General features: G+C 36.7%; 18 protein-coding genes and 1 long non-coding RNA gene across 21 annotated transcripts; 9 read left to right on the top strand and 10 right to left on the bottom strand.

Annotated features, from left to right (window-relative positions):
* Nucleotides 1–22,391: 22,391 nt before the first annotated feature.
* LOC6563956 lies at nt 22,392–22,840 on the bottom strand. The gene is made up of 2 exons (XM_001989795.2): nt 22,697–22,840; nt 22,392–22,633 (listed from the first exon to the last, which is right to left on the bottom strand). Exons 1-2 carry the CDS (start codon nt 22,835–22,837, stop codon nt 22,511–22,513), a joined length of 264 nt encoding a protein of 87 aa, XP_001989831.2. The 5' UTR covers nt 22,838–22,840; the 3' UTR covers nt 22,392–22,510.
* A 2,219-nt stretch (nt 22,841–25,059) lies between these two features.
* On the top strand, nt 25,060–27,192 carry LOC6563957 (chymotrypsin-like protease CTRL-1). The gene is made up of 4 exons (XM_001989796.2): nt 25,060–25,297; nt 25,867–26,072; nt 26,144–26,400; nt 26,476–27,192. The coding sequence occupies exons 1-4, from the start codon at nt 25,075–25,077 to the stop codon at nt 27,062–27,064; spliced, it is 1,275 nt and encodes a 424-aa protein (XP_001989832.1). The 5' UTR covers nt 25,060–25,074; the 3' UTR covers nt 27,065–27,192.
* A 16,943-nt stretch (nt 27,193–44,135) lies between these two features.
* Nucleotides 44,136–51,744, top strand: LOC6563958 (AF4/FMR2 family member lilli). The gene is made up of 3 exons (XM_001989797.3): nt 44,136–44,198; nt 49,239–50,568; nt 51,392–51,744. Exons 1-3 carry the CDS (start codon nt 44,136–44,138, stop codon nt 51,727–51,729), a joined length of 1,731 nt encoding a protein of 576 aa, XP_001989833.3. The 3' UTR covers nt 51,730–51,744.
* On the bottom strand, nt 51,735–58,717 carry LOC6563959 (protein NASP homolog). The gene is made up of 5 exons (XM_001989798.2): nt 58,573–58,717; nt 53,395–53,729; nt 52,706–53,325; nt 52,361–52,638; nt 51,735–52,300 (listed from the first exon to the last, which is right to left on the bottom strand). Exons 2-5 carry the CDS (start codon nt 53,703–53,705, stop codon nt 51,998–52,000), a joined length of 1,512 nt encoding a protein of 503 aa, XP_001989834.1. The 5' UTR covers nt 53,706–53,729; nt 58,573–58,717; the 3' UTR covers nt 51,735–51,997.
* Nucleotides 56,280–57,716, top strand: LOC122322504. The gene is given in 2 exon segments (XM_043214998.1): nt 56,280–56,417; nt 56,504–57,716. Coding segments are annotated over 2 exon segments (612 nt in total). The 5' UTR covers nt 56,280–56,281; the 3' UTR covers nt 56,980–57,716.
* Nucleotides 58,718–59,037: 320 nt separating the features above from the next.
* On the top strand, nt 59,038–79,536 carry LOC6563961 (PP2C-like domain-containing protein CG9801). Of its 2 annotated transcripts, none has more exons than XM_001989800.2 (4): nt 59,038–59,349; nt 76,002–76,316; nt 76,383–77,230; nt 77,981–79,536. In XM_001989800.2, exons 2-4 carry the CDS (start codon nt 76,177–76,179, stop codon nt 79,237–79,239), a joined length of 2,247 nt encoding a protein of 748 aa, XP_001989836.1. In that variant the 5' UTR covers nt 59,038–59,349; nt 76,002–76,176; the 3' UTR covers nt 79,240–79,536. The 2 variants fall into 2 exon arrangements, with proteins under 2 accessions (XP_001989836.1, XP_043070730.1); XM_043214795.1 differs by lacking the exon at nt 59,038–59,349 and adding an exon at nt 69,142–69,158.
* On the bottom strand, nt 65,873–66,169 carry LOC116805389. Its single transcript, XR_004365145.2, has 2 exons — nt 66,092–66,169; nt 65,873–66,038 (listed from the first exon to the last, which is right to left on the bottom strand). It is a non-coding gene; the product is annotated as an uncharacterized LOC116805389 (long non-coding RNA).
* Nucleotides 79,537–79,785: 249 nt separating the features above from the next.
* LOC6563962 (VPS35 endosomal protein sorting factor-like) lies at nt 79,786–83,508 on the bottom strand. Its single transcript, XM_001989801.3, has 12 exons — nt 83,462–83,508; nt 83,305–83,401; nt 83,108–83,227; nt 82,885–83,047; nt 82,163–82,818; nt 81,942–82,108; nt 81,599–81,881; nt 81,224–81,534; nt 80,814–81,157; nt 80,435–80,743; nt 80,104–80,372; nt 79,786–80,038 (listed from the first exon to the last, which is right to left on the bottom strand). The coding sequence occupies exons 1-12, from the start codon at nt 83,476–83,478 to the stop codon at nt 79,931–79,933; spliced, it is 2,844 nt and encodes a 947-aa protein (XP_001989837.1). The 5' UTR covers nt 83,479–83,508; the 3' UTR covers nt 79,786–79,930.
* Nucleotides 83,509–84,270: 762 nt separating this feature from the next.
* Nucleotides 84,271–89,461, top strand: LOC116805466 (zinc finger protein 420-like). The gene is made up of 10 exons (XM_001989802.3): nt 84,271–84,474; nt 84,540–85,306; nt 85,377–85,622; nt 85,683–85,855; nt 86,428–86,803; nt 86,893–87,085; nt 87,879–88,034; nt 88,100–88,797; nt 88,855–89,100; nt 89,159–89,461. The coding sequence occupies exons 1-10, from the start codon at nt 84,334–84,336 to the stop codon at nt 89,274–89,276; spliced, it is 3,114 nt and encodes a 1,037-aa protein (XP_001989838.2). The 5' UTR covers nt 84,271–84,333; the 3' UTR covers nt 89,277–89,461.
* Nucleotides 86,152–87,118, top strand: LOC116805467 (transcription factor Ouib). Its single transcript, XM_032737490.2, has 3 exons — nt 86,152–86,280; nt 86,334–86,803; nt 86,893–87,118. Exons 1-3 carry the CDS (start codon nt 86,167–86,169, stop codon nt 87,116–87,118), a joined length of 810 nt encoding a protein of 269 aa, XP_032593381.1. The 5' UTR covers nt 86,152–86,166.
* LOC122322503 (zinc finger protein 25-like) lies at nt 87,157–87,665 on the top strand. The gene is made up of 2 exons (XM_043214994.1): nt 87,157–87,425; nt 87,480–87,665. The coding sequence occupies exons 1-2, from the start codon at nt 87,157–87,159 to the stop codon at nt 87,652–87,654; spliced, it is 444 nt and encodes a 147-aa protein (XP_043070929.1). The 3' UTR covers nt 87,655–87,665.
* A 198-nt stretch (nt 89,462–89,659) lies between the features above and the next one.
* On the top strand, nt 89,660–91,432 carry LOC6563998 (transcription factor Ouib). Its single transcript, XM_032737085.2, has 5 exons — nt 89,660–89,674; nt 89,957–90,087; nt 90,140–90,789; nt 90,853–91,098; nt 91,153–91,432. The coding sequence occupies exons 2-5, from the start codon at nt 89,974–89,976 to the stop codon at nt 91,265–91,267; spliced, it is 1,125 nt and encodes a 374-aa protein (XP_032592976.1). The 5' UTR covers nt 89,660–89,674; nt 89,957–89,973; the 3' UTR covers nt 91,268–91,432.
* Nucleotides 91,433–91,584: 152 nt separating this feature from the next.
* On the bottom strand, nt 91,585–93,448 carry LOC6563999 (transcription factor Ouib). Its single transcript, XM_001989805.3, has 4 exons — nt 93,329–93,448; nt 92,700–93,271; nt 92,393–92,638; nt 91,585–91,846 (listed from the first exon to the last, which is right to left on the bottom strand). The coding sequence occupies exons 1-4, from the start codon at nt 93,446–93,448 to the stop codon at nt 91,624–91,626; spliced, it is 1,161 nt and encodes a 386-aa protein (XP_001989841.1). The 3' UTR covers nt 91,585–91,623.
* Nucleotides 93,408–94,923, bottom strand: LOC6564000 (transcription factor Ouib). Its single transcript, XM_032737402.2, has 4 exons — nt 94,795–94,923; nt 94,153–94,733; nt 93,844–94,089; nt 93,408–93,789 (listed from the first exon to the last, which is right to left on the bottom strand). The coding sequence occupies exons 1-4, from the start codon at nt 94,921–94,923 to the stop codon at nt 93,663–93,665; spliced, it is 1,083 nt and encodes a 360-aa protein (XP_032593293.1). The 3' UTR covers nt 93,408–93,662.
* A 376-nt stretch (nt 94,924–95,299) lies between these two features.
* Nucleotides 95,300–96,567, bottom strand: LOC6564001. Its single transcript, XM_001989807.3, has 2 exons — nt 96,454–96,567; nt 95,300–96,398 (listed from the first exon to the last, which is right to left on the bottom strand). The coding sequence occupies exons 1-2, from the start codon at nt 96,473–96,475 to the stop codon at nt 95,470–95,472; spliced, it is 951 nt and encodes a 316-aa protein (XP_001989843.1). The 5' UTR covers nt 96,476–96,567; the 3' UTR covers nt 95,300–95,469.
* A 517-nt stretch (nt 96,568–97,084) lies between these two features.
* On the bottom strand, nt 97,085–100,671 carry LOC6564027 (transmembrane protein 216). Of its 2 annotated transcripts, none has more exons than XM_001989808.2 (2): nt 98,608–99,198; nt 97,085–98,476 (listed from the first exon to the last, which is right to left on the bottom strand). In XM_001989808.2, exons 1-2 carry the CDS (start codon nt 98,861–98,863, stop codon nt 98,283–98,285), a joined length of 450 nt encoding a protein of 149 aa, XP_001989844.1. In that variant the 5' UTR covers nt 98,864–99,198; the 3' UTR covers nt 97,085–98,282. The 2 variants fall into 2 exon arrangements, with proteins under 2 accessions (XP_001989844.1, XP_043070736.1); XM_043214801.1 differs by lacking the exon at nt 98,608–99,198 and adding an exon at nt 100,539–100,671 and having other exon boundaries at nt 97,093–98,476.
* Nucleotides 100,672–100,929: 258 nt separating this feature from the next.
* LOC6564028 lies at nt 100,930–103,372 on the bottom strand. The gene is made up of 2 exons (XM_001989809.3): nt 102,335–103,372; nt 100,930–101,124 (listed from the first exon to the last, which is right to left on the bottom strand). The coding sequence occupies exons 1-2, from the start codon at nt 102,549–102,551 to the stop codon at nt 100,931–100,933; spliced, it is 411 nt and encodes a 136-aa protein (XP_001989845.1). The 5' UTR covers nt 102,552–103,372; the 3' UTR covers nt 100,930.
* On the top strand, nt 103,350–104,515 carry LOC6564029 (cyclin-dependent kinases regulatory subunit). Its single transcript, XM_001989810.3, has 2 exons — nt 103,350–103,936; nt 103,998–104,515. Exons 1-2 carry the CDS (start codon nt 103,878–103,880, stop codon nt 104,236–104,238), a joined length of 300 nt encoding a protein of 99 aa, XP_001989846.1. The 5' UTR covers nt 103,350–103,877; the 3' UTR covers nt 104,239–104,515.
* Nucleotides 104,441–106,848, bottom strand: LOC6564030 (sterol O-acyltransferase 1). Its single transcript, XM_001989811.3, has 2 exons — nt 106,062–106,848; nt 104,441–105,565 (listed from the first exon to the last, which is right to left on the bottom strand). The coding sequence occupies exons 1-2, from the start codon at nt 106,735–106,737 to the stop codon at nt 104,538–104,540; spliced, it is 1,704 nt and encodes a 567-aa protein (XP_001989847.1). The 5' UTR covers nt 106,738–106,848; the 3' UTR covers nt 104,441–104,537.
* Between the last annotated feature and the right edge of the window lie 13,775 nt (nt 106,849–120,623).

Here is a 120,623-nt window from a genome sequence, read left to right as displayed (position 1 = left end):
AAAAATAAAAAAAAAAGAGTTGTGAATGGTTTGTCGAAAATTGAATACTCTCTTAATAGTAATTAATAATGTATAATGAGTTTTTGAATATGGCAGAAACATTTTTAAAACTGGGATATGAATACTCAGCTGATGAAGAGAATTTAAATTGAAGAATACACTGAATTATCTGGAAGATTGTGTGCAATGATAATATTTATTGTATTAATTATGAATAAATTCATTAATAAAGTCACTTTGCATAAATTGACAGTACTACAAAAAACAATCTGCTTTATCACATTTAATTTCATTACTGACGAGCATTTCGAGTAGGCTGTACTTGTACAACAACTTTAATGTAGGAACATCTATCTGTATCTATATCTATGTATCTATGCATAACTACCAGCTGAGCTGAGCTGACTGGCTGCCCCGGCAAATGCGTCGCTGATAATTTATATGTGTCGTCCGGCCCCCACAATCAAGTTACTAACTTGCCTTTGTTTCTACACGCATTTTTATAGATAAACTGGGATCGGGGAACAGCGACAGCAACAAGTACGAGAGGGAGTTCCAACAGGAGGAGGCGGAAGAGGAGGGAATCAAAGTAGGGTATGGAAAACAAGAACTGGGGGAAGGGGCCCCTCCACGGTGCGCTTTATTTCCGTTCATGTTGCCCACATCTTTTGATTTTTGGTTTCAGTTTGCTTTGGTCTGTTTAGGCCTGGCTCTGCATGTATGTTTGTGTGTTTGGGTGTGTGTGTGTGTGTGTGTATGTGGATGTGGTTTTAGAGGCCATCTTACAATCTTACATATGTAATTGCAATTGCCGAGCGACTCACGACTCGACTTCAAGTCGCACACCTTTTAATTTGTGCGGCATTCTTTTCCACCCCCCCTTGCTCTCTCTCTCCTCGTCTACCACTCGTTTGTGCCTCATTTTAATGTTGTGTATAGTTCTAAGACCCCGACGAGAGCACAGCGGAAGTGCGTTCATTATTTTTAATGATTTTATTTAAGGAGCCTCAGTGTGTGTCCAACTAACTGCAGCTAACTGCTACCTGCTACCTGCTACCTGCTGCATGCCACATAGACTAGGTTGCTGTTAGCTCATTGCATTTGAATACTTGTTCTCAGGACAGGGGACAACAGCGTTAGCCACCAGCTTACTTCTACGTTTTTCGCCTGGTATGTGAAGGGTATTTCATGGATAACGAGCAGAAAGGAAAGTAGTTACTATTTGTGCGCTGGAAGCACTTAGATTATCCATTTCAGCCATATGTAATTAGGGAGTGCGAGTCATCCATCGATGAGAATTTTAGCATGGCTTATGCAAAGTGAATGCCTGATAAAACTAAGTGCAACATACACAGACAAGATTAGAACATGTAAAGTAAAAAGAGCAGCAGCAGCTCATGACTGCAAATAGCTTAGCTACAGTGAGAAAAATATCGGACTTTATTACCAATTTCAAAATTTTAGAAAATATTCTTCTAAAAATAAGGTGTTCAACTCAATTCAATTAAGAAAATGTTTTCTCGTTTTCAGGTTGATTTCTTAATTTCCAAAAATATGCCTGTTTATTTCTAGTATTCAAAATTAATTTTTTAATGATAGAAAATATTTGTAAAGAATCAAAATCGTGGAATTAGAAATTATTTATAAAAAGCACAGCATTTTTCTGCTTTTCAGAGTGAACATCTTTCTGTGGTGAATTATTTTCTGAGTGTATTACTTTGTGACGTTATCGACAACTGGCATGCAGCTAATTGTTGAGGTTTCCGACGATTTATTGATAAATGAAATCAGCGAGACTTGCGATTATTAACTGCATGCCAATTAGGTTATTATATTTCCAAAAACTATTTTTAGATAAGTCTCTGCTCAGTTCCAATTGACGATCCTTAACCTGGATTAGTAAAACGATGCCTACGCTGTTCTGTAATTAATAATTAAAAAACAAATTGTGCTTTCTGCAATTGCATATAAGCAATTAGCGACGACTTACGAGACTTTAGATAATTTTAATAATTGAATGCAATGGAAAAGTCTACAAGTCTGAAACTTAATATACACATAGACAAGTATACATATATACATATATTATACATTTTCAGGCAGGTAGTCATATATTCAAATTGAGTTTCAGTGACTGTCAGTCAACTTTGACCGCAGCAAATGCAAAATGCGGTCTACAATTGTAAAGTTCATGAATGCGCTTGAACGCCCCTGACTGACAAGTAGTGGGGAAGGGGGCAGTTGGGGAGAAGATGGGGACTGATTGGCTGTGATGACAAGGCACTCACAATTATAAGCACAAACAAAACAACTGAGCTACAAAACGTTGCATGACAAGACAGCAGCAACAGCAACAATTGCTGGTTGCATGTTTGCAGTTTTTTCATTTTTTTTTTTTTTATAATTCAGTTGACGTTTGGCTCACGATGTTGCCGACAGCAAAGTTTGGCTGTATGAAGAGATCAGCAGCTACTGGGATTTGATTGGTATGCATCGATTTACATACACATGCCGAAAGCAGCTAGCTGACAAAAGCTCAATGTGATAGATGGATACACAAAAGGTGACTCAGTCAGCGGCAAACATAACGATCATCATCATCAAAATCATCATCAGCAACATCAGCATTAACATCAACATCATCATCAGCAGCTCAGCAGCGTCTTCATTTGAATCAATTAAACCTGCTGCTATGTATATGTATATAAATATATGTATATATGTATGATTGCGCGTGTGTGTGTGAGTCAACCCATACTCATAATCGTATTCGTATTCATATTCGTTTTTGTTTTTGTTTTCGTTTTAGATTTCCTTGCTCTTTGCTGCAGTTGATTGATCATTGAATGTGAGCCGCGCCTAAAGTAAAAAATTCCATGAATTTTATTATAAAAAATCAGTTTTTCGTAAAGGTGGCTCACTGTCGTCTTGTCTAGCCATCACACAAACACACACACACACACTCACACACACACACACATGAATGCAACATCAAAGGTCAAAAACACCGCGGCAGAGTAGGAGAGCGAGAGCGAGACAGAAAGAGAACTTGAAACCAGTCCAATTCTTATCCAACTTCAATCCGAATGCATTTTGAATGCAATCCAATTTCGATTTCAGTTTCCAGTTGCCCTGCAGGTTCCTCTAATTCCTTACATTGGGTCGCCCCTTATGAATTGGTTATTGTTGTTGTTGTTGTCGTTGTTCTTGTTCTTAGCCAAGTGTTAATTTGGCTCAGCAAACAGGTCTATGTGTCTAAGGCTTCGAATTGTTTTGGAGTGTCTAGACTTGAGACCCAAAAGAATTTTCGGCCATTTTGGGATTTAAGTTGTTTGTTGGAAAATTTTAATTTATTTTCGGTGCTTTGTGGCATGAAAACATGAGATCTTTGATAGAATTCCGTTGTGACTCTGCCTATTTCTAAGCCTAATAGATTGCCAGTCAGTGGAGAACAACGACGAACAGAACACAACACGCATCAGCAGGCGTGGGGCACAGCAAATGCAAATGCAAGCCGAATCATTAAAGCCAAAGCTAATAGATGGCTCATATATCAGGCCATGATCATATATCAAGCAAATGCATAGACAAAGACACAACTGAAATTACAACAAGCCAGCAGCAAACGCCTTTTAAGACAACATTCTCGGTGATTTATGTGCCATTTTCTTCATATATGCATATTTAATGAGTAATAGCTGAGTGAAGAGAGAGAACTGCATACACATAGTAGACAAATATACATATATATATAAATAATATATATATATATATATTTTAGACAAGTACCAACTGCATCCGACTATTTCTATGTTTGTAATGCAAATACTTGTTGCTCGTAATTGTAGATGATGCTTTTGTATTTGCGCAACAATTACGAGGAAATTAGCTGAACTGAAACACATGTAGATACAAGCAGAAAATGCAGATATATATATATATACATGTATACACTTGTCCGTATACTTCAGCATGAGGCAAGCACCCACACGATTGTCGAGAGCAGACCAAAGAAATGAAAATGGAAATGATTCGTTTGTTTCTTCACTCGCTCGCTGAGTGCAAGTGGGCAGCATTCGCCTCCATTCAAAAAATATGTGAATGTATAACAATGAGAACAAGAAGAACGATGGCAATAATAATAACAATAACAATAATAATAATAAAAACAACAACAATAACAAAACAATACACGGCAATATGCAGTAATAAGCAATAAATGGAAATAAAGGTCAAGTTTAAGTGACGCTGATGACAACCTACAGACAAAGACAGACATTTAAAATGAGGGAGAAAGGGAGAGGGAGAGAGAGTCAGCTTTGTTAATAACAGCTGAAAACTATAACAAGAAAGAACAACTTAATCTTAGACACGCTGAAGATTACATACCCTTGCAAAGCAAAGCCTACCTGGTCGCATCTTTATTTCATTACAACTTTAAAAAAAAAATTTTTTTTTCTAACTATATAAGATTTGATTGATGCTAATGACGTTTTATCTAAAGTATAGTCCGTTGTTTCCTTAATATTGCTCTTTTAGTTGGAAACTTCAGTATAAGCACTACCAAGATTCCATGCAGAAGATATTACTTATTTTGCCTTACGGGGTATTCAAATTGTTGGGGATCCCCATAGTTCTCATGTCTTCTTCTTAATACTCGTTCATTGATTAACCGTAGAAAACTTCTCAGAATTCTTTTCTAAATAAGTTAATAAGCGGCGACACAGATTACCTTTCTATATATATATATATATGTATATTCAACTTTTAGTATTATATATATATATATTACATTTTTACCTTTTTTCTCTCTCTCTATCTTTTTTTCTTTATTTATTCTTAATATTATACTTTCTGTATATTCCCAATCAATAATCATAATCATTTTTTGGATTGAGTCGGTTTTTGTCTGGGGGTTTTCAATACTTGCATTAAATGTTCAAAATTAAATTTTATTACTGTATATTTTTTTATATTTAATTTTAATTTATTAATCTGTGTGGACTGCAGTCATAATTATATAATACATTAAATAAATAAAAAATTATATATAATGAATTTGTCACGGATATCTTGGTAAATAATAAATATTTAAATATAAACTCATCTTCCGACTGTTGACAGATTGGCAGGCAGACATGGCTATATCCATTCGACTAATAAAGAATATATATACTTTACGGGCTTGGAGACATCTCCTTCAAAACGTGACAAAATTCACGACCAAATAATAATACACTCCACAAGTGTATACAAATAATGTACACACAATGTGTGGGTTTTGTAACTTGGCAATACGTAATACGTATACAAATACAGATGCTGGCTGAAAATCGTATGTGGGCTGCATGGGGATCTGAAAAACGAGTTAATGCAAATGCTCGTAAGCATAAACTGCGCAACGAATCTATCAAAATGTTACAAATTGTAAACAAACGAAATAAGTACAAATTGGGGCAATTGGTAATGCTCGAGAATGTTGGGTATTACGTCAAATATCACAAACAAGTTTATCGAAAATAATTATAGACATATAGACAAATATATTTATATGCATATGCCATGCTCTTTATCTGCCAAGCTCTTTATCAGATTATTATTACCCCAAACTGCAATTAGTTATAGAGCTTATAAGCAGGTATTGTCAATCCCTATCTAATGCCCACACACTCTTCATTAATATCAGTGCCGACTGTCATGGCTACTCCAAAAATAAAAAACAGGAAAAATTACAAACATTTTGCTGCAGCTCAATTCATAACTGTAATCAGTAAATTACAAACGAGTGTGTGTGTGTGTGTAATCAACGAGTCGTACATTGATTCATTCATTAAATTGTAACGCCGACTGCACAACGAAAAGTTGTCTCTGCCGGGTGTGAGGACCCCCAACTTGGCAAGACGCAGCGACTCTCTTGACCCAGCGAACCTTGACCGAGAGTGGCAAGTGGCAATTAAAACTTGATGTGTGTGCGCCCACGAAAGTGCCACGCCCACAAAACGAACCGCAATACATGCCGTTGTCGAGACATACACACACATGCCGTGTGTGGGTGTTAATTAAAATTGAAATCAATTGCTTTGACCGCTTGAGCCTCCCCCAGCCAGACTAAGCTCCATGCCCAGCCACAGCTTGACTTTAGCTTTCCCCGTTAGCCCCCACCCCACCCCCTTTTGCTGGAGACGTTCCACTTAAAGGTCTTAACGAGCTCCGTCATGCAAGAGCTCAAATTAAAAAAAAAAAACTCTAAATAAAGCACACATTGGCTAAAGTGATGAAGCGTGATTTTTAAGAAATATTTTTGGAATAATTGAGCTTCTAAAAATAAATCTGAAAGGCTCTAATTGACTTGCGAAGTAAACAATATATGTGTTGATATATGTTAAACATATGATGTATAACATAATCACTTACTAGCCACGACACAGTTACCTCTTATCAGGTGCATTTCATGCGAGGGTCATTCAATAAGTAGTGGTCATAGTTGGTCAAATAAAATAATTGAAGTCAGGAAAATAAAAATAACAGTAATAATAATAATAATAATAATAATAATAATAATAATAATAATAATAATAATAATAATAATAATAATAATAATAATAATAATAATAATAATAATAATAATAATAATAATAAAAATAATAATAATAATAATAATAATAATAATAATAACAATAATAATTATAATGAGATTAATAATAAATACAATAATAACTTGGCATTTAAACTTACAACTTTTTAAATCATCTCTTCTATCAATGGATATTTGGAATGCAATTATTTGTTATATTTTAAATTGTAACTTAACTATTTCTCTTAAATTATAAACATTTAAAACAAATATTTGTTTGAATTTATTATTTATATATTTATTATTATATTTTTTAAGTTTGAATATTTTAAAGATTATTGACTGTATTTTTCCTATATTGAATAAATAAAAAATATATAAATATAATTAAATCACCAATTATCCACCACAAAGACCATTATTTTAATATATACTCAGTACATTCATCTATATTGTATGAATCAACCAATTAAAAACAATTTTTCGCGATTTAGAACCGTAGACTAATCAAACGAGGACCTTTAAAATATTGTGAACAAACTCATTGCACTTGAATTGAATTTTTTAATTCGATTAAAAATTATTAGTCTATTAGTCATAGACTTTTAGATACTGATCGGCGTTGTGAGCATATCGATGTGTGTTATTGCGCAATAGATCGAGTCTAAAGTATCTCTGATGTAATAAATTTAAATTTATGCGAATTTTTTTGCTCGTTTGCCGTATTTTAGTATGCATCGCTCACTAAACTCGCCGCGGGTTTCAGGTTGTCTTTAAATGCCACAAGTCGCATGATAAGACTAGAAATAACTGCTAGCCAGATCAGACATACTTAAATTAATAACAGTCTGTAGAAGCTAGCATTAAGGCTTTTAGAATATTCAAACAGAGGCATGTCATCATTGACAAAAAGAACCAAAAATTCAATTAAGCTGATGTCTAAAACTATTTTATAGCTAAAACTAAAACTAACATTAAGCTTAGGTGATTGCCTTAACTATTTTAGAATTGGCAAAGATGCCATTTAAATAAATAAAAGAAGCTCATATTAATTAAATTTCATCTTTTATTGCCAGTATATCAAATTATGCTTAAAAGTTCAAGAAAAGGAATAAATATTGTGTATAGTTTAGTGTGCAACATGCTCTTTGATTTATTTTATTTTTATTAACGTACTTTAATTTATTGACATCTTATGCAAGTTTAGTTTTCAATAAAAATCTGTCTATATCTATTTTTTTTATTGCACAACTGTTGCCGTAATAGACTTAACTTATTTTGCAATTTTCCTAATGTCTACTTTAAATTTAAAGGAAAAACAACAACCGAAGCAATAAAAAATGAACTTTATTAGTATTCATTAAGTACAATGACTTAAAAGTGTAATTAAAATACAATATATAATTTTTTACTTATATTGATGTAAATTAGCCTCTATTATTACATAACATGGGGGAACTTTTTGCACACTTTGAGATTCTCAAAATGTATGTGCAAAAATTTCTTCTGAGTTAAAGATAAATTCGAAAAGCAAGCAATTTCATCTCTAAGCATTCTTTTCACCCAATTTATTAAATGTTAAAAAATGTATACACAACAAAATATGTAGTTCTTTAATAAATATTTAAAATATAGAGTTATATCATTATATATAAATATCTAAAATCGATTACAACACAAATACTTATATATTAGTCTCATTTGGCCTAATGATATCATTAGCTTGTAGTACTGTTCTTTTTTTCATGAACACATTTGGAGCTAATACAATCTCAAATTTCAAAATGGCCACTGGAAAAAAATTAATATTCAATGTACATTTCAGCTGGTAAAGCAATAGCAGCAACAACAACAATGAAAAGGCAAACGCCAACAAAAACACACTCGAAATGAGGCCTTTGTCCAGCAAAGAAACAGCAAACAACTGAAAAACCTTCGTGAAAAATTATCCACGACGAAAACAAAAATTGTTGTTAAATTGCCGCAGCGCACGAACTTACACAAAATGTGTTAGTGTTGTGGTTGTTGTTGCGGTGGCTGTGCTGTTGCTGTTGTTGCTGCGGCTACTGCTGTTTTTGGGCACCATTTCATTCATATGGCCAGCAAATGCGTTAACGTTAGCAACAATTGGTTTGCCCGCTAGCCAAGCGGGCAGCTCATTTTGGTTTTGCGCGCAAAATCAATTGACAGCGTCACGTAATCAGCGCAATCATTACGGCCCCTAAAAGCAACAACAACCAGAGACAAGTCAACAACAAGCAGTCAACAAGCAACTTCAGCAAAAAAAAAAATAAAATAAAAAAAAGCAACGCGTCTGCCAAGCGCCCCAAACTGAACAACGGGCCAACTTGACAGCTCCAAGCAGCTCAAATCAAGTCAAATCAATCAAGCGTCGCACCCAAAACACCAAAAATCAGTTTGCAATCCAAACAGGTTATTTGCACTGCATGTAAATGTTGCTTAAGCAGCGGCTAACTAGAAAATCGCCTCTCGACTAAAACGAATTTTTGGTTTTAGTATGCCCAGGGCAAATGCTCTTCGGTGTTATGTCTTGCCCAACTATCACTAACGTTACTAAAATGCATAACTTTGTTTTAGACGGCCAGCACACGCACTCAAATTAAGTTAATTATTTAAATGTGAACAACAACGTTTTAGCCAAATTGGCGGTTTGGTAAATCACAGCAACATGGCAGGAAAGTTATGTGCATATCTGCATACCAATGAAAACTTGATTTGGAACTGAAAAATCACAAGAAAAAAAAACCCCAAAAAAAAATAGGAGCTTATTTGACAAGAAGGTAATAGGTATGAAAAATAATACTTGACTTTCAAAAACTTTCTTTGCAGCCGGTTGGAAAACATATTATTTACTGAGCAGTTCATTCTCGATGTGCAGGTGCTGTTCAATTATTCAGATTGTTAACAGACAATAAACGAATACCAAATCATTTTGTGGCACGAGTAAATAATAAAAACTCGTACGGTATATAAATTGGCACATCTAAATTTTGAAGTAAATTCATATGTGGCTAAATACACCCAACAAAAATGTGTGTGAAAATTTATGGCAAACGCCGACCACACAAAAAAATCACGCTAAAGTTAAAAGCCGACAGACATTTTCAAGGTTTCACATTGCTAACCTACAAAAAGGCGACGTAAAAAAAATAAACAGAACAACGTTAAAAAAAAGCAAAACAAAAAATAAATTGGAAAGAAAAAAATAAAGCCACACACAAATTCGCAAACGGAAATACTCGGAAAAAAAAGAATAAATAAAAAGTTTGGGTTTTGTGCGGTTATTGTTATTGCATTGTTGGTGCTTTGTGCTTATGATCTATTTGTTTAAACAAAAAAAGAGAACTCGGAATAATAATAAATAAATAACAAAAGCAAAAAGGTAAACATGCGAAAAATGTGAACACCAACGCTAATTGAGAACGTGTCGGCTGCTCGAAATTGAGACACCCAAATGGAAGTGTGCTAGAAAGAATTGACGCAATTGAGAATCACAAAAAAAGATAAAAAATAATATACTTTTAGAACACCATTAAAAATAAATAAAATTGAGTTATTGTTATTTGGGATCATTGAGCGATGAATGCCTATAAATTACCTATTGGAAAAGGTACCATAAATGTTGGTTCAGAAATTGAATTTTAAATTTGCTGTAAACAAAGAGCTGGAAAAGTCTCAACAGTAATACAAATTCAGAGAAACGATTTTGAGCTGAATTCCACATTCTTAAAAGTAATTTCTCCTGTTAATAAATGACAAAACTAAACTGATAATAGATGAATGCATAGTTAAATCTAATCGAACCATCAATTAAATGTATACAATAAATTTCTGATCTCAATTATTTTATTCAACTTTCAGCATTGCAGTGAGCAACATTCCTGCATGGCAAATTTAATAGCTTGAATTATGCAATAATTATAAGTGATCATCGTTATCGATAACTATAACGATACTAATAGCCATAGTAATACTGAATTAGATAATCAGTTCATTGCCCAGCATCCATCGAGTTGAATGTGCAACAAGCCAGGTGAATCAAGTGGTTCCTGCAGCACCTTAACAACAGCTAGACAACAATGTGTGGAAGCATTTTAAATGCTTGTCTTAATATCAGCTGCACAATTTTCCACTTGATTTTCCTTTTTCAATTAGACAAAAAAAAAACTAAACACGACGCACACTTAACAGACGCCAATTGCCACATTAAAGCCCTATTAGAAGAGAGCATAGAAAAAAGAGATAGAAAATTCCACAACAGCATCATAAGTTTTTAACCTTTAGATAATAACATGGAAAGCAAGATAAAAAAAAAAAAATATATATATATATATAAAATAATAATAAGAAGCAGAAAAGCCAGCGGAAACTGCTGTAAAACTTGTCTTTGAAGGCGACGATGGCAACGGCACTCGCTGTCCGCTCGAGATGGGATCGGATCGGGATGGAGTGGATCAGAGTAGAGTGGAGAAGAGCTGAGGGGGGCCGAGTCTCTGCCTACAGTTGCTCCCATTACACATAGTTGTTGTTGTTGTTGTTGGTGTTGTTGCATAAAGCCAATAGCATTTTGTGTCACATTGCAAGGCGTTTCAGTTATTGTTGTTGCTGGTTTCAGGTTCAGTTTGAGATTCAGACCAAGCCAAGGCATGGCAAGCGAGCAGCGTCAAAGCCACTTTTGTGGTCGCCGCATTTCACTTCTTCACTTCCGAGAGCTGCTGCCGCTGGATGAATGAAATGGAGTGGTGTGGTTTGGAGTGGAGTGGAGTGGCTTGGAGTGAAGTGACTCAGTGCAGCATAAACTTGACTCCTCGAAATGAGTTCATACCGTTCATTTAACTCAACATTAGCCAACGGTTTGTTGTTGTTAAATAAAAAAGAAAAAGGAAAAAACCTACACAAGATGAAAAACTTTCATAATTACAACAGCAGGCATTCAACTTTTTGCAGGCACTGTGCAAATGTGCGAAGATCAATTCAGTTGCCAGTAGCTGATTATTTAATCGAAATGATTATGTTTGCCAGCCATCGCCCATTAAATGTAATCATCCAACAAACAGCAGCAACAACATCAACAACATCCATATAAATTGCCCACCTCCCCAGCTTGAATTTGTTGCACTTTGATTGCTTATAATTAGGCAGGAAATATCACAAGACACCAACTGATCTTGATAACGCGCAATCAAATGGCAAATTTCAGACAAATGGCACTGAGATTTGCACCCAGGGTGGGAGAGAAATGAAAACAATGAGATCATTCAACAATTTTCAGTTTCAGTCTTTCTCTGCAATTATTCGAGTGCAACTCATAGTCTAAGTAAATGTCAGAGCTACTACCTCTAGTTATCTCAAATTATAGTCTTATGCTAGCCGTAGAAAGTGCGTCTCTTTTTTGCTTTTCATATTTCGGTTTTGGGGTTTATATTTCAAATGTCCAACATTGGTGTCTTGTTAGATTGAGGCAGCGTTCCATTCTTGAGATAAAATAAAATTGCGTTGTGGCAAAAACTCTGTTTGTAATTCATTCGTTGTTTATGCATATAATATCATATTATTTAAAAGGTCATCTGTGTTTCATTCAACTGATAATTACATCTATCTATCCAAGGGATATGTGCAATTAATATAATTGTTCAAAAAGTACGTTTACATTTTTAATAATTGGAACGGATTTATAATAATAGCTACATCCAGTGTTGTTAAAAAAGGAACTATTATAAATTCGCAATTTAAACAGTAATTTCTGTATGAGCATTGCTTTAATGTTTTTTGTTTTTGCACGGCGACTACCGAATGCAAAACTATTTTCTCCAAATGACTTGCAAAACGATCAAGCACGAAAGATCAAGAATATGAACAAAAAATAAATCACCAAAAAAATAACAAAACAAAATAAAACTCGACATATTAGGCTACAAATATCGAAGAATATGCAGCTGTTAATATTAACGGCTCAACTCCATATAAATTTAACAAAAACAATTTAGATATATATATATATTTAATTTTAATTTATGTATTCATATTTAATGTTATGCCGTACTTCAGTTTGTTTTAATCCACATTAAATAAAATAATTTTAAAAATTTTAGTTTTCATTCTTAGGAACTATGCTATTTCGTTTATTAGAAGAAAAAGCTCCACTTTCGCAAACATTCATACGTTTTGTCCTTCATCAAAATTTAGACATTTTATAATTTATGATTAATTATTTTTTCCTAATAATTAAGCGCGTAGCATTCAATCTTCCTTTCGTTCCAATTTGAGCAAATTACAGTGGTTACAGAAAACAGGTAACAGATTTTTATCTAGTGGCAAGGAGTGTATAGGAGCAGCTAGCTTTTTAGAATCAACTAAGCATTAAGCCAAATTACAACCTTTTCTACAGATTCAACTAAGTTACAACCCTTTTCGCCACACTATATTTAAAAACAAAACCATATACTTTATGGTAGTTGTGCAGTCTAGTATAACCAGTCCACACATTTAATTATGCACAAATTTGCCTAAGCTTTGTTAATAAAGCGATTGATTTATGATTTGAAATAAATTATCTAGTTGGCTTGTCTAGCAACAAGAAGATCTACGTACCTGCTTATTACAGGCCACGTGATTTCAGAAACTGCGAATATTTTCGCTAAGTAGCTGTAGCTATATCCAAGATTTATTTGCCAGCAAGCAGATGCAAATCTTATCTGTATTTCGTACTAGGTATTTAGCGCTGAGAACATTTGCAGCTACTTACATATTCCCTAGCTACACTCAGAGATCGCCACGACCGATAGAAAGCTTTTTTTGATTTTAGAAATGATTTCCATATAATAGAAAAAATATTTCAAAAATAGTAATGAAATTTACTTACTAGGTTTTTATATTAGAGTTTATCGCGAACTGTGATATTCTAAAATAGTAATGTTTATTTATAATTTAAGCAACAAAAAGCTAATTTTAGTGTTTTATGTCTTCACACATATGAAAAAAAAACCTTGTAAATTGCTATGTTTTAGAAAAATATACCCTGAAAAGAAAATATAATTTTCGAATTTTAAGCTGAGTTACCATTGGAGCTGAATTTATGACAAAATTTCTAAAATTAAGACGATTTTTTGTGAGTGTAGCCGCATAGCTGAAATACTCAGCTCATTTACAGATACTTGACAGCCTCAAGCAAGCGTGCTTTTTGCGGCATTTGGCTGGTTTTGAAGATAAAACGAGTCTAAGCCAGCTGACAGTTTGCATTGTGGCACCTATCGACGGTTTGTACGCCCCGAAATGTAAATATTTTGCACTTATCGAGGTGGGTGAGGCCCCCAAGTCAAATGCCCGTTTGTAACACTCAGCTGCAGGCTGTATTTAAAAACAACAGTTTAATTGCTAAACAGTTGTTTTTATCACATTTCTCTGTTGCTATTTAGATTTGATTAGCCCGAGGTTTCGGTTTCACCTTAAATGCTGAATATGTGAAAATGAATAACTATGTTTTCCAAATTGTGCTCGTAAATTTGTTGATAAATGCTTTGACACAGTTCTATGGCCAACATAACATAAAGTCAATGTGTTAAATATTTATGGCCAGCCAGCTGCTGGAATTCCAGTGTTCAATAAATCGTGGCACTTAAAAATACCAATTAATTAAGAGAACAACACGCAAGCAAAAGGCGACTTCAATTATTATTAAAAGTAACACAACTACACACAGTAATAAGGTCGTATTGGCAATTTAAAAATACCTTGAATATGCGGCAAAAAACTGAAAGAAAAAAAACAATATGCGTATTGAAGCTTCATTTTTTTGCTGATGCGTTTTATATTGTGAGCTCAGCTTTTACAAAAGCTGGCCAAATTATGCAAATGTTATTAAATTTTTTGGTTGCTGTTTTTATTTTTTTTTTTTACCTTTCCGATTTGTTTACAAAAAGTTGTTCCAAAGAGCAGACAAAGAAATCAAAACAAGTTAAATAACAAATTGATAAATATTAATAAGGCCGAAAAACGAACAAACTAAAAAAAACAATGAGGAAAAAACAAAACGTGTATTTTTTATCGCTTCGCTGCATGCAGATACATAGACACATGTGTGTAAGCCAGTGTCTCAGCCGAATCGGTTACAGTTACGGCTAAAAGCTGAAAGCTAAAAGCCATGTGCGACTGTCTATCATCTTAACGGCATTCGTTGTATGCAAAGCACACTTGTCTATCTCCTAGATACGAGCAGCTGCAATCAAGTGTAAACACAAATGCGCCGACAAAACTTGACGCGTGTGCGCGTAACTTGAGATACGATCTTATTGTCTACCCTCTGTATATATATATATATAAATATATATAAATTTATCTGCTTTTGTTGTGAAGTTTTTGGCACTTGAACAAGCCATTCTATTCCATGTATCTCAGCAGTTGTGTGCGACTTACAAGCGGTAATCTTGATCCAAAAATGTATCTTGGCATTAGATAGCATTCTCTACCTTTCAGATATTTTGAAGAGCGTCTCACATTCTTTAGCCTTGCCTATTCGCTCACCTTGAACTATAACGAAATTTCAGTCAAGGAAATTGGCCGCACCAAGAATCTCAAGATAAGAGAGTTGTTCAGCCTTCAATTTTGCTGTTATAAGTGCGTAATTCTCCATATGACTCAATACTTTAATCAAATCAGATTGAGAATAGTGGCGAGCAATCAAGATTAACAATATTATGGGCCAATGATTCACTGTTCTATAATCTTGATCCTAAAACAAAAACCAATGAACTAAAAACAATCTTGGCAAAAGTATGTTTTACAATACGAAATGACTGCGGAAATACATGAAAAAATACAACAACAAAATAGGTAAATCTATTAATTTATTAATTATATATATTGTACATTTTTGTTTTTTCGCTCATTAACAGTAAAGTAAAAAATTTATTATAAGCGAGTTGAAAATAAATAAAAACAAATTAAAAGTAGAGTTTCTCTCTGAAATAAAAAACTACTTTCAGAGCAAATATTTATGGAATTTTTAATCAATATTGTATTTATGTTTATTTTTAATGACATTATAATTAAATTGCGTTCATTAATATTGTAAACAGTTGATTTTAAGGAGAGCGAAAAACAGTTTCTCTCTGAAATGAATAACCAATCTAAAGACTATAATCAGTACAAACTTCAAGTACAAATCAACAACAATTAAGGGAAATCAATGTCAATGTAGATCCGATCAGTATAGAATTGGATATGTAGAACATGATTTCTAGGCTTTAAGTGGGCACAATACTCTCACATACACACACACGCACACACAGAGTGTATGGCTGGCCAGTGGGTTCTGCTCCAGTAAACAACAGCCAGACATTTGTTTAGCCATCCAAATGGGTTTATAAATACGCATGGGCAGCCCCGATGAACGCCTGCAGTCAATTTGGGGCACAGAGTCGAGGCAACAAGCAACCTTCTTCCAGTTGCATTAGCAATAGCCTTGATAAATATATATATATATATATATATATATATATATATATCGCGTGCGATTCGAAAACGATATATAAACCATAATTAAAATCGAAAACTGTTGCCCCAAAAGCGACAAGTGCCCAGTTGGAACATATAAAAAAAAAAACAAGAAAAAGAAAAAAAAAAAAAAAACTTGCGCATTGCGCACCTGTTTTTTTTTTAACTCTGCCTGCCCATTCAACCACCAGTCCCCCAACCTCTGGCTAGCCTGTTGCCTGCTGTCCGGCCAGTTTTGCGTTTTATGAAACAATTACGAGTTCCAATTGAAGTCACAGTCGCAATCACAAAAGCAAAGTTAAAGCAACTCGACTCAACTCGACTCGACTGGATTTGAGTTGAGTCGCATCGAACTGAGTCAAGCCGGCGGCTGCCAACAATGCGCAGCAAATTCGAATCGAACGCCAAGTGCCCAGTTCACAGTTGACCAACGTGGCCAATAAGGCCGCCGGCTAGCGGGGCACTGATTGCTACAACATTGTTGTTGCTTGCCCCATGTGCAAGCGACGCACAGTGGGCACAAAACATATTCAAACACAGACACACACACACACCCAATTTGCAGCGATTGCTGACATTTTTCTTTCGTTGCAATCGAGTTCTTGCTGCGCATCTTCAAATTCAAAACAAAATCGAGTTTTTTCTTGGCTCTCTTGGAAAAGTTGTTAGCATTGATTTTTTAATTCAGACGCCAATGTTAAATGCAATGGCATAAAGTGAGAGTGAAATAAAGCACTCTAATTTATTTAAGCATTAACAAGTTTAAAGTTGGGAAATTAATTTCAATAAATAGGGAAAAACATATATTTTTTATGTCCCTGGCTAGACAATTTGAATAATTTGCAGCTAGTTTACTTTCAAAAAAACTTACAAATTCTTCTAAATAAATAAATAACAAAATCCTCTTTTCCCCTAGCTTAGCAATTTCCATAATTTTAAAAATTCTTCACTAACTTCAATAATCTCTGGTATTTAATACAAGTTTAAAGACTGAAAAATAATTTATGTAAATCGAAAACTCTGGGTTGACAATTTCCATAATTAAAAATTCTTCTAAATAAATAAATGAGAAACTTTTTTGTCTCCAGGAATATTAATTAGTTAATAAAAAATAATGTTGACTCCGGGAACATTAATTATGTTTTGAAATTCGTATAAATGTTCTTCTCTTTTTTCTTTTGTTTCTGCCCTTATTGATTGTGATCTTACGATTATCTATTTAATGGAGTTGATAAGACTTTAAGGTCAGTTGTTCTGGCCATCAAATACCTCAAGATATGTCTGTCAATTCAAGTTAAATGATAAAATTAAACCTTTTATGCTGCTTGACAACTTACTACTTTATATTGATAACACAGCTACTCAATTCGGCACTACGCTGATAAAGATTTCTTGAAAATATTTATACTTAAAGTATTATTGTTCATTTTTGAAGAGCTTAAGGCCCAATCTCTATTGCTCCTACTTATTTTATTAATTGTTATAATATTTGGTATATTCATGTAGTATAGTTAATATTAATAATTAAGTAATAATGCTATAATAATTTTAGACCAATCACTTTATTTAATTAATTATGTGAATAAGTTCAAGAAATTGGTCTGAAGTGCCTAAGCTTCTAATAAATGCCATTATATATTTAAATAAATATATATGCAAATTAATACAAATTAATTTGTATGACAGGTAATCATTAACCTAAAAATTTGATTATATAGTCAAAGATTCTCGTACCTTGTTTGATTTTTCAACTTATGTTATTAATTTAGTCGTACAGTTTGTAACGCATTAAATATTCTTATATTCTTGACCAGTATCACTACTGGGTAAGTTACCCAGTATGCTATAAATATATAATTTTTAAATATATAAAATTTGCTTCAATTATTAGTCAATAGCGAACTACGTATATGCAATCAGTAGGTTTTTAAAATTCATATTTAAATTTAGTTGTCGGCAATTTGGCACCGGTCTATAAGGGAATATAATATTTGGTATGGTTAAAATAGGTGTTTTCTTGTTTTTATATTCGGTCTGATTGGGATTTCTGGCCGGGTTTTTCCCTAACCAAGCAACAAATATTAATTTCATTTTTGTAATTGAAATACCCACAAGTTAAAAAATAATGATTAAATTTTATATTTTATATAATTATTTTGCATTTTAAATTAGATTTTTTGTATTTATTATTTAATTGCATTAATTATAAAAACAAAAACATGCAGCAAATGTTGAGTCATTTTTTGTAATTAAAACTCCACCACAAATTATTTGTATGTTATTAAATATTATAACATTTAATTTTGCATAAATATTAATTTATATTTTAAATTAATTTATTTGTATATTCTTTTGTATATTGTCACGTCTGCATCCTTGGAGGCAGAGTTGTGTTTCCAATCGACTGCCCACTTGGCCAATGGTCACACTGCGGCCAATTGCCAATTCTGTCAAAGCTCAACTCGCCTTGCCTCTATCCTCACCTCACCTCGCCTCACCCCTCTGCCCGCTTGGCCTGGTGGCTTGCCTATGATTCGAGGAGCTTTGATCGTCGATTGCTTTGATTCGATCGTTCGCCTTTTTAGCTATGGCGTAAAATTGCAGAGCATTGTTGTTGTTGTTGTTGTTGTTGTGCGCCATTAAGGCAACAACTGCTATACAGACAGCAACAGAAACCTGTAGAATTTACAATTGCAACAACAACTAGTAGCCAGCGTATCTGCGTCAATGCATTTTTTCTCGCTGGCGCATTTGCAATTGAAGCGTGGCTCAAAGTGAGCGTTGTCTATGCCCCCCTTTCAGCCTCTCTCTCTCTCCCTGCACACACACATACACACACACACACAGAGAGAGACACACTTGCGCTGCTTGTGGTTTTGTTTGCTGTTTGGCGTGTTTTAGCGTGTTTTTTATATAACTTTTTATATGTGCATAGTTTGAGTATGGGTTTTGTTGTTGTTTTTATCGTTTTTGTTGTTGTTGCTGTTTTATAGAGTGGTTGTTGTTATATGGCAGCTAGATCCATGATTGTTCTTGTTGTTGTATTTCTGCATTTTTTTATTATTATAATTTTTTGTGGGAATATTTGGCAGTTGCTGGAATTATGTTATCGGGTTTCTGATCATTCGTTCAGCATGCAAAATGATTAAATGAATGGAATGAATGTGTTATGAATCATGCCCAGAGTATTCAGTTAAGAATACTAACGCGATTAGCAGAGAATTCTACTATTATATAAGCATAGATATATCTATATCTTACGCGGAAACAATTAACTACTTAAGACTATCTCCCCCTCTCTCTCTCTTTCTTTCTCTTTCTCTCTCTCTCTCTCTCTGTCTCTGTCTGTCTTTCTCTGGTGAGTTGCAGCAATTGTGTTGAGCAATTTAGCTGATTATCTCATAATCAGCTTTGACTCGCCTTATACTCAATTTGAGCCGAGTTTGGGGGTTTAATGAAGCTGCAAATCAGCTCGGAAATCAACTTTGAATTACATCAGCCACAAAACCAGCGAAAATGAAAACGAAACACACTCAAAAAAAAAAAAAATATGGGAAAATAATGAAAAGCCGTAAAAACAACACAACAGATACGTGAAACAAATTTGATTTACAAACAACAACAACGATTGCATTACAATTTGGCATTTACAACAAATTTGTTAGTTGCTTTATGTGTGTTGTGTGTGCTGCCAATTTTGGCGCGCAATTCAGTGAAAGTTGAGCTTTGTAATTGAATGTGAGTTAGTTCAAAGGTTGGTCAATGATCCGAGACAAGGTAAAGTACAAACATAAATTGAAAACATATCAATTATATTTCATAGTATTTAAGAAAACAAATCATATATAATTTAAAGTTTAGTCAGCTAAAAAAAAACCATTAAAGATAGTCGACAAAATTGAGATCATTTTGTAATAACATTTGCTGAAATATTAACTGCAAAAAACTGTATTTAAAAAATCTTTAATGAAGTAGATTTTGTAATGACACACTTATGAATATAAAGTAACATATTTCGAGATTATATTGAAATAAGTTGCAAGCTCGATGGCTCAATTATATTGTTTATTTTATCTTTTCTAATTTTTTAAATTTTGATAATTTCGCCCTTTAGATTTTATATAATTTAACTCGTAGTTTTTTAGACTATTTTTGGTCCACATAGAATAAATTATTAAATAAAAATAATGTTCGAAATTATCAACTTCTTTACATATTATTATTTAAATTTTGGTATTTATATAGTTTTGAAAATAAGTTTTGAAATTTAAATTGGCATTTTATACCATATCATTTATTTTAAATCAAAAACATCTCTCAATTTCCGGAATTTACCATTTTAATTTAAGAACATTTTCCTCAGCAATTCAATTTTCTTGTATCAATTTTTAAACTCAATGCATTTTAAATGCCAATTTACAACTCAGGAATTACACATTTTCAAATCAAACACACACAAATAATGCTATCCACAAAAGTTAAAACAAAAAGACGTAGGAATATTTCCCAATATATATTATTATTTAAGATAAGTTCGATAAGTGAAGAACCTTGACAACATTTCAGTAATGGCCAATAAAAGCATTATAAAACATTTTAATAAGCCGACAATAAACAGAAGAAGGAAAAAATAGGTTTACTCACCAATTTGGTCAATTTGGTTAATTTGGCTTGTGATAAGAGCGGGAAACGAGAAACTTGTTGATTGAGCAATTTTACAGTTATAATTATTTATTTTTATTTTTTAGCTTAATTCACTTTCGATTTGTGGAGCGATAAGGCATTGAGCATTAACCCTTATCCGAACACTTTTCAATTCACAACTTCTTTTCAATTCTTGAATTTCTCATTTCCTGTGTGTGCGTGAAAATTGCCCGTTTTGTTTTCTTTGCAGCGTTCACACTTTAAGCACTTGAAATTATATTTTATATTTCTTTACGTTTTCTTCGTTGATGTTGTTGTTGTTGTTCTTGTTGTGTTTTGCTTCGTGTATTTTCTTCTGTTTTGTGTTTTCCAAGCAGAGGCAAACAACAAAAATAAAAACGAATACAAACTGCAAATGTATGCGTGTGTTTCTGTCTCTCTATCTCGCTCTAACCGGTTTTCGTTTGTTTTTAGCTGTTGTCTGTTGACTGTTTCTGTTTATGCTTCTTCTTCGGCGCAGGCGCGACGACCAGAAACAAAAAAAAAGCTGGCTGCTAAATGTTGCAATTGTGCAGCTAGTTTGCAGGCCAAACAAATTGTTATTTATTTTAAAGCACTGTTTAAAAAAATGCAATCAGTTGGCATGTCCCTCTCACACACAGGTTCACAACACAGTACAAACACACATACACATGGTTACACACACACACACACACACAGATTTGTGCACAGGTTCAGGAATGCAGGCAAACAGGTGTCGATTTTGTCGCGTTGTTTTGGCTTCTTGGCCTGCTTTGACTATTTGCTTTTCGAGCTGGTTTTTCTTAGATATGCTTTGATTTTTTTTGTCTCTCAATACGTGCTTAATTCGTTGTTAGTAATTAGTCGAAAACTTTCGTATATTTAGCTTAGCGTCATTCATAAAAGTGTATTTTTTTAGCACTAACGTTTGAAGGGGAAAACACAAATATGAGCACACGGGCTCCGCACATCCACTCGCTTCGACTACTGAAATGCAACTGTTATCGGAGATGACCGACTGCCTCTTTCGATAATATAATAAAATGGACCGATAAGTCGCAATCGAATTAAGTGTGACCGTCGTGCCAAAACTGCCAACCTATTTATTTCATAAGAAACACTTGAACTGAAAAGTAACAAATTGCATATTTTTACTAATTACGAATGCTTAAAATATATATTTCCCGATATTTAGGTGGTAGAGTGAGCATGAGCTAGTTCCACATTGCTTTTCGTTTAGTTCCGCAGCCAACTTAATGTGAGCTCAATTCTGCGCCCGCAGCCAACTTCACGGGAGTTTGCCCTTGCCGCTAAATTTGATTTCAAATGTTAAATATTAATCAAATTACCTAACGGCTATTTCTGTCGTTTTAGCGCTTAACAAGCATAGTTAGCTAAAATTACATAAGATTGATTTATACAACGTACATGAGAGCTACTTTTTGTCCCTGCTATAAAAATATAAATCTTGAAGATATTATTTCTAATTTACTTGTCGCGTTTCTAAATTCCTGAAATTCAAGTTTTGTTTTTTATATTTTTTCCCAATAAAATACATTTACGATTTTTCCAAACTATTATTATGATACTTCTGTTATTTTTTTGTCTAACTTGGCTAAAATCAATCACTTCAAGTTACTTATGCTGTCCAACGAAATTTGGAAATATCCATTATTTATTTAATAGTATTATTTAATTAGTTTGCACTAACAAAGTCGTAATATGCCAAAATCAATTTTTTGTAATTATGTGCTCTACTCAATAGGGACGAAAACGTTCTTCCAGATTTTTGAATATCTGCTTTGAGCTCATCTCATCGTATCCTGGCTCAATCTTGTCAGCCTGAATACATGCCAAAATTATGAACTTCGCTTGGGGGCACTGAAAAGTAGTAAATTAAATAGTAGTTAGAAATTTCATAAGGCAAATAATGTTGCCGCCTACATCCTTCGGGTGATCCTTCCACATATCAAAAGATTCCAAATAGGAATGTATAAGCATTCGCCAATGCCAGAAATTTTCGGGGCCATATAATTTTGGAATCGCCGAGAAGTCCAGCTGTACGTGAGCCATGTGGCTGAACATCACAATTAGTAATAACAATTTAATTTCACATTCGAAAGCGTTCAAGGCATTCGATAAAAAAAAGCTTCGTTTTGATATCTTTGCCCAAGTTAGCTTAACATTTTCAGGGGCTTTACGGACTGAAAGTGTTTTTTTTTTAGTTGCAGGTGCACAGATACAGAAGTGTTTATCAGCCAAGCGGAAAGTGTTAAGCGACAACAACAACTATTAAACTATTATTCATACTCGTGTATATTTGCACAATTAAACCATTAAGTTGTTAAAAGCAAATCAAAATCTGGTGCACGGTAAAAATTATAACGGCCCAGCACAATGGAAATAAAAACCGAAATGAAATAATCACTACAAAGTTGTCAGCGCAATTTATTTAATATCCAATGACCGCATATCGAACACACAACATTTATAATGTGTGTGTGTGTGTGTGTGGGTGTATAGGGGTGTGTGGTTGTGTGTGATTGTGTGCATGTATAGGGTTTAACAGTGTGTACATTTTATTGTCGGTGGTCGTTTGTTTATTTAATTTTATATTCACACATACTCATTGACACGAACACATGCATATACTCAACATTAACGCATCGAAGGCACTTTGTTTAGTCATTGCAATGGGTACATTCATATTTTTAATGATTTCGCAACACATAAATTATGATTTACAGAAACCTTTTTATTATGCCTGCAACCCAAGTCGTAGAATAATAATATATATAATATAATATAATCAACAGAAAAAAAAGAAGAAAATCCAAAGGTATATATAATATAATAAAGAAATAATAATAATAATAATAAATAAATTCAAAATTCCTGTATATATGGTAGGACTGCACTAATCAAAAACTAATTTATTGTGGAACTGATAAATCTCAAACTATTCTAGCTCAAATTAAGTGACATTTGCGTTGAGGAACCAATTTTCATGCAATATTATCTCCATTACTCAAACCCACTTAAAAAAGGACAACTTTATTTTATTTATTAATATCGTATTGAACAAAATAAATATATTCCTTTAAGCATTAATTTGTAATATGAATATTAATTGTTGTATAATTGTATTCTCAACCGATTATTCATATAATATTTTAATACATATAGTAATGTTTATTTTTTCTAGGACTCGAAGTTTATCTACTTGAATAATATTTTATTTAAGTTTATATATATATTTTTTTTATTTTAGTAACATTTTAAATGCTTATTTTTTATCTTACTCGAAGTTTCTTTAAGATTCTTAAGTTGTGCGTTTATTGTCATTTTGTGGATCGCCTTAGCGAAGTTGGGACTGCAGTTGCTAATCAGAATCGGTCGCTGACGCAATTTTAAATATATATATTATTTGATAAGCTAGGGTCTTAATTACTTAAAATTAACAAATGAAAAAAATTTTACAGACTATATAAATCTAGATAAGCCCCTAATCAATTTCCATATATCCACATGCATTTACATAGAAAAATATATACATATAGATCAGATATAAAGTTTTGTACTTCTTTGTTTGACTGTAATGGATATTTAAATTGATGTGTTTAATTTAACATTATATGAATTTATACTAAATACAATACCAAAAGAAAATGCAAAAATTAGAATCAATATTTATGAATCATTGTGGGACTCTCCCATTTTATTTATACGCTGAAAATACTTAACTTTGTTAATCGGTAGACAATAAATAAAAATCAATATTCAGTAATCAATGGAGAACCTTCCATTTTATTTAAATGTCAAACAAATTTTTATGCTTCCTTTGTTTGACTGTTTATTAAATAGATAAACAATATTCAATATTTTTATATTTATTCTAAGTAATCATATTGCAATAAATGAAAATCATTGGGTAACGCCCAGAAAAATAAGCTTTATAATATGAATGCCAATATAAAAGATATAATTAATTTTGTTAATTAATCTTCATTAGCAACTGAACAAAGCATCAGTCTAATAAATAATAATATATTTCACACATAAGAGCATTTCAGTATCGTTCTTAGCATGTTAATTCCCTTTAGTGGTTGTTTTTATATTTATTTTGATTTTTTTTTGTGGTTGCTGCTGAAAGCGTTTTTGCGTTATGCAGCTCGGAAAAGCCCTGAGTTGAGGCGAGCTCTAAACTGAGGTCGTTTGGCAGGTAATTTATTGGGGACTGACGCTACGGACCGTTCGCCTAGGGCGCCCTATATAGCCAAGTGGCATGTCACTTAGCGGTGTTAGTTGTCATTGGTGAGGCAATGAATGCATTACAAACACTCTCCCTGCTGCTGCACCTACTCGCCGCCGCCTCCGTTCGGTGTTGGAGCTTTGGCGCTCTCAGTCCCGTTCCTACACCAGGTCCCAGTATTGGCCCAAGACTCGGTCCCAGTATCGGTCCCAGTCTCGGTTCCAGTCTCGGTCCCCTCTCCGAAGACGCCGCACCACAACCCAGCGATGCGGGCAATCCAGACAATCACACGCGTAAGTACACTTGAAAAAAATATAAACTAAAAAGTCAAATCAAACGTTGTGAAAGTCCTGGATCAAAGAGCAGAGTTTTTATTTCAATTTTAGATAATTTCGGGATTTTTCTTAAACAAGATTCAGAATTTTAACATTTTTTGAAGACATTAAGAGTCAACTGTTTAATAAATCTTAAGTTTTATAATATAATCACAATTTTTTAAATATTTTCATTCACTTAATTTGGTTCTATTAATTTATCATTTAATTAATTTTAGCGTAAAATTTTGTTTAGGATAACAGAATTTATTACAGTGTAAATATAAATTGCTTGTTTGACGTGCAAATTGGAGAAGATGCTAAGTGAAATACTTGAATTTTGAAGCATGGAAATTAATGATTGATGGTATAGACAGGAAGAGCTTGTTTAACTGGGGATGATAGGTGGGGTAATTGATAATTCAAAGTGTTTTCATTGAATTGAGTGCTTCAGGTTAGCTTGAGTGCCTGGTAAGGACAAGTGGGTGGTCTAGGAAGGGAGTTGGCCTGGGTAAAATCGTTAAAGTATTTTATTTGGCGTCTTGCAGTGCTCATACGCCAGCTGATTGTGGGCACGCTGCTACCACCTCAGGTGCCGCCAGCCAATTGGCCACCTGTGCCCGCCATCGTGACGCCTGGCACACCCACAAATTGTCGCTGTGTGCCAGCTGGATCCTGTCCAAATCCAGTGCCCCTACCCCCAAATGATGGCAGTGGACAGATAGACATACGCATCGTGAACAGCGGTGGAGTGGTAAGAATGGAAATGGGATTGTGATTGGGGTTACAGCGATGGAAGCATAATCATCTGCTCTTCTTTTGCAGCCACCAGTTGCCACCACAGCGGCACCGTTGTCCTGCAACTTTGGTTTGGTCGTCTGTTGCCAGGCTGGGAACTATCAATGTGGATTACGATTTCCGCCGCCAGCGGGCTCAGCTCTGGCGAGTCCTGGCCAGGCTAGCTTTGGGGCATATCCGTGGCAAGTGGCGCTCTTGACGACGTCGGAGGTGTATTTGGGTGGAGGAGCACTGATCACAGCACAACATGTTGTCACAGCTGCCCACAAGGTCTACAATTTGGCGTGAGTTGTTTCTATTCTTATTTATTTCTTTAATGTGATAATCTTAATAATAATAATTGATTATCTTTTGATTAGTTTGAGCACGTTTAAGGTGCGTTTGGGCGAATGGGATGCGGCGAGCATTACTGAACCGATTCCTGCACAGGATGTCTTCATCTCCAATGTGTATGTGAATCCCGCCTTTAATCCCAACAATCTCCAGAACAATGTGGCCATCCTCAAGTTGGCAACACCAGTCTCCCTCACCAGTCGCTCCACCATTGGCACTATTTGTCTACCCACGACGAGCTTTGTGGGTCAGCGCTGTTTTGTCGCCGGTTGGGGCAAGAATGACTTTGGCGCCACTGGCGCCTATCAGGCAATAATGCGTCAGGTGGATGTGCCACTAATACCCAATGCCAATTGCCAAACGGCATTGCAATCCACACGCCTCGGACCCTCATTTGTGCTCAACCCGACGAGTTTCATCTGTGCCGGCGGCGAGGCGGGCAAGGATGCCTGCACCGGAGATGGTGGCTCCCCACTCGTGTGCACCAGCAACGGTGTCTGGTTTGTGGTCGGACTGGTGGCCTGGGGCATTGGCTGCGGACAGGCAAATGTGCCCGGCGTCTATGTCAATGTGGGCACCTATTTGCCCTGGATACAAACGACTCTAACGCTGTAACAACGTTTCCCCCTGTTGCCCAGGATTGTTAACCAACTTACACCTTCTGCCAATAAGCTAGAACGGACTTTTATCTATAAATTGTTACCGAAGTGAAGAGCAACAAATATACATTTCCACATTCTCCATGTTCTTATTTTTGTCTTACAAATAGGATAAACTTTAATATTTAAACATCTATTAAACAATATTATTTATGATGCATTTAGCAATAATCAGCTTATTATTATTGGGGGCTTCAGACTTTAACGAATGAATAAAAAAAAAACAAGAACAAAGTCTAGCTTGGAGATACATAAAATCCTAAGTTTAAACTAAATCTGCGTCAATCAGAAAGTACATTTTTTCAATTAATATGTTGATCGTTATTTGGACAATTTTATTTGGTTTCTATGCGTTATGCCATATCCATGAGGCTACTGCGCGATAAATTTTTGTAAATGAAATACCCCCAAAACTTAATGTTTAATAAATATTTATGTATTCAATTAATTTATCTTTATTATTTGTATTTCTCTGTGTCAACTGATGTTAGTCGATATCGAATAAATAAATAAATTCGAATAATCATTTACGAATGAATATATAGAAACACAAACAAAATTATTTATTTGAATTTTAATCTGTATAAATATTTATATTTATTTTTAATTTATTTTCTTTCATTTCGTTTTTCTTTGACCTATATTAGCGACATTAAATAGGTAAATAAATAAAAATTATATTATCATTCCAATAATTGCTTAGATTTCCTATAGAAGTTGATTAGCTTAGTCACGGCAAAATTCGAATTGTCAACATTATAATAATGACGGAAAATAACTATGACTGGGCCAAAAGCATGCGCTGCTTATTGGCCTTGTTTGAGCGGCAGCCCCATCATAAGTTAGCCATACAGTCATACAGATGTATGTATTTATATAAGCATTGCCAACAGGTTGCTCCCAGCATCGGGACATGTGTTTCCTTGATGTTGTTGCTGTCTCGAGCACACAAGCACACACACACTCACACATACACGTACAGGACGCCTTTTTTAGGCACACAATTACATGGATACCTCGGGGCCCGTCTGACTCATAAACAAAAAGGACGCTCAACTTTGCTCATTTGCACCCAATGCCCTCGGGTGTACTAAACAACACCACCACACCCCACTTCCACACCCACCCGCCACACCCCCACCCGACCACTGTATCTGGATCTCAGTTTCATGCCGAAGATTGTATGCAAATTAAATGACTTTGCATTTTGCAGTGGCATTTGTACAAATATTCTTATTGGATTATGCGATTCTGTTCATAAGCAGCAATTGTCACTGCCGAGCAGGTGCTTCATACACATCAAAGTTGTCTCTGTTTTTTGTGACACTAATGCAAAACGGAAACCGGAAATGATGGTTGTCACAGCCCCCCGATAAAACGTAAAAACCCAGAGCAACCAAAAATTGCAAGCGGCTGGTCCAAAATTAAAAAAAACCAAAGCCAGAAAGTAGAAAAACAAAAACAGTGACGCACTCAACTGTAAGAATACTGCGATCGAAATATGTACTGCGGAATACCCTACAATAATATATAATGTCATCGGTAATTTACTATCTTTCGCAAGTTATTTTTAATTTATAAAAATATGATATAACATTTGAATTAACATTTTTAAAATAAGTAGACATTGTCAACGAACAAGTTCGAATCTTATGTTTGAACGAATATTATTTAATTTATTAATTAACTTTCACAATTTCGATGTACATTTGTGACAAAAACGAAAATCGTATAACTAATTCGGTTTTCTACATTTTTCTACAACATTTAATGAATAGAAGAATAATTATGATGATAATAATAATAATACTAGAATATAGAATAGAATTCATAATAATAATTATAATAATTCGTTACTATTTTCAGGAAAATCTATTTAATGTAATATTCCTTACTTGGGTACCGAATCATAAAAAACTACTTATATTAAAAATATTATATCAAAAACTCGGCACACTGCAAGGCAGGGTATGAAAAATCACTCATACGAAAAGATTGCGCTCAACGAATGAGAATGAAGACCGAAACGAGTCGAGCGAGTTGCGAGTCCTTTGATATAAAACTCGACTCAGTTGAGTCGTGTGTTGTGCTTAGTCCGTCCTCGGCTCTCGTGCGCAACAGACGTTGTTTTCTGCAAGCGCATGTAACAAGAATTAATATTACTTAACAAAACAATAACAACAACAATAACAAGACGTACAAGAACAACAGCAGCAACAAAAACAACAACAACAAGAGCATAAGTGTCGGCTAGACACTTAGTATTGTTGGGCTTGAAATTAGCCAAGTTGAGAGCGCACAACGGATTTACGAACGCGTTGCCATTTTAGTTGTGCAAGTTCAAGCGAAAGTGAAAGTGAAAGAATCCGTTGCAGCTGCACTCGTAATTTTACAGTGTTGTGTAATCCGCGTTGTCGTGCATTTCGTATATTAAATCGATTAATTACCAATCGACATCGGCATTGTGATCGTGCTCCGTAATTTTAATGCCATTTGATTAGACTGTGTAAGTGTGTGTGTGCATGTGTGCATGTGTGAGTGTGCTTGTGTGTGTGTGTGTGACACACTTTATTGTTGATGTTCTTGTTCTTGTTGTTGTTCGTGTTATTATTGTTGTTGCTCTTTGTGCTGCGCCTTACCAAATGTCCTTGATGTCGTCGCTCTGTCTGAGTGCCACGCACCCGTTGTCTAACACGCGTCGCCTCAAAGCAAACACACAATATTAAATAAAATCTTTGGTGCTTTTTGTCTTCACAGTACCAACAACAGTCGCACAAAACAATCAAACCAAAATTAAATCAAACAAAGTTCCAAAAAATATATATTCAGCAAACGTCAAAAAAAAAAATCACATCTGTGTGGAAAAAAAAGCAAGCATACTTTTTGGAGGTTTACGTCATGTTTGTCTACGCTTAGCGGCGCTCCATTTATATTATGTTTAACTCATCACGACTGTGTGTGTGTCTGTGTCTGTGTCTATGACTGTGACTGTGACTGTGACTGTGACTGTGTTTGTGTCTGTGACTGTGAGTGTTTGTAACTGTATTCGACTTTGTTCAAGTTGCCTTGTTGCTTGACACGCGGACTTATCCAGCGATTCCATATTTTATAATTGCATGTCAACTACTATTTAATTTACAGATACAAACCTTCACAAATAACATAGTATTTGAACTGTGCAAACTGTCCAAGACTGTGTAAACTGTTTGACTAATTCAAAAATTCAACAAGCTGTACTTTCCATTTCCTCTAATAAGCCAGCTCGCTGAGCTATTTGCACAAATTTACGTAAGTTTTTCTCTCAACTTGTTCCCAATATACTTTTTATATACATATGTGAATGCATATATATATTTATATATAAATATATATATTTTTATACACCAACATCTACCGATTTGAGAACGCTTGTCTTGTCTTCAATAAATATCCCTCATATTCATGCTTAACTACATAAAAATTTGAAAAGAAAAATACAGCTTAAAACACTCCCAACACCTATGCTTTTAAAATCGTTACTATTCGTATTTACCGTAGTTTTGACAATTGCTTATTAACAAAATTATACCTACAATGTCATTTTGTTATGTGCGTTGAGTTGTAACTTTGACTGATATTTAATACCAGTAGTAAAATGTTGACTTAAATATAAGTGTTCTTTTGATACGATCCCATTTAAATAACAAACGGATTTCATTAGTTTAATTTTGTTTATTCGATTTTAAAATACATTTACTTATTTAAATATTATAAATGAAGGCAATATACACAACACATACCTAATCGTAAAAAATGTACAAAATTAAAAAAAAATAATAATTTCTTACCAAGAAGCAATCAATTTCTTCTGTATATATAAAATATTTGTTCCGACTGACAGCTGAAGCAAAAGCTCAAAGATAGCTGAAGTTTTAGTAGTTCATTTTTCAATGGAGCACTTGAAAGAGTTTTTTGAAGTTTCACCCAAAGTGGGGATGAGCGATAGAAAAGTTTTGTTTTTAAACTTATTGTCATGGTATCGTCGTAAAGTTTTTTGAAAACAATTTACTATTTATTTTTATTTACTTATTTTATTAATTTCGATTATATTCTTTAAATTTAAATAAGTTTTCGCCTATTCTTGACTTATTAATTTACTTTAAAATGTATCTACTTATAATTTATTTTTAAACTACATAAAAAGATAAATCATAAGAGTTTTAAAACTGATATGCCTTGATATGCATTGCAGCTTAATTCTTGCAAGTGTGAAATTAATGACTGTTATGAAATGAACGAGATTTCGATTTTTAAGGTATGGCTTCTACGGCTTGTATGGATGTAAGCCAAGTTTAATTTATTAACACTGGAAACAGACAAGATGACGAACAGATGGACTATTGATACTGATCAATATAAACCATATATACTTAATGCATTTCAAAATATTTTATTTGTGTTACATTTCTAGAAAATCGCGCTTTGAGATTTCTTATAAAAATTCAAATTGCCACTGCCAAAAATTATCCGATCTGCAAGTTATTTTCAATGTTATGTAATCTTTTAATCTAATATCATTATTTTCAAACTCCAGCATTTAATGAAGTATATTCCACACAACATTTGAGATAAATTTATAATTTACTTGCAGTGCTACTTATTAATATGTGTTAGCCTCTACTTCTGGTAGATGAAGTTCACATTTTGCATTTAGCATTTTGCATTCCTTTCGACTCCCAGTGACGCAGTCACATTTGATCAAAATTTGTCGTTTCCTGTCTGCTGCACATGTCATTTGGCATTGGCTCGGCAATCCTCTGAGATTCTCGGATGCAAATGGCATTAGCTCACTGTTCTCATCAGCTCTATGAATAAATGGGAAATATGCACGAGTGCCTTGCTGAATCCAGCTGACATTTTGATAGACGCTGACATTTCTGTGGATGTGAATGAGAATGTCCCTTATGCAATATGTTTACGTATGTGTTTGTGCTTGTGTGTGCTGGATTACTCCTTTCACGTTTGCTGTGAAAACATAATCATCCTTCGGTCGTCATGGGGAGTTTTAATGAGTGTTGCTGACTGAGTCTGACCGACTCTCTGACTGTTGGATGCACATCAGCCGCAGGACCGCAATCAGCTAAGCGGATGCATCAAATGCATCCACGCGTGCAACCGTCAGCTTGCTTAACGAAGGTGGGTGGTGGGTGTTGTCGGAAGTGGACACGTCGTCTGCATGATTATAGAAGCCGTGTTTATTTTTAGCGTACGTGTTAGTTCGTTGTGAGCTTAACATGAGCTATGTTTTACTAACGAGATGAGAACATAAATCTACGAAATTAGTGCAACAAATACGTAAGAATACAAAGAGATTCCAAGGTACAAAGTCAAATCAACTATCAGGTGGGTATTTTCAGAACATACAGAAAGCCAGAAATTCTTGAATGAAAGCAATGTAATGCAACTTAATTGCATAATTTTAGGGCACCTTTTCAGAAGAACAAGTAAACTTAATTGATTCGAATTAAGAATTAACTAATCTTCTCTTTGTTTTGGCTATTAATCAATGTCATCAAAATTAAAGGAATATCAGGGTCTTCAATCGGAATGGGATTACCACATTTTTACAAATGCAAATTCACAATCGGAATTTGAGGACCCCTATATCAGAACTGATAATGTTTTGTGCCGGAATCATAACATCGCTCACTGACACATTATATCATAACCTTAAGGTTCATATAAAGAAAGTGAAGGATCATACCCATTTAAACAATTTTCCACTTCATTATTATTCTTTATAATTTGTAACTTTAATTTTTAAATTATTTTTCAGTTTCTTAAATACTTTTTAAATAAATTAAAATATTCGAAACTTCATAGTGGGCGGGTATTTTATTTTTATCATTTTTAAATTTATTTCATTTAATTTTCAAGGTTAATTTCACATTTAAATTTTGATTTTTCTTAAGTTAACCCATAACTGTTTTTAGTTTACTTTCGAGACTGCCTATCGGCAGGGTATCTCCTAGTCAGGCATCCTCAACAAAGATAAACTTACTTGTCTTTCTTTCTGAATATATAGTGATTCAGTGCTAATAATTTGGTATGCAGGTGATGCTCTCTTTCTGACTTTTAGTGCTTGTGTCATTCACGATTTGTAACCGTTACATTAAAACACATTTACGCTCGAACAAAGGCTGGCTGACAATGTCAACGCTGTCAGGACACGTGTGCACATTGTGCATGGGTGTCAATCTGGCCTGCGACATTGCACCAACATTACAAAATGACAACACCACCTCTACGCCGCTGCTTCAGAGTCTGTCTCCCCTCGCCGACAATCTTTTCTCAATTCGAAATATTTTTCTATGGCGCTGCAGATGTTTTTTCCCCACAGAAAATCGAACTATTTGACATGTGGCAGGCATGTTAGTGAGTTGGCCACACACATACTGTAGGTATGTGCATGTGTGTGTGTGAATTTAAGAAGAGGGCAACCACCAGAGGCAGCCATCAACTCAATCATTCACCCATACATCCGTCTCATGATGCAATCGCCTCTCGGATGTTTCTGTTCCCGTACTCATTTTTATTTCTGGCGTAGAGTCGAGGGTTTTATGTCATTTTGATATACTCATTATATCATGATATTCGCACTTACATTTTTATATACAGTAAACAAAATCTGAGATTTCTAAGTGTGTAGGGTATGCTTGTAGTTGAGCATGTGTGACCCCAGACAATATTATTACATTGTTGTCATTGGTTACGGGTTTCTGCTTATTATTGTTGTCCCATTGTTCCTTGTTGACCCTGTGCTTCATTTCACTTATTCATAGCCTCACACACATTCGAAATGATTTACACACATATGGTTACACTATGTACACATTTAAGGCAAACATTGCAGTTCACTTGACAATTCCTTTGTATACCCTGTAGACGCCTTCAAAATGAAAATGTGTGTCACAGGCAGACAAAGCCATCTCCAACCCCCTTTGGCTACATGGATGATGAGCTAAGTCGATCTAATCTTGTTGGTCTGCCTGCCTCTCTGTCTTCTGCCTACACTCATAAAAAATAAATATACTAAAAATAATTATATTAATTATATTTCTCAATAATAGAAAATATTATTTATTATTATTGTTAGTTGAAATGAAAGCCACACAACAATAAGAATGACCTTGAAAACTAGACTAGTAGTCATGCTTTTAGAAAAGCTAATATTGGATTTCTGTGTGAAAAAGTGACCTGGAATCTAGAAAGACATAACCTTCAATTTTAGAAATATATATTCTTCAAGCTAAGATATTAAATTGCTCTTCAAGTGTGTACTCGTACAATAAGCAGTACAGCGCAATTTGATTTTATATAAAAATGTGAAATATTAAGATTTTGTCTAAATGTGGAATGTAAATTACATTATTTGGATACGTTTTCCCCACAGCTTCAACCGTGTTTTTTATATTTGTCTACATATTTGTTTGTTCACATGTGTGTGAGTAATAATAAATTTGAGTGATATTTTCCCAATCAATATTTCTGTCACTTGTCCTTTTTATGTGTATTTTGTATACATTACTCAGTCAGTCATAAATTGGTATTTTATGCGGCTTTGTATATGAAGTATATGAAATTTACGTATTTTGCGGGCTAACGATTTGAGATTAAAAGTTGGCAAAATAATTAAAAGATGCATATAAATTAAATTGGACAATTTTATGTGACAGTTGAGCAATGCTTTTATTTTATATATTATTTATATAGACAGTTTGCAGGCATCATTTCATGTCGTCCAGTTTTGATTTATTGCACAATCTTGTCACATGACATGACAACAATAAAAGGCAGCAGAGAGCCAAAAACCGTGGCCGTAATTGCTGTGCAGAGGTGTAGGCGTCCTTTGGGGCCATGCCCAGCTCAATATGCGAAATATTCAGAATATGTATATATATGTATACATATATATATATATATATATATATATTACAAGAAATGTAACTATTTCATGTGTACACACAAAAATATGTATATGTGTAGATAAGTACTTGTATTTTTATTTCTTTGCCAAAACATGGGGCATTTGTGGCTTAATTTAAAAGCACTCGCCAGTAATAACAAGAAAAAAAAGCAGAGCAACAACAACAACAAGAAAACATTAACAAGACTGACAACAACAATAACAAGGATATTTTGAACTTTGGCAACTTTTCATTATGCAAAGTGAGCAACGCGGCTTCTTATTCTCGTTGATTTTCTTTTTTAATGCTGGGCATTAATAATTTGGCAAGAGGAAGAAAAACAAAATACTCACACATCACTTTTTTAATATTCAAACTTGTAAGCACACATATAAGCACATAATTATGCATATGTATGTGAAACATGTTTGCGAGTGTGCCCAAAATACTTTGGTAAGGCTTATTTAACGACCATGTACTTAACAAAAATCCAAATGTCTTAGGTCAGACACTTATACATGTAGACTTATTATTATTCATGCTTCATTCTTCGCAGTATTAGATACATTGTGATCTCTTTTAAGCCAATATATTTCATTTTCTTAGCTTCTCAGCTAAATTTTCCAGCACACTCCGAATAAAAGTCTCGCTGAATTTTTGAAAATCGCAATAAAATCATATTCCCCCTGAAAACTTGAAAGGTTTATTTGTTTTATAAATAAAAAAAAAAAAAAAAAAAAAAAAAAAAAAAAATTTTTTTTTTTTTATATTTTTTTTTTTAAAAAAAAAAAATATAAAAAAAAAAAAAAAAAAAAATTAATAATTAAAAAAAATATTTTTTTTTTAAAAAAAAAAAAAAAAAAAAAAAATTTTTTTTTTTTTTTTTTTTAAAAAAAAAAAAATAAAAAAAAAAAATTTTTTTTTTAAATTTTTTTAAATTTTTTTTTTTTTTAAAAAAAAAAAAAAAAAATTTTTAAATTTTTGTGGTAAAAAATTTTTTGTTTTAGACTGGAGATTTTCTAAAATTCAGAACCAGTTTTTTCTCCGGTTGTACATCTAAGAGCTCCCCTACATTCTTCATTCATAATTTTTATATTTACAATAAATTACATTTTCATCATAATTTTCTTATTTACAAATAAGTTATATGTTTACTTACGGAAATATTGATTTATCTTCTTTCTTCGCCCGCTTAAAGCACAGTTTTTCTAACCAATATTTAATGTTTTAATTCAGATCTGTTTAAATACCTTAAACATATTTGAGTAAATTGCGCAGATGTTACCCAAAGACCTTTTACCGCGAACTTTCCTTGACCCGGGACTCATTAACAACAGCTTTAGTAAGCATTTCATTTACACCTCCTCCTTCCCCACCACACCACACACAGATTGTAGTTGGCAAAGAAAAAATAAAGCGAACAAAAACATTAACAACTGGCATCATTCAGTTGTTGGCCAAAGTTCAACTTTTCCTTTGTGTAAAGGTTTTTTTGGCTTAGTTGTTGGGTGCAAAACTTTTGCACAATGCTCTGAATTGAAATTCGCATTTGGAAATTGGCAAAACAAGTGCTTGAAATTCAATATACCAAATATACATAAGGAAAACACATTCCAAGCAATACTCGTACATATATATATACATATATATAGTGAAATCTGCTTGAAAAATGAGCGCAAACAATTTGCTCACTGCGTGGCAATAAAAGACGAGCCCAAGGACTTGATAAATGACGTTATTTGACTCTAAACATACACTAGCAAATACAAATACACATACACTTGCTATTCTTGACTTGAAGATAAACAAAACGCAGACAAAGCCGGAATCGTTATCTAAAGTGCTACAAGTGCTTGGCCAGCTGATTGGGATTGTTTTATGCTCGGTTCGAATTGATTGACTTTTGGGTTTGCTACCTGTTTTCTTAACGCCTCATTGGATCCATTGGAGCCGGCATCCAGTGCACTGAATTATGCAAGCAAACAAACAATAACAGACGCAAGCCAAGCAAACGAACATTTGTCATTTTATTTGCCATTTCATACCACCAGTTGTGCGAATAATTGTTTCAATTGACCAACTAATAGCTTTAAATAATCTATTAAAATCCTGCAACATTAATGCTGTGGGAAAAGTTTACTGTTAGCCTTTGGCTAATACATAATTGCTCATGAATAACTTAAATGGTACATTTTTGGGACAGGCAATTAATTTATTTAAAAGTCTTTTACATTCATAGTTAAATACTAATACCCAAATCCTCGTAAAAAATTTAAATGCTACTCTAATGGGTTGGCATTTAATTTATTTGAAATTATTTTACTCTTGTGTTTATGGATTTTCATTAAAATATTTTTAATACTGATACTTAAGTGCTCGTAAATAATTTAAATGCCACTCTTTTGGGATAGGCAATTAATTCATTTGAAATTCTTTTATGCCAACATCTGTGAATATGGATTTTATGTTGGTAATGTAATGTTGGTGAATACTAATACTCAAAGGATCATAAATTATTTTAACTTCACATATAGACCCAGATAATTAATTCGATTGAATATCTTAGGTACATTATTTATTGATTTCATTAGTTATATTAATAAATAATCGCAAATTCCATTATATCCGAATACGTAAAAGTAATGTCAAGAAAGTCGGCCGCATTTCCCATCGAGTACTTATTTAATATTCGAGTTAAGGGCGCTGACAAAAACACACACGCAGATATAAATGTTGGTTAAGTAAATAATTAAGGTTTGACGTCATTCCAACTCGCAACAGAAGTCAACTAACACGCAACGAGATTGTCGCATGCACACACGTACTAGATGAACCGTTTGTTGCCTGATATTCACTTGATTTTCAGCTAACGCTGAGAATAGCAAATGACACAAGCCTCAAGGAATGTCCAACAGCAGTTGACACCATTTAACGGCGCTCCTGAGTTGGGCATTTTGCAATTTTCAAATTCATTCAAGTGCTCGTAAATTTCGGTTAACCGTCACACTTTTAGACCTGACCTGCAATTCGACTTGTCTCTCAACAAGTTGCAAATTATGTAAAGTTATGCAGCCAGGCCTTCTAATTGTTGTTGTCTGCCACTCGTCGAAGTCGGTGCCTGGCTCGCAACTTTCTATTGCAAGTTGGATTTGGCTTATGGATGGGGGGCACGCAAAGGCCGCCAAAGGGCTTCGAGAGGTGCCCCAATAGGGCCAAAAGCCAATTCCTGTGGCGCCGTTTATTACAATTCTACATAATCGATGAAAATAGTCGAACTTCTGCCACAAAAAAAGGTTATCCATGCAAGCTGTTGGGCAAAGTTATTGAATTCTTACTTGTTTACCTACTCAGCTTGTTTGTGCTATTTGTGCATGTGGCCCTATGGGATTTAAAATTGGAAAACGTATTTAAAGTGCTCACTGAACTAGCAAATCATGTTTCAGTTCAGGGTCTATGAACTATAAGGTTTTCCTTGGGGTCACTATTATTGATGCAGTGTAAATCAGCCAATACGCCCACGTTTAAGCATCTTATATTTTACTAAAATAGTAATTTTAAATTATAATTTTGAGCTTACAGCCTGGTGCTAAAGAGTAATGAAATATTAATGTTAATGTCTTAGTCAGTATCAGACTTAAATATACTAGCAAAATTCCATAAATTAAGTCTGTTACTTTTATATTATTATTATTTTAGTTGTTATTTATATTATTTTGATTATTTTATTTTGTGTACTGTTTTCAAGATTTACATTTAATTTAATTTATTTAAAATAAAAATGATTCCTTTATTTTGTGTTTAATGTTCTTACTGTCTTTTTAATTTTTTCTTACATACATTATAAATAGATAAATAAGAAGCCAAGTTCTCATTCTCAACTTAAATTTAAGCTTATGTAAGAATATAAGCTTGTTAGAAAATGTAACATTAAGTCACCAAGCAGCGATCAATCAATCATTCAGTCATTGAGGAGTCAGAGTCTCTAGATAATATGCCATTAACAAATTGAAACGCATAAATGTTGGTTTATTCAATTAAATTATTGTTTAATTGAAGGAATCAATGATAACCAAATGGAGATTTATTAGATTTAATCCCATTAATAATAATCCATTTCCAAATAAATTCAACACGAAGGCACATAAAAATCATTGCAAATAGCTGCGAAAGATAAAACCGAAAACAAATGAGCTTACAAATTTTGCATTTGCAGTCAACAAACATAAAAGCAGCAAAAAACCCTCCAACGATATTATGAGACGCATACGCATAAATATAAATATAAATATTAATGTGTTGCTCGTTCAATAAAATGGTGATTCGACTTCCTCTCTGCCTTTCTCTGTCGAACACAGCCACGCGTACATAATTCGATTTGCACATGAGAAAAGTGTCGCTTCGAACAACAAAAAATAACATAGTAACGCCAACGTGTCGTATGCGCAATTTGTGCAGCTCGAAATTGTTGCATACTCGCCGGCGACTGCATGCTGAAAGCGGAGTGCTGCTGTGCGGGAGAGGGTGTTCGTGTGTGTGTATATGATTCATGTTTATACTTAGTATTAGGTCCTAAGTCAACTGCAAAATTGCCTTTGCCGTCGATTGGTCGATAAAATAACCTCAAAAACAAAAACAAAAACAAAAGTATCAACAACAAACTCCAAACGAAGGTCAACAATTTTGCTGCATCATTTGCCAAGCGAACTTAAATATTTATATGTATTCAATTTGACATTTAGTGGCCTTGGACTCTTAAATTCTAACTGCACGCAAAGCAGCTGCCAGCCAAACAGCAGCAGCAGGATGCCAGCACCTAATCCCTCACAGAGTGAAGAATCGTGTTGCCAAGCAAGATAAAGGGGTGGGTGGCATGGGGAAGTAAGGAGTAATGAGAGGGGGGTGAGGTGGCAAGCACTGCTTCGGGGCAATGCTGACAATGCTCTCTGTGACGGAAAAAGAGGAAAATTGCGGCAGCCTCGGCATGTCTTGACGATAGTCACATACATTCTTTGAAATTGACCCGCATAGCAGACAGTGTGACATCATCGCTAGTCACCCACACATTCACACACACACACACACATCTGTTCAAATATAACTTTAATGGTATGTGTGTTTTTCCCAAACTCAGCAGAGTCCACAGCAGTTGCATTTTCATTTGGCAGCCTTGACTATGCCTGATAAAATGATATCCAAAAATTATAAAATTTCAATGATTTTTGCCACAAATTCAGCGCAGTTTATTTTTAAGAAAATCAATCTTTCTAAAAATCTGAGATTTCAGTTTAGCATTGCTGTGCTCTTAAAGTTATTGAGCAGAAGAATTAATTGAAGAATTGCAAAATCCTACGATTTGACTAAGATTTTAAGAAAGTGTTTTCATTCTTAAGGTATACATATATACATTTATTTTTCTTTTAAACATAAATAAATTTATGTTTATTGTTTGGTGATCTCTTTTTTTATGTATATGCTGGCTCCAGTTCAAGACTTTTTATATGTTTTTTGTTATACTCCGGACAAGTGTTTTTTTTTTTGCTGCGTCATATTTCAAGTACCATCGGGAATCGTGTTCAAGGAAATTCAAGGAATTCACAGCGTTCCACAGGTGACTGAACAGAAAATTTATTTCTCAAAGATATGAATTTCTAAAGAGAAAACTTAAGCATCATGTATTTTCTGATTGTCAAGCAATTAATCAAATATTTAATATAAGCCAGAGAAACTTAAGTTTAAAAATTTGCAGGCGTTTCTTTTTCTTATTGAAATTGACAAAAAAAAATTGGCATGCTTATCAGGAGAGTATTCTTTAGCTGGCAGCGCCTTTCCCAAATCACTTAAAAGGCTATTTCACAAAGGATATTCAGTATGGTTATTCATTTTTGTAGCCTCCGGCTCCTTTCGTTTGCCCGATGTGTCATCATAAAATTCTTAACGCCGCTGCCACTACTAAAATGCTTGAAGGAGAAGTCAAAGCTTATCAGGATATTTCAGTTTGGAGCACTTTGAGTCGTAACATTTTTCATGCTGCCTGCGCATTAAGCAAAACTCTGCCAAACTTTACGAGTTTGGCTCCGGTTTCGGCTTTGGCTTTGGCTTTGGCCTTGAGTCACTGCTACGAAAACGGAAACAGATGAAAACTAGGCGCCCATAGTTAAAAATCACATCAATTCCTATGTGGGGCGCCCCAAAGTTATAAATAACTGTCAAAAGAAGTGCATAAATGTCGGCCTTGAATGCGTTTAAATTTGGCACTGCTGGCAAATTTCATATCATTTTCTGTCTCACAGCCCATAAGCGGAAGCGACATTTGCAACAACCAAAAAAAAAAAAGTGTACTTCATTTTCGCTGGGCAGGCGGCCAACCGAATGTGGGGCAATGTTAGCGAAGGTTGCTGCAACAAATCGGTAATTGCTACAACCGGACATGGCGGGATCCCGTTGATCTCCCTAAGCCGGCAATTAGTTCGCTATTTTCGTTGTCACATTTCATTTCATAGCCAACCCCCATTCCCACTGCACCAACTGGCCACTTAAATTTAATGGCAACCTTTTGGACCATTCGAAGTGCTCTGACAGAGTTCCAGCTTAATGCCTACGTGGATTTGAGTGTGCCTGTATTTGTGTGTATGTGTGTGTGTGTTAGGGTGTGCGTGTGTACATAAAATTAACTGCTTTTATCTGGTTATGGCTGTTGTTTACTTTTCCTATTGCTAAAAAAACACTTGCCACATATGAATATGTTCGTATAAATGCGTCTTTCTCTCTCTGTGTGTGTCAGTGTGTGTGTGACTGTTCGTGCAGTCAACAGACAAACTATTTATTTAGGCCAAATGTATTATGTGTAGTGTGTGTCTAGAGCAATTTTGCCATATGCCCCATACATTTAATTATAATATCCGTTCCTACATTACGAAGCATATTTGATAATGTACTTATTAAGTCTACATGCCTTCAAATACTTCAATTATAGGTCATGGATATAAGATTCATCGATAAAAGCTTCGAAAATTGATAAAACTCAGTAACTAAGGAAATTTAAAATAGCCTTAAACGAAAGGGTAATTTAATAGCACATAAATTACAAATATTTATTATCAGTCAACTTGACATATTTACATTTTGTGGTTTGTTTCCTCATATCTAAATCGACCGGTTTGGGACACAAGCTCGAAACTAGGTTAGAGAAGTTCTTAACTTTTGGTAAATAAATTTAAAATAATCTAAGCAATTGCAAATTGAGATTAATAAATCTCAAAATTTGAAAGAATTGTTCAACAATGAATTTCAAAGTATTGTTGACTAGAATCAGAATATTTTAACAAAGTTATCCTATATAATTGTACAACTGGGAGCTCAATTACACTAAATTACTATTTGAAAAACTAGTTTGCTTCCAATTCAAACCAAATGCTTAAAGTATTGAACAGTAAAAGTGTCCATCATGCTGTCCGTTCATCCGTTCGTCTCTCTGTCTTGACTTGAAACCTGTAATATATACTAATTTGGGCCCGGCTCAGACAAAGTGTATAAACAAAGTGTATAAATTGAAGTGCTACATTCACCAAATTTGGTTAGTAGGTTGTTGACAATGTATATAATCATTTTTATGCAATAATTAAAAGCCAAAAATTAAATCTTTCGTACGTTCAAATTAAAACAATTAAATATACTTCTATAAGAATAAAATTAAAATTAATTCGTTTTGGAGCAGTAGACGATCAAAAACAGATATTAGGGATACCCTATTCAAGTAATTCCAAGTACATTTCCAATAGCGCCAAGTGGATTTTCAATGTTCAGCATCAATGCTGCCTTCATTAACTTGAAATGCTAAAATATTTGATTTGTTTTTACATGAAAATACACCAGAATTCAGATAATAATAAATTTTCCATAACAATCCGTCATAATTTCTGCCCATTCATAATGTAATCCAGATTATATTATTAAATTTACGGAGAACTAATAAACATTTCAAAATAACTAACCAAATTTCTCAATTGGGCAATTTGTGCATAAAATTACGCAATGGAATTATAACAACCGTAATCAGCAATGCTTTTAACTTGAAGTCCAACTTTTGATTAAAAAAAAAAAATTGCACGCCTTCAGCCTGACTTATGCACATAATTTAATTGGAATTCCACGAAATAATTTTTAATTAGCGTGAAAATACTGAGCACATAAGTTGGCTGCAATTCAGAAATGCATAGAGATTTTACTGCTAAAAGTCGGCAGACGAGATGATATTCAGAAAAGCGAAAAGCGCTAAATTGGAAGCGCAAAAAGCCAGCGTGGCACATAAACAAAACTTTAGCAGCAACTTTTCTCGGCGACGCAACGAGCATTTTCTCTTGGAAAATGTGCGCTGAATATTGCCCATTTGCATTGCGTCATTTGCAGTACGAGGTGTGGGGCCAGGGGCATGGGCAGGGCGTGACTTTGTCTGCCTTGGCTAATTCATGGTGACCCCTTGCGAAGGGGGAGCGAGCTAAAAACAAAAATAGTTGTTGGGCCCGCCGTTAATTGTCAAGGCAACAGCGTTTCCAAGGCAACAACAACAACGGAAATACCAACAAAATGCGCAATCAGCTTGCCTGTCACTTGCACAAGTGTGTATCTGTTTGTGTGTGTGTGTGTGTGTGTGTGTGTGTACCAGTGTATTTGTTTGTGTGTACAAGTGTGTGAGTGTAATAAAGTGTCATTTTAATTACATGCATAAAAAATGCCGCACTACGGAAAAATTACTGTTCCACAAGACTGCCGGCAATTGTTGCACATGTTGCACATGAAATGACTTTAGTCGATACTTTCCATGGGAAATGGGAATCCATTCAATGAATGCTGCAAATTGTAAATGCAATTTCTCCTATAGGAGGAGGACCGATGCTTACTGCATAAACCAGCTAACGACATAATTATACTGCCCACTGCAGGGATATAAATATCCATCCCAAATATGTCAAAATAACGAGAGTAATAAATTAAGCATTAACAATTTCATTAACTTTATTGACCATTGCACTTTTAATTAAAAAAGTTTTTATAAAATTCGTACAGAATCATTTTGAATGCTCTATGCGAGAGAGCTTCACGGGTAAATACGTGAATACCAAGCGGAATGTTGGCATGAAGATAGTTGTAAGTTCAATATGAAAGAACATTTTGTTTGGCAAACTTTTCACTTCTTATCCGTTATTAATAAAAATTGTAACAGTTGATTAATTATGTGCCTAGATATAATATAAATCAATTTGTGGGCCAAATCTTTACAATTGAGCCTTTTTTTGCTATCGGAAATCGATTTATATCGATATTCGCAAACAGAGGGCAGTTATCGAGAACTTATATTCCAAATTGATATTCCTAGCTCTTATAGATCTCTGAGAGCAGCTTTTTTATTCGAACTGACAAATCTCGTCGGTTGATGCAAATTACGAATATATATACTATATAGGTGCCAATAGCCTACTCTCTACATAAAACTTTGTACAGCTTCATTGTACATTTTTCCCCATTTTTAACTAGCCACAAATTTTAGATCCGTAATTTTCTTTCTTTACGATTCAGAGGAATGCAATATTTAATCCTCAGTCATGGTTCAACCATAAAAGGCTTAAACTAAGAGTATCTGTAGCTTCATTAATGTCAAAACTTTTGTTTCCCTTTTTCCCATTAGAAGCGTAAACATTGCAAACTGTTCTCGACCACTAAGACCCGAGCAAGACCAGGACAAAGTTCTGTACTCCCTGCCCCATTTTAAACATGCAGACAACTGCAAAGTTTTACAACTCACTCACGTACACACAGCAATGCAGCTGTGTGTGTGTGTGTGTGGTGTATGTGTGCAATTGCAATGCGTGAGTCTGTGGTATTGAGCTGTGGAGGTAGTGATGGGTCAGGTGCCAGGTGACAGAAACAACGACGACAAATGCGAATGACGAGTTAATTGAGTTATTTTCATGCCAACAGTTGAAACTGAAACACAGAGCAATCAATTCAGTTACAGTGGCAAGCCTCAAGCTATTTTAAACGTGCTTATTAATTTGTGGAAAGACTCCATCTGTACAAAGGTGGATTTACCTGCAACCGACCAAAGGCACACACACACACAAGTGATCAGCAGCTCGTCAATTATGCAAATATGCAACAGATTTGCCTGCCACTTTATTTCGTTTGCATTAAATATTGAGCAAACTATACGAGCGAACAAATGTATTCCAAAAGGAAGTGTGGCACTTTCACATCTACCCAGAGCACGTCACGTACGCAGCTGCTAAAAGAACCAGTCAGAATCACACCACCTTAACTAACTTGAAAACTGACATGTTTGCAACAACTGCATGAGAAAACTTTAAGCGTTAGTAAAAAGAATCTAATCATTATTACAATTACTACAACACGAACAAGCATGATAAATTGGTTTATCATTCAAATAACAAATTTTCTGCGTATGAAAAGCTCGAAATTTTAAATGGCTATTGATTTATACTATTGTGAATTGACAGATAATGTACTATCATAGAAAAATGAGTTTCACTTCTAATTAACTTCACATACTTTTAGGGTAACTGATTAAAAATACAAAATACGAAAAGATTTGATTTCTTATCCAAAATTTGTATATCGTCACTTACAGATAGACTTTTGAATATCCAATTAAATGTGGGGAAATTATACAAAGAAAAAATAATTATTTATGAAGATTATTTATTTCAATTATAGTTACTTAGTATAAAGCTGTAATTTACTAGAAAACTCATAGAAATATTATTCTTAGCAGCATTAAAGGTTTAGTCAGCAGTGCTCTCAATTGCACAATTAATTGCAATATTGACTGTTTATAAAACCAAATAAAGTTTTATGTATGTATTTAGTAAAGAGTGTAAAAGAAATTAATATGTGTTTCAAATGAATTGTCAATTCCTAAATTTGTTGAAAAGAAACGAAAGAAAAGTAAATGAGCATTAAATATATAAAGTTGTTCGTAATTATTAAGAAACACATTTTTTACATTAATAATAATGTTACATGTTGGCCATTAAAATTTATCATCTTGCTGTCATCTACTGAGCATAATGCATATTACATACATTTCCATTTTCTTCTTTAATAATTTCATCAGCCGACTGGAAGCAGCGGGAAAATCGTATATTCATATTTACCAAATTACGCAGCAGCAAACACAAGCATTCTCTGTATAAGTGTGCTGTATTTATACATAGATATAAATATTAAAACACACATAGATACCTACAATGAGAGATAGTCTCAATATGTAAGACTTTCACGACTCTTGATAGGTAAAGAGGCTCCTAGTCGAGCTCTCTCGACATTCTTCCTTGTGGTTTCTTGGTGCGATTTAAATGGATTTAAATGCTAAATTTAGCTAATTTCCCGTATTTTTTGTTTGTATAATGTTAAATCTATGCCAATTTGCGTCTATGTTAAGTTTAGATGTAGACGAGGCAGGTGCCATCTGTGAACCCCCTTGCAAAATCCTGTATTTATATAATTGCATCACTGCTCTTAAAAGAAGATAAGTAAATTTAAACGAAATGAAAACCAAAACCTAATTTTTTTATTAAAGTTATGTCAATTATTTAACTTCATTTAGAACAGAAGGAAAATTAAACCGCAAATGCGGTTTTCCAGGCGCACTTGCAACTCAAGCTGCTGACCGCAAGGAAAGCAGAGCAGCACAGACTGCCCGCATATATATGTAAATGTGTAACTATGATAAATAGTTGGGTTCTAACATGGTGTATACAGACCTGTCAAAAATGCATACACACATACATATAATGTGTATGGGACTGAGTGGCCAACGAAAATGACGCTGGCCCTTAAAATCTGGCATAAATTGATATTTCAAGCATGAAGATAGGCAATCGGATGGGGAAAGAGGAGAAAGTCGCACATACCAGCGGATTTCCGCTGAGCGTTGAGGTTGTGGGCCCCTCCTCATGCAAAATGCAGGACACATTCTCCGGATTCGGGTCAGGGCAGCACAGGGACGCAGAGTACGGCGAAAAGGACGATAGGCGATTTCAGCTCTACCTGGCGCAATGGCACAATTGAATTTCTAAATTTCGCGAGTTTCGCGAATGAAATGAAATTCTGGCACCATCAAATTGAATTAGTTTCAGGTCATTGTGCTTGGAATTGCAAATGCAATCAAGCTGCTTATTATTCAACGCGCATCTACAGCTAATCATAGCAAAAGACAAATCCCATTATGCTTATAATTTATGTGACCTAGTTGAGATTTATTATATTATAACTGTGCTGATGTTTACAAATCAAAGTCAGTCCAACTAAAACTGTTGTGAATTGGTTGTTTATGGGAATGTTATTGGTTTACTTGAACCGGGCTTACACCGGAAAACCACCAGATCGATATTATTTTCAGATTTTACGGCAAGGCTTACAGTATCTACATAAATTGACCATGTGCATTGTGAACTTAAACAATTCAGAAGCACATTTCACTTTCTTAAACCCCTTTTAATTATAAAGCGAAAAATCTGTTATGAGCTGTCATTTAAATGCAGACACCTCAAATGCATTAACGGGTACATTATTTCATAATACAAACAGCTCTCAGGCATGCACACATATCGTAGATGTTGTAATATATGTATGTGTATATATACAAGCCAACATTAAGCCCAGATGACACTAGAGCATCGTTAAATGAGTATAATAAGGACATATGATACGGGGCTTTTCCGGCTTTTTTCTTGTCAATATTGCAAGGGGTATTATTATTTTCTTTTGACAGAAACGCACAACAACAATTATGGAATAATATATATATATATATATATATATTGTGAATAAGCTACTCACGAAAATGTTATTCTTTTCGAAACCGGCTGTGCTTTCTACATTTTTAACAATTGTCACGCGACTACTATATCATATATAGGTGACATACAGGTGAACGGGCAGCTTTAAAAACAAATAAATTAAACTGTAACCAGGTGAACTCTAATAAGTAACTGTATAGAGTCCTTAACGTGTCAAAGTTAAATGTTCTTTATTGTTTTTAATAATCATTTAGTGCCCAAAACCACTCCAAAGCAGATAAAGTTTATTTCGGGGTTTCTTGGTCACCTTATAAGCGGTAAAAAGAGCTCCCAACAACTTTTTTGTTTCATCTTATTTAGGTCTTAAAAAATAACAATAGTAACACAACAAAACCTAACTTTTTTATTTCTAATGAGTTTTATATATATATATATAACCATATATATATATTTATATATGCCAATACAATTTATTTGATATTTTATTATTTCTTAATATTTGTAAATTTATAATCTCTAATTTAAATAAATGTTGCTTGTCATGTTCACTATCGCTGTCTCAGTCGCACACACACTTAATTGAAATGCTTTGCTTAAAACATAGATTGAAAATTTGTAGCATCCAATTTAACATTACCTTTGAATATCTACCAGTATTTAGCTGCTTTATCCATATATTTGTATCAAAATCAACTTTCGACTCTTTCTCTCTCTCTCTCTCTCTCTCTTTCTCTCTGTCTCTCAACTCTTCAAAACTCATGTTGTACATTTGTTTTCTCTTTTCCTTTTCTTTTTATAGCTTCAAACTAAGACAAAAATTTGCAAAACGTAGTAAAAATAAATAAAACAAAATCAAAAACGAGAAATCATCAAAAATAACACAAGAACAAGAAAACAACAACAACAACAACAAACAAAGTCAAAAACAAACATAACTGTAAATTGGTACATACAAGAACTTACTACTAACGTTAAGCAAAGGCAACAACAACAAATTGAAACTGTTGCCGAAACAACAAGTAGCAAGATAAGCAACAACAACCAACAACTAAAACAACAACTAAAACAACAACAAACGCCGCTAGTAGTTTTCTTTTGTGGCACAAAGCAAAGATTACATTTTGCATAGTAGACTTTTAGGCGCCGCACAAAAATTTAGTAAACGCAACAAAAAAGCCAAACAAAACAAAAGAACACCTTCAGCGCCATCTATCAGTACATCCAAGCAACCACCACAGGCACAGCTACAACAAAAAAAAACCCAATACAAAAACCACAACCAAATACCACAACCACCGCCACGAACCACATGAGCCTGAACAAGATCAAAAAAAGGGACAGCTCAGACTTATGACTGGTGCGGCCCAAGGGCGCCAACGCTGGCAGTGCCGTCGTTGTCGGCGTCGGTGTCGGCGTCGGCGTCAGCGTTGGCAGCGGCAGCCGGTACAAGGTGACGGCTCGATGTGTGCCCGAGGTGAGCATCACATCGCCCACCAGCCTCCACCAACAGCAGCAACAACAACAACAGCAACAACAAAATCAACATCATCAACAACAACAACAACAACATGATGCACCGAATAAACACATAACGCTGCTGCGCAGTCGATCACAGCCCACGTCTAACAGCATTTTCTCGCCAGGCTTAGGCTTAGCCGTTGGCAGCGCCACTCTGGTCGAGGAGGAGGATTTCACATTGCTGACGGCAGAGCTGCCAGTGCTCAGTGGCAGCGGCAAGAATGTGTTGCAACGCCAGCTGGCGACAACCACACAACTAGAGGAGAAGCAGCAGGAGGAACTGGACCAGCAACAGCAGCAGCAACAGTCCATTGGCGATATTGGTGAGGTGCCCAATGAGCTGACACCGCTGGTGGAGGAGCATTGCAGTGCCGCTGCCACAATCACAGCGAATCCAACGACGACCAATCGCTATAGCCACAACTCAAAGACGACACGCTCCTGGCCCGTCATCTATCGCAATCCCCAACACTGTGACTACGAGGCACTCTACGTGCAACAGCAACAGCAGCAGCAGCAACAGCAACAATCGTCGCAATCCTTCAAGCAGAACTGCTATTCGAATCAGTTCAAGCAATCGATTGTCTACTCCAGCAGCAATGAGGAGCTGCCTGGTGGCCCAGAGCTAACGGAGTTGGCGCCACGACAAACCACTTGCTACTATTTTGCACCCAGTCGACACAATAGCATTTATGAGCATCCCTCTTCCGTCGTTGGGGGTTCCTTGCAGTTTGACGCCGCCGGCAACGCAGCGACAACAGCGGCAGCTGCCGCCGCCGTTGAGAGTCTGAGGCGAAGCAACAGCATCCTACTCAGGCAAAACAGCTGCGCCAAGGTAATACAGCGACGGGGGAGTGGCAGTGCGGCTGGTGGCGGCGCCGCCTTAGACACATCCACATCGCTCAGCTCACACATGGACGGATTAGGCATGGGCAGTGGTACGGGCGCCAGCGCCTGTTGCTCAAGTTGCTGCATGGGACCACCTCCGGTTTTATTCCTCTTTGTCACACTGCTGATGACCACCAGTGCGACGGCCATGTTGTGTGCCGCCATCATGACTGACCACTGGGAGCACGTGACGTGGGATCGCAACAGTCTGGATCGCTATTCGAATCGATCCGGTCTGCATCTGGAGTGGCTCCTCGATGAGCAGGTGGCCATGCTCAAGCCGGACAAAAGAGGTAGGTTTCCAACCAAAAAACAATTGCTTACTGCTCGCAAACTGTCTCCCAATAAATGCAAATTGTCCTGTAGCAAATTTTTCAGCTACAACATCTCCGACAATTTGAATATATATTATATGTACATAAATTCAACTTTTAAGTCAGATTTAATGCAACAATAAATTGATAAATTATTCAAGAGATACAACTGACTGTGTTATACTCAAAACTTGAAAAAACGAATTTAAAGTCATTGTAAATGAAAAGAACAATTCCCGGTTATCTTCGGCACGCCGGAGATTAAACAAGAATAAGTCCAATGTCGACGGTGATCAGGCGGGTTCTGATACAAGTTCCATCAAAAAAGCTTCAAAACTGATTTTGTATAAAAAAATACAGACAGATGGACATGACTATACCGACTTGTCTAGAAATACTGCTCAATAGTATATATACTTTATGGAATCGGAGACGTCTCCGTCAATGCGTTACAAAATTTCTGACAATAATATAAAATCCTTTAGAAGGGTATAATGATTGTAAATGACTTTAAAAATATCTTTGAAGCTTGGGCTAGTAGAAATGCAGTTTAAAAATTGTGTCAATAAAATTAAGTAACTGAAGGACTCTTATACTTTTGATGGATGTGGAGAAAAAACAACATTTCGACACAGAAATAAATAAGTATTCTCATTATTCTTGAGCTCGGTCATTACTTCCTCAATGAGCACGTTGGACTTTTCCTTCTTAAAAGGAAACTCATGAACAAAATTAATCCACTCCAATTGTGTTAATGTTAATATGTAAATTCTATATATATTTCCATATGTTTATTCCTAAGCCGATCATCGTTTTCGACGCGATTCAGTATTTTTGGTGCCGATGCACGGCGGCATCTGGACACTGTGCATCGATTTGCCGATGCAGCAGTTGCAGGAGCTGCGCCGTAATCCAAAGTTTCCGCGCGGTGCACCGCCGTGTGTCAACTACCTGGCCGGGTCCATGGAGAATGCGCGTGGCGAGGAGCAGCGCAACGACTGGCAGCACAGTGAGTCCCAGGCCATCACACTGCAGCCGCATCTGAGTACGTATTGGGGCCGCAATCCTGCCCCAACCAAGCCAAATCTAAATCCAATCCTTGTCACACACAACACGTTCGTTTTTGAAAGCAACCTTTAGTTTCTTGTTTTCTTTCTTTTTAATAGTATAAAAACATTATTTTATGTACTTATGCACTTAGCACTAATTGTGATTGTAATGTTACACAGACTTATAGAAAATGATTGGTGTAAAACAGGAAAAAACATTAAGCATATAAACTTAAATAGGATACGGGGAAAGAAAAGCATGTGTGTGTGTGTGTGAGTTTAAAGTAACTGATGTGTTTATGGGTGTGTGTGTTGGTGTGTGCGTGTGTTTAACTGGAATGTGCAGTTTGGAAAGGTATCTAAACCGCAGCACGCTTGGCCGGCGAGCAGAGAGCCTCAGCCTCCGAGCTGGGCTCTTCGGGCTTCTTGCGCTTGATCAGATGCGTGATATCCGTGGGCTTGGCCGAACTGCTGCTGATGGCTGACGAGGATGCCGCCGCCACCGACGATGCCGTGGACGATGATGAACTTGATGCAGCACCATTGACAGCGGTAGCAGCTGCTGTCGAAGAGGAGGCAGCAGCATCTACAACACTCTTGCTGCTGCTGCTGCCCATGGGTTTGATGTAGCTGTCCAAAGCGGCGCGCACCTCGGCTATAGTCTGCAATTGAAATTGGAATAGTGAGCATCACTTATCGTTTTATGTTCAACTGGGACTCACCTGCGCTTGGGTGTCCTCGATCTCTTGTATCTTGACGAGAATCTCTTGTTTGGTCTCCTCCAAGTCGAGCATGTTGTTCTTCTCGCGCTCGCTGGGATTCGCCTTATTCTTGATTTCGGCAATTTCTTCCTCGATGAGGACGCTCGAATTGCGCAGGGCTGCGGCGCCCTCCTTATTCAGCTGCTGCATCAGATAGGTAAGACCGATCTTGTAATGCAGCTCGGCGAGCGCACGACGATTCTGGCTGGGCAGCTCCGCGTGAATCTTCAGCGCTTTCTCTGCACAAAAAATTAAAACATAAAGCTTAATGGGAAAGAACGACCCAAATATGATGTGAATTCTAACCATAATCCTCGCGTGCCGCATCCAGAATACCATTTTCGAATTCAATGTTGGCCAGTTCCGTTTGCACATCGGCCAGGTAGGTCAGACCGCTGAGACCTTGGCGCGAGAAGATCTTGGCCGCCGCTTCGAGTATCTCCCAGGCCAACTGAAGGCTGCCGGCGACACCCTCGCCCTCCTCGGTGTCTTCCTCGGCCTGGTCCACATCCATGCTGGCTGCTGCTGCTCCGTTGCTGGTGCTGGCTGTCACCTCGCCATTAGAGGTGCTGGGACGTTCATCATCGTTGCTAGTTGTGGCAGTTGCATTTCCATTGCTGCTGCTCACCTCATCCACGCCTGTCGGTGGCTTCGAGCTTCCTGCGGCCTCATCGTCCTTAGACTGCCCAGCATCGCCTGTGGAATCTGCCTCATCGGCAACACCTTCTTTAATGGTATGGAGCTTTTCGCCATTTGTGGCACCGTTGGCCGCCTTTGCCAACGCTGGTTTCTCTCCATTTGCGTCGCCCTTCTCATCCTCGTCGTCCTCATCATCGTCCACATCCTCATCATCGTCGGCCGCCTCATCGGGCACATCAATCACTTTGTTCTCATCTAGCGCCATGGCAATCAAAGACTTGGCATACCTACAAGAAACATATAAAATTATTATATTATCTGCCCAGATATAATCTTGTGACATCGTCATTACTCACAGCAGCAGTGGCTGTCCCAGTTCATCGGCCAGCTCGCCGTAGACCTCCTCGTATAGCTGGCACACTTGACTCAGCTCATCGGCTGCCTCGTCATAGCTCTTGACCAGAAAGTTACGCGATCCCAAACTGAACAGCTCTTTGCCCTTGAGTATCTTCTCGGCACGCTCCTGTTCCGCCTTGCCGCCAGATGCGCCTTGCTCCGACGGCGCATCGTCCGGCGTCGTATCCGCGGCGACGGGCTCGACGACTGTCTTCTCTGATGTTGCATCGGCAGCAGCCGTTGTGACAATTGCTTCAGCTTCGGCAGACATTTCAGCGTTGCTTGTGAAAGTTGACTGTAAAAAGACCGATTTTAATTAAATGATATTCATTATTAAATTGATCATGTCTTTTTGTTTTTATTTTTAAACTAGACCTAGCTAAATACTTGACACTTGTAGAATGGGAAATGCAAAAAATTCTTTGAATTATTTTGGAAATAGAGTCCTATTTTTACATAAATTATAATTTCTTCAATTGCTTTTTTAGCTTCTTGAATTATCATTAACAGTTGACACTTTTAAAATGGGAAATGGAAATACTAATTAAGTTTAATGACTTTCAAAATTAATACACAAATTCATAATTATTTTGTAAATCCATTATGATTTCAATTGATTTGTTTTAATGTTACACTTGGCAGTTTGGTATTTTATCTTTCATTTATCCACACACACACACACACACATATATATATAATTACCCTCCTCCTCCCGCCAACACCACAACCACCACCACTAGCAACGTATGTAGAGATTGTGCCCTAGACGTCACTTTAGATGTATGTAGAGAGATCGGCAAACGCAAATATCAATCGTAAAAAGAAAAACCACTTTACTCAATCTATCTAATAACGCCAATTAGCCTGATGCCCAAAACTGTCACAGCATTCATTCATTTCACTTGGCTCAGCGATTCACTTCATCCATTGTGGCTTAAATCGCTGCCTTTGCTCTGCCCGCACATTTCACAAGTCATTAACACTAATCCCCAATGGAAAGTTTGCCGGACCGAGACTTTCTCTTCAAATCCTTGGAGTACATTAAGCAGAAAAAAGAAATACGACACAACAAATGACAATACAACAATTAATAGCACCAATAGTTGCAAACTAAGTTCCACGCCAAGCCATTGTCGATATCGAACCACACACGTGTCCATCCCATCCCTCCTGCTCCTCCTAACCCCTCCGCCTTAAGCGAGACATATCGTGCCAGAGAACACAAACAGAAAGCGCAAAAAAAAATTAGGCCATGATGTGATTTGGGGCATGTGCCACCTATGGCCCACACCCAAACGTTGTAAATCGCAATTGCCACTTTGGGTTTTGGTGAGTTAGTTTTATACTCGACTTTGGCTTGGTGGCGCTGACTTTAATTGGCACACTCAGTGCAACAATACAAGGGGTAAATGCATTTTTATTGCGGTTTTTTGTTTGAGTGTATTTTGTCCCAGGTGCAGGAAAATACACGTAGACAAACTAAGGCTGCAAAGCGACATTGAGAAATAATATTGTTAAAGTAAAAAATAGCAGAAGATATAAATTAAATCGAGTTCATTCATATAATGATTCAACTTTTCCACTTCTATCTAACTAAACTATTTCAATCATAAGATGTATCTTTATGATAACCAAAGCATTTCAGAAAGCATACATACAATAATTTATGGACAAAATTGGAAAATCAACATGGCAAATAATGCCTTTTGCATTTTTGGTGCTACTCACGGATTAAAACGAAAACAAAATTGCTAAGCTGAGAATAAGTTGAAACTCTGCCTAAATACAATGAACAAATTTGTGATGAGATATAAACTTTTTCTCGTTTGTGTTGAAGAATTCTATACAATTTTTAAATGAAATATTCATAGGAATTGTTATGATAAATGCCTTAAGTATAATGAGCATTAAATGATCAAGAAAATTGACTTTAACTATCTGGTGGCCAAGTTCGCCATTTACACGACTTGAGTTTATTTTTCGCTTAATGACTTAAAAATTGGCGTTTTGCTAAATTTTTTCTTTTTATTTGGGGAACCCCAATAATGTATTCTTTGTCGTTTTCAACATATACTGTCACACATATCTGTCACACTCATATGAAGCTGATAATTGGTGAAAGTTGGACAAAATAATTATTTTGCAAAGTGTTAATTTAAAAAATATTTAAATAAAAAACTGTTGTCGCAGTTGGAAATGAATATTGTAAAAACAAAACTTCGTATGGCAAAAAAAAAAGTGTAGCCGAACTTTTTATACGTCTTACTAAAAAGCAAATATGTACGAAAATAAACTTTGGCCTTCTAAAGGCGATCTTGGGCACTAGACGGTTAAGTTTATAATGTATTATATTATATATTTTATATTAGGTATAATTTATATTACGATTGCTTGAACATTTCTTATAGAAAGTTCGAAATTCTTGTGGGGACTAGGGGTCATGGTCATCTACATCTGAGCCATTTACACTTGTTATATAAAAATACACATTATGTAATGTATATACATATATTATGCAAATACTTATATATTTACTTGCTCCAACTATGTGTGTAGATATGTATTTATGTATGTTCACCTTAAACCTTAATCTTTTTTATTTTTTGTAATTTAAATTTCAATATTAAATTATATTTTTAGTATAATTTAATTTATTATTGTATGTCGAGTGGTATTAGTTGAAAATAAATAAATTGTTGCATAAAGCTTTGCTCTGCAGAACAACCTGAACCATTTCTGAATCCTTAGCCTTTGTAAATGCTCCCCAATTGCATTTTATGTTTATTTTTGTGTATTATTATATTAAATATGGACTGCAACTAATTAAGAAATGTTCCTTTACTAGGAATGCAAAACCTGTCGATATCCTGCTCACTGGTCTGCCTCATCATATTGGGCAGTGCCGCTCTGGTTGGCGCCTTTGGCGTCTGCCAGCGCCAAATAAGTGCCATACTCATTACGGGCGTCATGTATCTGCTGGCAGGTGAGCGCAACAACCAAACCCAAATAATCCGCAAAACCAACCACATTCAACTGATGATGGCAACTTGTTCTCGGACTTATTTGCAGCATTGTTTGCGCTGTTCACGCTGATGATAATCCACTTTAAGCGACAGCAGGGACGCCCGATGCTGGACAGCGATTACGATGGCACCGTCGATGGCATTGTGGCGCGTCCGGGCGGTGTGGCCATTGTGGCCAAGCCGCTGCTGGGCGCACGAGTCTTTCTCACGTCGTGGAGTCTGGATTTGGGATGGGGCGGCGTGGTGTTGTGCGCAATAACATCAGTGCTGTGGATACTGCTGTCGAAGATTATGCGCTATAACCCGTTCTCGGCACTGATGATTTAGCTAAACGCCCTGCCGCTCGGCGGCTATGGCAGCTATGATGGCTACGATGGCTATGATGGCTATTATGGCAGCTACGGCAGCACCAACAGCAGCAACAGCAGTGGCGCCGCCAGCGCCAGTTACTTGCTTGGTGGCGCCACTACAACGTCGACGCGGCAAGCGGAGCATCGGGGCAAGGGCAAATATATACTCTGAGCTTCCCCATTCAACTCCCCAACCTAATTATACTTGATCTGTCTCTTCTACTTCTTTGTCAACACTGATTGATCAAATGAGTGATTTCGTTGAATTTGAAAAAGCGCGCGCGCGTCCTTTTCACAGTGTTGGCAAACGTACCAAATATGAAAGTATCGCAACAAATTGAATTGCCTTTTTCTTATTATATACTATACTTAATTATACCTATTAAATGATGTCTCAAACTTAATGTAAATCAAATTTACGATTATCTCCCTTACTCTCCTTAAACGAAGCACCTTTTTTGTATACATTATATTTATATATACTTAAATTTAGCAACTCTAAACATCTACACTTAAATATGGGGAATTTAAAATATTTGCGGAATTTATTAACGAGCCAGGGCTTTCGCTTCGAAGTGCTTAACTAACTATGTAGTAACAACAATTTCGCTTGCCTAGCGCTATTTCTAACAAAAAAAAACTAATACAAAAGTCAAGTTATTGGGCCAGCCTCCGATTACATAATACATAATAATGTTCCGGAGTACAATTGTTCGCAGTTCATCAAATAAATATGTAGGTAAAATAAATATAACTATCAAAAGTATATATATATATATATACTAACTATACTATAGAGTGCTTTAAACTATGGTTTACAAAACTTATTGTATTTGTATGAAAACAAAACAACAAAAAACCAACAAGTGTATTTTTATGCAAACGCTTTGCCTTAAAAACTAAATTATATTAAATACAACAAAATTGAAATTTCTTTAAAAAAAAATATTAACCTGCCTATTTAATTCTGGGTAGGGTATGTGAAATGCGACTCTGAATGCGATCAATAAATATCCAGGCGACACATCTGTCCAATGTTTATTAAATATGTATTGCAAAATAAAAAATAAAAAAAATACAAAATGCGAACGCAAGTTCATTAACATTGAGAACAGCAGTAACTGCTGCTGCTGTGGAAACAATTTATACAAATATGCAAATGAACTCGTCGAAAAATAAATAAAAGGAATGAAATGTATCGAAAACGTGTGCGACAATTTCGTCGGAGGAGAGCCAAAATGCATGTGCAAAATTGAGTGAGCAACACTGGCTGCGAGGATCTTCACAAAGCAAATATGATAAAATGGCTCGATTTTTTTTATTAGCACGCACTCAAAACAATTAGACATGTATGCTGCACACACACACACATGCATAAGTGTCATATATGTGTTTGGCAAAAAGATCGAGATTACAAAACAACGCAAAAAAGTTCATTCACCTGTGTGAGTGCGTGCGTGTCTGTGTGTGTTTTGTGCGCGCGTCGCACAGCTTGTGTATGTGTACGTATGTGTGTGTGAAGCCCGCCATTCGTCACAAGCCGCCCGCGCTAATAGAGACACACACCGGCTGGCAGGCAGTAGCGCAATTGGAAATTAAGTTAACACACAAGAATTACAAATACAATTGCAAGTGTTAATCGCATCAGATTCGCAAAATTCGCATTTCTGCACGTGTATTGGTGTGCGTGCAGCGTATTTTGTGTGTGTGAATTCATGCGCCCGATTTGGGCACTTTTCACATTTAACATTTAGCTGTAACTTACTTGTGTGTTGCTGTATTGCTCTGAAACAATTTTGTTGAGTTTGCACACGCAGAAAACACTTTAATTACGTTTATTTGCGAAAATTATAGGAGCAAGCACCGCGAAATGCTAAAGAAGACAGCGGAATTAGCGCTTGTTTATCGATATCTATTGCAAACATAGACGGTCACATTGACTCAGTAGGCAATTCGCTGCTGGTCGATATATCGATAGCAGTTGATAAATATATTTAAATAACCACACCAAATGTGCAAAATATACACACAATAAAATAAAATTAATTTCATGGATCAAATACACTCGAATTAGATACTTAAATGATTTTGTCTATCGATATTTAAAGACCTGCCAACCGGCTAAGTAATCGACAATCGTCCAGTGTGTGCACACTCAATAATAGTTGTGCTTGATTACAATGTATCGGATCAGCTTGAAACAGTCTTTTGCTGCCGCTTGCAGTTAGATTTGAGAAGCCGAAGCGTGTAGGTGTGTACGGCGTGTGGTCAGAACTCCGTTACAAACGTTTTGTGTTAATTGACATTTGAATAAACAAACGGCAAACGACGTAAATAAAATAAACGTGCGCTGCTCCAAATTCCAATTGTGCAATTTACTTCGACTGAGAGTAAATAAACCACCCCCGCTTGTCAAATATTTATACACACCACCATCGAAGGTTCCCCCCGCGCCCCCTCCCCTTGTTCCTTGAACATATGTAAAAGCATTCAACATTCACCGTTCAACATAAGAACAGCAGCAGCAGCAACAACAGTTATTGTAAGTATAGTTTGTTTTTTAAATTTTCGTTCACTGTTGCTTTTGTTGTGTGTCCTTTATGCGCGCACTTCCCGTTTCTATTGATTTTTGGCCCTCAACTTTGGCCCTTTTTGTTTTTGTCGTGTTTTGTTTTGTGTCTTGCTCCACTTTGCTTTGCGTGTGTGCGTGCTTCTCTCTCTCTCCTCTCTCTGTCTGTGTGTGTGTCTGTTTTTTATTGTTGCTTTTGTCATTCAACTTGGCCGACGTCTTCATTGTTTTTTGTGCTGCGTATTGAGGATTGCCTGCTGTGTTTTTGTTTTTCTCTTTACTTTTTATCTCATGTGCTTTTTCATCTTTGTATTTGGGGCCTTCCAACTGATTCACCTGCTGTTTTTTGCTTCACGGGCAGCTGCAAAATCTCAGCTGCTGCGACGCCGCCGACACACCAATGACTACAACAACAACCACAACTGCTAAGCTTTCATTGTTGTTGCTGTTGTTTTTTTAATAACCGGTTTCGTTTATTTCGTTATGAAAACTGTGTTAACTTTTATTGCACACAGCGTTGTTAAGTGCGTCTAACTAATTGAGACGGAAACGCAGAAGTCCACCAATGACAAATAGTGATAACTGCATTTAATTTTCTGCCAATCCCTGCCCCCCGTCCAGGCGTCTGTATCCATATTTTGACAGCTTTTATGAAGAGAAGCATGAATTTTAAACTCCTTTTACATACACTTGAAAAAAAAAATAAATAAATATGCGCATATCAAAATTTGAATATGAGAAAATTTAAAATAACGAAATTATATTGCTGTTTTGAAAATGTGCTAATTTTTATAGTTATTACTTTGTTATAAAATTCCTCAAACTTAAAACTATTTAAATAACTAACTGGTATTAAATATTAAAAGTACTTATTGAGTAACACATTTATTTTCTTATCTATTCATTTAATATGTGCCATTTATATATCCAAATCTACATTATAAAAAAAAAGTATGACGAAATCGAGACTCAGCGTTATCATTAATTATTCATAAAATTATTGTTGTTTTTCAAAGTATATAGTTAATTTTATACTTAAGTGATTTCAAATACAATTAACATTATCTGTTCAAAGTTCGTCTTACTGAATTGCCCAAGTAGCCAATTTTTGTTCGTGGCATATAGAAATTTTCTGTTTGGAATACGAGTTTTTGCTTAAAAAAAATTACAAAAACATGCATAATTAAAGTATATTCTTGATATTCTTGTCCGCCTACTTATTTATATCATAACGCTAATAATAGTCAATAATTTAGTTATTATGAAATACATTTGTGTTTGTGAAACAAGCCGATCTCAGAGACTATAGCTAGTTACTTCAAATTTGGAAAGTAAATTATCGTATAGCAAACGTATATCAAGTTTATTTCATTTGATATGTAACTGCACACGTTTCGATAAATAATCATGCTAAAAAGATTCCATAGGAAACAACGCTATGTGGCCAGTATCAAAGACGTTCTTATTTATTTATATACATATACACATGTATATAGCAGCTGTAGGTCTATTGGGGTTTATAATCTACCCCAAACAAATCGTGCTGCATTGCACTACCAATTCAATCATCCCCAATTTTTGGCCACCTAAGTTGTTCTTTCTGCGCAAAAAGCGAGCATTTTGGCAATTTCCAAAATGCAGTTGGCAATTTATTTGGCAATCGCCGGGGACACGGAACACATGATGGCCACATAACAGCCACACTAGGACTAGGATGATGTTGGGCCTGTGAATGGGGATAACGATTCGATGTTGCGGGTGCCAAAAACCTGCGCACCTCAAGGATTTCTGCTAGCTCGACATGCTACAAATCGATTGGTGGTGGGGAGGAGAGGAGAGTGCAGATGAGCGGTAAATACTACCTTATGTGGGCGGTTGACCTGACTGAACTTGGCTGCGGCTGTTCCTGGACGCCGGGTTGTGTAAACTGCGGCAAATGTCAGGCGGAAAATAACAGGAAATGAATTGTAAATTAAATGTCAAGCCACCGCCACAACATGGTAGCCGCTCTGCGGCCAAACTTGCCCCAGGATGGACAATGTTACACGAGAAAGGGAAAAAGTTGGGGAAAGACAGAAGTTGATATTATATAAATTGTTCTGTTCAAAAAAATTCGATCGATCCTTGAATAGGAATTGATTTTTATTAAACCCAAAACAGAGTTTGTTTTTTAGTTTTCTTGAAAATATACAAATCGATGTACTTCAAGTGTCAACTTCATGCTAAGGCCACGAAAAATGTGCAACGAATCCAAAATTGGAATACCGTTGTTACAAAGAACTATATTCCAATTACGAGAAACTTCACAAGTCTTTTAATATTTTATTGCCAAAACAAATTTTCAATAAAAATAACCAGAATTTGTAAGTTTCTTCGATTAATGTGTTTTAACTGCGAATTTTTGGCTCCCATTCCAGATTCAAAAGAAATATGTAAGTCTTCCAACCCAGGAATTATAGATCATCCGACTGCTTCTCACCGTCATACTTTTGCAAATATATAGTGTCATCAATATTATCTGTAATATTTTTTGGTATAAGGAGAAATTCCTTACTTACAGCTGTCCCCATAAGAATGAGATTTTTTAATTTTGTTGTTTTTTTTTACTCTTTTCTGATGCTGATGCTGAAGTTGGGCGAAGATGTGTAATAGATAATTAGAAAGTTTAAAAATACATAAAAAAATAAAAATATTGAAATGAAATTCAAATAAATGCGAAGCCTACTTGGATTACCAAATTATGAAATAAGAGATATATTAGCAGCTAAGCAAAGTTACAAACTAGATATATAGCAAAGTGATTTCGTAAGCAAGGGTTAAAAAACAAGAGTAAACGCTACATGATGACGTATCTGAACGTTTGATGTGCGAGTGACGTCATCGAAAGCAAAGGAGAATTACATCCAATGATGGCGTGAGAGCAAGCATGGTTTAGCTAGTTCTTCGTAAGTTTCTATTAATATTAAACTTGGCTTTACCTAATGCTGACACAGAGCGACCTTTTATTTTTTAAATTATTACAAAACAAAAGAGCATTAAGAGCAAAATATTTGTTTTGTAAAAACTTAAAACTAACCGTAAAAAAGGTTGTAAAATAAATTTCATAAATGCTTTATCACATGTGATTTGTATTCATTATTTAAATTGAGAATTAGCCAAATGGTCGAATGCATTTTTCACAACTCATCTAGCATTCATGCAAATTGTAATTAACCATTCGTTGCTCTGTTGCACTCTAAAATCGAAGGGCGGAGTCCCAATCAACTGTACTTTTACTGTGCGCGTGTCATTGACCTTCTGCTCATTAATTTCCACGAATTCACTGTTTCGATTCATATCTTCTTGTTCAAATCGACAAAGACAACTTGCCAAACATGAAACACAGCCACAAAAGCCTCAAATTCCTCCTCAAAGTAAATTTAAACATTTTCTTATGCACAACTAAAAGCCGACAGATGCAAAATACTAATTGCTTCTCATGTGAACAGATTTAATAAAATTTGAGTATGTGAAGATACTTTTATATCTTTCAATATGGTATCACATCAACTCACTCAATATTAGACTTGAATAATCTATAAGAATCTAGTGTATTGTCTCAACAATATCTGTTTAACCCAAGCATAACTAAAGTGTCTGTGCAAAAGAAATTCTTTGCTTTTTGTTGTTCGTCGCTATTGACTGGGGTGTATTACCTCCCCTAAGAGATCTATCCGTTATTTATTAATTATTTTTTGCCAGAACATTTTCAAATATTCTGTAATCATAATTAATTATTCAATCAATTCAGAATCCTCCATTTCACCATTTAAAGGTCTCGTCGGGTGAATAACTTTTTCGCATTTTGTGGCTGAGCATCCAACTTTTTCATACCAAACATTTATTGTTTTGGTCTTATTTAAATGTTTCTGGGTATTTTCCCAAAGCCATGAAACAAATCTTGTACTAATTGTGCACTTAAATAACGCTGTGAATTTTATAATTTTACTTATAATTTATTATTTCTGCGTCGACTGATATTAGTGTACAATAAATAACTGGGCTTTAACATTACGAGCAAGTATTTGATATCAACTGAAATGTGTTTGCAACGTTCCTAACCCGCAGTTCGAGTGGCGCCACGAATATTTTTGGAATTCAATCACTTTCGCCAGCTGGCCAAGACTGTTTTTACCATTTCCAGTTGTTGTTGTTGTGGTTTGTCTGAGCAGCTGGCAAAAAGCAAACTCAGAACCATGCACTCCCCCATTTACAGAATGCTTATTTGAGGAGTCAACCCAGACAGGGGATGCTGCATAAAGCTGTATTCTGTACTCTGAGTTCTTTTTGGTCTCTCCATCTGTCTGACTCCACCCAGTGTTGGCGCGGTCCCATGCTCGACCCGGGTCCTTTTTCCTTTGTTGTCTGAATGGCGTTCTATGATATACACATAGTTTGCTCAGTTCCGGAGTTTGCCCATCCAACTGAGGGTTTTATTTGCTCGGCAAACTTCAGTTCATTCGTAATGCATTAGCTGCTCTCTAACTTTTTATTACCGTTGAGTTTACATAGCATAATTTAACGACGACAGTTGCGATATTAGATATTAGTGCTCTAAGCACTTAAGTTGAAAGTGGGTATCGAGTGTGTAAGTACGCGTCTATATTTCACTATGTGGCCAAGTGAACTGCAGCATCCAGTTTGGCAATAAATATTCAAGCATTGGAGCCAATTTGAGCAGATGGAATAATTGAGTTAATAATGCGATGTTTGCTTGTGAAAAATAGTACACTTGTCAATCTGTATTTGAATAAGTTAAATTTAACAATTAATTTATACAAAGCTTTTAAAAATAATAACATATGCCTTTAAATCAATCGCATGAACTCTCAAACTATTTACTTTATTTAAAACCAATGCTAGACATATTTGTTATAGAAAATATAACAATTATTACAAATAAAAATGTAATTTAAATTAAATAAGAATTGTTAGCAATATAGTTAGGCAATAAATATTCTTTTCTTTATTTAAAGACAAAGCTGAAGATAAGTCTATCGTCCATCTTAAGAAAGTTTGTGTTTTAAACTGAATTTTGAATAACAAAATAAAATCAACTGTTAATTTTAAAAGAAATGAGAATTGTTTGAAAAGCACTTGGCAAAACAGCTGAGAAACGTTTTCTTTCCAGTTCGGGTTAAAGTTTTGCGCATCTATCAAAAACACATGTATTTTTTTTATTTAAACCCCTTTCAAAAGTTTCGCCGAGCTTTAAAGAAGATTCGTAATTAATTTCACCCAGCTGTGCTGTGAATATTCTTAATCATTGAAGTCCATTCAAAAAGAGATAAACAAAAAGAAGAACAGAGAGCATTAAACGATTAAGCAAAAGCCGAGCACGATTCAAAGCAATCGACCATCGACCAAAATAAACATTTGCCAATTTTGAATTGAATGAACAACATGCGCAACAAGAAAGACCTCCATAAAGTTCATCATCTAATGCCAGGCGGTCAGCAAAGAGTTTATTGAATGGAGATTTCTCCACTTTTGCCAATTCTCCAATACTTTGAAAGCACGCGTCGCCTGCAATGATTAGTCAGCTCGAGTGACGCGATGACTAAGCTCGGCAATGGAACTCAAATTAAACCTAGACAGTGGGTTGGAGAAGGGGGCAGGTGTGCGAGGAGACGTGTGTGGAGAGTGGAGAGGCGAGTGTGGTGGGCACAGCGGTCAGTTAACTCGCTGCAGAGTAGCACCTGGCACTGAAATCCAAGCAATGACTCCCAGTGGGCAGCCATTTGACACCAGTGCCCAGACGTCAGCAAAGCTACTGTGTCGAAGAGGCGGGGAGGGGAGGGGAGTGGATAGGGGTAGTGGGTTTCTCAATTGCAAGTGTTTTTGCCTTTGTTAGCTTTGTCCGCTGTTTGTTCTTTGTCGCGGGCCTTGACTTCTTTACATTTGATACGCTGCCATTAAGATTTAATTTAATATTTCACCCGGCGGTTTGGCGCTCAGCTCATTTTTATTGTTTTTTCTTTTTGTTTGCTTCGGCACCCACTCGTCGCTTTTATAAATTTGCATTCGGCTGCGGCGACTTATTAGACTTATTAGTATGCCCGACAAGCCTTTGGGCCAAGCCCACACTTAATTTATTCATGCACAGCTTGTTGTGTTTATTGTTGTTGTTCGTCCATAGGCAAGTCCTACACGGCTCCGCACATCCGCGACAGCTGTCGCTACCTGCCTCTGCCTAGTTTTCATTTAACTACAACATTGTTGGCTCAAACATCATGAGACAACAACAACAACAACTGGCAGTCAACTGGAAAATGGCTTTAGTTTTGACGTATCGTCGAATATAAATGTTTAAAACGAGTGAATTACTTTAAAAAATACACACAAAAGTATTTTTAGTCATTTACATTAAATCTAAATCGAATTTTCAGCACTATAACCAGCTCTCCGAAGGAAATTGTACCTGCACGAGAAACTTTTTAAAAATAATTCACACAAGTTCCTTTTAGTTTTTATTGCCACAAAAATGATTATTATATAACCGGAATTTATCAGTCGCCTCGATATTTTGAGTCGATTTGGTTTAACTGCGAATTTTTGACTCCAATATGACTCCAAAAACAAAATGTGGACGGTCCAATACATGCTACATAAACTCGGTCAATCTAAAACATTAAATGCAATAAATATTATATGATCTATAAATAATTTCACTTACCATGCCATGTGTATATCCATCCCGATATGTATTTTTTTTTTCTCTTTTTCTTTAGATAATTTTTTGCTATTTTTTTTATTTGATTTTTACTTTCTTTTAACGTTGTGTAAATATATTTAGAGTGTTTATAAAACTTCACTTTAAGCTTAAAAATAGTGTGTTGTTTGTGTGAAACTTGAAGCAGTAAATGAATTCGAAACAAAACTTAGAGCTTCAGGAATGAGACAATTTTCAAATAAATGTGAAGCCTACTTCGATAACATTAAAATTAAATAAGAGATTTATTAGCAGCGGAGTAAGGATAAAAATTCGACTTGCACCAAAGATTTTCTGAAAGTAAGAGATGACAGATTCTAAAATTATTCTAAATTTAATTTGCTAATGTGGATAATTTTGTTTTTTTACTAAACTATTATACCAGTACAACTTAGAAGTACAAATCACGAGCTGCCAAAATGCTTCGGCAGGTTTATTGAAAGTCTTAAATTATCTCATCCTATCTACAATTATGCTTATCCTACCTAGGACCTTATCTAGGTATCAATATGCTCCTGTAAATGCGTCTAGACTCATTATCCTTTCCTAGTTCTGCTGCAGAGAACTCTGATCGCTCAGAGATTATAGTCACTATCTCATCAGTGAAAGATTAAAACATTACTTCATATTCCATTTATTATTGTATTGAAATTCAATTTATAAATTGTATTTTTTTTATATATAATAAATTTTTTTGTTATTAAATTCTCGAATCCATTAAAATATGATAATGTAAAGTTTCGACGCCTCTTTTATTCAGCACCAAAATGAAACACCCTAACGAGTTTTTTATCTATTCTGATTGAAAAAAGAGCTGAATCATTTAGACTTTTTCATTTTCACTCTTGAAATACAGTTCTGACTGAATATTAAAACTAAAACTACTCCCAGAAAAGAAAAACGAATTCTAAAAATTTTAATTGATTTTCTGATTCACTATTTTTCAGAAATATATTTTTTAATATTTCTAAAATGTAGAAAAACAAAGCCTTATCGCTAGAAAAAATCATTTATGAAATTTAGAAAATATAAATGAAATTTACGCTCTCGACTAACCCGAAAAAAATCAATTGCAGCTAAATAATGCCACATGCCGCCTTACACCATTTCTAGTATTTGTTAAGTATTTACTGTACTTAAGAAGTTCGTACAAGTTATTAGAGCGCACATTTAAAGAAACGGGGCCAAGAGGCGCAACCCCAAAAGCACATTACAAGTAACATGCAAGCGGAAATGGGCGATAAGAGAATACACACACTACGGCCAACAAGGGGTGGTGCACTCTTAGTTGAATAACAACAAAAAATTGAAAAAATAATGTGTGCGTCATTATTGCAAGCGATAAAACAAAAGCAATGCCAGCTACAAGCATCGACATCTTCGTGGCGCCCATTGCATGTGAAAGTGCACTTTTGACACACAAAGATCCCATCGCATTTTCCCCCAACGAGGCACCCCAACCACCTGCCCCCAACAACCCCAGAAGCAAGCCTGAAAACATTTAGAAAATGGGAGGCGACTTTTGTTATATGGATTTGTGTCGCACTTTCAGTTTCGACTTTCGACACATACACTGCGATTGCAGTTCATGTGGCAAGTGCTGAATTAATGGGGTTGTGCGCTGGGGGGCTGTTAGGTGAGGGGGGAGAGGTGCCTCCTGTGCCATTAATGCAAATTGTTTTCTGCGTGCAGCTGTAACAGGAAATGAACGCAGCACGCAACAAACACCAAACACTCAAAAGCCAATTAGCTGGCAATTTAAGCAACTCCCGGAGACAGGCACTGCCCCGAAAGGGGGTCCAAGCGGGAACAAGAGAAATGGGCCTCCCCTGCTCCCAAAACGTTGCCCACTCTGAGTGAGTTCCTTCACCTTTGCTTGTGCTTGTGTGTGTTGGTATGTTGTTTATCACATGCAATTTTAATTATCCGATTCTAATGGGGAGCCCAGAGCGCTTTTCGCTCTTAACTGGACTTCACAAATAGAATCAACAGAGTCAACAAAAATAGTCTGTCCGGCATGTCCGACCCTTATTTATACGGCTGAAGTCTTGTAAATTTTAAGCGACTTTACACCTGATTACACATTTAAATATAACCTGAATGCTTCACATTTTATGCCATAAGCATGTGTACCGAAGGGTTAATAAATGTCAATAATGAAATATGTGTAAATATGTTTATTTTGTATACCAGAAATTGGAAAAGAAAGCCAAGCCAAGCTCATATATATATTCGTAGTCTATGCAAAACAAAATCGTTGGCTGCTATTTATATATTGATTAAATGGCGACCATGCTGCAAATACAATTTTAAAATTATTATTATGTCAAAAGCAAAATTTATAATAAATGAAAAAAATAATCATAACAGTATTATTTCTACTTCAGTGAGTCAGCCAACAGTTAATAAATTTATATGTTACTAAACAAATTTATTGCATATAATATAATCTATGTGGTAGGTAAAAAATATTAACTAATTAACTAATAGCTAATCAATTTATTGTCAGTGGTCTTTCGTAAAACAGTCTTTTTAGTTATCTTTGCTCATTTGAGTCTGTGGACTGACCTCTGTAAGCAATATAAGGCTATTATAGCATGTTTTAGTTTCCTAATCACCTTTCTGATACAATATATATATGAGAATTCGTAAGAGATTAGCCTATTTAAATATAAGCAAATAGATTCCAGTATGCTAGGTTTTCTGATCTTGGGTGTGGGTAAGACAGTTCTTTCTTGTTCAACGTTTTTATTTTAAATAATAAGTAAGCACATGGACAGATATGTAGCACTATGTTCTAAAATCAATATTTGGACAACATTTTAAAGATAAACAATTGCAAATTATGGTAATTCTTACAAATTGTGACGCTTATCTATAAGACAAACGAAATTATCGCACAAGTAAAAATGCTCTAGTTAAGAGAGATCGACTTGGAGATATCCTGAGCTTGACGTCTTTGCCTATCATAAGTCTTAAATATTCAAACGGAAATCCTTAAAAATATATTCGCTTGCAACAGAGTAATTTGGTAAATATGAAAATTTGTACAAATTATAATTAAGGTATGAACATATAAATAGCACTTATGAGAAAAATACTTGGGTTTAGTTGAATTTTAGAAATATTAAAAGAAAATTATGAGAGATTGGATTGAAAATACACTCTGCAACATCGATTTGTATCGATATAGGAGAAAAGTATGAGCTATTGATAAAATGAAGTAAAGTAGATATGTGAGAACTTTTTCTTCGGAATTTAAAGTCTCTCGATAGACAAAAGTTCAGGGTATAAAAGTGTGTTTATTAACGCTGCCCCCAACTATCAGTTTTACACATGTAGTACATAAATGCGACAAATAAGCTGCAATTCTTGCAGAAGTTTTGGCCTTCAGCTTTCGCTGCAAAAAGAGAGACAACAAAATTTCACTTTCAAGTCGCTGGATTTTTTATGTTTGTGTTTATATCTTTTGTCTAGCAACACAATTTGCAAGCAATTCGCTGTGAGCTGCACTTGACTTATGGCAAGGCCCCCAAATGAATGCAGCAACCACCTTGGGATGCCACACACACGCATGCACACACACACTCGCACATACACAATATTATAATCTTTCAGCAGGTTGTCTTGTCGTCATATATCTGTCGTGACACTCAGCTTGGAGAAATGCTGGAAGCCGCCAGCTGTTAACTGTCATGCGTGCTTGTATGTGTAAGTGTGTGTCTCTCTTGGCCGTATTTGGTTAGCAACCCCCCCCCCACCAACCCTCTGGCTTAAACCACTCTACCGTTTTTTTCTATGTAAGCTGGTTTTGTTTACTTTTGCTTAGCACGTTTCTTGCTGCGCTGCGGCATTAAATCAACACCTTTTGTAAATGCAACAGAAGCATAAAAGAACCTGTGCCACAAGCCGTGGTGTCATCACTTTATAAATGATTCATGCCTGTCTAGATGATTGTGCCCCTTGTGGATGCAACTAGTTAGTTGCAGTTTACTTATTAGTCGCTTATCTGTGACCTCGTTGCTAATTAGTTAAAATGCAAACAATCTTTCAATGCGCTCGTTCAATTAATTATTTATACACTCACCGGCGGAAATGCGCTAAACAAAAAACAACACAAACCAAATAAATCTTTCAAGCGTGTTTCCAAATTAACCAAAACAATTCAAAGACAGACACATATGAAAAATTGTGGCTCGAAATTATCTTCAAATTGTGCCATATGCTGCTATAAATACACTCCATATTTATAGCACGTGGATCACCGGGGAGAACAGAGTTCTGAAAACGAATTTCGTATATTCGTTTTTGTTTATTTATTTTTGTTACCAAAATGATCGCATAAATTTCATTTAAATACCAGCTGTTTTGGAATTTTTAATATAGAATTCCACATTGATTAATAGTTATGTACATTGATTTCAACACTTTGCTTCTTGTGCAATCGTTGGCCACGATTTTCCCATTTTCACGCCTGATTAGCCCAGTGTGTTGAAAATGTTGATCTTTTGTATATATGCCACGAAAGTGTCGATTGATTGTGGCACACGCCCTGGCAATATTTTATGTGCTACTTCCGAGAACTGTCCAATGTGTGTGCTGAGGCGAGCGAGTGCTTTGGGGAAGGTTTTGAGTGTTACATGGAGCGTGTCAGCGATCGCTCTTGAATACGTTTTCCATTTTTGAGGTTTTGAGGGCGCGTCGAAAATGCCACGCTATCGTTGATTTACAACATAGTGCTAGGTTGCAGTGAATGAGATCAATAGTTTTTATTTCATTTTTATAGATAACAAAATTTCAACAACGGTTTTATTCACAAATATGCACTCATAAAAAAATTAAAGTTGAAAGTTTTAATATATAAGAAATAATATCTAAATAAAAAAAATTATTTTTCTTATGTAATTTTCAGAAATCCTAATTTATTGTAATAAATAAGTAACATATATATATATAAAGTAAATGTATTCTACGACGATATATATGTCTGTCTATCCGACTACTTTGTATATATGAACAGATTTCCCTCAGCTTAAAGCTAACTTGATCTTAGGTTCTGCTTCAGTAGTTTTTTATGATATGAACTATCGGTGAAAAGATAAGTGTTAAGTTGTAAAATCGAGATAGGCGTATACTTACAAGTCACCCTTTCTGATATAACATAATTACACAATTGTGTAATTGCCAGTTACAAAACAAAAAAATAACATTCGGAGCTAGTGACTTAAAATTGTAGGTCAGCAGATTCGGTCTACAAGAGTATGTAAGATTTGGTGTGCCTAAGATAATAGTTTGTGTTTGTTTTCTCTGATATTTATTGGCGACTAATATCATTTTTTAGAAGCCAAATAGTCCAAAATTTGGTGCATGGAAACTCAATCTGGCCAACAAAATAGTTGGAATTAATTAATTAATTATATCAGTAACTGATGATACATTAAACAATTAACCAAACAGTTTACCAAAATGATCTTTCAGCAAATAATTAAACAATATGTGGCACGCATTGATCTTGAACTCGAGTCGCAACTTAAACTACTATCAATAATAGCATTTACTCAATGTCAGAGCCACCTTGCACGACTGACGGCAATTGACTTGAACTTCGCGACAGATCGCGCATCAATCATGGCAAAATAGCAGCAGCTGGTCGATTAATTCAATTCAATTCTCAGGTCTGCTCTCAGACCACAAAAGCAATCTCAAGTAATGAATGGGCGACGGGGAGGAAATGATATTTTTTTGCAATATTTTTTGCATGCCATTTGTTGCTGTTAAAGTCCAATTAACCCATATACAGTCTATATTTGAAGCATGTGTTTCTTTTCCCCCCTTTTTGAATCTGCTGCAAGCGATGCGTTGAAGCGCATCCAAGCGCATTGGCAGCGTTTACATCTCCATTTCGAAGCCGCAATCAATCTGGCTGATTGAAATGCATTGCACTGCAAACAATTCAATTTAGCCAGCAACAAGAATCTGCGATTAAATGTGCACTCAAAGAGATTACCAGCCACAACGAATGACCGCACCCACGTCAATACCTCAATACCACAATACCCACAGCATCCGCTGCCAAGCAAATTACAATATATTTTTGCATTTGCAATTGCTTTGCTCCATTTGGCTTTGTTCAAGTGGGGCAGAGAAGGCAACACCAGGTGGTGCCCCCACTCTATCTCTCTCCACGTCAATCAGAATCAGATGCGGAATCATCATCTTCGTCACTTGACACATAAAAGCTTCCCATTCTGAGCTGCTGATGATCATTGTGGGTTTATAACATGTTTGCTCTCAACCTTATGAAAGAACGTGTACATACACTCGGAAAAAAGTCGCCCCGGGTTTTTTTTAAATTCGCCATACTTTTAGCGCCAAGGGTTCTTCGCCTTATTATTCAGATAGTTAATTTTCTATCAAATTTCGTTACTATTTTCTGAATTTCAGAGACGAATTTTTCCAATAATCAGGGCACTTCTAACTGTTAGATGTCCACTTCTCAATAATAGAAAATATTTATAAAAATTATAAAAGTTCATCTTGATTTTGGAATGGTAAATTTCCGGCAAACGTTTCGAATTTTAAGAAAAATATTTTCTTATATTTTGAAATTATTTCTAAAAACAAGAATAACGTTATAGCGATTTATTTTCTAAGTGTATATATACATTTATGTATGTAACTTGTTCATGCATTTCATATTTGACCGACCAATTGTTGAGCTGTGACACGTGTCGAATAATGGTTTCAGAGTATTAAGTAACCGCAATGTTGTCCGTTGTAAGCCACAGTTGAATGGGTCTCTTTGCCCAGCTTTGATTGGCCACTCAAATGGAAAGAGATCGCTTAAGGGCACAACTCACGTCACATTTATGATTTAAATTACCTTATTTTCAAGGTAAGAGTGTCTGTTTGTTGAGCATGGCGAGTAAACATCAAGGCTGCAAGCAAAAAACACGTTAGGATCATCAGCAGATGGAAACGGCTGTTAATAACATAGTTAATTAAGTGTTCAATAGGAAAACACATTTTGCGTTACTTAACCGATCTTAATAACAATCTTACAGTTCTTCTATAACAATTAATTAACCAACACGATTATAAGTGGAAACAGTGAATCTGTTAAAAAATATCTGTCATAGCTTTTTAATCTTAATCCTAATCAATTTCTGCCATGGATAGTTAATCAAATGTGAAATAAACTTGATTTACCTATGATATACGAGAACTTATATTCTATATTAAATTTTGTAGGCAGTCTAAAGAATCTCGGAGAAATGAGCACCCGCGCAATTTGTGATATGAAATAGCCCCAATTGTATATAAATTATTCATTTGTCAATTGAAGTGTTCAGTCAAGTGTCATAAATTAAAATGGCAGCTCGTTAAAAACAACAACAATAAACAATTGCTCTTGTCATGAAAAGCTCTCATCAATTATTATTGTTGTTGTTTGGATCAGTTTGTTTACTTTTGTTCAGTTGATCGCTTATATAAATTGGTTTGTGCGCATCGCTTAAGTAGAAACATCTTTGCAGTCGGCTTCCATTAATACTTATTCAAGATTAGAGTCCAATTTCAGTAGTTAGACTTAGCAAATCTGCTTGCTGCTGTTGCTATTAAATGCTATTGTTATTCCCATGAGCGCCAGTTGATTGCGCAATGCAACTGAATGCCAAGTAGAAGACTTCAAGATAAGCACTCATCAGAGAACTGTCCGAGTTTGTTAATCTGTAGAGCTTATGGGGCAGGAAAACGATTCGTAGCCATAAAAACACAACTGCGCTGCAGCGAGAGAATCACAAGCCAACATTGTAGTGTGCAACAAGTTTTCATTCACGATTTAAATGTTTGTTATCTTTTCAATCCAATTTAATATACAGATGTGATATAATTTTTCAATCGAAGTTAACTTTGGAATTGCGAAAGATTGAATTCCCTTCTAACCATAAGTTGAATATAACTTGTTATATACAAATATTTCAATGTGATTTTCTAAGACATGTTTTACACAACTCAATTGTATGTATATATAATTTAGCATTTTGACGTCATATTCAAGATATACAACCCGAATCCGTATCAATTCGTACATCAAGCATTTTTCTTATAGGATCACTTTCACTTTATATATTAAACTTGTGCACTTTTTATATAATACTTGCAAAACTTGTATTTGTACTTATTCCCTGGACTTAAATGAAAGTTTCAGAAAAATCAATCTGGTTCGGTTGTAGTACAACTTGTAATTGCTTAATTTTTATCAAAGATACTTGTTGCAACCATGAGATATGTTTATATATTCAAAGGTGGTTGGAAAACATTCGTACAAAACTTAAACTTTCGTCCATATAATTTTTCTACTTTTAATTTTCATCTACATTTAATAAAACTTAAACTTAACTTAACTTAACTTTTATAAATTGGAAAAGCAGTATATTGATGTTAAGTCAGAAGCAAGCACCTCCTTCCCCATCAAATATAAATATTCTTGATCAACATCAAAAGATGAGTCGAGTTGGCTATTAGCCATTTGGAATATAACATATACCGTACGCAGATTAATTTTATTGCATTTGATCTATAACTCTATAATATCGATAAAGATTGACTTCCGACAGTTGCTATATTTAGAATAAATATTATTGATCAACTGTAAAAAGACTTTCATTAAAGTTAAAAGCTGGTTTCGAAATGTTCATTCTACTCCAGTAGTCTCGGTTGATATTTGCTAACCTGTTATATATTATATATTCATATATTGTCAGATAATCATACGAAACTTAAGCTTAAAATTGTCTACTCATTTTTTTATTCAGGCAGTGCATTTTATAAAAGCAAATTGTATGCAAATATTAAATATTTTCACATTGAGATAGAGAAAAATGAACAATAACCATTTATTTATGAAATGTTAATTTGAAGTAGATAAAGTTCAATAACAATAAAATAAAATAAACTCTATTTATAGCCTTCTTGTCGCTGGTAACTGTTATATTGCACTCTGATCTAATGTGACTAAATCAACATAGCTTTATACTCTACGGCAATGTCTTCTTTTTCAATAAGTTGCACATTTAATGACAAAATGATGATGCCCACCTAAAGGGTTTAATAACATTTATAACTGCAATTTGCGCAGCAAACCAAAAAAAAAGAAAGAAAAAGGAGAGGAGCAACAGCCACTGACAGTTCATTAATCATACGAATGCCTCAGAAGCTGCGTCATTTCAAACTCGTTGCCACAACGGGTCGGCTTCATCTTTTTCGCCATCTACTTCTTGCTCTTCCCGTTCCCCTTTTCGCTCAGTGTGCATCCGAAATGAACGCAAGTTGAAAGCCCATTCAAGTCAGTTGCCTATTCACAATTTTGCACTCAGAAAAAAAATGCCATTACAATTTAGAAAATCGCAATAAAATAAAAATCGTTCTTCAGATAAGTTCTTTCTGAAATTTAGAAAATAGCAATGAAAGTTGCTCCCTCGATTGTTATATCAAATATATAATAATAATATAAATAGCAAAAAAGCTAGAATAAGAATTCTTGAACGAAGAGGAGAATTTTTTTTTCTAATGTTTAGAAAAATACTGAAATTAAGATGTGAAAACCTTGGTTTTCAGGAAACCATAACCAAATCCTAAGGGCAGGAACCCTTGGCGCCAGAAGTATGGCTAATTTCTAAATTTTTTTCTTAGTGTGGACATCTGCTGGTGTTTGAAGACGGAAGGGAACTGACAATCCTTTCTGGCTCTGTTGTCTGTTGCATGCCCCGCGGCATGAATGTGCACATCCTGCCGGTCTGGAGACGAGGCGACGCCTCATTTAATTGCATAATTTATTGATAATTAAATATGAAACTCTTTGCTCCGTTTACAGGCACTGACTCCCACAACAATTGCCACCAATGAGGTGAATGTACTCTCCAACTGGAGGCGATAAACCCCCAGTAGACTAAAGCACTTGCAATTAAGACACAGCCTTAATTGGACTACTCAGAGGCAGCAGCAGTAGCAGCAGAAGCAGTATCAGCAGCAGCATCAGCATCATCAAGATGCCATCTCTGCGGCAAAAGGTCACCACATACTTTCGACAATTGAGTTTCGTAGCGGAGCCACGGGATGGAGGACGGCGGCGGGTCAACGGCAACGCTGAGGAGGACGATGCCAGCTTTATAACCAAATATCTCGAGGGGTAACAAAACTCTGACCTCACTGCAAATGAAGCACGCAAACTTAATTTATATATATATTTTTTTAGACGCATGCAGCGTGTTTTTATGCCTGGCGGACCGGAGATCTACAATGGCCAGAATCCCACAGATATGCCCGTCCTCAAGCTGGGCCCCTATGCCAGTGGCCCGGATACCATCACTGCCGCCTGCACCGGTCCCGACGAGGGCCTGACGGGCATCAAACGCTCCAAGCTGCATTTAAGCGCCAGCTATGCGGATGACATTGACTTCATCGACACCCAACAGGAGAACGAGGATAGCTACGGTGTTCGCAAGAGTACACCACCAGCCACAGCCTCAGCACAAGCGACGCGCCTGAGCAACAAGTTTGCCCGTCCCACGGCGTCCAGGCGACAGAGTAATGGTGATCAGGGCACAACAGGTGGATCGGGAACAGGTGGAACGGGCACCACAGCCGCTGGCATGCGATCCAGGAAAAACTCAAAGAGCAGCATTGCAGCAGTGTCGTCGGCGACAGCGACTGAGAATGGAGGCAAGGCCACCACCATAGTAGTCAGCATGGTCAGCAACAATAGCGTTGCCCAGGACCAGAACAATAAGAATCTTATGAATGCCAAGACTGCGACCTCAACGACGACAGCTGGAAACGGTAATTCGGAACGGGAGCGTCTGCTACGCGAGGCGGTCAGCAATCAGAGTGGCACTCCTGCCCTTCCCATGCCCCTGTCAACGCCGGTGGCCGGCGTTCGAAACTGGCAAATGGATTGCGATGTCGCCTATGGCATCTCAGTGTCGCTTTACGAGAACAACATGCTGATCAAGGAGCCGATGGGCAATCCCATTGCCGATTGCTATGGCTGTGTGGTGCGTGGCGATGCCGCTGCCATGGCCATGGCCGATGGCGTCAACTGGGGTGAGTGGAGCCAGCATAGCCGAAATGACAAGACACTGTAGACTAAGAAGTCACCTAACTAAACCGGGTATAGTCAGCAGCCAACTCTGCCAGTAGCTAGAGAATGATGTAGTATCGTAGGGAAAAATTATATCGTTTGGCTAAGCACTTTACATTAATTCATAATAACGAGAATTTCATTGTGTAGAAATTCACTCTATGGAGGTTCGACTGTATGTGACTGCAAGCAAATTACAATTACGAATCACTTGCATCTTTATTATTTCATTTCTTTGACTTTGTCTACTGCTTCTCTTTAATTAACCCCTGCTTACAGTCAGAGAACTACTTCTTGTCACTTAATTAGAAGATAATTGCATTATTGTTGAATTTATGATTTCAATACGGGTTTCATCAATTTAAGTCATTTTAAATATTATCATTTGACTCTTCATATAATGACAGACTTATTAAACAATACCGTGTCCCTTAATTAGAAGATAATTATAGTAATTGTGTTATTGTTGAATTTATGATTGCCATATAGAAATCATAAATTCAACAATAAATAAATATATTTTAAATACACTCTTAATCATATTAATTAACTTTTGATAGTTTGCCAGTCTTATTTTAATAATTTTAGTCTTATTTAAACTGTTTTGTAACAGTCAATATGGTTTCATCACTTTTAAATCACATCAATTAACTATGTATCTTAATAGAATGTCAGCCTTATTTAGATAATAACTCTTTTGTTTACTTCCAAAGGCGATGGCGCTCGCTTAGCAGCTCGATCCGCTGTGCATGGCTGTCTAGACTACCTGGATCGGGCTGTGTTTGGACAGGCGCACGAGTGCCGGGCGACCACAACACAGGAGCTGTTTGTGAGCCTGTTGCGCAGCCTTTGGGAGGGACACGGCTGCATTCTGGAGGTGGGCGGTGCCCTGTCCACGCTGACAATTGCTGTGGTGTTGCCGCTGGACGGTGCGCCCGGCAAGTATGTGGTGTGTGCCTGCAATGTGGGCGATTCTCTCGGATATGTGTATTCCAAGAAGCATGGTGTCCGCGAATTGACGCAGGCCTCCCACGACATAAGTTCTATGCGGGACATGCGCGATGCATTGGGTGCTCTGGGACCAGCGGATGGCAACAAACCGGAGCTAAGCAATCTCACCTTCTCCATGAGCTGCATCGAGCGTGGCGACATTGTGTTTCTCACCTCGGACGGCATCAGCGACAATTTCGATCCGGTCGTCGGCAAATTCGCCGAGGCTTGGACACCCGATGTGAAGCTGCAGCAGCTGGCGCCCAAGCGCCAAAATAAGAGCGCCTCAGCGATCTATGCCCGCCTGCATCCGTCATCGGCCACGCCGCCCAGTCGAACACGCCAACCCAAGCCGGGCAGCAGCCCGCCCAGCAATGTGCCCAGTCGGCCCAAGTATATGCGCTCCCAGACCCTAATCGATGCACGACACGGTGTACCGGCTGCTGCTGCCCCCGCGGCTATGCCCATTCAGCGCATACCAAAGTCGGCGTTAGGCCTGCCACTGGTCACCGGGCCGCAGAGACATGCGCTTACCCTCTATCGTCTGGAGGATCTACTCAGCTATGGCATCAATGGAACTTTCTCACCGTGCGCCTCGGCGCGGCGTCTGTGCCATTTGTTGATTGACTTTGTGCGAATGATCACCTCGGCACGTCGCAAGACCCTGGAGCAGCGAGAGCTCTTCTACAAATTGTCCACGGGGCCGGATGGAGTGAAGCGCGAAGTGCAGCTGAATCGCATGCAACATCGAGCGGCACGCAAACGCATCGTGGACAGCAGTGGCTTTGGCGCACTGCCGGGCAAACTGGATCATGCCACCGTATTGGCCTACACCGTTGGTGGTGCAGCGCCGGATGCTGATGTCGATGCAGCTGGTATTGGTACTGTCGGTGGTGGTGGTGGTGGCGGCGGCGGTGGTGGTGGCAATGGCAACGTGGCGCCAGTGCTGCAGTCCAAGGAGTTCAAGGAGACAACTTTTTAGGCTGCCGACACACTCTCATCCACTAAAAAATACGTATTCACCAGATCAGATATAAATATACACATATACCCATTAATACGTAGTTTTATATGCATACGTATATATTATTATTTACTTGGTATTCGTTTAGCTTTCATTTAAGTTGTTGATTTTGATTTTTATTATTTTTCGCAGTTTGTCAGCCATAATTCATAGCCATTTTTGAAATGAAAAACGACAAATTGCCTCAGATGTTTTAAACTACTACCAAAAAAAAAAAACACAAAAAAGAAAAAACAAAACAAAAAAATACCGAAAATGCAAAGAATGTAATTTATATTTTTACACCTTAATACATATTAAATGTAGTACTACGATGTGAAAGTGAATTTGTGCAGCAAATAAGCCAATAACTTTTGCGGGCAGTTCGAAAACTGTTTCGAATTCACATTTAGACGCACAGCTTGAATTACTTAGGGACTGTGTACAAAATGGGCCCCAAGCAATCAACCAAAACTTGAATAAACACATTTAAAAAAAAACTTAATTGCGTTTGCTATCATATACAATAACAAAGTCTACAATGGAAACAGTTCACAACTTGGATGACATTACATTTTTTAAAGGTCATAACTCAGTCAAAAGCAATTCGCAATATAAATATTTAAGTCTTAATTCAGCCAGTTAAATCTGAAGTTGTTCATTCTGCTCTTCAACTGTCGCGCATGCGCAACAGGAGCTTGGCAATAGTTTGGGCACGGGTCGGCGACGAATCCTTGATTAATTTGTAAAAATGCTCCACGCTGCACAAGGTTTGTGGCTGCAAAAGAACGAAGATTGTTATGATATCTGCTATGGATATGGATTGGAATGCACAATACGCACAATAGTCTCGGTATCTAGCTGCGCCTGTGCCTTGTTGGCCAGCAGCCACAACTTCACAGCCAGCTGACAGAGCGGCTCCATCTCGAGATCGGCATAGCGCACAATGCGCAAAAAGAGCTCCATGGCGAGTTGAGCTTGTGCGCGCTGCTGCTGGGCTGCACCCAGTGACTTCAGCTGCAGCAGAATGGAATCCACAACCTGACCGCACAATCGATTCACCTCCGCCAGAAACTTGGCATCATGACCATACAGTGAATCATTTGAAATCACTAAAGAAGAAATAATTGTAATTGTGGCCAATAATTTTAATATTTATAATTGTGATATTTACCACCGTCGACGTGATAGGGAAACTGCTCCAGGCTTTGCACATACAGCATGTCCAAGGCATGTAGATAGATAATAGTTGGTGCCGTACTATTCGACTTAAACGAACGCCGGCCCACGATTTCGAGCAGCAGGCGTAGAAAATATAAGACGTCCTGTTCTGGACTGTCGGGCACAATGATTAATGTGGCCAGCATATTGCACAGATATGCAACCAAGTAGCGCTCCAGGCAACGCGGCTTGCCCTCGAAGTCAACGCTGGCGGCGGGCAATTCGTTAACCAGCTGCAGTGCAGCCTCAAAGCAGGCATCCGCTAATTCAATTGAAAGTACAATTCAGTTAGTCATTATTAATCGATGATCTATATTATAAATGAAGCTCACCCTGGCCAAGGCATAGATGCCGTAGCGCCAGCTGACCACACAGCAGATATAAATCCATTTTCTGCTGCACAGAGCTAATGCTGGGAATGGTTATGAAACAGTACGCAATGCAAGCCTTGACGAAGCCCAAAGATTTGGTGGCTTGGCGATAATCAGAGCGCATGGTTAGCTTGCAGGCGGCATGCACGAGGGTCACATAGACCGCATCCAAGTTGCTGAAGGTGCCGCGTGCCTCCACATAGAAGCTGAGCTGCTTCTCCAGATCCCTGCCAAAGTGCACCTTATTTATGAAACCGTTAATCAGCTGCGATATCTGTCGACGTTCATCCTCCACACTGAGCGCACTACAAGCAAATAAGTAATGAATATATATATATATATATATATAAATATATATGCCGGACACTCACTTGACCGAGTCATTGAGTATCTTGCCCAGAAACATGAGTGCATTGGTCACCACAGCATCGCAGGTGCGTTCCTCGCTGTTCTGTCGGTAATAGTTCAATATCGACTTACACACCTCAACACGCACCGATTCTTTGTGGAACAGATCCAGGTAGGGCAGAAAGTTCGGTTGTATGAGCAGCAACTCAATGCTTCGATAATTCTGCATTATTCTCGTAATTATGCTTTGTAACTGACCGTAGTGCTTTTCATAGGCCTTGCCCAGGCACATGCGCGAATTCAATTCACCCAGCAGACGATTCACTTCGTGTATCTGCAAAATTAGAGAGATTAGAGATCGTTGGATCGTTGTTTACCAAATTTATGTTTGTATTAACCGTAAAATATTGTGCCACAAAGGGCGCCCAGGTTTCCACGCAGTTAATGTATTCGTTGGGATCCGTTAGCGTGTTTATTGTTTGGAAGGCGGCATTTAAGAATGGCACTCGCTGCTCCTGCAACGGGGCACAGTTGCTGACACAGCCGCCAAGCGGTCGAAGTAGTTGGGATTTGGAAATACCAGGCGTATCACATTGATTGATTAGCTCCAAAAACTCCTGCGCATGTGTGGCCACAAAATCACCCTTCGACGAGTTGAGTATGGACAGAAGCACGGCGCCGCTACAAAAATAAATGTTGTTAAACATTGATGCTAATTAGTAAATCCAATCGTTGGCTTACTTGTTTTTCAGCTGCTTGCACTCGGAAAGCATTTCTTGGGCATAGAGATCGCTTTGGTGCAGCAGGCACTGCAGCATGAAATCGAGGGCCGGTGCATACAGCTGTAAATAAGCGCTGGCCGTGATTATCTCCGGATGCAAATTGTAGCGGGCAACCAAACGGAAGATCTGCAATAAAAATGAATAGTCAATTGAAATCGAATTGTGGCCGCCTCAACGAACCTGCGGATATATCGTGAACAAATCCGTAAAGTTGTCGCGTATATACGTCCGGCTGGTCGTAACCGGGACACCGACACGCACCAGATAGCAGCGCGCATAGATAGACACCAGCGGATCCGCAATGCCACGCAGCTGACCCGTCAGGCGTGACAATAATTCCTTAATTTCCTTCTGGGCTGCAGTCAGAAATTCGTAGCACTTGAAAATGGCCATTTCCAGATAGAGACGAGGCAACAGCTCACGTATTGACGCGATTTTATAGAACCAATTCTGACAGGTGTCACGTGCCGCATCCTGCTCCCGCTGCAGGACCACAGCCGAGGCGCCCGGCGCACCTGCCGCCTTCACACGCAAACGTTCGTAGACCAGTTTGCCGAAGACGTCAAGAATGTCGGTGATGAGCACATACTGACTCGGATAGAAATGCAGCACACTCGTGTCGGACAGCATCTTGGCGCACTGTATCGCAATCTTGAGGGCCTTGACGCGCTGATCATTGTGCCAGGATTGGATGAGCTCCTGTTTCAGCTGATCGAATCGCTGGATGTACTCCTGCTGCGTCAGATCCATCATGTGACGCATGCTGCCATCATCGAAATTATCCAACTGCTCCAGCCGATACTTGACCTTGTCAGCCACCACCGTCTGAGCCTTGACTGCAACGCAATTGATATTAATTATTATTTTTTAATTGAGTTTGTAGTTTGTGGCATTTGTCTCACAGTTTTCGCCGCCACCTTCCGTGCTACTGGTGCATAGGAAACTGGTGGAAAGCGAAAGCTTCTCATTGGTGGTGAATCGATTCAGGATGCCCAATCGCCGAGTGCTCCAGTTCAGCGTGTTATCCTCCGACTTGCTTGGGATGCCCCTCTTCGAACTCAGCGACTGCGATCAGTAAAGTCATACATAATTTATTGAATTAGACTCAGTTATTGGATTACTCACAAATTCGCTGGCCATTTGCGTTAGCGGATCGTTCAACTCCTGCTCTTGGCGCGCAAACTTCGACAGCGGATCGGTGCCTTCGAGTGCCAATGCCAAGCTCAGCGGGTTGTTGTCTGCGGCCTGACAACAAATTACAAACACATATAATAAATATTTCGTTTTATGGATGGGCGGCGTTTTGCACTTTTTTTTATTACCATGACGCTGACGGCCAGCTGCTTCAGCGGATGTTCCTGCGTGGCATGGCGCTGCAAATGGTTTTTAGTCACTTCATAGCAACGTGGTGCGCAAGCCCTGCATATTTACATGCATTTAGTATATGCAAATATTTGTTTATTTTCGTTAAAAACCTACCATTCCAAAGTCGCCATGACGTGCCCTACAACTGTTAAGTGCGAAGTTAACAGAGCACTTAGCATACTGGTAACAGCTCAAGGCCAGTACGCAGCTTGAAAAACGGTGTGCACGAACGAATGTCATTTATTTCATTTGTGGAGCCCAAATATAAAAACTGTGCTTATATCCATACAAAAATATCTGAAAAATTCTAAAGAAATGCTATTTCTTAAATAAACCCCTTGAATTAATTGTTTAAAATGGCATTAATTACTATTTATTTTTATTGAGAAGTAGCCCAATGATCAAATGCATCTTTTACAACTCATGCCAAAAACTGCACACTTAGTGCAACTTTTTTCGACCCAAACCTCTGAATGATATTGTGCGTAGCGAGTATGTTTCGTTAAATCAATTCTGTGATTCTGTTCGTCTTCTAGGAATGGTTCTTCCCCGTTATGCAGCTGATCAAAGATCACTTGCTAACCATCTGGAATGCAGCGGATGATGTATTGTGTCCCAGTACTGGAATCGGGACATTTTTGGTCCACTTCTCAAACGGCGCTTCTTCCTAGGGCACGACGAACTCATAGCCAAACCATTTTTTCAACCCTTTTTAGGTGGCGTTCCATTTTAGCTTGGATTTCCATTTTTCTTTTTTTTAGCTATTTTTACGGTTTGCCCAGGCAGAATTCTCAATTGAAACAATTCTATTTCATATACCGTCAATATGATGCTTCATTTGCAAGCTATGGTTCTCAGCTGCGTACTGTGCCTGAAGCAATCGTGTGAATGGCAAAACAACACAACACAAACAGTTGGCAACGCGAGGCATCCGCGCATCTTTTTTCTACCATTATTCTATAAAAAATTTGTTTTGCGTCAAAACGATGGCAAAAGTACCAAATAAATGGCTAAAAACCACTTGCAGAGTGTGCGGCAAATACGCCAGTTTCAAGAAATCATTCAAAATATTCGACAAAGTCAATACAAAGCTGCTGAGCAACATAGAAGCGCTCACTGGCCTCCAGGTAAATCGAGCTAACAACTTTTCGTTCGGCCAATTAAGTTAAATTTTTATTATTATTAATCGCAGTTGGAAAGCTATATGTGCCTGCCAGAGCTGATGTGCGAGTGCTGCAATATTGAGTTGACCAGTGCTATCCGGTTTCGCGATCGATGCATCACGGCCCAACGGGAACTGCTCGCTGGATTAACCAAACAGCAACTGGAGGATATTCCCGAGAAGTATAAGGCCCTAATAATGGGCATTGAGGCAAGGACGGAACCAGCGGATGACCAGGACCAGGAGACCGAGGTTGACTCCGAACCCGACGCCGAGTGTGAAATTGAGCCGTATAACCAGCAGGTGGGGCATTCAGAGAATCATTTTGTGAAATTGGTACCGGATAGTAGTGATGATGGTGGCACAATCACCAAAGTCAAATATGAGATTGCCCCGGATATGAGCGATTTGATCGAGGCTGATCATGAGGATGACAATGTGTCAATGGTTGAGGACACTCAGTACGAATGTCTCGTGCAAGACGACGATGATAATGTTGTAAAAATTGACAACATATCGGATCAATTGAATGTGGCTGATCCCAATGAGATGTATCTGTATGATTCGGATGATGAGGTGGCCGTCCTGGACAATGTACTCGACGATGAATATGAGCTCGAGAATGTTGTGAAAAAGTCCAGTCTGCCGCCAAAGCCAAAGATAAAACCAGACGATCCGCGACGCCGAGGAGCAGGCGGTGTCTACATCTGTGATCAATGCGGCAACCACATCAAGGGACGCATGGCCTTCGAGCTACATTGCCGTCGCCACCGTGGCGAGAAGGAGTTCCAGTGCGAGTAAGTCTCTAACAATGATTTCCTATTTACAAATGGAGTCTTTACTTATTTTACATTTGTAATCGAACAGAATCTGTGAGAAATGCTTTTGTACCACATCGGAGCTCAAGCGGCACATGCGCAAGCACACTGGTGAGCGACCATTCGCCTGCCAGTATTGCGGACGCTGCTTTTCCGACTACACGACGCGGGTCAAGCACGAGCGCACCCACACCAATGAGCGCCCCTATGCGTGTGGCACCTGTGGCAAGGCGTTCACCACAGGCTACATACTTAAGAACCATATGTTGACACATTCCGGCTTACGCTCTTATAGGTAAGAGAGGAAATGTGAAACCGCATATGAAGATTACTGTACGTCATATTATCATTTCAGATGCGAGCTGTGCGATAAGTCGTTTATGCTTCCAACTCATCTCAGCACTCATATGCGTACCGGCGTGCACAAGCGTACCTTGGAAAAGTATCAACTGAAGCAGCAAATGCAGCATGATCCGGCCCTTCAGCTCAAATTGGAAATGGATGAGGAGAGCTTGCACATTCAGGATTAATTAAATATTTTTGTAATTTATCAAATAAGATGGAAATATACCTATTATACACTAGATAAAATAAACTAATTCAACTAATGCCTTTAATTTATTACTCTTATCAATGTCCAATTGCTTTTCTCATCTTGTATTTAAGACGAATCCAAATAAAATTTACAATCCACTTATAAACAGTCAAATAATCATTTTACAACACTATAGGTTCTCATATGTGTGCGAATGGCAAAAACTAACAATCGCATATAGAGCAAGAAAAATCACTTTTTAACATTTGTTTCTTTTTTATTATTATTATAATTCAAGCGAACAATGGTCAAATATATGTGCAGAGTGTGCGGCGCATATGCAGCCCAAGAGGATTCTTTGAAAATATTTGAAAATCCAGATATACTCTTTAGCATCAAAGCTCTTACGGCCTTAGTTGTAAGTAATTTGTTTTACAGAGATACATCCATGTCAAATTTTTGACTTTGCAGTTGGAAAATGCAGAATGTCTGCCAAAGCTTATATGTAATTCCTGCCAAAAAGAATTGCAAGATGCAATCAAATTTAGCGAAAGACTCATTGCAGTCCAGAAGCGGCTTCTGTCAGCCTTATCTGAGAAGGAACTTCAGCAAGTATCCGAGGATTATAGGGAAGCCGTAAAGGACTCTTCAGGCAAGAGAAACCACAATGCAACTAATATAAATCAACCGACGGCAGTTGAAGAGCTAATCATTAAACAAGAAGAACACGAAATATTTGTGGACGAAGAGGTTGAACTCCAAGGATCCGAGTCCTCTGAGACAATAGAGAATACATTTGATGAATACCAATTTGCGATTGACAACCATGATTATGAAAAATCGGTTGGGTATATACTTCCTGATAAGGGATCAGATGAAGTGTTGGAGGTGTTGGACAGAGTATTAAAAGTCGATCCTGATGATAAACAGTTTGTTTGCAAGTGAGCATACAATATACAAAAACAACTAATAATAAATACATGTATGTCTAATCATTTCCTGTAAACATTTGCCAAAATTGTTTCTGCAGTCGCTCTGAGCTGAAGCATCACATGTCAACACATCCTGATAAATGTCGCTATCCCTGCCAGTACTGTAAACGCTCTTTCAAGGACTGCGATTCGCGGATCAACCACGAACGCACCCACACCCATGAGCGCCCCTATCCATGCGAAATCTGCAGCAAGAATTTCACCACAAAATACGTACTTCAAAACCATATGGTAACACATTCCGGCCTACGCTCTTACAGGTAAGTAAGAACATCTTATGCAGATTACTTGACAGTATTTTTATGATTTTGAGATGCGAGCTGTGCGATAAGTCGTTTACGCTTAAAACTCATCTTACGAGACATGTCCGTACCGAGGTGCACAAGCGTACTCTGCAAACTAAGAAAGTGCAGAACGACCCGTCTCTTCGGCTCAAATTGAAAATGATGCAGGAGCACAGCCACAGCAAGGGGCGACCCTATCCATGTGAATACATGTGTGGAAAGTCGTTTGCCACAAAACACAACCTTAAAAACCACATGTTGATACATTCCGGCATACGCTCATATAGGTAAGCAACAACATTTAATCTGCATGAAAAGTTATGCCTATGTATAATTCTTAGATGCGAGATATGCGACTCGTCCTTTAAACATTTAAGTCATCTCAGCACCCATCTGCGGACCGGGTTACACAAGCGTGCCTTGGAAAGGTTTGAAATGCAGCAGCCAATGCAGGATGAAACGACACATCAGCTCAAATTGGAAATGAATGAGGAGAGCTTGCATATTCTGGATTAATTAAATATTGTGTAATTAAAATTTAAGACCATTAAATTTAATTTAAATACATATTTTTTTAGGTTTAAAAGTTGCCCATAAATTTGGAACATATGTTTACTTATTAACGGCCAACTAACCGCATTCGTTTTACAACACTGTGCTCGCGCACCCACATGAATGGCAAAAACTTACAATCACAGCCATAGTTAGAAAAGACGCTGTTTACCAAGATATCTTCGTAGTACGCAGAACTTTTGTTTGTTTATCGAATTGTTATTATTATAATGCTCAAAAACATGTGCAGAGTATGCGGCAGATATGCAGCCTACAAGAACTCGTTGAAAATCTTTGAAAATCAAGATATGCTGTGGAGCATTCAAGTTCTCACGGGCTTAGTCGTGAGTAATTTGTTTCAACCGATAAACATGTAACTAATTTTTGATTTTACAATTCTGTAATGCAGTTGGAAAATGCTGAATGTTTGCCAAAACTGATTTGTATTTGCTGCCAGACAGAACTGCGCGAGGCAATCAGATTCAGCGAAAGAGTCATTGCAGTTCAGAAGAGACTTCTTTCAGCGTTGACTGAGGAGCAACTTCTGCAAATTTCCGAAGAGTATAGAGAAGCCGTAAGGGACTCTTCGGGCAACTATACCCAAAATGTAACTAAAACGAAGCACAACTCAGAGGCACAATCCGAATCCACTACAAATCTACCTGGGACAGACGAAGAGCTGATCATTACGGCGCAGCACGAAGAAAACGAAATAATCATAGAGGAACATGGCAAACAGGACGACTTAATGGAGTATGATTTCATCATTGACGATGATATAAGTCAACAGGCTGACCAGCAGGAATCCCAGTCCCAGAACATATCTGAAGAACACCAATTTGCTATTACCAGCGAAGATTATGAAAAATCTGTTGCCGATGGTTATATCCTACCCGACAAGGGATCAGATGAAGAGTTTGAGGTGTTGGACAGAGTGTTAAACGACGAGATTGCAACGGCCCAGAGTATAGGCAAAAGGGTACCTGGGCGAAAGCGCATCGCCAATCTCAGATACGTTTGTGATGAATGTGGCAATCACATATCTGGTCGAATGGCATTTGAGCTCCATTGTAGACGACATCGGGGCGATAAGCAATACGAATGCGAGTGAGCATACACACAACTAACAATGAATTCATTTAATTCATATATAATTGCTGTTAGCATCTGCCAGGATCGTTTCTGCACTGGCTCCGAGCTAAAGCGTCACATGCGGAGACACACTGGGGAACGTCCATTTGCCTGCCAGTACTGCGGACGCTGCTTCACGGACTACAGCACCCGGGTGAAGCACGAGCGGACACACACCAATGAGCGACCCTATGCCTGCCAGAACTGTGGCAAAGCCTTCACTACTGCCTATATACTGAAGAACCACATGCTCATCCATTCCGGCGAGCGCGCATTCAGGTGAGATTCGCTCTGCACTTCTTAATCATTCGATTAATCGCGAATCCCTCAATTACAGCTGCGAGCTGTGCAATAAAACTTTTATTAGACAAACGCATCTCGTTACGCATTGTCGGTCGAGCGCTCATAAGCGCAATCTGGAGCGACAAAACCAGGAGATAAAGATTGAGAGCTGAAATTCCTTCCATGTGAATTAAATATTAAATTATTTGCATACAATTGTTTTTGCTTATTTAATCTGGAAGCAATCTATTGGAATGTTCAATAATGCGCTAGCAGATTTCCTCAGTCATTAGTGCTATATTATGTTATACATGTAAAGAAGACCGATTTAAAAATTAAATTTTACTAAATCCAAATAGTCAATTTAATAAAAGCATTTTAGGGAACTGAAACATTTCAAATATTGCAAAAAGTATTGATTTTTATTGACATTCAAACGGTAAACATAACATTGAAAATATGTCAAATTTATTAATGGCAATAATTACTGGTGTTTTTTATATACCTTCTAATAATTCAATTCAGTCCGATATTTTTTTTATTTTTGAATATAAAAACACTTAATCCAGGGGTAAGTACTGCAACTTTTTTTCATTGTTAAAAAAAAAAACAATATTGACTTTAATTTGTGAGTATAAAAGCCGATTTGTTATATGTATGTAATATAATAATAAATATAAATTATGTCCATTCTAAAATATCAAATGCGTTGTACAGCACTAGTCACATTTAGATACATGCATATTGATTTCCGCACACATGCGAATGTCAAAAACTACTATAACAGCTGTTGCATCAAAAAATGCTTTTTTCCAAAATATTTACAATACTCAAATAATACTTGTTGAATTAGTTTCATTAAATTGCACAATGCTTAAAAACATGTGCAGAGCCTGTGGCAGATACGCAGCCGGCGAGAAATCTTTAAGAATCTTTGATAATAAAAATATGCTTTGGAACATTCAAGTTCTTACGGGACTAATTGTAAGTAAATCGTTTACAATTTTGTTTATATTTTACGAATACTGTTTTATAGTTGGAAAATGCTAAAAGTTTACCGGACCTCATCTGTAATTTCTGCCAAACAGAATTGCGCGATTCAATCAGATTTAGCGATAGAGTTATTGCAGTCCAGCAGCAGCTCCTGTCATCGTTAACTGAGGACGAACTTCAGGAAGTATCCGAGGATTATAGAGAGGCCGTAAGAGAAATCAACACGAGTAACTTTGAAGCTAAGTCCGAATCCAAAATTATAGACGAGTCAGAGGAAGAGCTCATAAATAAAGCCGAGCACGATGAAAATCAGATAGTTATTGAAGAACATGGAAACCATGATAATCTACTAGAATACGACATCATCATCGATGATAACCCAACAACACAAGATGTAGCAAAAAGCGAGAATCCCTCTGATTCCACTGAACAGCAAATAGCGACTTGCAGCGAAGATTGTAATAATTCACCCATTGAAAATTACATGCAACCTGATTTAGATGTAGAGTGTGATGGAGTGCCTACAAGTAATGAAATTCCTGTGGCCCCAAATTCAGCTAAGAAGAAACGTGGTCGAAAGAGCCTCACAAATGGCATTTTCGTTTGCGAGGAGTGTGGCAATCATATATCGGGTCGCATGTCCTTCGAACTACATTGCAGACGACATCGTGGCGATAAGCAGTTCCAATGCGAGTGAGCATATTACAAACAACTAATAATACATATCTAAATTAATATATATCTATTTGATGCTAGCGTCTGCCAGGATCGTTTCTGCACTAGCTCCGAGCTGAAAAGTCACATGCGGAAACACACTGGAGAACGTCCCTTTGCCTGCCATTATTGTGATCGTTGGTTCGCGGACTACAGCACTCGGGTGAAACACGAGCGGACTCACACCAATGAACGACCTTATGTTTGCCAGAGTTGTGGGAAAGGCTTCACCACCACCTACATACTGAAGAACCACATGCTCATCCATTCCGGCGAACGTGCCTTCAGGTGAGATTCTCCTTGCGCTTATATCAAGCTCAATCTGATATCCTCCAATTACAGATGCGACTTGTGCAATAAATTATTTAGACGGCAAACGCATCTTAATACGCACTGTCTGTCAACCGCTCACAAGCGCAAAATGGAGCGTCAAAACAAGGGATTAAAAGTTAATTGATAATTTTTGATTGATTGATTGATTATAACTATTTCCCGCCATGAGAGTTTTCTTTAACTTCTAAAATATGCTAAGCAGAATACATAATTTTATGCTCACATTTATTTATTTAATCTCAACTAATATCAGAACTCGAAAAGTGGAAAATAAAATAAATAAAAATCAAATTTAAAACCCAAATTTAAATTTAAATGACTATTTAAATGCAAGTTAGTCAAAATTGTGTTGCATGACCCGGTGAAAAAAGAAATAAGACAAAAAAAGGTTTTAAAATCCAATCAAATATTTTATTTATTTATATTTATTTACAATTTGTACTTATGATATCATGTGCTGATTCACAACAGCAACTGCTACTACTCCAAAGGCACTTCAACTGTGACGAGGATCATGGCTTGTTCTTCAATATTAGGCTGTGGCAAGTCGCTTTCAAAAACTGGAAGCAGCTCTTCCGCTTTTGTTGGATGCGGATGCTGCTCGAGAGCACTTGACTTTTCCACATTCTGTTTATGAGTATTGGAGCGAAAGTGAGTCTTTAGGTGAGTGGGTCGTGAGAACGAGCGCTCGCATAAATCACATCTATAAGAAAATAAACATAATCATATAAATAAATATTATTGTATTATTTGACAGCTATGGTAGAACTTAATAGCTCTGAATAAAATTAGATTAAAAAACTGCAAGTGCTGATTTGAAATAGACTACAAAATGTTCCAACTATGTTCCCTCAATGGCTAAAAAAATATTAAATGTTTATCATGAAGTACGACCAAATGTCGCGTAAATAAAAAAGAAAAAATCAATGTAAATAAATTCTAATATTGAAGTTAAACAGCTCAGGGCAAAATCAGACTAAAAAGATTCAAATATTGTTTTCAAATTTGGTTCCATCAATGGTTTCAATCAATTCCTGTTTACAAAATATTCAATTTTTATCATGAAATACGACAAAATGTCCACAAAAAAAAAAAAAAAAAAAAAAAAAACAATATAATATAATATAATAAATATGAACAGAAATCTTATAAATACATACTTATATATTTTTGAATTAAGCATGAAGCGTTTTATAAATTAAAGTAATGGTCGCCAATTTAAGAGGCCTTTTCAAGTCTAGACACTTGCCTAAATAACCGTTCGCCCGTATGCACCAGATTGTGATTTTTGAGTATGTAGGAGTTGGTGAAGGCCTTGCCACAATGCGTACATACAAAGGGGCGTTCGTTGGTGTGGGTGCGTTCGTGACGCAGTCGACCGCTATAGTTGACATAACTTCGATCGCAGTAGCGACACGGGAAATTTCGATCGCCGGTATGCCTCACTTGATGGCCCTTCAGCTCGCCGGCAGATAGAAAGCGTGCCGGGCACTGCCTAAATACAAGGAACACGAATTGCTTATGTGGAATTGGAATTTGGTATTTGGCCAACCTACTCGCATTGAAAGGGTCGAATACCGCTGTGCTTCCGCAGATGTCTATCGAAGGCGGATTTGCCGGTTACGTTGTTGCCGCACTGATCGCAAAAGAAAACCGGCAACTTTTGCTTGATGCGCGGCTGCTTTAAGCCGGTGGATTTAGCTAAGCGTCGACGTCGCTTGCTTTTCATTGGCATTGGCACATAATTATCATCATCCAAAGTGGATATGTTGGCGGTCTCATCATTAATATTACATGTCTCCGTGTCCAAGTGATCGACACCCTCGTCTCTATCAGCATCATTGCCTGAATGCTCCACTTTGATAAGAACTTCCATGGGACTCAAGGGCGCTTCGTCGACTTCCTCATCCTCGCTAGGACAATGGATCCGGATTCTTGTACTTCGACGCACGTAACTTAGATGTGTGGATGGAGACCCGGGAGCTGGCTTCGGCTCGGATGCCTCATGGGACTGTTGGGTCCATCTCCTGTGATTGCGCAGGCAACGTCTGCGAAATTCCATGGCACAGTTCAGATCATTTTGACAATTGTTGCATATAAGCGTGGGTAAATCTGACTTCATTTCCAACTGCAAAAAATTGATAATCAATCAATTAATCAATGGTTTTTCTTTGAATTTACCTACAGCAACGCCGGTGAGTAGATTTATCTGTCGCAACAGTTTGCGTGCACTTCTCTCAAAAAGATTTGTTGATTTCGATGCATCTGTGTCAGTTGCACAAATGCGACAACTGTTTTGCAACATTTTGTTGTGCACTTTATTTTAATCAATTTGAGCAATTGGAAACAAAGCAGCTGTTTCCCACCCACAAATGCACCTGCCATTCACACAGACGCGTCAACAGGTTGCCATATGCAGTAGTACAACACTGGCCACAAAATAAACAAGAATTCGCGAAATCACCACATTACCCCATATGTATTGCTAACTGAAGCTTAAACTTAACAATGATTTAATTTTATCCGTTTGTCGCAGCTGCGTTCTGTGCATCCTGAAGCCTCCCCACATTCTGCTTGTGCGTATACGAACGGTAATGCGTTCGCAGATGAGTTTTGCGCTGAAACGAACGCTGGCAGAAATCGCATCTACAATTGTACAATTTGAAAATGATGCTGAAAAATAAATGTAAAATTACTTGCCTAAATAAGCGTTCGCCCGTATGAACCAGCATATGATTCTTTAGTATATATGTGTTGGTAAACGCCTTGCCGCACTCTTCGCACACGAAGGGTCGTTCATTCGTATGCGTTCTCTCGTGCTTCAGTCTGCCCGCATAGCTAACATAGCGGCGATCGCAGTAGCGATACGGAAACGGTCGCTCTCCCGTGTGTGAGAGGCAATGTGAGCGCAATTCAGCAGCGGATAGAAAACGAGACGAGCACTTCCTGCAAATAGGTATGCAATTTATGTGCATACATCCATATATATATAAATATTTATATTCTTACTCGCAGGCAAAGGGACGCTCCCCGGTGTGCTTTCGCATGTGGCGATCGAATGAAACTTTGCTATTTACATATTTGCCACACAACTCGCAGACGTATATGGCCCGTTCTGGCTGGGCTCTGGCGAGTTTCTTGCAATCTTTGCTGGAGTCAATTATTGGCTTGTGCAGTCCGCTTATGTTGTTATTATTCGTTTGTGTTTCATTTGACTCATCTGTATCGATGTCTGTGTTGGCTCTTATGATATAGTCCAGATCCAAGTGATCATGTTCCTCAGCAACATCAGTGCTGATTGTTTGACATTCCTTGAGCATAACTTGTACGGTTTCCTTTGGCTCCTCGTCCGAATCACTTTCTCTATACGTGCTGATCCCGATAGACTTGTGGCTCTGTTGGATTGGTGGCTTTGGGCTTAATGGTACTGGCACATCCTGCTCGCTGAGGGAGGAGTTATCATTGATTTCGATGGGAGGCTGCCATTTCTTTTGTGTTTTTATGCAAAGTCTCCGAAATGACATGGCCAGTTTCAAGTCCGTTTGACAGCAAAAACAAATTGAGGCGGGTGCATCTTCGGAATCCCGCAGCTGCATTTAAAATAAATAGTTAATATTTAATCAGAGAATACATCTCGGAACCGTTGCGTACCCGCAATCCAGTCAAAATTTGAATATGCCGGATAAGCTTCCGATTTTTCGATTCGAAGAGATTCATTGTTTTGTCGCATGAATTGCTTTTTCCGCAGACTCGACACATTTTTACCAGCATGCTGAGCATTCATTGTCTATCTGTTGTACTGGGATTGGGAATGGGAACCAATTGAAATGCATTTATGCCATTTATATGTAAGAATGTCAGCTGGGTTGACAGTCACACACAAGCGTCAACACACACCCACAACGAGCGTGTCTCTGGAGTGTGTAACGGTTATTGTGATTTTGAATTTGAACTTTTGTCGCTATTGGATGCTGTTGTCATATTCGACTTATTACTACATATTCTTTTTTTCTCATCTATTACTTTGAACACTTTTTTTTATATGCCATTTTAAATTTTCTATTCATTTACAAGTGTGATTATGCGTCTAACTTGAATAAATCCTTCCTTAAATATTTTTATCACAGCATATAGCAAATGAATAAAATATGACGGATAGTCTTTTATTTGTCACCTAGAATTTATTATTTTAATTGTGAGTACTTCCAAAAGATTATAAAAATTAAGTCGTATATAAATCGAATTTTATGCGTTGCTGTTATATAACTTAATTATTAATAGGTAGTAAATATTACCAGAAATTTGGGTTTGGAAACAGATTTATGGCTAATTTATGGTGTCCTCGAACGATTTAATTTGATTGTGCTTCAGCTGCAAGTCCTTGTGGAAGAGTATCTCACGGCGCAACGCTTCCGCACGTTCACGCACTATCTTCAAGTCCAGCAATTCCAAACGGCGTTTCTCAGTCTGTACGCGATAGCGATGCAGTTCCTGTTGTCGTTGGCGTAACGTTGGCATTGCGTTGTTTGGGATGCTGCCTCCCTTCGAGGAACCATTGGAAGTCGCCGCGCGCGTGTTGTTGCGAGACTTGCTTCGCTTTGTTCCTGCTGGCAGAGCATCCTTATTAGAATCGGTGCCGTCGGTTTTGCTATATTTTGAGGAGGAGTTTAACAGGGGAATCTGCAATTCGATGGACTTCGAGTAGCCCGATTCGCTGTCGTCGGTAATGCACATGCGATTGGCAAACTTGGGCGCAACTTCGCGCACCACAGCGATCTGAATGGGCGGAAAAAAGCACGTCTCCAATTTCAGGTCTGCAGTGGCGACTTTGGGCTCAGAATGTTCCACGACTTGATCCTGAAAGGACTCATGCGATGGCTTGTAGCGCAGCGCCAGATTAGCAGACGCTTCATTGTCCAACTTCTTGTTGCGTATCCGATCCACCAACTGATGCCAGCACCCCCTCGCATGTGATCTCTTCGTGCTGGCCAAATTCTGCAGCGACTCATGCGATGGCTTGTAGCGCATGGCCAGACTTGTCGATGACTTGATGGCCGATGTTTGTATATTCGATTGACATTCTATGGCCGGGGATTGTATGTGCTCAGAAGTGGTGCTGGTTGAGTCACCTGCTTGGCGGGATCTAGATAATGTCTTGTAGGTCACAATGGAATCATAGACTTCCTCTTCATCGACGCAGCCCTCCCACATCACGCGACGGCTGCCGCTCGACTGCAACGTCTCAAAGTTCTCCACTGAAAGGAGAATTTGAGAATTGAGCGCTATAAGCAATATGCATTAAACGCTTACCAGACTTTTGGTTTGTATCCATAACTATAACTTTAGATGTTGTGTGTTGATATAAGAGCCAATTTGAATCTGTTATAATAAATATGTATTGTGTGCCTGAGCCTGAGCAAACTAAAATTAACTCCGCCTACTACAAAATTTGATAACTCAATCAGTAAAAATGTTGGGAAATATGTGCTTTCCTGATTTATGAGGAGGTACCAACAAATACACCTTCCAAGTTTGATCTAAAATTACAGAAAGAAGATTAAGAAATTTTCTTGATAATCTAAGGAGAATTGTCCTAGAAACATACCTGCCACGTTTGGTAACTCTAGTTGCAAATCTAAAGTGGCAAATATTGGGAAATCTTGTGGAAAAGTCAAAATTGATGTTTGCATTCGCAAAGCCAAATAAGTCTTAATTGTTCAATTACATTTAAAGATCTAAATTGATATTTCGACTCAGGTATTTTTTGAGCCAAATACTTTTAGTAAGCATTGTAGACTTTGTACATTTTTGCTTAATCGCTCGTATTCCTCACACTAAAATCCAATGTTATTGTCTATCTATTGACGTCAAGATTATTTAACGATTCAATTAGATGAGGTTGTTTTATAAACTGAAATATTTAATATCTATTTATATACATTTTTGTTCTTTAATTGGTATTTTCCATCCAGTGTATATAATTTGTCACAAAATCAGGGTTATTTTTTGTTTTTCTTTTATTATAACTAAATTGTGTTACATAGTTTTTTTTGGTTGTTTGTTAGACAATCGCATTTTAAAAATGTATGTTAACATGGATTCCAACAGAAAGTTTATATAAATATTATACAATTAAAGTTGCCAACATAGGATTCGTTTAGGGTTTTATTCATACATGAGAGATTTTGAGATTTTCTTTTGACTAGACTGGTGGATGGAGGGGGATAATGGTTAATGGCATTAATTGGCAATCGAAGCACAAAAAAGACCATAACTTTTGACTAGCATTTGGTGTGCACAGTTTAATGAGAGAAATGCAAATGAGATTGTATGGATTTTGCGGGGGTGGAGGAAGGAACCATCATCATCATGTAAAACGTGTTAAATATGTCTCCTAATTTACGAAATCGTTTCTACTTTACTCATACATTGTTTAGTGGCGTCTTGAACGGCTAAAAATACGCTATTTGGTTTTCGCTAGATTTATATAAAGTATCTCTATAAAGTACACACATTGCCTTTTGACTTTTTCGTGGGCTAGTTTTAAAATATGCAGTTATGTTTTAAGTTGTTATGGTTTTCATTTTTAGATAGATTTTTAACTATTTTTGACATGGTTTTCTATTTCTCGGATGACTTTTTTTCATTGTTATTCATTTTAATATTATGTACTATTGTGTCTAAGTGCTATTCAAGCTATTCTCTTTCTAAATTTGGTTTCTCTAGGCCATATTACAATATTAGTTTTAAATGTATACAAAAAATGGTCTTACAAATGTGAAAATTATTCAAGTTCTTGTCGTATTGGTTCCAATTGATGCTTAAATGTTATCAATTCTTTCTTGTATATAAAACCGTTTTAAGTATATGTATATAATTACACATATTTGTATGTATGCTATCATAAACCTTAATATACACAAGTAGAGATGCATATATATATATATTTGTAATATATGTCATATATGTATATATATTTATATTTGGTTTGGGTACCATTTCATTTCACATGTCTCATTATTCAATTCTTCTTGTTTGTGTGTATATTGCTAATCTCTGTTATATTATTTTATGTTATTATTTCATCTAAGTACAGTATAAATGTCTCGTCTTGCTGTTTGCATGTTGCTTGTATGTTACTAATCATAAGTTACTGGACGACACAGTGAGAAAACGAAGACAATGGCGTACCACACCTCGGTCAGGTAGAGGGCGATCTGCAGCGTACAAAGACAATATTCCAAACGGAGCCGGTACGTCTGCAACAGTAGCAGATACAATACGCCCACACAGCACGGAGCGGTCAGGAAAACCGACAGTATGGCAGTCCAACCTACAAAAGAGAGATAGATAGAGAGAGAAAGAGCGAAATTAGTCAAATAAGAACGTTGATAAAACAAAACAACTATAAATAGACAATGTGCGACAATTACAATGTATGTCAATTAGACTGCCACCGCGTACCTTTCTCCGCCAACGTGCCCTTGCGACCCATTATTAAACGCATCGTCTCCATCACTATGAAGCTAATCATTACGGCCAAGTCCTGGGCGAGTGTGTGACCCGTATAGCTCAGATTGATCGCCTTGAGCAGACCCATCGCCATTTCACAGCAGGCGAACATGCCAAAGTAGAAACTATTTAGGTAGATTAACACCTCATAGTTCATGCTGGGATTTGGCTTCTTTGGCACAAGTGGCGGTGGTCGCTTTGGCGGCATTTTTAACTATCACTAACTTAACGCTAACGTTTTACACACACAATCAAATTGGCTCTGTGCAATCCCGGCAAAACAACGATCGCGTCCGAGATCTACGCTTCTACGTTGCTCACGTTGGGCGCTATATTTTTAGACTGGCCACAATAATAATAATGTGGACCTGCTGCTGTCTTGGCCATTGGCTCTGCTGTCGTTGGCATTTGTTGCTCTTTTCGCTGTAGTTGTTGTTATTTATTTGAATTATGTGCTACTCGTTGTCGCCTTTGGGTGCTTAAAATCGCCTTCTTAGTTTTTATTTAGATGTATTTTTGCTTTGGTCAGGTAAGCGCAATGCATGAATGACCTGCCCAGACCAGATTACAACCCGCAATATATTCAACTATCTAAAACGAAGATTTTTATATATGCCAATCAAATATATTGCTTAAATATTTGTGATTTTGTGAGGAACGGTTTTAAAAGTTCCTTTAGTTTTTACCATTTTTAAAAAAATTTACCATGGTATAAAAAAATATATTTTTTTTAACTAAACTATAATTCTTGATTTTATTGAACTTTAAATTATCTTTATACGTTTTCTTAGTCGCCTGCTGTCTTCGATACAAATCAAATATAATTTCATTACATTTTAGGCAATAACAAATTCAATTTTTGTATTTTTAATTTTTGCACACATCATTCTCAACTATGCAATATTTTTAGGAATATAAATTCCAAATTTAATCTACTTCCGTTTTTACAATATTTAATAACATTTTTTTTTAGCTATGTTAAGTGCAAAATCTGCATACAAGTAATGCATATTTTTTAACTACATTTTTCTCAATTATCAAGATTTGTAAAGTAATTAAAAATTGATTTGTTTAAGGATTTAAAAAAAAAAGTTCTATCTGCGTATGTTAAAAATTAAACAAATATTTTGTAAAAGATTTAAGTTGAAAATTCAATGTATAAGTAATGCAATATTTATAATTTAATTGTTTTCAACTCAAATATGTTTAAGGGTTAAAATGCAATTTTAAAATTTCAAATTTTATCCAACATTTTTCTCAGTAAAATCATATTTAAAGGATTTATATTCCAAATGTAATCTATCTGTACTAGTATAATAATTAAATAAATATTTTGTTAAAGGATTTAAATTCCATAAGTAATGCATTTTTTCTACCCACATTTTACTCAACACAACTTTTTTTTAACGATTTAAATAGCCAATTCAATGGGCTAGGATGGTCCCTTTCAAGTCAGTGTGGCCTAAACTCATTAGCCAATCGCTGTATGTGTTAGACATGAATTAAAAGTGTACATTGCAACGATGATGAGCAGCGACAACGATGCCAACTGATGATGCTGCTGCTGTTGCTGCTGCTGCACATAGACTACTTATGTATCAAGTGTAGTTGTATATATAATTTTAGATTATAAAAATACACCAACAACGAGCGGGTCCGGCGAATCAACGCGACAGGCGACAAAGGCCGGACAAAAGAATGCGCACTGCATTCAAATCAAATGGCGCTTTTGATCGAAGCGGACGAGTCGCGTCGCGTTGTGATATCTGTGCAGTATTTATATATATATATATATATATATATATGTATGTATATGTATTTAAAAGAGAGTGCTTTCCTTACACGTAATAGACCTTATATAAGATATCGGTTTTCATACACACCTCGTTCGCTAAAGCGATTTCTTGGCTCCAGTCTGGATACGTTTGGTTTTCTTTGGGATTTGATTGTGTTTGTGTTCTTGTTTTTTTTTTTTTGGTGTTGCGAGGAATACGCCAGCGTATTTTGGTTCTTCATCGAATATCCTGTCTTCGTGGTGTGTATATATCCTTAAAGTCGTGTGTCTGTTTGTGTGCGTGTGTGCTTAAGTGGCTTAGCCTACATCAAAATCGCTCAACTTAAACGTAAACTGCTTGACATAATTATACCAAAAGTTGCGTTGTCGTCGTCGAACTGTTCCAGCAACAGCATCAATCTGTGCCGGTTCTCCTTGTTGGAGTGGTGCTAGTGCTGGTGGCTTGGCCATGGGCATCGACGTGGCAACGTTGACCAACTGCTAGGTGTATGTGACGGGTCGGCACATTGTACAAATGAATATGCTGGCGTAGACTAGTTCAGCACCTTGTAGGGTGATCATTAAGGCACTCAGAATAATTTCGAGTTTGAGAACATAAGTTTGAAAACAACACAAATAGATAACAATAGCAAGACTGGGCAGTGTTAATATTACGGATGCGGTCGCTTGCCAGCCTGCAAAATATCAGTAGAGACTATAATTAGTAATATATATACAGGATAGATGTAGTATCAAATACTATTTTATATTTTAAATAGATATATTTGGTAGTGTGTATGTTTATGTGTCTGGTTGTGTGCCATTCTAGATATCAGCTACATCTTAATATATTCTCAATATATCACTTGCTAAGGAATATAGTTTTCTTTCGATATCGAAATAAGTTATAAGAGATAATTTCAGCTTTTGTATTTATGCGCAGTATAAATTAGTTTGCATAGTAAAGATTAATTTGAAAAATAATGTAATTTTCGTCTTATTAAACTTTTCATTAATTTATGAATTATGACTATTTACAAGGTATAATCTTAGTCAACTAACTCAAATATAAAGGCTTTCTTAGAGTTGAACATGAAAGTATAGTACTGAATTTGCTGAGACTGCATTTGGCCTAATGGCAATCTTGTCGAAACACGTGAAATGCTTTAAACAGGGTGTCAAGCCAAACATAATTTAAGTTACGATTCCGATTCCAGTACGTAAAGTATTCGATTACCAATACGTAATTTAAACCCCCATTTTTACGGTACGATACCAGTATATATTGGTACAATAAAAAAGCTTGAAAAGTAATTAATAACGCTGGAGTTTGGCGTAACTGCAAAAAAAAAAATATAGACATCGGACATCGGATACATATATATATGTATTTTTTTTAAAGTAATATGCTTAAAAACTAAATTATGAGATCTTAAGGGTTGTTTGTGTTTTTAATTCGAAACGACAACGAATTAAGCTATAAACCTAATTCAGTTTTGGACAGATTAAAATTCCTTGTCAGATAAAATGACGCATACGCAATGTGGAATCTGAATAGCTTGCAAACACAGGCGGTGAGTGGTGGAGTTTGAGGGTCAGGGGTGAGCGGTGAGGTACTGAACAGCGATGACACTGTTGTGCCATGAAGACCACAGCAAATAATATATTCATGTCATCATAGCAGTCCCCTCCACTTACCACTACCCGCCCAGCAGACTCCAGCTCTACGTTCTTATCGGTCAACTGTTGAGTTTGTTGGCAGAGCACAGTTCATTAAGTAAACAAATAGGCAAGTGTTGCCAACATCAAATAAATTTGCAAATATGCGTGTGTGTGTGTGTATCGAAGTGTATATATGTATGTTCGAATGTGTATATTTGGTTTGTAGTGTTGATTATTACTCACCACGATCGCTGAGGCTGCTCTTGCGACCAAAGACAATGCGTAACGTTTCGATGATGCACAAGGAGAGCAGAATTGTCGCCTCACGTGACAGAACGTTTTCGCCATAATTCAGATTTATTGCCTTTAGCACGCCCACGCCCACCTCGAAGGCGGCATACATGCCAAAATAGAATGAGTTCAAATACATGAGTATCTCATATATCAGGCTGGCGTTCATATTATAATTATTATTGTAGTTATTGCTGCTGCTGCCGCTTCAGTTAATCTTGTTATTATTTTTGTTATTGTTTTTGACGTCAATGTAGGGCAGCGTGTTTAGCGCCCTCTATTGCCCGGTGTCACCGGGACAGCTTGAAGCAGCAGCAGCGCTGCTTCAGTTGTATGTAGAGATGTTCGCTTTAAAGTTACTGCTGCTGTTCTTTTTGTAGACGAGTGGCGTAGACAGCATTAGCAATAGCAGCAGCAGCAGGTGGCTCATACACACACACACATGCTTCCATATATATGTACATATATATATATATATATTGAGTATATGCGTGTGTGGCTGTCTAACACTGGGCGGGGAACTGGAACTGTTTTTGGCCGCTCTTTGGTGTATTTTTAATTGTGTTCGCCCATATGCATATTTACTCTACGTTGTCATTGTTGTTGTTGCTGCTGTTGTTGTCATGGGAATCTTCTTGTAGCGATGGTAACACAACAGAAATGCGTTGTCTGTCTGGCTGTACATGTGTGTGTGTGTGTGTGAATTGCGTGTGTTACTATTTAATAATGTTGAAAAACAACGACGGCGCTTATATAAAATCCAATTAAATATTTGCCTCTCTGCTCTCACACACAACAGCGCCGCGTAACTTTTGGACACGGACACGTACGCACACCGACGACAAAGGATTCACACGCTACACACTCGCACACAGCAGCTTTTTTTAATAGACTTATTTGGGTTTTGCACGTAAATATTTTCCAAATTTTTGGGCTTTTATGGTGCTGTTGTACTTTGGCTGCACATGTGGAGTATATTTGGATTGTTCACGAGTGAACGAACAAAAGAGTTGTTCACTGAACTGACTCGTTGAGTTTGTTCCAGTGAACTGCAGTGTGTTAACAGTACTTATTTTCGCTCATTTGTTTTGATGCTTAACATTTAATTTGTACTTATAAATTGATGCGGATAGCTTATGTGTCAAAAGAGTTTTAGTAAATTGTATATGGTTATTTTTATCGATGTGCATATTTTTGTATTAATATTTTATGTATTATTGAAATTGATTTTCATATGGAAAACTGTTAAATTTTATAAAAAAAATTAACCGAAATAGTAGATAAGAATATAGATTAAGTCTATTTGAAAGTTAGTTAACAGAATGTTAAATGAGATCGAGTTCTGATGTCTGTTAGAAGAGGAGCGGTGTTTTGAAATGCGCAGTAATTCGCTTGTGTTCTGTTTATTAATAACACTGCCACTATCGACCGACCTCCACAATCAGTACAATCCATTGACAAGAACTCAGTAATAATAAATAAATAAATAATAAACATGCCCGCCGATCAAATTCAATATTCTGAGAAGTACTTTGATGATAAATTTGAATACAGGTATCGTAGACAAATATTTAAAACTGCTCATTTATTGACTATTACGATTTGTCGCTTATAGGCACGTAATTCTGCCGCCCGACCTGGCCAAACATGTTCCCAAGTCCCATTTGATGACGGAGACGGAATGGCGCAATTTGGGCGTTCAGCAGAGTCCCGGCTGGGTGCACTACATGATGCATGCACCGGAGCCGCATGTTATACTATTTCGGCGCAAGCACGTGGAGGATGAGACTCCAACAGCAGCAGCCGCATCTCAGCCAACAGCAACCGTCTCGAATAATGTCAATGTTTGCGCCTAGGAGAGGAGCAACAACAAAGATTTGGTGGCTAGTTGAGTGGACGGTGGAGATTGTTATTGTTAGACAGTATTCAATAGAGGGGATTGGAGCCTTATCATCAGACAACTTGATGTAAAATAATTTTGATACAATTACTTTAGAGATGTATGTGAATATTTTCCCTTAAGTTTATCATTTGCATTTTGAAAACGAAGCATTTTAATGAATTGTTCATTAAGTTTATTTAAGTATAAAATACAAAACGTATTTGTGTACAAATTACAACTAGAACTCTAAACATAAGATTTTTGTTCGAACAACTAATGATAGCAACGCCAGATCGCTGGCGTTAAATAATCCGACCAACTGACCATTTCCAGCTGACAATTACGCTTTGCATAATACTCCATGGCATACAGTGAGATCAGCATGCCGTTGCCAGAGATCAGCGAGAACCAGAGCAATATGTTGCCCAGCTTCTTGGGGGCTCTGCGCATGAGGAACACCAATGCTACGCCCACACCACCAAACAGCACAAACATCACCGGGAAGAACACTTGGAGCGCAAATCCCAGCACCTGTTCATGCACCAGTGCCGATATCATGAACACCAGCAGCGATGCAGCCAGCTTGGAGCCCTTGAAAATGTGCCTGTAGACATCCCGATAAACATACTCGTAGAGCCAATCGTGGACGACGACGTTCCAGTTGCGATAGTAGCTATCGTAAGTGTGGGATGTCCACCAGTCTTTGTAGAACATGCGATCCCCGAAACGCAGTAACTCCGATGTAAAGTTCAGCCACGAGTGCAGTATCATATAGAAGCCGCACAAGAAGATTACCGCACTCGGCAGAATCATGCCAAAGAACTTGACGATCAATTGTGGTGCACCCAGCGACTCCTTGCCAATCTTGCCGAAATGCTCGTGAATGTGCCGCTCGTGGATGAAGGCATACAGAAATGCAATCGCAACAATCTCCAGGAGGCGGCATAGCGCAAACTTCCAGCGAATGTGCGAGGTGCGTGGATAGCTATCCCGATAGATGAGTGTGGGCGCAAACAGAAAGTACACATAGCAATGCAGTGGCGGCACATACGGAGAACGTGCAGGATGTTGGAGATCATCATCATCTGTCTTCTGCTTGCCGAGCAGCACTCGTTCCGCATTGTAGCGCACAAAAGCGTGCATCTTCATCAAGAGTCGAGTGCTCTCCAGGAGCAGCACACAGGCACTCACAAACGGCAGCTGGAACTTCAGGCACAACGAGGTGGACACATAGCCAAACACCAGCTGGGCACTCACATACAGGATCAGGCAGCTGTGCGACCAAAAGCGCTGCAACGAGCCTGCAAAATGGTGAGAGCATCGAGTGAATTAGAATTATATAAACTTACTAGAAAACTAAATGAAAAAAATATATATTAGCATTTTCTAAAATTATAATTAATTATTATAGTGTGGTGATCTCTTTTTATGATGTAAATATGTTTTGAGTTTTCGAATTTGAGACAGCAAAACACACATTTAAAATATCGACAGCCAATAAATATGTAAAAGGAAACCAAAAAATATAATTTAAACACGTTTGGAATACTGCCTAGCATTTTAATATAATTTAATAATAATAATTTTTGCATAATAGTTTTTTTTTTTTAAATTAATACACCATAGGGAAGTTTTACTGTAAATCAAATTAATAATTATGGTAACCTGCATATCATTTAAATTTAATTGTATCTACACTTATTTTGAACATTAAATTTATTCGAAAAATAAAAACAAAATTAATAAATAAAACTTTGACATGAAGGATGATTCATATTTTTGAGGAGATAAACTTACTGTAAGATTGCAGCTTGGCACGCACTACAGCCCAGCCCTGGAATGCATAGAACAAGGTCAGCACAAAGATGTGCTCCAGCAGCCAAACGCCCATAACCCAATGGAGGCGTTTGAGGCCGCCCCGGAATGTGCCCAGGCCAAGATTGAAGTTGCCCTCGACAAAGTAGTCGTAGCAAATGACGTTGAGCAGAAACATTACCAGAATTATGCCGAATATGTGATAAATGGTGCGCATGTGCTCCACCTGGAGCAATGCCGTCAAATACGATTCGCGAGTCACAAACACTTTGTCCGGCAGCTGACGTCGTCTTCTTTGTTCCGCTTGCTGTTGTTGTTGTGTTTGCGCTTTGGTCGTTTCATTTTGGGCATCCGCCTGCCCATTTGGGTAGTCGATTACGTCAAAGTCTGTCGTTGATTTGATCGAAGATGCTAGCTGCCGTCGATTGTGCCATGTGGCATTGGCCACTGGGCCCCTCTCCCTGGAAGTGGAGATATCAAAGTGCCGGAATTCGTGCGCACGCAACTCTTGCTGTCGTATGTCCTGCAGCACATCCTCGATCAAGCAGGACAATCGCTGATCAAAGTCAAGCAACATTTTGCTCTGAAACTTTTGCAGCTTTTCGCGCACAAAGTGTATTTGATCGGTTTCCATAGTCCGCGACTGCTCTTCGGACATGGTAAATTGTTTATTATTATTTAATACCTGCACCTTTGCGACTTGTAATCGTTTTAAGCTAATTTTATGGTACCACCCGTTCACGCGAACGTCGAATTAAATAATGTATCGATTGGACAGAAGCTCAAATGTTTCTGTCTGTTGTTGTCGAATGCGCAAGATAGTAACGGCGCTTTTGTACATCATCCAGAGGCGCAGTTGTCGAGGATTTTGCAGCACTGTTTAGCAGTGCTGTCAATTTAGCTAGTTTCCTGCTAGATCTGGCTAGTCTTTAAAGTTAATAGCTAGATACTGCTTAAGTCGAGCTATTTCTAAAACTAAGAGCATACGCAGGGGGAAGGGGGAGAGTCACAAACAAATCAGAAAACATTAGATTTAACTTTAGCTGAGTTTTCCCTATAATTGAATGCAATGCAAATTTTACGAAAAAAGCTTTTGCTTAAGAAAATAATACTAAACTTGCGAACTTATTATTTATTTATTTATTCAATGTCAACTAAAGTGACCCGGCACGAATATATACAAACTAAATAATTAATTTCAAGTCAATTATGAGAACAGTAAAATTATATAAAAAATAATAATGTAATAAAGCACTTACTTGCAATCCGAAATGTTAAAATCAGTTACATTAATCATTAGACAATTTAATTTGCATATAAAATTTGCATTATCACCTTTTCAATTAATTTGCTTAGCTTTTTTTTTAATCAGCTTTTTTGATTGTGGCAGCACTAGCTACGTCTCTGCGAAAAGAGTCTATCCACGTTCAGCCACACTCTCTGAGTCACTCTCCCATAGACACTCTTTATCGCTCTTCTCTCTCTCTCTCTCTCTCTCTCTCGCTTCCTTTGTGGCGTCGTACAAAGTACGTTGTTTTGTATTTGTTGCTGTTGCTGGTGAATTAGTTTAGCTTGGTTACAATTTTACAATTGAGGCGCCTTAAGCGACCCGATTAGCTATCAACGGCACTTGGCACTTGAATCTTAATCAATCGGCCGCCTTGCGAGAAACATGTGTGGGTCTACGTTACTGATAAGACCCCATTGTTCATTGGCCCCTTGTTAAATGGGTGCACATGCACTCGCATTTATTTATTTACTTGTGTGTACTTATGTGTGTACCTAAATTAAGAATTGAGTAAGCTTATGGGTATTTGTGTATAGCAGACAGACTGTCACAACTTATGGAAAGAAATTGTATGACAAATTAACAAATGCAGTTCAGTTTGTATTGCACATGATTTATTGTATAGAACATTTTTTACGATGCTTGATTCGAGTAAGATTAGGTTTATAGCTTCATTACGATAAGGTTTATAGCTTCATTAAGATAAGGTTTATAATTATGAAATGATATAAACATAAAAATCCAAATTAAAATAATTAAATAAATATAATCAAATTTATTATACTCATTAAAAAATTAATTTTCAAACATCTGTTTTTCTGGGCACAGATTTATTATTTATAGATCAGTTATTTTGAATTTTCAATATTATTATATCAAAGATTCATAACAAGCAATAAAAACTGAATCGTTCCTTAACAAATATTTCAGTTAGTCTAGAATGGGGGATATTTAAAACTTAAAAGTATCAGTCATTTTAACATTTTCTTAACAAAAAAATAGTTTTTGAATAAAACATCATTCGATTTTAAACTTCAATAGCTTTGAAAAAAAAGTTGTGCAATTAAATGTCACCAAATCTATTTTATCTGAACCTTAAAATTTTCTCGTTTTGTATCTAAATATCAGATTTAGCAATATTTTAAATAACTCATTGTAAAAATCAACCAGTTCAAAATCCCCAGTTTTTATTGTGTTTTATTTTTTTGTTTCGAACAATATTTGTCGACATTAAATTAATGAATTAACAAATAAACAATTATTTAAATTTTTAAAGTTTAGGGCCGTAATAAAAAATGTATAGTTAAAATTCTTAAAGCTTAAATCCATATTAAAAGCTCAATCAAGTGAATTTCGAGCAATATTTTTAAATTCTATGCAAATACGAAACAAAATCGGAATTGAAAGCTCCACATTTTGAGACTACATACATTGTTAAAAATTGCAATTAAGATTTTTAAAACTAGTACAAAATTCATTTTAGTGAAACTCGAAATAAGAGAAATTGTGCAATTTTTGCCGCATAAAATAGGCCCAAACTTTGGCATCAAATGAAGATATCGTCCTGTTTGTTTAGGTGCGTGTGTGTATGTGTGAGTGTTTGTGTATTTTGGCATATTTAATTGCAAATATTTATGTACGTATGAGTAAAAAACAATAACAACAAGTACACGCACATAAGCCAAATGTTTTGATAACGAAAAATGAGCCAAAATTAAAGCTCACGGCCATGCGTTGTCCTGCCGTCCTTAATGCATAGTGTGCGTGGTTATGTGTGTTGGTGTATGTGTGTGCTCGTGTGTGTGTGCGCGTGTGTGGAAAATAATATTAATGCTGTGCAGACGCAATAACCAAAAATATTTATTATTTATGCGGAATAAACAGCAGCGGCAGAAAACACACAAAATCCGAAAATTAATGCAAAAATGACAAAAGCAGCGGGCAGCATAGAGAAAGATAGACAGAAAGAGAAAGAGAGAGAGAGAGAGAGAGAGAGAGGGAGAGAGAGAGAGAGCGTAGAGAAAAGAGCGTGCCAAGTATAGGAGTAATTCCTATATATAATATATATATATAATATATATATATTGTATTTATATGAGTACTATATGCGAATAATGAATGCGGCCTGTCGCAGCTTCAGCTGAAACATAAAAGTCAAACTCAGACCCAGCGAAATATTCATAAAGAGCAGCAAAAACGGCTGCTAACATTATGCAGGGAGATCTGCCAGATAGCGGCACACATATAAAAAGTAATTTTTATTGCTCCAAAAAAGAAAGGCATGCTGAGAAAGACACTGAAAGAAGGGCAACAGCAGAAAAAAATAAACAAAAAAATAAATAAGAATAAGAATAGTAACAAAAATAATATGCGACCGCATAAAAATCTATATAATTCATACAAACCCGCACAGACGCAGGAAGAAACACGTACTCCGCGCTTGGCGGCCATATTGGGTCATAAAAAGCATACACACAAACACACACACGCACACATACAGAGAGAACGGTATAATAGCCTGGCCACAAAACAACAGCAGCAGAAAGAAGGACTACAACAACAACAACAACAACAACGACGACGAACTGGCAGACACAGCAGAAAAAATTTTATGACGCCGAAACTTTGTGAAGCAGAAACATATAAAAAATGTTGCATATTTTTAGGAGGCCACGTTGAAAATTGTCCCATTGCTGTCTGCCTGTGCTTGCGAGTGTGTGTGTGTGTGTGAGTGAGTGTGTAGTTGTTTTATAGGCGCACAGTTTTGTGTGCTGTGTGAATTGGAAAAGAAAAAAAATGGCGCAGTTTTGTAATTTGCTAAAAAGGCACATAAAAAGCAGTCGAAATGTCAGCGATATGCCTGCGAAATTGGAAGCCACAAATAATGCGTCCATTACGAGACTGTACACTGTTCAAAATATGGGAATAATATCAAGATGTATTTTATTATTGCCTTTCCAATCTGTTTAGTTGCAGTATTTCTATTGGGTTTTGATTTGCTGCGATTGTTGATGTAAGTTTAATTAATTTTGTAATTTCTTGTCAAAAAATTGCACTCTTATTAAATATTGCATTTATCAGAATAAACAGCATTGATTAGGGGTTCAGGGATTTTCTTAAGTGTGTCTGTATAAATGATGTTCCCAAAAATTTATGTTATTACACATTTAACCTTAACCTGTTAACCTTACTATCTACCGTATTTATTTTTTAAAGCTGTTAAATTATAGTAATTAAATCTCTCCCTTCAAAGATAATGAAAATAACTTTTTTTTAAATCTACAAATTGCAACTTGGATTTCAGTTTAAGCTTCGAAATTTCATTGCACAAATGATCCCAAAACAAATATCACTCGGACACGAATTAAAGGTTTTGAGTAAATTTCAGATTTTTATCTGCACGGCTAAATATATTTTTTGAAGCGTTAGTAGTGCTTCTTAGTGTTATATCGTTTTTGTTATAGAATATTAATATTTTCTATTGCATTACACAGTTGCTAGCGTTAATCGAATTGCATGAAATCTTAGTCAAATTCCATAAAAGTTCTATGTTATTTAAAAAATGCAGTCACAAAATCGATTTTGGAGTAAATTATTATTAAGACTGTAAACTCTTAATTAACACATATAATCATGAAGCTAATTAATATTTACTGTCCTTTTTCATCTAATAAGACTGCTCTCATAATTATGCTAATAAAAACGGAGCTAATAATAATGGTTTTAGTTGCCCGGAATACGATATTCGTGGCCTCAAAAAAGTATGTTACATTAAATTGTTTCAAGAATAATGCTCACTCTTCTAAAATGAACTGATAATTATCGAATATCTATTTGAATTGAAAGTTCATTCTATTATATTGTCTGCTACTATAACTTACGAAATTTCAAACTAATTGAACGATTTAATTTCTCTCAGCGCGGCTTCTCCGTTTTCGCAAGTTGTATTAGCTTCCGGTCCATATACGGGGTGGGCGGCAAGGCGCGGCTTGGCGCACGTTTAAAAAATAAAATAAAGCTGGAGCGCCTGCCAAGCAACCTCCAAAACCTCCTTCCCCTCCCACTACACCAACAAATTCTGGCTGTCGACAGTTTCGCAAATGCTGCACAGTATGCTCATAAAAATATGCTTGAAATTGGTTTGCCATGCGATGAACGAAAGGCAGGAAAAAAGTCTGCTAAATATTGTTTACAATTGTTCGACTATGCAATACTCTGCAAATAGGTCTCATATGTGCTTAATTAAAATAAATTAAATTAAATTTATTATTTAAATATAAATTATAAATAATAAACAAATATAATGGAATTTAAATTTAAATAGTAATAACGAAAAAATCTTAAATTTTAAACAAAATATCTGGAGGTATGAAAATGTAAATTGGTAAAATACACATTAAATATATTTAATACCCAAAAAAAAAAATTTTTAAGTGTATTAAAATGTCAATTAATCCAATATTTTGTTTGCAAGAACTAGGAAACACCAGAAAAATCTAATCAAATCGGAACATAATTTTTTATTTCATATATTTCATAATCTCCCAAGTAAGCTTACATAAATAATAATCCTTTTTGACTAAATATTTTTTATAATCTCTCAAGTAAGCTTACAGCAAGTCTCAAGTTAAATGCAGTCACTCTATCTAATATATAATGATCTAGAGTTTAACATAATACAATCTTGAAATTGCAAATTTAATACTCTTTAGCATTCTTCTTTTTATCGTATTACAGGGTCTGCAAAACAAAAACTCTTAGCTACATTTATTGTCGCCAACGACATCGACAACGGGAAATGTCACGGCAGAAGCAGGCCATGTGCTCCATGGATCACGCTCCACCGAGCAGGAGTATTAGGAGCAGCAGCCTGGAAGCTGGAGAGGAGTTGGAGGAGTGAGAAAGAGAGAGAAGGAGAGTGGCTGTGGCTGTGGTGTCGTAGACGAATCGTTCGCTTTTGATTGTTTTGCAAACAAAGCGAAAGCGAAACAAGCAGCCAAAAGTAACCAACCACCCACACGAACACAGACACAGACACACACACACACTTACACACACACACATACTTGCACACACACACACATACATACAAAAAGACCATCACAATGCTTTTTGCTTTCTCTTCTTTTTTTTTTGTTATGTTTTTTCCCCCAAAATGAAAAAAGGAAAAAAACGTGGCAACTTTTTTCGAGGGTGGATTTTCATTTTGTATGCTTCATGATTTGGAACTTTATTCGACAGTCGCCCCTTGCGAACCGTTATACGTATGTGTGTGTGTGTGTGTGTGTGTGTGTATGGATGTGTTTGTGTCTGTGTATGTGTTTTTGCTTGTGAGTGGATTTTTTTTTACCATTTTCATTATTTGCAAATTTATGCGGGGTGGCATTTTTGTGACTCAGTCGTTTGCTGTTGTTGTTGCATTTGTTGTTTTTTTTCCTGTTGTTTTTGTTTTTGTTTTGTTGCTGACACTCCAAACCCCATTCTGCTCATCGATTTTCGGTTTTCATGTCGAGCGATTTTTTTATGTAGATTGGCCATTATGTGAAATTAGTTTTTCTGCTGGATTTTCTCTTTTTGCACTCGTTGATCGCTTTGCCTTGTGAGTGTATGTGTGTGTTTGAGTGTGTGTGTGTGTGTGTGTGTGTGTGTGTGTTTGAGTGTGTGGCACATAGAAATGGCGTGCGCCATAAAATGTTATTGGCTGCTGTTAGTAAATGTGTGGAATGGTTGATGGGTTTTGATGAGACCCAGAAGTACTCATACCACAATTATATACTATAAGAAAATTTTGGGAGAGCAACACATCGTAGAAAAATACGCATTAAAATAACTGGAAATTCGACAAACAGTATTCAGTAATCTATAAAGATTCATTATAGCATTATTAACTAGCTTATTATTGAAACAAATAAAGAAGACACAAATTCAATCTCAGTTAAGTTCAGTGATCTTGACAATTGTTTTCGGATAATTCTTTAATAATATGTAATGAGAAAAACAAAGAGAGAATATGTTTCTTAGACAAGTTGAAGATAATATATTACGTAAATACATTTATTTTGAGGAAAGTCAAACAATTCAGAGTTAGTTAAATAAAAACATTGCAGTCTAATTATCCCAACTGCGCAATATTTCGATTAGGCATACTCAATTTGGTTATTGAGCTGTGATTCAAATCAAATGTCCTCAAAGCTCTAACTATTATCGTTTTTATCTAATAAACCAACATCATTATTGTGATATAATCCTAACTCTTATTTCGTCGTCTTAGTAATTGATACGCTTATATGAAAGGTTACACAAGGTAGACTCTTTATATTAGTGCTACACTTTAGTAAATATCTCAATTTAAATTCAAATACAATTTATTTTGCTGCATATCACATCAAATAATGTTGTATTCATATTTGTTTCTTAAAGTGACAATTGCGTTTAATTACAAAATGAACCGCAATCAATAATTATGAATATTGATATATTTCAGTATTTACCCAAAAAATTTCCATGGAAAGCCAAAGAGAATTCGGGAAAAGTATAATGACCGCTATAGTAAACAAGAGCCATAGTTTTTATCAGCGGGTCAAACAAACTGTTTCTACAACGCAAATATTTTTTAATAAATCACATCACGAGTTATTTGCACAAGATAAACATTGTTTAGAGTTGATTTGAATTGTATTCGAATCGCTGTAAGTCAAATGCGAGAGACTTTTAAAAATAAGCGTTGATAAGTTTGCTTACTTGGACTATAGATTAGCAATTTGAGCATGAAAACATTTTTAGTTTCGTGCTTTAAAAAATCAATACGATTTTAAAATGTTTCAATATAGTTCGCTACCAATAAGCCTGCAGTATGTATAGTAGTATTGGTGGATTAGGCCAAAAATCATGTTTCGCATATTTTCAGCTTTTATCGAAGCAAACAGAAAGCAATTTTTACTCAGTCCTCCCACCCTTCTCTCGGCAGCCCAAAAAGAAACCCATAACGGACTATTGGGGAAAAAACAAATGTGCTGCCAAACAATTCGAAGGCTCTACGTGAGTTTCAGTGTGTGTATGTGTGTGTTAGTCTGTGTGTGTGCGTATGTGTGTGTGTGTGTGGGGGTGGTTGCTTGCCGCATAAATAGCCAGGGACGCGGGCAGAGAGGGTGGCTGCTGTCTTGGGTGATAATTTAACAACAAACGAATGCGAATGCGAATGCGAGAGTGTTGCTTTTGTATGCTACTTTTATTTTTGCTTGCTTATTTTCGTCTTTCTTCTTTTTTTACACACATCCCCCACACCAACAGTGTGACACATGAACGGGGCGTGGCAGAGTAGAGGGGTGGCAGGGGGTTGTTTGGTTGGTTGGTTGGTTGCCTGGTGCAAAAAGCAAGAAATTCACATAAAAATATACGAGTACTCATTATGATAATACGAAAATAAATGACAGTGGTGTTTATACTCATAGTATTACGTTGAGTTCCAGGCAACGAGCTAACTAACTGAAGATGGCGTTGGGTTAACTCCCAATGTGAGAGTATTGTGACATGAAGACATTGAATCTCAGCTAAAGGGTATATCTGCTATCATGCTATCTTTTAAAATATTCAAATGGAAATACAAACAAATAAAAAATAAATAAAAATTATATATTATCTCATATTTAATTTCACATGTTAATTTCCTTATTACTTCGAACTTTTAAGTCATTTAATTTGTTACTTTAATTTACTTTTAATTAATTGTTAACATTTTTTTTATAATATCTTAAAATTTGTGGCTTGTAGACTGCATTAAATAAGCAACAACATATACAAATATTTGGATATTTTTTTAAAAATATATTTAAATAGCCTTAATTGATCTAGACTAGAAAACATCTAATAAAATATTAATTTTTTCAACAGCGTTGTATATAAGAATACAAAAATGGGTATTTTAAATAACTATTTTTTTTTTTTAATTTTAACCTTTTTATTTGGAACTTTAATTGGAGTTAAATAAACAGAATTATTTTTATGGATTCGACATTTTTCAGCTTAGAAATTAATTTGAGCATTGTCTTCTTACTCCATCAATTCCAATTCTCTCTTCCATCATGGTGCCCAAAGTTTATGCTAACTTCAACTGTTTTTTTTTAATATTATATTTTTTACCATGTAGCGCATCCAATATTCGGTACTGTTTGTGCCTATGCAAGTATGTTATATCTGTCATTCCAGCGCGTACATTAGAAAATAAAATATGCTGCCTTTGCTTTGCTAAAATATTATGCCTTTGTTCTTGTGTTGCCAACCTGGGGGGCATACCTAATTCAGCTTTTGGCATGCCTCTTGCCTTGGCATCCGTCTAAAAGCCGCCCACCCTCCTCCCTCACACGTTGCGTTCGTTGACTGAGTCTAATAGGCTCGTATACTTTTCGTAAGCAGTTCAATTTTTTATTCGCATTTGCGCTGCGTTTTCCGGCTTAGTCTTCGGTACAAAATAGCTGTCGACGTTGGCCATTAGCGACATATTGTTGCAGCCTTTGTAGCCATCGGGGGAGGAGTTGGAGCAGCTGGTTGGCCATTTAGCTAATCTTTTTGATCATCAGGTTGCTTGGGGCAGAGCAACTGCTAAGTAAATGAAAATATGCCAGCAATTAAATCGCTTACTGCTGTTGTCTCGAAGTATTGAGTGTACTGAGGAAACTCATTCTTGACATCCATCTTTAAGAATGCCATTTGAATCTAAATATTTTATTAGTGGCAAAGGTCAGCGAAATAAACACAAATAATAATTATCACCAGACCAATTGATAGGTCTTTGTTAGAGTTTATTTTCAACCAATTAATTTATGTGCTTAAGCCTAAAACCTAAGTTTAATATGAAGAATTCTATTAGAGTATGATGGCTAACGAGGATTAGGATCATAACTAAAAAGAAGCAGGAATCGAACTTGTTACTTTTTATGCTGAGCTGACCAAACACAAGAGCAGTATTTAAGAATTAAATGGACTCAGTAGACATATCTTATACCTAATATATACCTAATGTTATACAAGTCTGAAATTCTTTTTTCTAGTAATGTAATATATATGTTGATGGATTCTTTGACACTTTTAGAATCCATAAAAAATAAGTGTTCTAATTTGTGAAAACGGAAAAGCTTTCTCTTTTGCAAAGTGATGCTTGATGATTGAAAAGCAAAGCAAGAACGCCTCACAATATACATACTCATATGCATGTATTTTAGTAAGCCGATATTTGCCAATCCAATGAAGCAGCTGCTGGCGTTTTTGCTACAGTTTTTCGATTCGGTTTTTGCCAAAATCCGTTATATTTTTGACAAAACAGGACTCGTCCATGCTAAACCCGGGGTCAACAATTAAATGCCATTTGCAATGGGAAACAGAGAAATCGTTGATGACCATTGTCGCAGTTATTATTCCATTGGCAATGAAAAATTATTTAAATGTGCAAACTATTTTGTATCAAGACGGAAAAAGGTCAAGCCAGGGGCCGAGGGGTTAGCCACAGCCACAGTTGTCCGTCCGTGCGTCCATTTGGAATGGTCAATTGAAATGCAGGCCAAGTTCCATTCCGATTTCGATGCACGAAACTCTACATGCAAAACAATGGAAACGAAAAATCCTTTTTTAATTCTGCCTTGTGTGCGAATCGAAATCGTTACGATTTCGAGCATTTTTGTTTGTGCAGCAATAAATTTAAAAATTTCAGCCCCTGCCCCTGCCCCTAGCCACCCCTATGAACCCTGGCTGGCTGGCTGACTCCTTGAGGCTGCGTCTTATGCGTGACCCCGAAATTCACGCAATTTTCGTGACACATTCACAGTTTTCGCATTAATTTTAACCTCTGCCCCGATCCTGATACGGCCGCTGACAAGGGGTCAGCTCTCGATAGACCAATAGCCGCTGCCCAATCCCCGACCCCGAGCCTGTGTGTGTATATATATGTGTGTGTGTGTGTGTGTTGGCGGCACGACACCGCAGGGGTCACGAAAGTGTGAAAATGTGTAACTGCTGGCCCGGCCCGGCCGGACAGAACTGGACTGATTAGATGGTCTCGCTCGGGGTGTGGACCGCTGGGCATTTTTGGCGCTTATTTCCAAAATTGCCAATTGTCTAAGCTTGGGATTTAGCACAGTTACATCCACAGGCGCACTACAATGAATACGAATTCGAACTCGCACTCGGACTCAGATCCAGATCCAGATTCAGTTTACAATTGTGTGTTCGGCCATTGTTGAAATGCGTTTTGATTTTAATGCGCCGAACAAGAACAGCAACAACAACATAGATGACGACTTAGTGGCGTTAATTTCAGGCGCATTACAAATGTATATAACCCAATGGGTACAAATGCAGTAAGTAACTCAATGGTCAGTCAGTCGAGAGTGATGGGAAACGAAACCAAAAATGATTTGTGTCCATAACTGCTAATGGAATGGTCTTATGTATGTATAATCGTATACTATAGTTGTAATTGAAAGCCAGCTATTAACAAGACAAAGTACATCCGATTTTGTTTTTAAGTAAATTTTATTTGGATCGTCTACAAAGCTTACACTTTATATAAATATATTGTTATAAATGCTAGAATTCAGTAATTTTATTTTAATTTTTAAACAAACATCTAAAACAACACTAAGAATCCTTGAGCTGGCCTAAAAAAAGCAGAGTATGAGGACAGATTTATGAGTGTATAAGAAGAACTCTTGTAGCTGGATTTAAAAAGATTGAACATCTTAGTCTAATCTAATAATACCCAAAGGATATTCAGCTGTTATTGCCAAAAAAGTCCAAGAGTTCAATATTGATTAATTTAGACTGTATTTCAGGAAAGTAAGCAATATTAAACAAATTTTATAACCCAATTTCATATTTATAGCTTAGGCAGGCTCGTTCAAAAAAAAATGTGGCAAGAAAAAATAGTTATATGTTTTAGTTAAAGAAGGATCGGTATTTTAGTTCCAGTTGTAGGGTTCATATTACTTTGATATTTTACTACATAGAAATAAAAGTGTGATCCTAATGAATAATTGTTTATAGAGTTATTCAGGCAACCAATCCTCTCACTTGTTACTCTGTCAGATGGTTTGTAAAACAAAAATGTAAAATGTTTACTAGAGTTTAACCCTTTCTTCGAGTATATTTACTGCATCCATAAAGGCAAATGCATCGATATTTAGCCATTTGCATGGCTAATGAAGAGAGACAATATGCCTGCATTCCTGGAAACGAGCGAAAAATTTGAAAATGTTTCAAAGCCCTCATAAAAAGTGAAAAAGAGTTTCATTTAACCCGTTCGCATAAGCCGCCTAAAAACTTTCGCCAAAGGGTTAAGGAAGTACGAGTATTCCTTCGTGCAAGGTGAGGAACAATGGGCGTCATAAAAAACACAACCGATACATCATAAAGAATACAAAGCGAGCGACATTAGCTGGAAACAAAAAAAACACACACACACACACTTAGTTTCTTCGGAATTTGGCAAGGACACTGGGAAAGAGAAAGCAATAGGCTGAGCCGATCCTTTTTTCTTAATGGTGAAAGGGTTAAGGGTGCAAAAAACGGCAGCCGCATCCTGAAAAACTGAATAGTGAATCAACTACCTGAGTACTGCCATAAAAAACTTAATGTTTTATGATATTTGGCGCAGATCTTAAAAAACTGCAGTACGCGGAAGTGATAGTCTTTTTTTTTTTGGCTATACTCGAGTCCTTGGACAATCATAACTAGAGCAGTCTAATGAGATGCGCGTATAGTATCTAGGATCTAAAGGCGTCTGAGGAACTTTCTCGTGATTTTCCAGTGATTTTCATTGTTAAGCCATCCAACGCCTAACATCATTACCTGGTGCGGCATGCATAAATCTGCACACAATATATATATATATGTATATATATATATATATGTATGTATATAGTAGTATTTGGTATATCATAAAATGTACGGATGGGCAACCAAAGCCACCGAAGCCGTAGCAATTGTACTGGCGTAATGCGCGTTGTCCTTCACGCTTTTGTTGCCTTTCAGCTACTTTTACTGCGTAACCATTAAGAGAAACAATCAAAATTAGAGCAAATATTTCGCTTTGCTGTATCTGTATCTGTATCTGTATCTATAACTCTGCCTCTGCTCTGTTTGTTTGTATATGTAATTGTTGTCTGTTGTTGTTTTGGTCTCTCTACGTATCTGGGTCGCTGTTCTGCTCTAGTTTCCTTTTTTAATCCTTCGGGTTTTCAAGCTAAAAAAGGATTTACGGATGTGTTGAGCCTGCTGTTTAGCATATTATTTCTGCGAAACTATGCCGAGCACACCTCTCATCCTCGTTCTCCCAACCAAGTGGGCGTGCCTCAGCTTTGGCTTTGCTATGTGATTTATTTAGATGCAATTTGCTGTCATTTACAATGTGGGCGTTGTGGTGCTATTTCTGCACTTTTCTATACAAAATATTGACAATAACATGAGATACTCACAATGAGAACGGCACAAACAAGATTTAGCTATAATTATTTTGAGTTTAAGTCAAACTATAATTATAAAAAATGATGGATAAAGTTTATGATAATATAATGAAAAGATAATAACAATCTTTTTTTTTCCCCAAGCTAAAATCGTTTCTCTATTTATATTTTAATTCTCTGTAATTAATTATATTTATATATTTATATGTAAATTAAAATTGCTATTTTTATTTGGTTGGTTTTTTTGGTTTTTTGTTTTAAAACTAAAAATAATTATAAAACTTGAATAAAACATTATTCTTTTATTTTGAATTTAGCTATAATGGTTTTATTCGTATATTTTCATTTCAATTTTATAAATATTTTATAATTACATATTTAAAAAAATAGCATATTCGATTTTCTATAGAAACTATGTTTTCTTTTTCAAGACTTTCAACTATTTCGTGAAACATATGTGATTAAATACATATTTGCATATATTTAATAATCAATTAAAAATGTAGCTATTATTTTTGATTTTAATACTTATTATACAAAAATTTGTTACCTAAAAGCATTTAATTGTATTTTAATTGAAATCTTACCGATATTCTCATTATCAACCTGAATAGTTAAGAAACAGATCTCAATTAGTCTACACAGAAGCGTAAAAAATGGAAAACCAATTTGCACTTGAGATCAAATAGAGAAAAAAACCTAGAAATAAATAAAATGAGAAATGTGCACACACAGAGAAAAAACACGAAACCAAAGAAAATGGCAAATCATGCTTAGCATGAAATCAGCTTAAGAACTCAAGGT

This window comes from Drosophila grimshawi, unplaced genomic scaffold (genome assembly GCF_018153295.1).
Source record: "Drosophila grimshawi isolate 15287-2541.00 unplaced genomic scaffold, ASM1815329v1 contig_311, whole genome shotgun sequence".
Lineage (NCBI taxonomy): Eukaryota > Metazoa > Arthropoda > Insecta > Diptera > Drosophilidae > Drosophila > Drosophila grimshawi.
The sequence above is the reverse complement of the archived record's forward strand: the minus strand, read 5'-3'. Positions and strand labels throughout refer to the sequence as shown.

Excerpts from the sequence above, each read along its gene's own strand:
- LOC6564028 (XM_001989809.3), bottom strand. The coding sequence starts at position 102,551 with ATGAACGCCAGCCTGATATATGAGATACTCATGTATTTGAACTCATTC. Across the intron at positions 101,125-102,334 it reads GAGCAGCCTCAGCGATCGTG|GCTGGCAAGCGACCGCATCC; the intron begins GTGAGTAATAAT and ends GATATTTTGCAG.
- LOC116805467 (XM_032737490.2), top strand. The coding sequence starts at position 86,167 with ATGGTCAAATATATGTGCAGAGTGTGCGGCGCATATGCAGCCCAAGAG. Across the intron at positions 86,281-86,333 it reads AAGCTCTTACGGCCTTAGTT|TTGGAAAATGCAGAATGTCT; the intron begins GTAAGTAATTTG and ends TTGACTTTGCAG. Across the intron at positions 86,804-86,892 it reads GATAAACAGTTTGTTTGCAA|TCGCTCTGAGCTGAAGCATC; the intron begins GTGAGCATACAA and ends TTGTTTCTGCAG.
- LOC6563956 (XM_001989795.2), bottom strand. The coding sequence starts at position 22,837 with ATGTTCAGCCACATGGCTCACGTACAGCTGGACTTCTCGGCGATTCCA. Across the intron at positions 22,634-22,696 it reads GGAAGGATCACCCGAAGGAT|TGCCCCCAAGCGAAGTTCAT; the intron begins GTAGGCGGCAAC and ends ACTACTTTTCAG.
- LOC6564000 (XM_032737402.2), bottom strand. The coding sequence starts at position 94,923 with ATGCTCAGCATGCTGGTAAAAATGTGTCGAGTCTGCGGAAAAAGCAAT. Across the intron at positions 94,734-94,794 it reads AAATTTTGACTGGATTGCGG|CTGCGGGATTCCGAAGATGC; the intron begins GTACGCAACGGT and ends TTTTAAATGCAG. Across the intron at positions 93,790-93,843 it reads ACGGGCGAACGCTTATTTAG|ATGCGATTTCTGCCAGCGTT; the intron begins GCAAGTAATTTT and ends GTACAATTGTAG.
- LOC6564030 (XM_001989811.3), bottom strand. The coding sequence starts at position 106,737 with ATGTCCGAAGAGCAGTCGCGGACTATGGAAACCGATCAAATACACTTT. Across the intron at positions 105,566-106,061 it reads TGCCAAGCTGCAATCTTACA|GCTCGTTGCAGCGCTTTTGG; the intron begins GTAAGTTTATCT and ends ACCATTTTGCAG.
- LOC6563962 (XM_001989801.3), bottom strand. Across the intron at positions 82,819-82,884 it reads GGAAGGTGGCGGCGAAAACT|TCAAGGCTCAGACGGTGGTG; the intron begins GTGAGACAAATG and ends ATTGCGTTGCAG. Across the intron at positions 80,744-80,813 it reads GCATCTATGCCTTGGCCAGG|CGGATGCCTGCTTTGAGGCT; the intron begins GTGAGCTTCATT and ends CAATTGAATTAG.
- LOC6564029 (XM_001989810.3), top strand. The coding sequence starts at position 103,878 with ATGCCCGCCGATCAAATTCAATATTCTGAGAAGTACTTTGATGATAAA. Across the intron at positions 103,937-103,997 it reads GATGATAAATTTGAATACAG|GCACGTAATTCTGCCGCCCG; the intron begins GTATCGTAGACA and ends TGTCGCTTATAG.
- LOC6563961 (XM_001989800.2), top strand. The coding sequence starts at position 76,177 with ATGCCATCTCTGCGGCAAAAGGTCACCACATACTTTCGACAATTGAGT. Across the intron at positions 76,317-76,382 it reads ATAACCAAATATCTCGAGGG|ACGCATGCAGCGTGTTTTTA; the intron begins GTAACAAAACTC and ends ATATTTTTTTAG. Across the intron at positions 77,231-77,980 it reads GGCCGATGGCGTCAACTGGG|GCGATGGCGCTCGCTTAGCA; the intron begins GTGAGTGGAGCC and ends TTACTTCCAAAG.
- LOC6564027 (XM_001989808.2), bottom strand. The coding sequence starts at position 98,863 with ATGCCGCCAAAGCGACCACCGCCACTTGTGCCAAAGAAGCCAAATCCC. Across the intron at positions 98,477-98,607 it reads GGGCACGTTGGCGGAGAAAG|GTTGGACTGCCATACTGTCG; the intron begins GTACGCGGTGGC and ends TCTCTTTTGTAG.
- LOC6563959 (XM_001989798.2), bottom strand. The coding sequence starts at position 53,705 with ATGTCTGCCGAAGCTGAAGCAATTGTCACAACGGCTGCTGCCGATGCA. Across the intron at positions 52,639-52,705 it reads TGCGGCACGCGAGGATTATG|AGAAAGCGCTGAAGATTCAC; the intron begins GTTAGAATTCAC and ends TTTTTTGTGCAG. Across the intron at positions 52,301-52,360 it reads TCGAGGACACCCAAGCGCAG|ACTATAGCCGAGGTGCGCGC; the intron begins GTGAGTCCCAGT and ends TTTCAATTGCAG.
- LOC116805466 (XM_001989802.3), top strand. The coding sequence starts at position 84,334 with ATGGCAAAAGTACCAAATAAATGGCTAAAAACCACTTGCAGAGTGTGC. Across the intron at positions 85,307-85,376 it reads GAGAAGGAGTTCCAGTGCGA|AATCTGTGAGAAATGCTTTT; the intron begins GTAAGTCTCTAA and ends GTAATCGAACAG. Across the intron at positions 89,101-89,158 it reads TCCGGCGAGCGCGCATTCAG|CTGCGAGCTGTGCAATAAAA; the intron begins GTGAGATTCGCT and ends CCTCAATTACAG.
- LOC6563999 (XM_001989805.3), bottom strand. The coding sequence starts at position 93,448 with ATGTTGCAAAACAGTTGTCGCATTTGTGCAACTGACACAGATGCATCG. Across the intron at positions 93,272-93,328 it reads ATCTACTCACCGGCGTTGCT|TTGGAAATGAAGTCAGATTT; the intron begins GTAGGTAAATTC and ends AATTTTTTGCAG. Across the intron at positions 92,639-92,699 it reads ATTCGACCCTTTCAATGCGA|GCAGTGCCCGGCACGCTTTC; the intron begins GTAGGTTGGCCA and ends CCTTGTATTTAG.
- LOC6563957 (XM_001989796.2), top strand. The coding sequence starts at position 25,075 with ATGAATGCATTACAAACACTCTCCCTGCTGCTGCACCTACTCGCCGCC. Across the intron at positions 25,298-25,866 it reads CAATCCAGACAATCACACGC|TGCTCATACGCCAGCTGATT; the intron begins GTAAGTACACTT and ends GGCGTCTTGCAG. Across the intron at positions 26,073-26,143 it reads TCGTGAACAGCGGTGGAGTG|CCACCAGTTGCCACCACAGC; the intron begins GTAAGAATGGAA and ends CTTCTTTTGCAG.
- LOC6563958 (XM_001989797.3), top strand. The coding sequence starts at position 44,136 with ATGCGAGAGAGCTTCACGGGTAAATACGTGAATACCAAGCGGAATGTT. Across the intron at positions 44,199-49,238 it reads ATGTTGGCATGAAGATAGTT|GGCGCCAACGCTGGCAGTGC; the intron begins GTAAGTTCAATA and ends GTGCGGCCCAAG. Across the intron at positions 50,569-51,391 it reads GCTCAAGCCGGACAAAAGAG|CCGATCATCGTTTTCGACGC; the intron begins GTAGGTTTCCAA and ends TTTATTCCTAAG.
- LOC122322503 (XM_043214994.1), top strand. The coding sequence starts at position 87,157 with ATGATTTTGAGATGCGAGCTGTGCGATAAGTCGTTTACGCTTAAAACT. Across the intron at positions 87,426-87,479 it reads TCCGGCATACGCTCATATAG|ATGCGAGATATGCGACTCGT; the intron begins GTAAGCAACAAC and ends TATAATTCTTAG.
- LOC6563998 (XM_032737085.2), top strand. The coding sequence starts at position 89,974 with ATGCTTAAAAACATGTGCAGAGCCTGTGGCAGATACGCAGCCGGCGAG. Across the intron at positions 90,088-90,139 it reads AAGTTCTTACGGGACTAATT|TTGGAAAATGCTAAAAGTTT; the intron begins GTAAGTAAATCG and ends ACTGTTTTATAG. Across the intron at positions 90,790-90,852 it reads GATAAGCAGTTCCAATGCGA|CGTCTGCCAGGATCGTTTCT; the intron begins GTGAGCATATTA and ends ATTTGATGCTAG.
- LOC6564001 (XM_001989807.3), bottom strand. The coding sequence starts at position 96,475 with ATGGATACAAACCAAAAGTCTG. Across the intron at positions 96,399-96,453 it reads GGATACAAACCAAAAGTCTG|TGGAGAACTTTGAGACGTTG; the intron begins GTAAGCGTTTAA and ends TTCTCCTTTCAG.